We start from the raw sequence: 144,179 nt of genomic DNA, 5'->3' as shown, positions 1-144,179 counted from the left end.
TATGAAGAGTCTCCCAGAATGATAAATATTAAGAGAGGAGTATGTTAATAATTTTTATATATTTCAAATGATGAATCCTGGGGCCAATCTTTGGGATGTAGGAGAGCCATAGGGGCCACAGTAATTGGTTGGGGGTGCCTACATGTGATTGTGATTTGAGGTGAGATAGTCACCTACATGTGAGAAACTCCTTTGCTTGGAGTTAGGAGGGATAATTAGTTGTATTACAATTCAAAAGTGCATCTACAAATGCACCACTTAGAAGAATCATTTATAGTACCTAGACGCTCATGATGACCATGAGGTTGTGTGGGGTTATTTAGCATGTTTAGGAGCCAACTAAAATCATTAGAGCTAGTGTCATGCTCGTTTTAGGTCTCGATAGGTGGTGCATTTGCTAGGACTCTTCAAGATTCCCATAAGGACCTAAGACTCAGTTCTTGAGTGTATGACTCTTCATTTAGAAGCATAGAAAGAGCTATAAGGACAAGAATATGAGCATACCCTAGAGATCTCTCAAATTTGATGAGAACAATGTGAATAATGACTAAGAAAATGTTTTTTGCAAATACTCATGTCCAATATTCCTTAAAGTTAGGGGCCTTTCAACCCTTCATAGTAAGGGCAACCCCAGTATATGCAAAAGTTACAGTTTACCCTTAACACCTAAAGTTGGGCAATCAACTCCTTCTCAAACCAGGCAAAGTGGTGGATCAATACCACCTTCTAGTGATGCCATTAGCATCATTGTAGTTGTCCCTCCTAAGCCTATTTCTATATCCATAGGGATGGCACAGCCACCCTTAATACCCCCTCAAGTAGTACAAATCCTAGCAGGCATGATGGCTCTACCCGCTTTAGGGTATTCATTGCCTATCTTTAGTGGAAGCCCAAACAAAGATGAAAAATTACATATCAAAGACTTCCAAAAACTTATGTTTAACTATCAAGTTGATGAGGAAGCACATCATTTGATGCTATCTAATATGACTTTGAAGGAAAATGCAACCCAATGGTACGACAAATTCAATTGCCACTATGCAAGCATTCTACACCATGTTTCATAGAGAGTTCTCTCCTGAAAAGGGGAGCTAATATTGGTTGTGTGTCTTAAATAACACTCGACAGGAATTCAACGAGAGTATGAAAGCATATGCCTAAAAGCTACATGAGGTCTTTCATTGCTTGGGTAATACCATCCAATTACCCCCATCCACTCAATTGCAATTCTTCTTAAGAGGGTTGGATTTCACGATCCAACTACACTTGATTAACACTACACTAAACTATCTAGATGCAGTTATAACAATAGCATACCAAGTCAATTGCAATTACCCCCATCCACTCAATTGCAATTCTTCTTAAGAGGGTTGGATTTCACGATCCAACTACACTTGATTAACACTACACTAAATGATCTAGATGCAGTTATAACAATAGCATACCAAGTCAAGTCAAAAATTCAAGCTGCCTATGCAGCAAGAGGGCAAGCCCTCTTAATGATTGGGATGGTGCCAGATGAGATACTAATAAGATATAACTCAATACCTACAACACCCAATAATATCATGGGTCAAAGTCAAGGAACTTTGAATCAAGGGTTGCCTCAATTACCTGCACCTATAGGGTGAAACTAAGACCCACGAGATCTATAAGCAATGGGCAAGGTTCCACCATAAACCAAGGGTCTATGCAGCCACCAATCCCTTTACAGATTGTAAAACCTAATGTGGGGGTGGCTTCTGATACCACTGGTTACAAATCCTCTACACCAAATATTATTGAGGAAGTTAAGGACACAATGAAACATTACATTGATATGATTATTGAACAATAGTAGCAAATTTTTGTGGATATCAATTTTCTAAAGCATCAACAAATTTTGATGGGCACTAGGAAGCATGATGATGCAACTCCATTAAGATTCAGTTTTAAATGGTGTGGTGGTTAACACTTCCCTCGAAACTATCCTAATGTTAAATGTGACATATGCAGAAAGTTTGGCCACTTAGCCAATACTTGTTGCTAGAGCAAGATTAGTTTCCTTCAGCAACAAGGAAGTAGGCAGCCAAGTCCTATTAATCACAGAGGACAAGGAAACAATTTTCAACAAGATGAGGGACTAAAGAAAATTTTATAGAGAGGAAAGGCTATTGTAGAAGAACTGCTTTATGGCAGTGGCATAAGTTTTGTTGAAGTAGTGTGTATTAATGCTTCTAATTTACAAGCAATTATGAGAGGCTAGAAGGCCAAATATGGAGATAAAGATAATGCAAAACCTATTGAGGTAACCCCTAAACAAGATGATAAGGCCAAGCAAATCCTTAGTCTTGATGTATAAGTTGGTTCTTTGAGTGTTGTTGGTATCAAAGTATACCTAAATAAGGAGCCAACAAAGAAGAAAGTGAAGGCTAAGAAAGAGGCACCTAAGCCTATGAAGCGACCAAGAGAGTGGATGGTTTGGTTGTTGGGGGTAAAGGCACCTCCGCCTAGCCGCCCTTGTATTACTACACTAATAGTACCCGCCACTGCACACTGCAAGTGGCAGGCACCCGTCATAGTCACTTATTCTTTATTCTTTTAGTGACAGTTTGAATAAAGGAAGGCCCGACCACACATTGTGGTTGTTGGAGTTCCCACTTTTGAGTCTCTCTCTCTCTCTCTTGGCTCTTGCTCTCCATCTGCCATAGCTCTCATCGCTAAGCTTCTTCCTCTTGGGTTCCACTTCCCTTTCAACTGGTATCAGAGCAAAGGCATTGGAGCTTGCCCGGCATTCTCTTCAGCCCAGATTTGAAGAGCTTCAACCCGAGCTTCAATGGCAACCATGGCACCTTCATTTACAAGTATATCTTGATCTCTCGCCTCCTTCCCGAGCTTCCGGACCTTCATCGACTTCTTTCCAGGCTGCGTTGGAGCCCCCTCGACATTGTCTAGTGCCCCCGAGCACTGTTGAAGACCCCCCAACCCCTAGGAATAGCCCGCGCAATTTTTGGCGCATTTTTAGGGGGCTGGGCTGATCTGCTCAATGGCATTTCCCTGCTCCTTCTCGGCTTCTCGGCAGTCTTGGCAACCCTCCCGAGCATTGCTTGACTCCCCAGCATTAGTGCTTGACTCCCGGTGATCGATTCAAGTGCTTCCCCCTTCAGCCCTTTGCTGTATACATAGTCCCACGACTGTCAAAACAGGGCAGGTCTTGACATTTACTGTTAGAAATCAAGCTCACCGTCAGTGTGTCTTCATCTGTGACCGACATCTATTCACCCTCCAGGGTTTCGAGTTCTATATTACTGATTCAGCTGATGGTGTGAACTCTAAAAAGTCCTAGTCCTCTAAACTTCACCTTCTATTAATGACCTCTAATTGAGTACAACAGTACAAGTCTCCCTATTCGAAATCTCATTGCTTGACGTGCTTGTCAAACCAACTCTTAAGTGTTCTAGCTCAATCAGGCGCTCCGTCCATGCCTCCCTTCATGTCCATCTCTCCTAAATAGCTATTCTCAAGCTCAAAACAAAGAACTCTATGGGTAGAATTGATTTAGCTCCATAGGTCAACTTGAAGGGAGTCTATCCTATAATCATTATATAGGTTGTCCAATAGGCCAAAGGCTGTCATTAGTTTGTTATCCCAATCACTACACGAAGCAAAGACTACTTTGGTCAGGACGTTTACTAGAATCTTGTTTGTGGACTCAACCTAGCCATTTGCTTAAGGATAGTACTGTGAGCATTTTTGGTGGATGATCAGAAAGGTGGTGAGGGATCACTTCATTGATGAAGTGCATGCCTTGATCACTAACCAGTTCAATGGGGGAATCTAATCGTGAGATGACTTTCTCCCATAGGAACTTAGTTGTGGTCCTAGCGTCATTTTTCCTCGTGGCTCGTACTTTTTCCCGTTTCGTGAGATAGTCGATGGCAACAATGGTGTATTTGGCCTACAAGTACTGTGCTATGGGATTGATAGGCCCAATGAAGTCGATCCCCCTCTTCTCAAATGGTTGTCTTCTTGCAATAATTGGGCTTAATTCCATTTTGTCCTTGTGAATAGGTACCTTGGTCCGTTGGCACTCGTCCAATGCTTTACAAATCGTGCTGCATCTTGAAAAAGAGTAAGCCACCATAGTTGAGACTACAACACCTTCTTGCGGGCTGACGCATCTCTGCTATAATGTCCTCCTGCAATTCCCCCATGTGCCTCTACAAGTATTTCATGCTCACACACACATCTTCACAGCAACTCGTCTTGCCCTAGCCTGTAGAGTTGGCCTGCTATCAATTGATAGGGTTGGAATTTAAGAATGAGTGGCCTAAGGTGGAGTTTTTCAATGCATCTTTCAGGCAGTCCATGTTCAAGCACTTAGACTATGTCATCTACCCAATATGGCATCAAGTCAACTAAACAAATCTCATTCCTAGTCAAGTTAAACATATGTGTGTCTGGCAATTCGTTCGTAATGCCCTATCCAGCAGCTTCTCCAGTGGGTATGCAAGACATCTGATCAGCCATGTAATGCTACTTTTGTTTGTGTACAACCACAAAGAAGTCAAATTCTAAGAGTAGTAGTAACCATCGAGCAATGCGTCCTATAGCGCACGGTTTATTCACGAGATAAAGCAAGGCTTGATGGTCAACAAAGAAGTTAAAAGACATAGCCAAAAGATAATGCCGAAATTTCTTTATAGCAAACACCATGGCTAAACCCTCTCTCTCTATCATTGAGTAGTTCATTTCCATATCCGTGAGTTGTCTGCTAGCAAAGCTCACTAGATAGTCTAGATTGTGTTCACCAGGCTGGCACAGCACAGCTCCCACGGCAAACTTTGAAGCATCAATGTGAACGTGGAAGGTTATGGTCTAGGTAATGGTCTAGTCAAGGGCTTGTAGGATTGATATTGTGGTTAGAGCCTTCTTTAATTCCTTGTATGCGCGTTGGCATTCGTCAGTCCATTCAATTATTACTGGCAACTTATTCAGAGGTCTAGCAATCAATGTTACCGTGTATGGCCTAAGAAGCACTAAACTCCCTTGTAATCAAATGGTGGTGGTAGATCAACAATAACCCTGCTGACTTTCGAAAATTTTGTGGTAAATTCGTTCTTTGATACCACGTGCCCTAGGATATATCCATGTTTTACCCAGAACTGGCACTTCAAGGGATTCAACAAGAGATGATACAATTGACATCATTCAAAGACCACTCGAAGTTTGTCTAAGTGTTCCTTCCAATTAGAGTAACACACAAATCATCAATGAATACTTCTAACTCTTTCCTAAGCATGTCTTTAAATATGGTACACATGAGTCTTTGGAATGTGGCTGGTGTGTTTGTCAACCCAAAGGGCATGACTATGTAGGCACCCCCCACTCAGTACCGAATGCAGTCTTGTGCCTATCATCAGGATGTACTTGCACTTGATTGTACCTTGAGAAGCCGTCTAGAAAATTGTATGTCTCTTTATTAGCTACTCACTCGAGCATATGCTCTGTGTACGACAATGGGTAATTGTCTCTCTTGGTAGCAGCATTGATTTTCTTGTAGTTGACGCACACTCTAATCTTTCCATTTTTCTTCAATACAATCACTATGGGTGAGACCCAGTCCATGTGCTCAATCTCGTAAATGAATTCTGATCTCAATAGTTTATCGATTTCTTCTTTGATAGCGTGAGCATCCTTGAGATTCATAGGATACAATTGCCTGACATTGCATCAGGGGTCATGGGTATGTCGTGAGTCACTACACTCGGATCTACCCCTTTTAGCTCATCGAGAGACCAAGCAAAGATGTCTATGTACTCCCGTAAGAGAGCAATGAGACAGGCTTCCTCCTCCTCGGTCAAGTCATTGGCTATAAAGACAGGTCGAGGCATCTCCCCTTCCTTAGCTAGATTAACCTCCTTGACTTTGGATGGCCCTTCTATTAGTTCACTTGTTTGCCCATGTTGTTTGGCTCCTAGCAAGATCACTACCCTATTACCCTTCTTAAACTTCGTGAATCGTTTTGGCAAGTCTTGCGGTGTTCTTTGCTCGTCGCTCATATGTGCTCCAACCATGTGTGATCACAATCCATGCGCATGACTCTTCTCTCGATTCTAAAAGTATTCTTCTTTTGAGGTTTGGATTTTGTCCATATTTGCTCAATTACATATTCCTCAGTGTCGTATTCAATCATGTCAATTTTCCTTTTGGTTTCCTCACTGCTAGAAGAGCAGTCTTTGTACTCATCATGCAAACTATTTCCCTCTAACTGCTCATCATCTCCTAGGTTCTCATCTCTAGCCACACTCTCATCAGGGCCGACTTATACATCAAGTTTAGGTCATGCACCTTAGTCTACTCCCACTTAGGTTTGTTCATGAGATCCTTGAGTGGTTTCGGGTTAGTGGTAAGTTGCCGGCTAACTTGCCCATCGTGTATTTCAAGACCTCGTGGAGTTCTAGCTTATTGTTGGGGACATGATATGTGATAGGTTTGGATCATCGGTGGCAAGAGCTTTCAGCCATCATGCAAAGTGGCACTACAGACTCCTTCTTGGACACTCTCACTTAGGGTTCTTGATTACCCATCTAAGTTTCAGGGTCTTCTTCTACTACTGGTGGGTTCGTTCAGTTTCTTAAGTCTAAGTGAGTTCCTTGTTATTTTTGGACAATCCTCAATTTACTGTCACTTTGTGTGTGTGTGTGTGTGTGCCCAGTCTTTTTTGTGCACTGTGTGAAATCAGGCCTTCAGTTTTTCTTTAGGTCCACTTCAAGTGTCGAAAAACAATGTGGGGTGCAATGCAAAATGGTAAATGTAGTTTCAACACTCTCGTCTATTTTCTCAGCCTGACAGGGCTTTAAGCACGGTCGCTAAGCTGCTCTCGCTGGTCTCTAGGGTCTACATTGTGCCTTTTCGCCTCAGTCAAGGTCTAATTGAGAGTCTATGGATCAATTTGGCACTCTTAATAGGGTGGATAGCTAGCAAGTTGGCTAGCATCGTTGCTAGATCTACAATTCACTGATTCTCTCGTTTCCTCATGCGCCAAAAAGGTGTTATCTTCATATGCATTGCTCTCAAGGGTTTTTTCGACTATGGTCGAGGTCAGTCAAGGTCTATAGATGTCAAATCTAACAAATTCTAGATTCGACTCAGCTAAGCCAAGTTGCAAGGTCCAAGTGTCAGATTCGGCCCATCTGAGTGGCCAAAGGCCAAATTATATCAGGACCAAATCTAAGGGCCGAGTGTCCGAGGGTGAAGGTAGGGCTGAGTGTTTGAGGGCGTTTGAATGCCACGTGGCAAGGTGGGCCGAATGGCTGAGGGCCAAGTGAGATAGGGCCGAATCAAGTGGGCCAAATTTCAGGTGGCCGAGTCTAGTTAGGCCAAGTGGGCCAAACATGAGCAGGCCGAGGGCCAATTCTAGGGTTCAGCCCAAAGTGGTTGTTCAAGTCTAGGACTCGAATAGGCCGAGTGCGACTCACGTGACAACAATGAAGGTGATTTTCACTTCATTTGCATGATCTATTTCATGCTAGGTGGCAAGCACTTCCAGAATAGATCGATAGACAAAGGTTGAGGTTCATATATACATGATGTGCTCGAAAAACTCTGGAGCAAATCGATCCAATCCACTACAAGGGTTTGGTCTCTCCAAGTTCTCTCTCTCTCTCTCTCTCTCTCTCTCTCTCTCTCTCTCTCTCTCTCTCTCTCTCTCTCTCTCTCTCTCTCTCTCTCTCTCTCTCTCTCTCTCTCTCTCTCTCAATGCTACTGTTGCAAATGAGCTCTCCCTTGTCCTCTTGGGTTTTAACCCTTGCCCAAGACCTTCTTGATCACTCCCGCTGCGACATTAACACATCTAAGCACTCATTTCCCCCAATTTCTTCATTGTTTGTGCCTTGTTTGAGCATGTTTTATAGCAGAATCCTAAAGTTTTTTTTCCTTTGATTTCTTACTCCTATCCTACTCTAAATGCAACAAAAATCAAAACCCAAATACTGAAATGATTCCTCCTACAGGCCTAATCATCAAAAAACTCAAATACTTACTTGTTGTCAATATTAAAATCCCAAAATCTCCTATCTATTTCAAGCTCCAGTTCGGGGATGAAACCCTTACTTCTCGCTCGATTTGAGGCATGCAAGTGCTTAAGCTTGAATCCATCGATCTCATCAATGGAACCAAAATGTAGTGGGAGCTCACGCTCAACCACCCAAGACCCACAGACTGCTTATTGCTTCAAGCGTTTCAAGCAAGCACAAATGGCTATCTCTCACCTAGCTGATGCACCTTCGATCCTGCGAGGGTGTAGTGATCTTACCTTAATGCCCGAACGAGTAGCATCCTCCCTCAGGCAACCCAGTAGCTCCACCATTCTAGATGCAAGCTCAAGCAATCTCAAGCCTCCACCTTTTAGCTCCACCCTCCATAGTCGCATGTAAGAGAAGAGAGGAGAAGAGAAGAGAATAAGAGAGGAGATGATGGAGAGCTTCTTCTCCTTGATCCCTCACCCTCACACACTCACTCTCTCACGCTCCCTCTCTCAAGCATACACAAGCAAGCAAGCAAGAATGAGAGAAGAAGAGAAGAAGAAGAGATCACTTTTGCCACACACCAAAGAATGAGCTTCTTCATTCACTTTTTACCTTTTATACAAAACCCTAAATCCCTTTTGGGTGGTCATTCCCTTTTCACATGGCTGGTAGGCCCTCTTTCCTATTGTCCTCCTATCTTTCTAGCTTCCTTTATACCGCCCATTTATCCTTACAATTTGCACAGGAGGGAGCCTGGCGCTCTTTTACAAAAGTTTTAGGGGTGCCTTGCAGTTTAAAAATGCGCTTTTGCCTTTGACTTAGCTTTTAAGGCCACCCTTGCACTTTTGTCATTTCCCTTCCTGCTTCTTCGTTTGTGTTTGATTTCCTTTTGGGCCGCCTCTTTTGGCTCCCAACTTGCGCTTTTCCACTTTTTCATCTTTTTCTTGTCCTAAAGTTAACAAAGATGGAGCTCAATGCATACCTTGGTGTGAAAAATCCATGGCTGCCCCCCATTGAAAATGTGAGTTGAAGTTTTTCTCCATAAGCTTGATTTCTCGAGGGAGATGGCTTTGATACGAGTTGAAGGAAGGTGAGCCCTAAAGTGGAAGTGTCGAGCGGAAGCAAGAGCTATGGTGGAAGGAGAGAGAGAGAGAGAGAGAGAATGTGAAAACTCCAATAGTCACAATGTGTGACCAACCTTCCCTTTATTCAAATGTTACTGAAAGAATAAAGAATGAAGTGATAGTGATGGGTGTCCACCATTTGTAGTGTATAGGTGTGCGGGTATGCGGATACTATCAATGTAAATAATACATAGGTGGCTAGGCACAAGCACCTTTATCCCTAATAGACATATGTTTATGTATTGGATACAAGAAAGAAATACTTTTACCCTAAACCAGTTGGTTATGTTGAGAATATGCCATGTTGGTTTTGTTTTTGTGTTTTTTGGATAATTTTGATCTAAATGAAAGTGTCATACTCTTTTACTAATAGTGAAGAATTGCTATTCTCTTTTTGTATGCATGAAAACTATGAACTAGGATCTTGTTTTGGTTAATCATGCTATGAATATATGCATGCAAATCATTCATGACCTAGAATTGTTAACCCTCGGTGCAAAGCAAGCAAAAAGAAAATTAAGAAGACGTAGGGCAAAGTGGAAAAAAGATGGACCCTAATTGAAGAAATAGGAGAAAAAAAGGCCAAAAGTGCAAGGACAACCTTAAAAGTTCAAGGGAATTGCAAAAGAGGAAATGCACATTTTTTATATAAAAGTGCACTCTAAATCTTTGTAAATGAGTGCCAAGCTCCCTCCTATGCAATTTGTAAATGTAAGAGGGCATGGGTGAAGGCACAGTGCAAATAGGAAAGAAATAGAAAAAGTTGACCTAGGATAAAATGGCCGGTCATGTAAAAAGGGATGGGTGCAAGAGGATTAGGGTTAGGGTTTTGTATAAAAGGAAAAAAGTGAATGAAGAAGCTCAATCTCGTGTGTGGCCAAAACGAGCTCTCCTCTTCTCTTCTTGTTCTTTTTCTTGCTTGCTTGAGCTTGTTCTTGAGAGAGGGAGTGTGAGAAAGTGAGGGAGTGAGGGTGAGGAACCATGGTGGAGAAGCTCTCCATCTTCTCCTCTCTTCTTCTTCTTCTCTTCTCTTCTCTTATCTCACTCGCGGCTATTGAGCATAGAGCATGGAGCTTGAGGAGGACCGAGCTTGCTTGAGCTTACAGCTTGGATCTTAGAGCTATAGGAGTGCTCGAGGGAGAAGGCGACTCGATCGAGCATGGAGGTAAGCTCACCACACTCGTAGGTGTGAGAGCATGTATACAACTATGTGAGAGATAGCCGTTGTACTTGGCTTGAGACACCTGAAGCAATAAGCGGTCTGTGGGCCTGGGTGGCTAAGTAAGAAGCTCCCACATTTTTTGTTCTATTTTCGAGACCAACGGATTCAAGCTTTGAGTTTTTGCACACTTCAAATCAAGCATTGAAGTAGAGTTTTCCCCAAACTGATGCTTGAGATAGGTAGGAAGTGAGGGAGTGGAAGAGGTATTCGATCTCCTTTACAAGTAAGTTTTTCTATTTTTTTAGATTGAGGGAAGTAGATTCGAGTAGTGTAAGTTGTTGCTTGTGATTTGAATACATTTAGGCAATTTTTTAAAAAAAATTAAACAAGGAAATACACAGCAAGGTTCTATTGTAATAGCATGTCCAAAATAGGAAAAAAAAAATGGAAAATAGAGCTTCAAGGTATTAACATAGCAAAGAGAGAGAAGGGGGAAGTTATATGGCAAGAGAGAAAGGGCTTAAGAAGCCAAGAGGGCAAAGAGAGAGCTCATTTTTCATTTTTGAGTTGAGGGAGAGAGCTTGATAGAGAGAGAGAGAGCTACATGGCTAGAAACCATTTCATGCTTGGCAATCTTCACCACCATGCCTTCGAGCCCCGCAGTAAGCTCTGAGTGTACCTTTGTGTTGGTTAATTGCTTCTAGGATCATAGTTGGAAGATTGATCTAGGCATGTGTGAGATATGGTAAGATTTTCATCATTTTGGACCCCAACTGCCACACTCGAATGGATTCCACAATCGTCTGAGTCCCACTACCACTCAGATAGTCCAAGTCACAAGTCTACTAGACAATCAAAAACCATATGAGTCTCATACTTAGACTCGGACAATGTCACTTAGACCTCAGACCTAATTTGGCCTTCTCAAATGGCCAAATTTGAATGCCCCAAAATCGTCCACTTGGACTCGGACAAGCCCACTCAAACTCAGACGGGTCTTGAACGGTGTACTCAAACTCAGATATCCGAGTCTGAAACTTAGGCATAAGCACTCGAATAGTCCATGGCCCCAAAAATCAGATAGGCCAGAATTGGACGTCCGATTCTGGGAATTGGACAGAAAAACATGCAAATCAGACATAAACATAGAACATCAAATTCTGACAAACTCTGACCTCACTAGATCCTGTAGATGCTAAACCCTAGCTATGGGACAACCCAGTGGATCCCTAGGTGAGTGAACAGGGCAATAGAGCCAATTGACTCAAGAGCTAAGATCCAATGGTCCAAAAAATAAATGCAGCACTGACCCTCAACCCCGTGTCCCAATAGAGACCCAAACTAATCAACCAAACCTGCTATCCCTCAGACACATGTCTAGGATGTTGTGTTTCAACTCTAAATATTCCTAATGGTACAGATGGCATGATAACTGAACTAGTGGAAGGTTTCCGCCTAAGGAACTTGACATACAAGTGTGTGATCCCACACTCAGGGCATCTCAAGTCAATAGCCTTGTCTCAATTGGCTTGCTCCCTTGCAGGCATCGAGATGAGATGTGTCTTGGGTGACCACAAGTCTAGCATGTGATGGGTTCCTAGTTTTGTCTTCTAGACCTTGACCTCTTTCCTTGCCCAATGCCATCATTGCCAGGTACTGCTCTAAAATCCATCAAGATGGGATCACCCTCTTCGTCATACGAGACGTAAGGGTTTATGTATGCTTCGTCCTCATTTGGCTCCTCTATGTAATGTATATCACTTGGTGGATGGGTCACAATGGGTCCAAGTGGTCTCGGTATCTTTGTGGGGTTGATGTCCATCCTAGGGACAACTGGCTTTGAATCATTGGGTGTTGGGAGAGCTAATGGAGCTCCCCTTCCATAATGTGGCAATCTATTACCTAAGTAGTAAGGTTGATTATATGGTTATGGGTATGGCAACCACCTCGGTAATCGACAATGCATTGCATCATGGCTAAAGCTATTGCAATTGGCATAGAGTCTAGATCTAGGATCTAGGTAGTTGGCCAAAAGGTGGTTTCCTCCGCAATGCATGCATTGCATGTGAGGTTGTGTGGGCCTTCTCATCATCTCTTGAAGCGTAGCCAACTCTAGCTTCGCGTCTGCCAACTCCTAGCTCCAGTCGACACTCTTTCCCTTGACTTGGGTGCTTCGGTGGGATCTTTTACTAAAGGTTGTAGGTCTTTTTGAGATTCTAGAGATAGTGTTGTCTCAGTTTGTGGGTCTTGAACTCCTCTCCTTGAGTAGATTATCCTCTCGTATGGCTTCTTCAAAGACCTTAGCTAGCACATCCCCTTGCTAGGGTTGAGTTTCTCACCAAGGCCTTGTAAAGCTCTTCGCTTGTGATCTTGCTTATGAGCACGATGGAGACCACTCGTTCTCTAGGTCACTTTGTGGGTTGGGATTCTCTTAAAGAGACTCCGCATATGGGTGATGTAGTCTTGGATATCCTCCTTGTCCTTTTGACGGACATTCATCAATCTAATGATTAAGTTGTTAGAGTATCCCGCCTCTCAGAGAATCTATTGATGAAGCGACTCTTGAGGTTATTGCATTCAACATTGTCTAGACTAGTGTACATGGTCCATCCATTGTCTCCTAGGCAAAGTTTGAAAGCTTGTGTGCATTGAGCAAGGTTCGTGAGATTGTTCGCTTCACATACTTGCTCAAACTGCTCCACAAAGCTATATAGGTCATTTTTAGGCTGATACTTGTTGAGTTGCTTAGTAACCATAGGTATCTTGGTTTGGCTCCTAGAATTCGGGGTGATTCCTAGTCTTGCTAACAACGTAGTTACTAGAGTTGCTATGCTATGCTTTACAGCTATGTTATCTAATATTCGCTTTGTGAGAGGCTCACTTAGCATAAGATTAGCCTCTAAGGCTCTCTCCCTCCTCAGCATCTGGTCTTGTTCTAGCTCTATTGGCGAGAGCTAAGACACGTTGGACCTCACACATTTCTATGTCTTGTCTTAGCTTTTGAGCTCGTTGCTCTTGGTTGTAAGCAACCATGCTTTGCACAACTCTTTCCTTGCCAACCTTCTCTCCTCCTCTAGATCGGCTAAGATGTCCTCGACTAGTCTACCATGATACTACTAGGTCATCAATTGTTGCTGAGTGTCAACTGGGAATTCTCCCAAGTCAAGCTCGTCATTTTGTAAGTTGGTGTTGATTTTTAACATATTGATGACTTCTTTTTAAGCTAGATAGAGCTACATCCCAAATCGGGCATGTTGATGTTACTCCCTAATGGCTTGACAATTCAAGTCTCTCAATATTAGGTGATTGGGGTCCTTGGCTGCTATTCAATGTCCCATGTCTTTTGAAGAGGCACAACATTCAAAAAATTGAATGGCTACTTGTAACCTGAGAATGATGCTATTATCAACAAAAGAGTGTAGAGCCTAATGTAAAGCAGGAAGCTAGCAACTTGCTCACGATGTTGATATCGGCCCCTATGACCCTACCTTTGGGAGAGCTACTTAGGTAGAACAACCCGATGCTATGGCAAGGGTTGAAGCAATGAGTAGAACGGCATGATGAGCTTGGAGCGACTGACTTGCCTAACCATGATGCAGTAACACACATACCAAGCTTAACCTTGAACTAAGTACCTAAGTCTCTGCATGTGAATGCTTTTTGGGAAGGTACAGAGATGCATGCAGTCTTGGCTATCAACACATTAGGAGATGCTACAAGAAAGGGAATTGTAGATACATGAGCAAGAGTTAGTGTACTCAACCGTGCAGTCTTCTAGGCTTGGGGTAACCCACCTGTGGTGATCGCAAGGTTTAATGTCATGCTAGCTAATGGAATGAAGGTCAGATCGTTTGGATTGCTAAAAGACTGGCCCTTGAAGATAGCGAGAGTCCAATTCTAGTGAACTTCATAGTCATGAAGGGAGTGGACTACGATGTCTTGCTAGGCTAGCCCTAGATGAAAAATGCATGAGTGATAGAAGATTAGGGAAATATATTCTTAGGAAACTGATTGGAGATTGTAAGAGTCGAGATGGATACTTGAAACACCACTCCAATCGACCTAGATGCGATCTCTGCTATGTCGAAAGGAGACTCACAAATTAGAAAATCCTATGGGCCATTAACAAAGTATATCTCTTGCCCCGAGGATGAGCAAGATTGGATGCATGTGCTAGCCACCATTGATCTACCATTCTCAAATGAAGAGGAGGATTATAAACAAGCTACCAGGGCAGTCAGTGAATCCCAAAGAGTCACATTATCTCAATTGCTACCAAAGAGTAGCGTCCCACCATCAGTATCACTTTGCATAGTGGCCAAGACCTCTAGTAATTGACCAATACTAGTGCACCTACCACATGAGCCTCCAATGCTGAACCTACCTATAAACATAAGAGTAGCCACCATCACTAAGATTGAGCAAAAGGATGAGGATGATGTGGCACCTGCATACTTGTGTATATCAATCACTAGTCACATGACATATGTTTTTGATGCACTCATTGGCAAGGGAAATGACTGTAATATCCTTACGCATGATCATTGGACCCTAATTGGTCAGCCCCAACTGCAGTCTACCGATACTAAACTCAACCCATTTGGGGGACAATCCTACCCACTACTGGGAAAGTGTGAAATAGCAATCTCTATCGAGATTGAAAGCCTACCCATGATCTTCTATGTGATGTCTAACACCAAGGCCCACTGGTAAGGAATTGTTGCTAGGATGCACATTCAAGAAACATGCACACTACAATGTCGACTATGACTTGTAGCACATTCACCTCGCCATTGGCAATGTTTGGATAGTGACAGCATTTAGCAAGGGCAATGCAGCTCCATCAAAGACTGCAATGCCATTAGTAGAGGAACCTAATGCAAGGTCTAAGGAGGGGGGTGGCAACTTGTCTCACCCTACCAAGTCAAATCTACCGCAATCTAAAAGAGACGCATCCAAGACTAGTGAGTAGCAGCTCAAATGGGTGCCCAAATGACAACTGCAATAGCCTAGAAGCCAGCCTTTATGAGCCCGTGATCACAAAACATCACGTCCTAGGCCTAGGAGACAAAGCTAGCGATATAGAAGCAAATAAATAGTCAAGCCACAATGGGTACCCAAAGACCTCTTGTGCGCTCAAGGCTACTACAAAGGCAACAACTAGATTTGGTTGCCCAAGACTAGGAGCGGCACGCATGCTCCTCAATCTAGGCCCTCTTGCCCATCTCCACAAAGTGGTGAGCCAACTAAGAATGGGAAATCCATTGACTCAAAAAACACCAAATCCATAGAAACTCAACGAGTCTATATCGACCAAAGTCGCACCAGCTAACCGTAGGCCAACTCAACCTAACACTTCTAATGTCCCAACTACTCCACAAGCATATGGCAACACATCAATTGAGCTACATGACCAATCCATCACACAAGAGGCTAACAGACACCCCATTGAACAGGCTAGAATACAAGCATTAGTAGTTGAGCTATCCAACTCAACCAAACCCTAACCTCTCACAGTAGGCCTCAAACCCTCCTATAAGAGTGGAGATCCATCTTTACATTGGCCACGGACCTAGCCACAAATGCAAAGGACGACTTTGTCACCTGCATCAGATACTTGGACACCACATTCACCATGCTAGCCAGGAACTATGAATGGCTAGACTTAGGCCTCCTCGACAAGACATTAGCAATGGAAGTATGATCCTTGTCGTGCACTTGGGTGGACTATGAGTTTGTGTTTGTCAAGATTCCTGAGGTAGCCGAAGAATTGATTGAGGACAACGAGATCCCTCGAGAGCAAGCTCACGCACAAGGCTGATCACATCAGAGCTAAAAGAGCTAACCAAGCTAGCTGACTCTGACTCTTCCTTTTTGTGAAAATGGTATGCTCTGCATCTCCAATGGGAACAAGAGGGCTGCCAAATCATGACCAATGCAGAGCAAAGATACACAATCAAAACCACTGAATATGACCTTACCTACGTGGCTCCTACCTCATTCAAAGTCTTGGCCATCACGCGCAAACAACCTTTAGAGAAATATGTCATGGACCACCCCTATTTCAATCAAATCCTAACCAAGGAAGAACTACACATTACTAGCAGGATGAACTCCAGTTACTTCCTCATTGATATCCTCACCTACATTATACACATAGGCATTAGATCTCATGACATGGATAGTCATGCCCACTTGGGAGTATAACCCAAACTTATACGATTGGCTCATAACAAAGTAAAGCACAACACACATGCGCTTCATGCCCTTCACCCTTCACCCTCCAATCCTAGGAAGGATTTTCATCACTCCCACAAGGAGGAAGGGGGTAAGGTGAAAAAGTAGACTTAAAAATAGACACAACTTGAACCTTGAACCAAACTGTAAAAAGCAAGAAAGACTAATGAAAGTCAATTTTTACTTAAGAAAAAATTTCATAGAATTATTGGTTGAACTATGTGGACTGCTTAAAGCAAAAATTTTCATTCTACAATTGAGCACTTCATCTTTCTATGGCATATATTCATAATCCCCTAATAGTGAGTTGTTGCATCATGACAAGAACCCGAGATTGCTAGGTATGACAAAGGTAGAAAGTCTCCATTCACTAAAGAAGAGCAGGCCAAATATGGCCTAACAATGGAAATAAGGGCCTTTAATCAATTGAAGCTCAGAAGTATCTAGAACTCACAAAGCGTGGTGATGAAAGAGCAAGTGGTAAAACAGATTGTCAACCATGGTTATCTTAGCAAATATATGGAGAAGGTTGTCCAAGCCATCAACTACAACAAGTGTGTGAAATTCTTGCAAACTTTTCATACAAACAGGAACCATGGCACCGTGACAACGAGACAGGAAGGAGAGATTCGCAGAGTAAAAGTGGAGTTGAGTCTCGAAATAGTGGAAAGAGCACTAGGGCTAGTAAACAAGCTCGAGAGGCACCCCAAAAGAGATGTTTATAGTATGCTAGGGATGGGCAAGGCCCAAGTTTACATAAATGATAGAGTTAGCCTAGTCGACATCCTTGACCCGACATTAGACTACAAGTAAAGATAGTCCATGCTCTATTCTCTACTCAGAGGTACAATGCCTTGATGAGCAGGATTGGAGTCCCAATGCTCAAGAGCCTCACAACCAAGTTGCTGGACAAAATTGATTAGAATGGCTACGTGCACAAGACTGTGGAATCCTCAGCAAAAGCAGTAGCCAGAGAAGCAAGTGGAGAGTCTCCAGCTTCCACAGTAGAGACAGCAAGGAAAAAGCCAGCAACTAAGGCCTCCAACATAGGTTTTGAATGTGTGCTCTCACTACCATCATCCAAGAGGCTGTGGGAAACTTAGAAAGACAAGAAGTGGTAGAAGAAACCCCCAAGCACTGACCAACCCACAAATTTCTTGTCCAGTCACCCGAAAGGTGGGAAACTCCACCCAAAGTCCAACAACAACAAGAGGCCTCAAGCGAGATAACCATTAGTGGGGAAGGGAAGGAGGGCTTGGTCCCATCAAGCTAAGGTGCAATAAGAAAACTCAAACTGAACATCGAGGAAAGAGAAAGCAAACCATGGGAGAAGGAGACCAAGAAGTAGAAGCCGCACAAAAGAAATCGATGGAATCAGAAGATGAACAAAGAAAGAAGTAGAAAGAGGATGAGGAACGCGCAAGAAAGGTGGAAGAGGAGTCAAGAAGGGAGGAAAAGGAACGAATAAGGAAGCAAATGAAAAATGAGGAAAGGTTGAAAAGAGAAGAAGATGAGCAAATGGCCCTTGCCATCAAGCTATCAATCGAGCAACCCTCCCCCGTGGAAGAGTTGGCAAGAAAGGAGCCTAGATGATGTGCCTGGGACCTATAACCATCTATCAGAGGCAAGTGAATGACCTAAAGGAGGATTTAAAAGCAAGGAAGAAAATGGAGGTGAAAAAGGAAGAAGGAAGTGCAAAAGGGCTACAAGTGGAAAAGATAGAGGGAGAAATGGAGCTAGAAATAGACTTCTCAAGCCTCATACAAGGGCAAAAGGATATGGAGGAGCAATTTGAACAATTAAAGAACCTAGGAGAGGAGCTCATTGATGAGGAGCTAAAGAGGGTAAAAACACAAGCCCATGCAAAATTCCAAAAGGAGAGGATTCAAAATGAACAACTACTGAAGGAGCTGAAAGAGGTTAAGACCTAGAAGGACAAGGAGTTAACTAAAAAGTTGCTAGATGAGGCAAAAAATCAACTCCTCAAGACTCTTCAAGAGCAGAAATGGCTAAAAGACGAGTTGAATTGCCAAAAACATGACAAGGAAAATATGCTATCAATATGGAAAGAACAAGAATAGGTGGTGACAACACTATCACAAGAGTTGCAATAGCTGAGTCAAGGCATGATGGAGGAGAAGGTCAAGGCCTTGGAAGAGAGGAACCTTGGAAGGGTCAGGGACCTGGCCGAGCACCTTGCCCTAGTAGAAAGTAGGAGAGTCATGGTGGAAGCAAGGGCTACGAAGGAAGCTAGAACTTACAAGACGAGCTCTGAGATACAACCTTTTAGCCTAAGTCTGGAGCAACAACAACAATACTTGAGGCAAACTGGGTTCTTGATGAAGGAGCTAGAGGAATTAGGGTTTGAAGAGCCAAAACAACCAAATTAACCACCTATGGCAACTCCAACAAAACTATTAAGAGAATAAGGACTAGACTTCAAACAAGGCCAAGACGAAGAAGAACAACCGCAAGTGCCAAGCCCAACACAATAGGTGCAAGCACACACGAAAGAATGGGGTGAGGGAGCTGCCCCTAAGAGGATTGCGGAAAGAAAGTGTAGGCAGAGAAAGCAAGTAGAGCTGGCATGGACGAGACTCCAAGCAAGGCCGCAGCAAGTTCCTAAGGTCCAGGTCCCACAAAGAGAGGAATGCCACTTTGTAAATTGGGCCCAAGAACTGGCTTTTTGGGAGCAATAGGAAAATCAATGCCGACCCTTCGAGTTCTCTTTTCACTATCCTCGTTCTTTGGACAATGTTCTATCTCTAAGGGTGGTGGAGCAAGTGATCAGACTCATGCAATAGCTAGGAAATAGGTGGACAAAGGAGAGAAGAAGACACCCCACGAGGTGGCAAAGAGAGGCTGTAGATTATTAGCAAGACAAGGTATGGGAGATTCCAAAGACCATGAGCAGATACAAAGCCCAACCACAATGGCAATGATGTGTTTGGGACACCAACCTTGATGCTTGGATGGCCTTTTGTGGCACCATACCAAATAAGCACAACGACCCTACCTACATGCCATATCCGCGAAGAATAGGAGTATATTACAATTTGGAAATGCACGACATGTAAGACTTTCCAAGAATCTACATAATGTGAATGCAGAAAGCCCATAGGAGTGCCTAATCTTCAATGAGTAGGACATCCGCCCATTCATCACACACTTCCTTGACCAGTTCTCATCGTGTCCTGACCTCGCCTTTATTACCACATGTAATTACCTTAGGGTACTTAGGATTTTACTTAGATAAAAGCCCACAGCGGAAGAGACCCGACTCCCGCCACTCTTTTTTTAATCTAAATGAAAGTATTGATAGCTGTGCGATGGCACGTCTAATGATGAGGGCCGCGCTCTTGCCTTCCTTTTGTATGGCCATCTTGGAAGATATGAACGATAGTTGCTTCACCAGGTGCAGCCACCCTTCCTATCAATGACACCTCCAAATGTATGCATTAACATAAAAGGCTACTTGCAGAGTAGATCCTTCCTTACCAAGTCCCTTAGGCCCCTTGAAATGTTATTGAAGAGTATCAAGATGATGTCTAACATGCTCCCTCCCAATGTATCTCCCAAAAAAAAGAGAGAAAAATAAACAAAAGAAAAATAAAAGAAAAGAGAAAACAAAGAAAAGACCCACACAAAGCAAAAGGAAAGGAATAACAAACTTTTCCATGTATATCAGAGTGCCACAAACACTACACCTAGGGGTTCTCAAGTTAGATGCATCTGGTGGCCTCGGTCGACTGGCTCCGTGCCTAACCCCCTAGTCCTTCATGTCCCCCCACTTCACACAGGGCACATCAAGGGCAAGACACACCTAGGGAGTTTCTGCTTGTTAGACTTGTCTCCCTAAGTCACACCCACAACACCTCCCCTGTATACAAACTTGGTCCTCAAGTGTGGGACAACAACATGGGATTGTGCATGAGGTTGACCCAACTCCTAGTTTCATTGGCACAAGAGACCTCACACTGCACGGTGAGGTAGACACACCCCCAGGTAGTGCACTTCAATTTTTTTTTCAGGTACACTCAACAATGGCGATCAACCATCAACATCAAAGGCCCCTGCTACCAAATCAAATCTATTCTCAACCTCCGCAATCTCTCATCCAATTTTTTTTCTTCTTCTCCCCATTCAATCTCCATGAAGCCCCATCATCAACCCACATGACAAACCTTCAACCACCTGAGCCCTCATCGACAATTGTAGCAAGTGCCATGGGACTGGCACTCGGTTAGGAGGGGGTAATGTTAACCCCCAGTGCAAAGTAAGCAAAAAGAAAATTAAGAAGACGCAAGGCAAATCAGAAAAAGGGATCCCTATGTTAAAGAAATATGAGAAAAAAAGACCAAAAGTTCAAGGACAACCTTAAAAGTTCAGGGCAAGTGCAAAAAAGAAAAGGTGCATTTTAAATATAAAAGCATACTCTAAATCTTTATAAAAGAGCGCCAGATGCAATTTGTAAATGTAGGAGGGCATGGGTGAAGGCACAATGCAAATAGGAAAGAAATAGGAAAAGATGACCTAGGCTAAAATCGCCGGTCATGTAAAAAGGGATGGGTGCCCAAAGGGGATTAGGATTAGGGTTTTGTATAAAAGGCAAAAAATGAATGAAGAAGCTCATTCTTGTGTGTGGCCAAAACTAGCTCTCCTCTTCTCTTCTTCTTCTTGTTCTTGCTTGCTTGTGTGCTTGAGAGAGGGAGTGAGTGTGTGAGGGCAAGAGACCGTGGTGGAGAAGCTCTCCATCCTCTCCTCTCTTCTTCTTTTCTCTTCTCTTCTCTTGTCTTGCGTGCGACTATGGAGTATGGAGTTTGAAGCTTCAGGAGTGAGCTTGCACCTTGGATCATGGAGCTATTGGAGTGCTTGAGGGAGGAGGCAACTCAACCGAGCATGGAGGTAAGCTCACCACACTCGTAGGTGTGAGAGCACATACAACTATGTGAGAGGTAGCCGTTGCCTTTGCTAGAAATGCTTGAAACAATAAGTGTCCATGGGCCTTGGTGGTCAAGCCGGAAGCTTCACAAGGATATTTCCACGTTAGGATATGTTGTGTAGAGATATTTATATGTAGAATGGATATGTTGCTTGAAAAAACTTGAAAAAAAAGGATCGATTGCAAAAGAACAAAAAGGAAAGCTTGCAAAAATAAAATCCCCTAAGGCCCCCAATTTCTCATAATATTATTTCTATCTAGCCTTAACTTTCCAAGCACTCCCAAATCGAGCTATGGCAACCCCAAAAATTGAGCCTCAATGGCTCCCTTAACCAAAGTACCTATTTGCTTAAATTGAGACATCAATATAGTGAGATTTGTACCTCTTTCAAATTTGGACAATAAGCACAAATGTCACAATGAAGCTTGAATCTTTGACCTCGTGATTGACAAAGCTTGACTCCTTGTGCTCCCCACTCCAACCGCTCCCATGGATACCACTGTGAGAAAGTGGTGGTGGGATGTGGATTCCATGGAATGAGAGAGCAAGAATGGAGAGAGAGAGAGAGAGAGAGAGAGAGAGAGAGAGAGAGAGAGAGAGAGAGAGAGAGAGAGCACAAGAATTTTTAATTGGTACTAAGATGCCATTATACTCCATTATTTTCACTTATGTATGATTGTATAGTATGTAGTACCTTTAGGGGTGCCCACATGGCCTTTCGCTCACTTGCCTTTACCCCAACACTCTTGAAAAAATAAGGACCCTGTCTAATGTTTCACCATTGAGCTCTCACTAAGACTGATTAAGAATGAAGTAGAAAGCAAATGAGAAGCAAATCGACCCTCCAAATTGTGGCTCTTTATATTTTTTATCACATTGTTCATGATGACGAATTGCAATGATTTGCAACTAGAGTAGAATCACTTCAAAGTGCTCCCTTCACATGAGATGATTGATGATTGAATGGAAACCCATAAGCATGAATTACTGATACTACAATTGCACATACCAAATGATTGCCACAAGCAGAGAAATAGTCAAAAACTTGAACCCAATCTTTGGGTCACCTCTCCTAAATGCAATAGTCAAAAGCTTGAACCCAATCTTTGTGTCATCGCTCCCACATGCAAAGTGACAATAAGCCAAAAATGATGATCACAACACAATATTAGCTACAATCTCCCCCATGCATTGAGTGGGCTCGCTCCAATACATGTATACAAGATTGAATTAACATTCAAACTCAAAAATAGCCTATATATGCTACTTGCAAATAAAACACAAAATTTAAGACATAACTTAACATATGGCTTTATTTAATGTTATCAAATGATTGAAATAATAATTAACATTATAAATCCAAGGTTGTGTGTCACCGAAAAACTTGAGCAAATAATAAATTCTAAACCAAAATAATAACCACACTTCTAAATGATCAATACATAATAATTGGATCACCAATGAATACCAACTTAATGGTCAACATAACTATGTAATCAATCTACCATCAACTTGCTACCACACATCAAATGGATCTATAAGTCATAAAAGCATGAGAGTAAATCTATGTTTAACACATCAATGAATATAATCAAATAATAAACCTATCAAAAATAAATGTGTAAACCAAGACTACTTCATAGACATTTTATGTATAAACGAGTGTCTATAAGGCTCATAAAACACATAAATGCTAGTATTGGGCTAATTTATGAAGGAACTACCAAAAAATTTGTATTATACACATACAAGAGCAAGTGTCATGCCTGGAAAGAATAAACATCTCCATCAACTCTTCACCTAAGGGATAACCATCTAAACATGTTATCCCCATGAGAACATGTCTCAAAATGCAGAGTAGAATAATTTAAGGCAATTATCCCCTTGATGCACAAAGAACAAAACTATCTAAGGCTAGCATCCTGTTAACATTATAAATATCTCCTCCTAGCAATGACAATGACATTAAACGATTCTCCCTTGCAACATTAAGAGAATGATTGTATTAAATGGTTTGCTCTTGTGACGCTAATAAAGGGATAACTAATTTAAATGGGTTTCCCTTGATAGTAGGCATATTCTCAAAGGGATGATGTCATGCCCTTGAGTGGTTCTCCCTAATGATGGGCTTAGGTGTTAGAGAGTTGATAGGAACACTTACCCTGTTTGGGCATGACACTTATCAATGTATATATGGATGATACCACTAGTAGATGATTCTATGATGTACACATTTATTACTATTAGTATTTATGTGTTAGGAGTTATTAGCAATACGTAATTTATAGTCAAGGGCATGTGGAGTACCCTTTGACTATTTATTGATTAGGATTAATGATGATTAATGATAATAATTAATAATAATAGTATTATATTAAAAGTCATTTGTTTTATACTGATTCTCACTTTGACTTTGTTGTAGTTATACTACATTGATATGTAGAAATATTATTATAGAGCTCTAATGAACATTCAACCAATTTCCAAATATTATTTTGACTTTTTTATTTTCTGAAGCTATGAGGATTATTTATTTTAGAGGCATGGTGATAGTATTAGATGAAGTATATACATAGAGGGTAATTAGCTGTAAAGATGAGTAAGAAAAGAAGGTAAGACATATAACACATATTTTAAGAGAATATATTCAACGTGATTTGTTAGATTGTGAAGATAGGTTGTTATATCATATTTCCACAATGAAATGATTTAGCATAGGCCAAGTTGTGCTATATAATGTACCATAAAAAGTATTAAAGCTATCAATGATCCAAGTGGGGTAGGGATGCAATTTGTTTTAGCTTAAGCTATAGAGGTTATGCTACTTGGTGAGTTAATACAAGTGGTGTTGCATTCAAGGTAAAATATAAGGAATCCCCACGATTTCTTGTTTGGAAATAGGTGGGTGAATGTTTTGTTAATCAAAGGGCAAGAATTTAGAAAATTGGGCAAAATATAGAGGAAAAAACATTATACTTAAGAGCTTTGTAGTAGCAAAATTTGAACTAAATATGGTGTACACATTCAAATGCACATTTTCAAATATTTTAAAGCCCAAAAAATAACCAAATCACTTCATAAAGCTATAAAGAATAACTATTGGGCAAAAGTTTATCCCTAAATTCTACCTTGGTTGTAATGCATCTCTTTAACATCTTGAAAGCATTGAAACAAGTAGAGTTATTTAAGAGGCAACTACTAGAGAAGAGAGCTTGTATTCGAGGGAGAGTTAGAATGGGAGAAGTAGTGGTCAACATAGTGGAGAGTTAAGTTCTACATGTGGCATCATTACCTTGCATGTCGACACATGACTTCCTCCCCCATGAAATACATAGCATGGGGAATGGCCATTAAGCTCTCGAGTAGAATGAGTCAAGAGAAGAGCGAGGATGAGGAGATGTCTAAATGTGACACCAACTAGAAGATGGAAGATGTAAAAACTCTTGAGAGGAAGAGAGAAGAGAGAAGTGACTCAGATGATGAATCATTTGAAGCTATAGAAATGATTAAGTGCAGAGAGACAAGAGGCAATGACTCCTTAGACTTTGAAGAAGACATGAAGCTACCACTTGAGGCAAACCCACACTTTATATTAGAGATATTGGCCAAGTAGATTCAAAGAATCATGGAAGAGAAGCCATAGGGACTCTCAAAGAGGTTGCCCCTCAATGTAGATGCGGTTTGTGAATATGTACTATGCTTCAATACATGAGCTACATTGGTTTTCTTCATGCACAAACCACCCAAACCTCTAGACATAGTTGCATGGTTTGATGCTATACTTAAAGGAGAAGGAAGAGTGGAGAAAATCTATTATGGAGGGAGAGACTTTGTTTAAAGTGGTTTTTGACAAGAAAGAGGTTGGCCAGAAGGTGCTATGCCAAGGGGTGTATTTTTAGGGCCTCAATTTGGTGCATATCATGCAATGGCAATCAATCAAGATGGGACAAGACTACATTTTGAAGGAATGTCCAAATTAGGTGGAGATTTTTGATCTCCTTGTATATCTCTAGAATCTTCTTCTAGACATTGCTTGAGGACTTGGTAAGCCTTTATATATCCCACCATTGGGGAGCCCTTTTAAAACTTTATTTTGTATGCTTTGGAATACATAATAGGAGAAATGGAGCACTTTGGTGTTGGATGTGCCAAATGTAGGTGAGTTCTCCTTCAAAATCATGTGGAGCAAGTTTGAAAGCTCACACCATCAATGTGGACTTTGGGGCCATTACTATTGAAATCTCCAAACAACAAAGATGAGGAAGTAGTCAACAATGATCAACCAAGAAAGAGACTTGAGTAGAAGTTGCAAAGGGCAAATTGAAGAAGGGACCAAGCAAAAATGATGAGGAATAAGGGTGGCAAACTTTCACAAGGTCCAAAGGGAAGGCAAATGACATGGTTTTTTGGCTTGACACTCAAAACAAGATGTGGAAAAATCCACCAATTTGAAACTTTTGGGGGAAGGCAACAATCCATGAAGAAAGTGGAGGCAAAGCAAATTACTTTGCAAATATCAACACAATACCACTGGAGCAACTTGACAAGGAATACTTTGGTATTTATGCAAGGATACAAGTTGAGAGGGGAGTAAGACAAGGCTAGCCTCTTAGCTCACTGCTCTTCATTGTTGCCACCCACCCACTCTTTTTGTCTAATGGAGGAGTGGCTACAAAGGGAGACATGTAAGGCATTAGGCACATGAGAAAGCAACTTATAGGCCAAGACTATGCAAATGACCTTCACATGATGCTGTAAGCCAACAATGTGAACTTTGAGAAGGCAATGCAAGTGCCAAAAATTTACAATGATGTTATCGGCTCTAGAATCAATTATGATAAATCTCAAACGATCAGCATCACTGAAAAAGAAATACGAATGGATTTAGGTTGGAGGGACAAGTTGGTCAAAAGAGGAGAGGTCTGCATATATTTGGGTTTCCCCATAGGATTAGGGGTAAATGAATAAAAAAGGACAATGTGGGTCGTGAAATGAGACATAAGTTTAGCTATTGGAAAAGCACATGATGATTGCTTCATATAAAACTTAATATCATTGGTTTGTTTTGTGCCCCCAACCAATAAATTCTACTAACCTCTGTTGTCTTGGAATGGTATTCCAAAGATTGGGATTTTGCCCTTGGGAGCTTTTTAGGGGGGCGGGGGGGGGGGGAGATGGAAAGGGTTGATACTTGGCTCCAATTAGCCTAGGCAAATTGAAAAATGCATTTAGTATTAGAGGGCTCCATATCACTTCTAGAGTAGAAACTCTTAGCAAAGCCTTCAAAAGTATTTGGAAGCTGGAGTTAGCTTTAAGGCTGCTTGCATGGAGAGTGATTATGGGCATCTTTTGGTCAGCTAGCAAGTTGAAGGACAGGGGTATCACTAATTGGAGATGTTATTGTGGAAAAAGGGAGTCCATAATGCACGTATTTTGGAATGGAGCATTGTTGCAAGAGTGTGGGAGCAAATTTAGCTCTCAAAGAGCTATAAGATCAAGGAACTCCTCATGCTTCTAGGGAATAAAGGAAGTTGTTTCATAGAACAAACTTCGATGTAAAGTATTAGGTCTATGGTTAAAAGGCTTTTATGGTTGGTGCACTAAGTCAAGAGGAATTAGATGGGCTAGTCCCACTTGTGCACCAAGCCCCATAATGTAAGTGGAAAAATTTTTAGATTGATAAAATAAGTACTATTTATATAAATCATGGCATACATAAAAATAATATTTAGTTTTAGTCTGCAATGGGCAGGATGGACGGTGTATGAGAGGGGGGTTGCAACACTGACAAACGCACTCTTACGGTACCATGATCGATCTGCAACTTTCACAGGGTTAGAAGAAGAAGAGGAGGAGGACGGGGGGGAGAAGGCGGTATCATCATTCCCTCTTCTTGAGGTATCGCCATGGCTGTCCCAGTGGATGGCAAGGCAGTCCAGTGCGTGGAAGTCTACAAATGGAGGCCTTTGCCCCGGCGTCTCGACGTATGGCCCTTCGCGATCCTGTACGTGAGCTGGATGGCCTTGGCGCTGCCTGGGCTGGAGCTCATGGATGCCATGATCGTGCTCGGGGCACTCGTGATCGTGCACATCCTCACCCTGCTGTTTTCTGCGTGGTCGGTGGAGTTCCGATGCTTTGTGCAGGCTTACAAGGTGAGCTTCCCTTTCCCTTAACGTTATTCTTCCTGTATCAGAAACTTCTATTGATTATTTCATTTGTGTAATACATCTCTTGTGACTTCGCATTCTTTTTGTTCGGATTAAGCATTTCACAAAAGCTGAAATTGAAGCTTATGGTGTGTGAAACAATTGCATATTTACATTCCACAGAACTGATGCCATAGATTCTCAGTCAGTTTCTAAACCTTCTTACAATAGAAAGTCTGCTGGCACGGGCTCTTTCAAGGGTACCTTTATAGTTATACAACCAGACCAAGGTTTTGCAGCCAATTGTCAAAGCTGCATCATCATCAGACTCGGGAAAGTATTGGCACTAGACCGTAGTATAATATATAGTCTTATCATTGCGATTCCACTAAATATCACTAGGACTGGATCTCTTGGTTTCCTTAATTTGCCAGTCCCACTCTTGCCAGCACTGCACTCATCCCTTCTTCAGTGAGAGTGTCTCAGTTAGGTGTTTGAGCTTTGCCTCAACATCAGCTGAAGGAGAAAGTCATAGGCCTTGCAAAGTGAATACAAGTGGGAGAGTTTGCATCAGCCTGCAGGTTTAATCCCTGGCGTGTCAAGGATTTAAGAGTTTTATTGGAGGAGTAATTTGGCCATTCTCAGTTAATCTAAAGTGAAACTTGGCTGTTAGAGCAGCATGTGGCAAAGATGCAGCTGACGTAGGGCAGTAAGACAGAAAAATGCAGCATATGGACCAGCCTGAAGCAGCACATGCAGCACAACAACTATGAAAGCTCAGAATGCAAGCTCTAATAACTGTCACTGAACTAGAGAGCAATGGATAATTAAAATGTCGGTAAACAAGAGAGGCACATTCAAAACTCTTACACAGGAAGGTAAATGTGTGCAGCAAAGAACATGTACCAACTGAAGTTTAAAGAGCGTACAAACAAATCTGTCTATACTAAATTGAAACTCTAATATTTGCATGAACATAAGGGCCATGTGCACTAAAATCGAAAAGAGGCCAAGGTACTCTATTGTACACCCAAACTCTATGTAGGGTAAAAAATGCTAAATTTTATCAAAACTTGGCATAATTTTATAAATATGGGCGCTATTCTGAAATTCATCATTTGTGTTTTGAGCTGGTGCGATTCCCCAATTCTAGAAAATGTTTGTATATGTCTATTTGAGTGTCTTATTCATGATCTTTGTTTGGCTGTTGCTTAGGTTATAGAAAATTGAAGATGAGTGCCCAAAGCATAGAAAAGGACCTTCCAAACATGTGCCATGAACTTGCATCTCGAGCAAAAACAATCTTATTGTACAAGTGTCTAGTGAGACTCCTTGTTGGAGTCTAGCCATAGTAACATGGTATAGGTCTCGGGGATGGGGATGGGGACGAAGGCGGGGGACAAGTATTACCACCATCCCTTGTTACCATGAGAGGGGGTTCGAACATGGGTATGAGATTGGGTTATTAGGAGGACAGGATGGGACTGGGATGGGAAGCTAGAAAATGGCCATCCCTTGTTATTATGAGTCTAGCTCTAGTTTTATGGCATTCTTTGCTGTATTAGCTGTTTTGGGGGACTCTGTTTCATGGTTGGCTGGTCTTGGGAAGTTTTGCTATGTGAAAATTCATACAATACAATAATAGGTGCGCTGTTTGGGTCATTGTTTTGCAAAATATCCCATACTCGTTGTCTAATGCGTAATATGATAATTGTGGGGTGTATGCACATATAGGTTGAGATTCTCCCTCCCTTGGACATGTCACTAAGAAGTGCAACTCACAATTAGTCTATCTAATATCATGAAGTCTATCTAATATCATGAAGTTTTGGATGTCTTATATTATTGAGAAATCAAGTCATTCGATACATTTTTTCTCCTTCATTTCTATATTTGGTTTCCATGTACAATGCCAAAAGGCCTTTTTGGGTGCCTTTTGAGAGAGTTGAGGTGCCACTCTAGAGACTTCAGTGGGCGACACTCTAGACAGTCTATGCCTATATATACGGCATTGACTCCACCCATTCTGTCCATCTCACATTCATTCCTTTTGACGTTTTGTTACTCTCTTCCACTCCATTGCTGTTCACACAGCACTCGGAGGACATTGCAGGTCGTGATCTTCATCTCTCCTTGCACCAAGTGCTCTTTCTTCTTCACCTTCTTGGCTGCATTGTGGGTTGCAAATTCTATTCCTCCACTTGGCGACCATCTCCACTATCTGGTGTCAAATTGTACCTGCATTTTTGGTTGTAGATTCTCTTTCTCCACCTGGCGACCATCATCTCCATTTGGCATCAGCAGGCACTTGTGTTTTGGCTAGTGGATCACCTCTCTCTACCTGGCGATAGTGCTCTCCACTTGGTGTCAAGCTTCAGCCTCTCAGGTTGTATTTTGTAGTTTGACACCTCCTTGGCATTGGTAATGGCTCCGACGGGCACGTGGTACCTTAGGCACTTGCATTTTTGCAGTTTTGTTTTATCAAGGGTTGGATTTTCTCATTTGGCAGGCCATCCTATCGATTCTCATCTTTCAGAGCACGCATTTGTAGCTGGTGATTTTCTTCGTTGACTTAGACAGCATGAGAGTCGTAGTAGACAACTACTACAGGTGACTCGCAAGGAAACGTGGCTAGTAAGTTCCTTAGATAGATGAGCTTCGTAGTACCATCAAAGAGAGCTTGATACTTTGCCTCGGCCATGGAAGCCACCATTCTCTCCTGCTTATATCTAGCCCAAGAGATGGGTGCCATGTCTAAGGTGTAGAGATAGCCGCCATGGGAACACTGGGTGTTAGGATCTCGTGTGCAGTTAGAATCAGTATAGCCTCTACAAGCATAAACCATGACCATAAGTTAGTCCATAATTATAAGTATACTGTGAATATCTTAACACACGAAGATAAGCAATCCAATGAGACCTTCTAGGTGCATTAAGATATTAACTAAGCAAACTAACTGAGTATGCAAGATTAGACCTAGTATGAATTGAAAGAAAGTGAAAATGCCTAAGTGGTGTGCGCAGCGAGAATGGAGTGTGTTCAGCAATAGAGAGTGCAGAGAGAGTAGAGACTTGAGTTGGGTGTGTACCAGTGTGGCACACACAAAGAATGAAAGAATGTATTTATGTTTTAGGGTACGGTACATTTACACCCGCAAGAGTGCGGTCACATGTACAAGTAAAATATATACATGGGAAGTGTAGCGAAGGGCCTTTACGGGAAGTGTAGTGAAGGGCCTTTACACCCAACAACCTCCCACTTAAAGGCCATGAGCAAACCTTTAACCAACTCCCACTAGTCGAATGCAATGCTCATGCTGAGCCTTTGCAAGATTTTTTGTGAGAGCATCTGTAGGGTTATCTTGTGTTTTGATCTTAGTCAGTGCGACTAGACCATCATCCAGAACTTGTCTGATAAAGTGATACCGTACATCAATATGTTTAGTATGTGCATGAAACATGGTATTCCTAGCCAGACATATAGCACTCTGGCTATCACATCCAAGTACAGGTGTTTTGGTGGGCAGCCCAAAATCCTTGACCAAGCGACCAAGCCAAACAGCTTCTTTCGAAGCTTCAGTGGCTAAAATATATTCAGCCTCAGTGGTAGAAAGTGCTACTATCTTTTGCAATCTAGAGCACCAAGAAATTGCCCCACCAGTCAAGGTAAATATATACCCACTAGTAGACTTGCGAGTATCCAAGTCACCTACCATGTCTGCATCACAATATCCCTGCAGATCTAATGTACCATTTCCATAGCAAATACATTTTCTTTGTGTGCCCTTAAGGTATCGAAAGATGCATTTCACTGCCTCCCAATGTGCTTTGCCAGGGTTCGACATAAACCTGCTCACAATTCCCTCTGCATGAGCAATGTCAGGTCTAGTGGCAACCATAGCATACATGAGTGATCCACAAGCTGAAGCATAAGGAACACCCTTCATAGAGGTGGCTGCCATGTCATCTTTTGGGCAATCAACTTTGCTAAGCTTAAGGTATGGTGGTAATGGAACACCAAGTGACTTAGCATCTGTCATAGAGAAACGATCAAGTACTTTGTTGATGTACTTTTCTTGTGAGAGAAATAAGAGCTTCTGCTCTCTATCTCGCGTCACACGCATGCCCAAAATATGTTCAGCTGCACCCAAGTTCTTCATGGAAAAGGCTGAATTCAGCTGTCTTTTCAATGCATTAACCTGGCTCTTATGCTTACCAACAATAAGCATATCATCCACATAAAGCACAAGGATAATAAGGCTTCCATCATCAGCCTTCTTTGTGTATAAGCAGTGATCTGCATTGCTTCTTTTAAACCCATGTGAGAGCATGAAGGCATCAAACTTCTTATACCACTGTCTAGGAGCCTGTTTTAAACCATACAAGCTTCTCTTAAGCTTGCACACCAAATGCTCCTTTCCTGGCATAACAAAGCCCTCTGGCTGTTTCATATACAGCTCTTCTTCTAAATCACCATGCAGGAATGCAGTTCTAACATCCATCTGATCAAGTTCAAGATCCATAGATGCAACAATAGCAAACAATACCCGAAGAGTGGTCATTTTGACAACAGGTGAAAAGACTTCCTGAAAGTCAATCCCCTCTTTCTGAGTATAACCCTTAGCCACAAGCCTGGCTTTGTATTTGGGTTTGCCATCCACACATTTGATTTTGTAGACCCACTTGTTAGGAATAGCTTTCCTATCTTTGGGCAATGAACCAAATCCCAAGTATCATTCTGATACAATGACTTCATTTCTTCCTGCATAGCTTGCTCCCACTTTTTCTTTAACTCACATGACAATGCCTCTTTATATGTAAGAGGCTCACCCTCATCTGTGAGTAAAATGTAGTCCAAAGAGGGATCAAACCTCTGTATTGGTCTCCTGACACGTGTAGACCTTCTCACCCAATGATCTGTGTTATCAGGCAATGGATCTACATCCAAAGGAATGTCAATGACCTCATTATTTGGCTGCTGAACTGCATTTTCAGGTTGCTGTAATAAATTTTCAGGCTGCTGTAATTGATGTTCAGCATGCTGATTTTGTTGCCCAAACTGATTTTCAGCATCCCTTTGCTGCCCATTTGCATCTGGCTCAATAATGACACGCTGATTATCATAACCAGCATCAGATGGAGCTGAATTTTCAGTGGCTGATGGCTGTTTAAGTGGCTGATCATGCTGAAATTTCACTTTCTTTTTGTCTACACCACTAGATGTGGCATTTTTCAGCAGCTTTGATTCATTAAATACCACATCTCGGCTGCGTAGCACCTTTTTCATGCTTGGAACCCAAACTCTATAACCCATTTCACCATTATCTCCATAACCCATGAAAATGCCTCTGAGGGATTTCATGTCAAGTTTAGTTCTGCTATCAACAGGCACATGTACATAGCATTCGTAGCCAAAGACCCTTAAGTGGTCATATGAAGCAGGTTTGCCAGACCAAACCTCTTCAGGGATGCCACTATTAAGTGCACGATGTGGAGATTGGTTGCAAATATGCACCGCGGTTTTAAGTGCCTCCCCCCAAAACAATTGCGGGAGATTAGCTGTGGACAGCATGCACCGAATCTTCTCACATAAAGTGCGATTCATTCGCTCAGCCACACCATTAGATGACGGATTATAAGGGGCTGTAAGCTCTCGTTTAATCCCATTTTCATCACAAAAACTATTAAATTGTTTAGATACGTACTCTCCCCCATTATCTGTTCTTATGCATTTCAGTTTTAAGTCCTTTTGAGTACTAACAAATGCATAAAACCTTTTAAAGGCATCCAATGCCTCACTTTTCTGCTTAAGCAAATAAACCCATAGCTTTCTAGAGTGGTCATCAATAAAAGACACAAAATAACGGAAACCACTATGAGTTTTTATTGGCATGGTACATACATCGGAATGGACTAAATCCAAGATACATGCCTTCCTAGAGGCTCCATGAGAGTATGAACTCTTTACATGTTTTCCAAAGACACAGTCATCACAAAAGTCAAGCTTTGAGTTTTTCACATTAACTCTTCCAAGTGAAGAAAGTGCATCCAAACCCTTTTGGCTCATGTGTCCAAGACGCTTATGCCATAGCTCCATGTGTGACTGTACTTCTGCAACTGCAACAAACTTTCCAGGAAGTGCCTTGCAATGAAGATAATACAAAGTTCCCTTTTTACCACCTCTAGTGACCAGCATAGATCCTTTCTGTATTTTCCACATTCCACCACCAAAGATAGTGTAGTAACCCCTACTATCTAACTGCCCAACAGAAAGCAAGCTCTTCTTAATGCCAGGTACATACCTAACATCATGAAGAATCAATTCCTGGCCATTTTCAAGAGCCAGGTGTATGGTGCCCACTCCTTCAATGCCACATGCATGATTATTCCCTAGGTAAACTTTCCCAAGATTACCTGCTGCATAAGTAGAAAAACACTCCAGAGATGGAGTTACATGAAATGAGGCACCACTGTCAACAATCCACGATTGTGACAAACCATCATGAGCAGATAACAAGGCATCTATCACATCCCTTTTAGTGATATACATGTCTTCCACTGTCATAGCATGTGGATCTGAAGATGCAACCAGCAAATCAGCATCTTTATCATCTTCTATCTCCTCAATGACAACACTAGATACCATATTTGCCTTTTCTGTTTCTTTAGGGGTAGAGCTGCTATCCTTCTCATTCTTTTTGCCTTTTGCATTAGCCTGCTTCTTGCGTTCTTGCTCCTTCTTATAGTACCTGCAATCGGGCTTTTTATGCCCTTTGCGTCCACACTGATAGCAAGTGACATCTTGCTGTTTTTCTTTGCTTTTGCTGCGATTTTTATGCTTATTTGCAGCATTTGACTTCTTTTCAGTCCGTCCTCTAACATTATAGGCTGATCCACAGTTTTCCCCACTAGACTTGCGTCTAATCTCCTCATTGAGGATAGAACCACGTACACCATCAAATGCCAAGTTGGGGTTGTTGCTCAATGACACAACCAATGCTTCCCATGAATCTGTAAATGCAGCCAAATGCTCTGAGGCGGGCTTAGACTCATCAAGCTTTAAGTTGACTAACTTTCGCATGAGATGGACTTGATTAACATGAGTAGTATTCTCATACGTAGCCTTGAGTTTCTCCCAAACTGCATATGCACTGTTGAGTCCCTTGATATCAACCAAGATATCATCAGTAACTGCCATTTTGATGTAAGTAATGGCCTTTTTATTCATTTTAGCCCAATCTTCATCTGACAAAGCAGCAGGTTTTTGTTCTGCCAAAGCATCTTCACAAACCTTCAGAAAAAGGATACCCTGCATACGATCTTTCCAAAGATCAAAGCCATTGCCATCAAATTTGCGAATCTCAAAAAGATTTTGTGTCAGCAGTGGATGCACTTCCAGCCATTTTTCAGCAATAAATTTCTGCAATAGAATGCTGAATGCAATCAGCCAATAGCAAGGTTGCTGTATATAACAGCAAATACACAAACTTACACTTCAAAGTGTGCCCAAGAAGCAGATATTTTGCTGTAATTGCAGTCCAAAGGGCTGATTACAGCATATACACAAAGCAAATCTGATACATGTGCATACAAGACAGCTCCCACTTCAATAATACATCACCGTAATGCCCAAATGCAATAACCCGAGTGCTGTATGTGCCACTGTTTCACTGCACAATGAGCATTCAGCAATACATGTACCAAGAGAAGCTGCCTTTTCATAACATTTGATACATCCCAAGTCCAAATTTCTCCCACTTAGCAGTGAATCTGCTGTAATTCCACTGTCAAAGCACAAATCGGCTCAAAATACATCACTAATGTGAAAAGCCCCAAATTTTCTGCAATAAATCTACCCCAATTGCATTAATACATGTTCCCGAGAGCATAAAACGGGCAAATTCAGTAAAATTTCATAAAATTTTGCAAAAGCCCCAAATTTTCCGGGTCCAAGTGTGCACGAATGTCAACCAATCTGACTTAGCTGAGCAAAATTTCACCAATACAGCAAAAGGCCCAGATTTTATGGGTCCAATGTTGAGAAATTTTACTCAAATGAGCAAAATTTCACCAAATTTGGCGAAATCCCCATTTTATACGTGCACAATGTCTGCAATTTTGACGCAGATGTCTGTATTATGCATGAACAGCACTAAATCTGGAAAAGCCCCAAATTTTCTGGCTCAAATCTGCACAACTGTGAGAACTGTGCTTGCGCGCGCAAACCGGGGCCTGTTTTAATGTGACAAGTCACAAAAAATTGCAAAAAATGACTGTCATGACCTGTCGACTGATCACGCTGATCAGAAACAAACTGCCGCCTGTCCACGCTGACCACGTCAGCTGTCGCCTGACTGTCGCTGAGCAGATTTGGCTGTCGCCTGTCCATGCCGACCTGTTTCTGACCTGGCGACTGTCTGTCCAGCTGTCGCCTGAGTAAAACGTGACCTGAACATTGTTGCATGAGTAAAACGTGACCTGAACACTGTCGCCTGACTGTCCTGAACAGAAACGTGACCAGGAAAGCTGACGACCTGAGCTGTGCTGACCTGGAATGGCTGCGCCTGACCTGTCTGGTTATAGACTGAGCAAAAACGACCCTGCAGCACTATCTCCTGTTTCGCGCGTGCTCTTGCCTGACCAACAGAGATGACAACTTGCTGATTTCTCACGAGCGCAGCGCTGGCGATGTCTCGCACAAGCTCCGGGAAGCGCGCACACCTTAGCCGAAGCTCTGATACCAGTTTGAAGGAAAGCGAAAATGCCTAAGTGGTGTGCGCAGCGAGAATGGAGTGTGTTCAGCAGTAGCGAGTGCAGAGAGAGTAGAGACTTGAGTTGGGTGTGTACCAGTGTGGCACACACAAAGAATGAAAGAATGTATTTATGTTTTAGGGTACGGTACATTTACACCCGCAAGAGTGCGGTCACATGTACAAGTAAAATATATACACGGAAAGGGTAGCGAAGGGCCTTTATGGGAAGTGTAGCGAAGGGCCTTTACACCCAACATGAATCAACCAAAGTAATTTCCCTACAATTAAATGATAGGTATGACCATCAAAAGGTTGACTTGAGATATCCTTATGCAGATGGACAGTGGGATCAGATGGACAATGGGATCAAGAGGTGTGGCCATTGGCTATGTCTGATTAGTGCAATACTGTTTCACTAGCTGTAGGGTGTACTTCTGTTGTGACAAAAAGATACTTCCCTTGGATCTAACAATCTCCATCCCTAAGAAAGAAGACAACAAACCCAAGTTTGTTATCTCGAATGTAGAGCAAAGTTTGGCCTTGATATTTGCAATAGTTGTAGAATTTGAGCTAGTGAGTAAGATATCATCAATGTATAGCATGATATAGCTGACCCTCACACTAGTGGTGTGCACATAGGGATTTGGATAATGGGGGATAGAATGGTATCTATGAGTCCGTAGAAACCTGCCCATCCTGTGGTACCTAGATCTTGCTTCAGCCCATAAAGAGCTTTTCATAAGCGAAAGACCTTATCATTCCGGTCAATTGAAGAAAAGCACGAAGGTTGCTCCACATAGACTTCCTTCTCCAAATAACGGTTCAAAAATGCGCTTTTGACGCCCATTTGATAGATTGGCCAGCCTTGGTGAGCAACAAGTGCAACTAAGGGACGAAATGATATTAATTGAGCAATAGGTGCAAAGGTTTCTTCATAGTCAATGCCGTGCTTTTGCTTGAAACCTTGCACTATAAGGTGAGCCTTGTATTTGTCTAATGTATAATTAGTCTTTAGCTTGGTTCGAAAAATCCACTTTGTCCTAATGACCTGCTTGTGATGAGGACGATTCACCAATGTCCAAGTCCCATTTCGATCAATACTATCCAACTTCTTCTCCATGGCCTTATGCCATAGAGGTCTCGGAGAGCCTCGTGCCAACGGTTCGGCTTAGAATGTGCAATGTAATTAGCTATAAACTAGGATGCATATGAAGCTTAAGAGCCGAGCCGAGCCGAGCAGGCATTCTAGGGCCGGTCTCTAGGGTGGAGTCGGGTGGAAGGATTCTCGAATCTCGCATGGTTTGTTGGTAACAATGAGGTAACGGGTCCCATGAAGGAGGCTTGGGAGCTGAAATATATGTGGGAAGGTTAGGAGCAAATAGTAGACCTAGCTCAATAGGCACGATCTCAAATGATGTGAATGGAGGGGAGGATAAAGAGTCTAGTGCAAAAGATTGTACTATGTCCATCTCATAAAAAAGGACATCTCTACTAACGACCACCTTGTTCGTCGGAGGATCGAACAAACGGTAGGCCTTTGCTTTGGAAAACTAGCACACAAAGATTGAGAGATTTGCTTGAGGGGTGAGCATTTCTTTCTTGTCATTTGGAGTGTGTGTATAGGCATGACTATTGAAAACTCTGAAGTGAGAAATAACAAGTCGACGGCCAAAAAATTCCTTGTATGGAGTTTTTTGAGAGACCATTGCAGTCAGACATTGTTAAGGATGTACATTGAAGTGTTAATAGCCTCAACCCAAAGGTGCTCAGGAGCTTTGGTACGAACAGCATAGAGCATGCTAGATTCAACCACCCCCTGACGTGACAACTCATAAAGAGAGTCGTAGCCAAGATGTCCTAAGAAAAAATGTCAAAGACACTCAAAGTCCATGGGCTTCCATGTGGTGACCAAGGCTTGGAAGCGATGAGTTTTAGGCGTGAAAGGCCCTCAATCATCCCTTGACGCGACAACTCATAAAGAGAGTTGTAGCCAAGATGTCCCAAGCAAAAATGCAAAAGACGCTCAGAGTCTGTGGGCTCCTGTGTGGCGGCCAAGGCCTGGAAGTGATGAAATTGCAAATCATTGGCAATCGGCTCAGTAAGAAAATGAGTCATGTGGTAAAGGCCATTAGGTTGTGCCTTGTTGCAAGCAATCACTAAACCAGTTTGAGATTCGAGGACCTTGATTGTGATCGCAATGAAGAAAATGGCTTGCCTCAACTGGCAAAGCTGCTAAACGGATAACAAGTTCATCCCAAGCTAGGGAACATGATAGACATCATCGAGTGAATCTAGATTTGGGCCTTGGTCAATGGAAAATTGACGCAACCTTGGGCCTGAATCTTAATTGAGGAGTTGTTTCCTATGCTGATACTCCCAGTTGTGCAGGGGCTTGAGTAATGAAAATGTCCCCTATAGGAGTCATGTAATGGGTAGCTCCATTGTTTCTGAGGTGCTCGGTTGCGAGGAGTCGGTCTCTACTGGCACCTCATCAAGAGGCAACTCGTAGATGTGAACGAGACTTGCATTCGATGTCTCTAAGGAGACTATGTGGGCCTTTGGAGACCAGTTAGACAAACCTCCAAGTTAAGTAGTTCATTGACTGTGATGGTTGACTGGTGGTAGTGTGGGTCTGGCCTTGCCACTACCCCTACTGGGGGTTGCCACCACCCGGTTTCCCCCGTTGGGGGTTACTCGACTAGGGTGTGGGGGTCCGATTCTTGGATTTTGGTTGTGTGCTTCGTAAGATTGACACTCGTCATCATAATGGCCAGCTTTTTGATGATGTTGATAATACCTATTTTTCTTAGATACATTTTGCCATCCAGGTTTAAGAGTAGATCGAGTGGTTCCTTGGAATTCGCAAGCCTTGTTTTGGTTTTAAATTTGATTTTGATTTGATTTTTGCTTGCCCTTAAATTGTTGCCCCCTTTGAGAAGATGCAATGAGAGCCCCCTCTATTGAGGACATGTTATGAAATTGATCGAACAACCATGTAACGCAACAACTGATGCTCAAACTCATAAAATGTGGGCATTTGAGGTTGTGAAATCACTTGCTACACAACATGGAAATATTTACTTGGTAGCTTGTTAAGAAATAGGGTAACATGATCATCAGAGGACTTGGGAGCCCTAGTGGTTGAGAACTCAATGAGGAGGCATCGACACTCAGCCAACTTGACTTTCAAGTTATCCTTGTGTGTGATTTTAAAATTTTGGAGCTCATGATTCAAATTGATGTGTCGGGTCCTATCCCGAGCCGCATAGTGGTCAGTTAAGTGTATTCAACACTCGGATTTGAAGTCGAAATGTTGAAACTGAGAATGAAACTTAGACAATAAGCCTTGCTGCGTAAGCTCAGCAATAGCGGTAGCATTATGAGCTTTCCATGAGCAGATGACCTCATATGGAATAAGTCTGGGTTTTGGTTGGGGTCCCAATCCTTGCACTAAATCCCATAAGTTATGAGAGTCTAAGATATGTCTGATCAAATTGGACCAAGTGGTGTAGTTTGACCCGTTGAAACGAGGCTTGTCATTAAAAGCATGCTTAGTGGATGAGGAGCTAGAATCATGAAGTGTCCATGAAGGTGGATAGGTGGGGTAGTGTGAAGGATAAGTTGGTGGTGGTGGTGGTGGATAAGGAGGAGAAAGGGTAATGGTGGATAATTAGAAATAGGCTGTTGATGTCCAATGAGTGCCAATTGATGCAAAGGTACCGAAATAGACATAAGTCTGTACGATGCCATAGGTGCAGGTGGAGGTTGGAGCACAACGTAATGATCGGATGGTCCACTAGGTAATGCCATAGAGGCAAACTGCAGTACCAAATGATCCAGACTCGAGTATGTTTGGGATACACTCCTAGAGGGTTAACTCAAAAGTGTGTATGGTAGGTCGACGAGCCTCTGTTAGGTACACCACTTGAAAAAGGGTATATATAGGTTCTAAAGATTGTGCCTAAATGTGTAGAACCCCCTAGTGTGGTGTGTGGTGATAAATGTGGTGCACTTAATGAAAGCTGAAAGAAAGGTGCAATGGAAGATAAGGGAGGGATGGGTTGGAGCCCAAATGGATTAGTAATTGGTGTTTTGTGGGAAACATGGTTGGTTCCTTTTGTCCATTAAATGCATTGGATGAAGATACACCTACTCCAAATTAACCATGAGAATTAAAATCGTTTGAAGGAAAAGGAAGCGAAAGAATACTTACAAGTCCTTCCTTCAGCTTTTTACCTAGTTTTGAATTCATAAAGAAATACTTGTCTTCCTCATTACTCAGAAACCAAATATTATTTTGAAGGGTCTCTTTTTGAGGAGCATCTCCTGATCCAATAAAAAATTCAAAATTAGTTGGCACAGAATCTGATATAACAGGAGTCGTATCTTGCATTGGAGAAAAGATGTACTGTGAAAGTGATGTGTAATCTGAGCCAGGTTTCACTTGCGGATGGCCAATTTATTGTGGAGATTCCGAAGGTCCTGCAAAATCATTAGTTTTGTGCACCGAATTTCAAAGGAGAAAACTCAAGCTTACCTTCAACCTCTTATTGAGCCTTGTGCATAAGGATGAGATTGTACTCAATCTCATGAGGACATGTATTTTTGAAACCTCACTTAACATGTGGATTAATTTTTAATCACATGGTTAAGTAAATGTTGCACATGTGAGGTGTAACTGGGGTTAGAGTAAAACTACGAGCCCAGGTCCCGAGGAAATCATAGGATGACATAGGCAAAAGTTGCTATAAGTTATGCCGCACAGGTACTTGGTGGTATCTGGTGCCAGTTGTTGGTCTAGGTCGTTCGTTTGGCCATAAGTGTTAGTTGATGATACTATAGAAGCGGCGTTTAATGGTACCTAACGCCAATTTGATGGTCAAAGATGGTGCAGAGATACTCGAGAATTGAAGTTGCCTAGCCAATTTAATTATTGGTCAGCTAGATTATTTTTTTAGGGCATCGAAATAATTATTAGATTAATTTTTAGTATATTTAAAGATTGAAAGTTAATATTAATTATGAATAATGCTGGAAAAATCATTTGGGAAGGCTGTCACTTGTCAAAAATGCCCATGCAAGATTGAAAAACGCCTTTAGAGGTTGGAGAGGCATTTTAGTGTATTCAGCATGCAAGAAAGAGGGAGGAGATGTTGCTGGTCTGATTTGCAGCCATTGGAGAACCTTTTGAGGCATCCAGGGTAGGAGAAGACTAATCAACAGCAAGTGACAGCATCTACAGGTTATTAAGATAGGGCAGCAGGAGTAAATGATTGATTTTCTTTAGTTCTTTGCATCTACAAGCTGTTGAGACAGGGCAACAACAGTAAGTGACTGATTTTCTTCAGTTTTTCGCGAAGAAAGTCTGAATTTCCTCTCTCCTCAGCATTCTCTCTTATCTCCTAGCCTTACTACAGCCTTGCTCAGAAGATTACAGCATTGAGATCACCAGAGGTTGAGAAATTTCAGATTTCTTTGTTGTAAACCCTAATCTGCATAGCAGAAGCAGTAGCCTCGGGAAACATTCCAAAAATTGAAAGCTCCAAGACTTGGATTCAACAGGGTTGAAGCTGTTTTTAGTCAAGTTCAAGTGGAGTGACTAGCAAATCAATGAATTTGCGGCATTTTTCATTCCCATTAAAGCGGGTGAAGGCCAATTGCCCGAATCAAGGGGCAAATCAAATTGAAGACTTGCTGGTCATTTTGGATAGCAAGGGGAGTTGGATTACCGAAAGGGATTGGGAGAGTCCCATTGTACATCAGCTTTTTCTTCAATTAAGTTAAATAAATATCGAAAGGGGTGCTAGTTTTGGGGCCAACAAGATGTCCATTGTCCAAGATTGTAAGTTAATTTGTATTTCTGAGTTTTGTAATAAATGTTACTGTTGTAACCAAGTTGTAATTAGGGAATTACAACCCATCCACGGAAGGAAGGTTGGTTTCATCTCTGCCTTGTTTTTTGAATAGACAATCATGTGATCATAGAAAGTGCCCACAAATCTACTATGTGGCCTGAAGATACACGATTCAACATTCGATTAAAAGTGGCAGGAGCATAGAAAACGCTTGGACATTGTGTTTAATGAACTGCATGAGCATAGGCTGGTTATCAATGACAGTAAAGTGAATTCTTCGTGCATAAAATCCACTTTTTGGGGTATATTGTATCGGCTGATGGTATTTGCATGGACCTTGCAAAGGTTGAGGCAATATGATCATGGCCAACTTTGAGGAATGTGCATGAGATATGCAGCTTCTTGGATTTATGTTCTTACTACACGAAGTATGTGCGCGGGTTTGCTGAAATTGCATCTCCATTGCATGCCTTGTAGAAGAAGGATGTGCCATTTAGATGGACAACAGTGGAAATTTCAGCATTTGAAGAGTTGAAGGAAAAGATGACTTCACATCTTGTGCTCATGTTACTCGATCATAGGAACTCATTCATAGTTCAATGTGATACATGTGGTAACAACATTGGGGCTGTTCTTATGCATGAGGGCGGAGTTGTGGCTTATAAGAGTTGAATTCTTCGCGGTGCAGAAAAGAATTTGCAGGTCTATGAGAAAGAGCTCTTGGCTGTAATTCATGCACACTTCGCGGAAACATTATTTGTTGGGGGCTGATTTTACAATGCAGACAAACCATCAAGCTTCGAGGTACTTTTTGACGCAGACAAAGTTGTCAGAGAAGCACATGAGATGGGAAAATTTTCTCTCTATGTTTCATTTTTAGATTGTATATATTGATGGTAAAAAGAATGTTGTGGCTGATGCACTATCATGTAAGCCACAAATTTCAGCCGTCAGTATGGTTTATCACACTGAGTTGGATGCCATGAAAGAGCGATATGTTGTTGATTTAGACTTTGCTAATGTTTATGATCAGCTTTGCAATGGCCAAAGGCATAAACACTTTGTGCTAAGAGATGGATTTCTAATGATGCATGGACAACTGTGTCACAAAGCAGTTAAGGCCTAGAGTTATCATTGAAACTCATGCTCCTCTGTATGCAGGACATAGAGGTATTGATGCCACTCTCAAGGTAGTGGGGCATTTCTTTTATTGGGCAGCTTTGAGACATGATTGAGAATAATTTGTCAAGATATGCATTGTATGTTAGAAGGTAAAGCATGATAGGCAAAAGATGCTAGGTTTAATATTGTCCTTGTGAAGGAAACTGCTAGGGTTTGCACTGAGGACACAGAGAGTGTCTGACCACGATAGAAACACAAAGAGACAGACACAAACATAGAGGGCAAAACTCAAACCCTAAATGCAAAACTCAAAACTCAAACACAAATAGAAGAAGGGAGAGAGAGAACACAACTCTGAAGTGAATGAATGCTGTAAATGAATGTAAGAGTGTACAGTGTGCTCAAGGGCAGAGCAATGTCAGAGTGTGACATCCATCAAAGACGGGTCCCAAGTCTGTGACCACTAGTCGGAGTGTAGTAGTGCTGAATAGTGAATGGCAGCAGGCTGATCACCAAAACGCCGCAGTTTGGAGGCTGAAAACTGGTAAACGCAGTAGTGTACCACCGATCGGAGGCTGGAAACTGTGCACAGTCTGCTGTAAACAGCAAGCCAAAACAGTGTCTGAGAGTGTCAGGGTTTGCAATGCTGAAAACGCAGGCTGGCTGACCCTGGAGATGATGGACAGTAGGTTGAACAGCAGTCAGGGATAGTTTGGAGCAGTCGCTAGCAGTTGAGAGCTGTCGCCTACAGCAATGGACAGGCTGAAGATAATGTGGCTGCAGTCGATGATGGCTGGACAGCAGATGGAGGCGGGCTATAGGGCTGGAAACTGGGCGCCAACAGCAACAGAGGGTGTATGGGCTGGTGTAACTTGCAAACAAGGATAATTGCTGAATGGGGGCAGCCTATCTATTTATAAATGTGGAAGGGTGCCCCAAAAATTAGGGTTTCCACTAAACTCTCTCGAACCGCTCCCCGTTTTAGGGTTTCCACTACTGAACTCTCTCGAATCGCTCCCCGTTTTAGGGTTTTACTCTAAAAGAGCATTTTTAGTGTGTTTTGGGGCTGTTTAAGAGGCTAATCAACAACAAGTAATGCATATTTTAGCTCAATAGTTCTTTCCTATTCTAGATAGGTCTTGGTAGAGCATTGCAATGGACTTTATTTTTGAGCTTCCTAGCACACCTACAAGGAATGATGGGATATGGACTATCATTTGCAGGTTTAGCAAACAAGGCCATTTCGTGATGAAGAAAATAAAGATTGATCATATAGCATGATTGTTTTTGCAGCATATCTTTAAGTATCATGGTATGCTAGGGTCGATCATTAGTGATTGAGGTTCCTAGATGACCAATTTATTTTGGAAGGTGTTGTTTGAGAATATGGGTACCACGCTGAAATTCTCATCATCCTTGCATCCGTAGACAAATGGTTAGTTTGAGGAAGCAAATTCCACAGTGTCAGACCACAAGACACAGTGGAAGCAGTATTTGCCCTTGGTTGAGTTTGCTTACAACAACACAGTGCATAGTTTTACGGGCAAAGCTCCATTTGAGGTGGTTAAGGGTGGCAAGAAGCTACCACTTGTTTTGCAAACTAAGGATAAGATCTTTGAGGTAGATTGTTATGTGGAAAACTTGGATATAGCCTATGCAAAGATAGAGTATATACTTCAGAGATTGCAAGAAAAGCGAAAGAGGGCAGCTGATTACCACAAACGTGCTTTGCAGTTTGCAGAGGGTGATTATGTATTGTTGCATTTTGAAAAGGCAAGGTTGAAAAAGATGAAAGAAAGAGAAAAAATGTATCGGAAGCTGAGTATGAGATTCTATGGGCCCTTCTAGGTATTGAGAAGATCATTGATGTGACATATTGGTTGAAATTACCTCCACATTGGTGGATACACAATGCCTTTCATGTCAATTTGTTGAAGTTTCCAAGAGATACTTCGTGAAATTTTAGAATTATTGATCAATGGATGGAAAAGGATGACTTGGCAAACCATCCTCAATTGTTGCAGCTTTACCTAGATGCCTTTTATTTAGAGCTGACTTTAGTTCGGGTTCCGTCAGGTTCAACAGAGCAAGGGTCCGAAGTATTGCTTGATGCTCAAGGGGAGGTAGCACTTCCACTCCTCCAGTTATGGACAGCTCTCATATGAGTGGTTCTCGGATATATTTAGTATGCATCCAAGGTACTGCATTGACAGTACATTTGCCATGAGGTCATTACTTAGTGTGGGAGCTTTCGCTCAACCGCCAAGACCCATAGACCGCTTATTGTTTCAAGTGTTCCAAGCGAGCTCTAATGGCTCTCTCTCACCTAGCCGACGCGCCGTCGATCCTACAAGTGTAGTGAGCTTATCTTGATGCTTGATCGAGTACCCTCCTCTCTCTTGCACTCTGGTAGCTCCACGATTCTCGATGTTAGCTGAAGCATCCTCAAGCCTCCTCCATCTCCAAGCTTCATCCTCCATAGCCGCGTGCGCAAGAGAAGAGAAGAGAAGAGAAGAAGAGGAGAGGAGATGGTGAAGAGCTTCACCCTCTTGATCCCTCACTCCCACACACACTCACTCCCTCACACTCTCACACTCCCTCTCTCAAGAGCACACAAAAGCAAGAAGGAGAGAAGAAGAGAGGAAGAAGAAGACTCTTTTTTGCCACACACCAAAGAATGAGCTTCTCATTCACTTTTCAACTTTATATACAAAGCCCTAAATCCTTTTTGGGCGGTCATCCCCTTTTCCCTTTTTTACATGGCCGGCCGTAGCCTAGGTCCTTTTTCCCATTTCCTACCATTCTAATTTATCCTATTCTCAACTAATGCGTACACTTTGCACAGGAGCGAGCTTGGCGCTCTTTTACAAGGATTCGGGGGCGCTTCCACATTTTAATGGTGCGCCTTTTACTCTTTCGTCTTTTTCTGCTTTCATCTTGCGCCTTTTTTGCTATTTCCTTTTTTCCATTTTCCGCTTCTCTGTGCTGCGGGAAACACGGTAACATTACCCCCCTCCTAGCCAAGTGCCAGTCCCATGGCACTGCGGTGGGACATAGTGGCTAGTTAGGTCGGTTGCTAGGTGGAACAGGTAGGTGGATGACACTACTTTCAAGATGGTTGTGTGAATGACAGGTGATGGAGTCTAGTGACGATGACCACGGCGTGCTTTAGGCGCCATGAAGATGCTCGGCATCTTTCACACAGTTGTGGCGTCCGTTATAGAGCCGGTCGTCCCTCGAGCATCAGAAACGCTTGAAGCAATAAGCAATCCCTTAGGAGGATGGTATTGGAGGGATTTATTCTAGAGAAGCCCCCCCGAACTCTGTCTTGACCAAGATATGGTTTGTCTTCGCCTTGAAAATCTGTGTCTTTGATTTGAAGATCTTTGTCTTTGAGTTGAAGGTTTTCATCTTTGAGTTGAAGTTCTTCGTCTTTGAGTTGAAGATCTTCAGTACTGCGTTGAAATTCTTCAGGCTTGTGGAATCAATAAGCGATCCGTAGATCTTGAGGCGTTGGACATGCATCTTCGGAAGATGAGGTTCCAAGATCTATGCCAATGACAGTTCTATCTTGGCTTAGTTCAATCATGGTAGCCATCAGCAGGCAGATGACTGGACATCGGCACATGGAAAAAGTTTTGGTTGTTAAAGGATGCCGTGGGTGATCCTCTTCAGCGGAGTAGCCATTTCTTGAAACTTGAACATAACCTGCAAGAAAAGTTGTGTGCTCCCTAAGGGGTGTGTCTGTCTCTCCGTGTAGTGCGTGGTGCCCGTGGCAGTGGAATTGGGAGATGGGTCTAACCTTGGGCAAGCCCTTGGTAATGTCCCACACTTGAGGACCCAGTTTGTGTGTCGTTGGAGGTGCGGTGCAAGTCTTAGGGTGACAGGTGTGAAAGTCCTGCCCTTGATGTGCCCTAAGCGTAAAGTGGGGAAGGGGCTAGGGAGAACCCTAGGGATAATGACGGCAGTGCACGACGAGGCGAAGGGGAGTTACAAGCGGATCTTGCGAAGGTCTCACCGCTTATCTTTGCTTAATGGTAGATGCATCCCGTAGCTTTGCTATGCTTTGTTGTTGTCTCTTCTTTCCAGTTCACCCTTTTTTTGTTGTCTTGTGGCTTGCTTTTTTATCCCTTAAAAAAAAATATAAATAATAAAGAGGCTTATACATGGATACACGTGATACAAGGGCATGACGGGATTTTACTCCTCGTCATCCGGATGGCGGGTAGGGGATGGTGGAGGGCGTGGGGCCTTGTTAAGGAATCTGCGACTCAACAAGTAGCCTTTGAGGTTGAGGCGGGTTTTGAGAGTGGTGGTGGAAAGGAAGGGGTGGTTGCACTGGGTGAATTTGCTATCGTTCATATCTTCGAGCAGTGCAACACAGAAGGATGGCAAAAGAGTAGCGCGCATCATGAGGCGAGTCATGGTGCTGCTATCTATAGCATTAGGATCGAAGTAGAGGTGTGGGAGGTGGCTTTCTTGAGGTGCGGGCTCTTGGTGGACTAGGACCCTAATTAGTCTAAGATAATTACAAGTGGTTATGAAGGCGGGGTCAAGACAGGAGGTGAACTCACTAAGAAATCTATTTATAGAGCTGTACAAATCAGGGAGGGTAAAGAGAAGGGTGTCCTTATGGGAGGTGCTATTGGTGTTATAGATAATGGGAAAGTTGAACCTGCCGTGGATGGACGGATTAAAGTCGACCCCTACCCTTCGAGGATACGGCATGAAAGTGGGGTCGTTTCTCTCAGAAGGGAGGGTGTTACAAAACGCCATCCACGCATCAAGGTTGACGTAAAAAATGCGTCGTCTCCAGGTGGGTTGGCAATTATAGCCTTTCACCGATCTAGGCACCTGGAAGACTTTATCGTGCCAAAATTCGCGGTCCTCAGCTCCCCAAGCAGTTGGGTTGGCCTCTCACTCTGCTATCCACTTGGCCTTGAGCCTTGCACCCATGGCGATTACGTCGTTTACCAGTTGAATGGGCATTACTCTGTTTAATGTAGCGGAAAACTCAAAGCTCAAGTCGAAGGGATCGCGGGTACATCCCTGCTGTTCCTAGATAATCAACTCTGCATGGAATTCAGCGGGGTGATTCTCAGGGCGCGGTAGGAGAGGGGCAGGTTGTCTTGGAACAGGTCTAACATTCAGCTTTGTCCTTGCCTTCTCTACCATTTCTCTCCTGCGGTTAGTCTGGGCTGCTTTCCTCTCAGCAGATGTGTCAGGGGGCTGCACTTCCTCTTGTTGTGGAGGAGGGGGTGGTGGGACGTAGTCCTCCTGAGGTCCCAGATCAAACTTTGGTTTACCCCCTTCTACTTGCACGTCTTCTTGCGCCTTCGCCTCTGTGAAGCCGAGTTCGTCTATTTCCTGCGCCGTCAGGCCTATCTGTGCAAGATATCTTCTTTGCTCCTCCAGGCTCTGCGGCGGGCCTCCTAGCTGCAGTGGCACATGTAGGCCTACTGTTAGGGCTCTGCGTGCAATGGCTAGCTTCTTCTGCAGCTGATCATTGGGTTCGTTTCCTTCCGGTTTGGTGGAGTGGAGCAGTGTATCGAGGAAGGTGTGCTGCTGGGCTATCATGGAGAGCTGTGCCGCCTCTGCCTGATTCTCATCCAGCACCCTATCTCCTTCAGCTTTGGCCAGCCGGCGTGCCAAGTCTCGTATTCTCCCCTCATTGTGATCAACCATTCTTTTGCTCTTTTTTTCATGTCTTCCAGGCTCTCCCCCTGATGGAGGGTCATAGCCATGAGTTGTTGCTGCTGGTCCTCGAGCTTGCGGTGCAGGCGGGACTGCTCCTGGCATTCATCGGCGATCTGTGCGTTGAGCTGGTCCAGCTTCACCTGCATCCTTCGCACCTGCTCTCCTCTTAACTGGTCCAGCTCTGCAGCCTCCTGTCTGATCTTGTCAAGCTGGTTTTGTGCTTCCAGGTTGACTGCAGAGAGTGGGTCGTTCTTGCGCCGCAGGTGAGCATTGGTCTCCCTTTCTCCTTTGAGGCGCTCCATCAAGATTTTTCTCCTTCCTTCCCAAGCAGCGTCACGTTCCTTTAGGGCTTTTGATTCCTCTGCATCCTTATTGCTGGCTTCCTCCCTGAGCGCATCGATCTCCCTTTGGTATTCTGTTATCTGCTTTGTTTTCTCCAGCTGGAGAGCGGCTCTTGACTCTCGTTCTGTTGCCAGCTCCTCCACGGTTGTTCTCCTTTTTTCCTTGGCCCTTTCTATCTGTGAGAGCAGCTCCTTAACATATTCGTCGTATTGGCCTGCTGGAGGTGGGGGATGGGACATGGTGGCGGTCGTGACAGCGGCTTCTGTTTTCTGCCTCTTTAGCTCCGGTCTTGGCTCTCTATCAGCCGTGGCTGCCCTTTTGACTTCTGACGCTGGGGTGGCCACGCCCGCTTCCCTTGCCAACTCCCGTTCCACCAGGAATTGCAGCCAAGTGACCACGTTGCTCTCATCGACTTTTGGGGTGGGGCCTTGGGTGGCGGTGGCAGTGGGTATTGTCATGATAAGAGTGGCTGGCGTGGAAGGTATGAAGAGGGGGGGAGTTGGCATCATCGGTTCTTTGCCTTTTTCCTCTGCTGGGGGCGGGGGTGTGATTTCCGGCACACTGGTACTGGAACCAGGTGCCTCTGTTTGGTGTGGGCTCTCTGCACCTTCCTCGTCCCTTTTGTGCTGCTCCTCAATGGAGCGATGGGTGGCCAACGCTATTTCTTCATCTTCCTTCCTTCTCAGCTCCTCTTCAGTCTTCTTTTTTCTCTCCTCCTCATCCCTGACTGACTCTCTTCGAGCCCTCTCCAGATCTTCCTTTTCTTTTTTCTTGCGCTCCTCTTCCCTCTTTCCATGCAGGGCTTTTGTTCATTGTTCTGCGTGTCTCTGTGGGCTGCCCTGGGACTCTCCCTTTTCGTCTTCGTCAGTCTCCGTTTCATCTGAAGACCTACGCTGCTCTTCTGTGTGAGGTGGGGATTGTGACGATGACTCGTCACTTCCTTCGTCGCCTCCCTTCTTGTCTTCTTCTTCCCTTCCTCGCCCTAGTGCTTCTTGGATTATGGCCGTAAGGACGCCTCCAAACCCTATGGTTGCGGCTTTGGAGGATGATGCCTTGCGGGTTGATCGGGACGATGGGGATTCTCCTCTAGCGGGTCTTCCTCTTGTTGCCAGGGCCTTAGCCGAAGCCTCTATGGTTCTCCTCACAAACCCATTAAGGTTCACCTCGTCCAGCGATTGTGCCGCAATGCTGTTGAGCAGAGGTACATTGATCCGGCTCATTATGCTGTTGTACCTCTGGCTTGAGAACAAAGCGTGCACCATTTTTGCTTGCAGCTGGATTTCAGGGTTTGGGATGCCTGCCAAGCTAATCCCATCATTGGTATGGACCTTCACCTTGTCCATTCCCAACATGGCGTAGACGTCTCTCTTCGGCTTTCTTTCCACCTTATTCGGCAGCCCTAGTGCCCCTTCCATCAACTCCGGGGTCAGCTCGATTTGTACTTGCCTGGTGGCTTCATTCTCGCGCACCGTGATAGTGCCTCTGTTTCTGTTAAAGGTGTGCAAGAAGTCGGCGCACTGGGTGTAGTCCACCCTTTGGCCCACTGCGTCTAGGTATTTCTGCAGATGGCACTGATCTATGATCCGGCGCACTGCCGGCTCTTCGATGGCCACGTCTTCAAGGTTGAAGATGTGACAGAACTTCAACTGGTTGAAGGCTCTCGTCTCCACCGTGAGGCCGTACTTCACTTGCTCCTCCTCCGAGAAGGGGAGCTTGCCCGCTTTGTCCTGGCTTGCCATGATCGCTATCTGCAAGTTCAGCCGTTTCCACTATTAGTGCTTTTTGACAAATAACTTGCTGAAAGAAGAAAAGCGTAGCAGATTTTATTGTGTAGCCTTAACTTTTCTTTTCAGACTTTTACCATTACATTTTACCATTGCATTTCAAATTTTATTGACATTTCATACTTGGTTTACTTTTTTAAATTCCACCTTATCCCCTCCCCCTTTGGAACGAGAAGAATCCGTCCCAGGATTGGAGGTTGAGAGGACAAGGGCGTTCAGCATAAAGGGCGTCGGTCTATTTGTGTAGAAGCCAAGTATAGAAGTTGGGGTTATACTCTAGCTGAGCTTCCCTGTCTAATTCGAATGGGCGGATACCAACGTGCGTGATGTATGTCAGAACATCGGTTAGGAGATTGCCAGAATCTACCCGACTTGCAATGTGGAGCTCTTCCTCTGTTAAGAGGCGGTCAAGGTAGGGATGCCCCTTGATGTGCTCTTCCATGGGTTGGCCACGAAGGGTGGTTAATACTCGATACGAGGTTGGCGCGACGTAGGTGGGGTCGTACTCTGCTGTTTTGATTGCGCGGCGCTGCTCAGCGTTGGTCATTATGCGGCACCCCTCAACTTCCCATTGCAGCCTAAGAGTGTACCAACGCTTCAAAAACGTGGAGTTTGTATCAATGAGCTTGGATAACTCGGTGATTTCCTGATCAGTGATAGCAGAGGTGGTTCGCTGATTGTTGGATGTGATGAGACGTTGTTTAATGGCTTGCTCTTTGGAGATCTCGCTGCTGAGCAACTCAGCAGCAAAGCGAGAAGCTTTTGCAAATGCGAATTCAAAAGGCTCCCAAGAGCAAGGCATATTGCGCATTTCCGTTGCAAAGGGTTCTTCTAATAGACCCAAGTCCAAGCGGTCATAGCTGAGGGCTAGCGACACGAAGGTGGCATCGAGTCGTTTAATGCACTCCACCACGTCATCCCCGGTGTCCTCAGCAAGGTCAGCGGCTAGCGCTAGAAAGGATTTTCATTCATAGGAGGGCGTAAGGCCGACGGACGGTCGGGGTTTGCTAGAACTAGAGGCCTTAACAATACATAGTTGCGGTTGGGAGTGTCCTTGAGTCTGCGGTTAGGCTGTTTGGAATATGGGTGGATTAGGGTCAGCCACAACGGATGGGTTGCTGCAGTCAGCTTTGCCGTGGGGAGTCGGCTTGACTTGGTCGGGTGATGCCGCCTGTGACGGTGGCTGTTGCTTGGGCCGATAGGTGTGTGCGACTCTCTTGGGCCGAAGCGTAGATGAGCCGGATGGCTGGGGCTCTGGAGAGCACTGCGGCCTATGGTTTTGAGGCGTTGGGGGACGTGGGCTGATTAAGCTTGAGGGTGGCGTATGAATAGTGCCTTTGTCCGTGGGGACCTTTGGGATCCACAGCCAGGTATTTCCCTCGTAGTAGCCTTGCGCATGCAAGAGGGCTTTAGGGACCCATCTTTGCTTGATCACGCGGCGCTTCCTGTGATTGCGTCTTGGCCTCCTAGGTTTAGAGTTCTGGGTCTTATGAGGATAGGCGCGTGGACTCCTAGGCGATTGTTGCAGCTATTTAGGCACCCATTGGAAGCGAGGCTGTTGGGCCTTCGCTTTGGTCACTGCGGGCTGTGGTTTATGGAAGCCGGGGAGTGGCAGCCGCGCACTACCCCATTCCTGTCTTGCCTACGGATGTTTCTACCGGTGGCTCTGCGAACGGTGATGGTGTCACACAGCCCTTGCTGAAAGCTGTGACAATGCGCACGTTGCCGATTGCTAGGTGGATGCGCTGCGATTCATAATCAACATTGCAGTGAGTCTGCTTTTTGAAGGTTCGCCCCAGCAGTGACTCCGTGCCTGCGTCTGTAGCACTTGGCAACACGTAAAAAAGCATTGGAACAGTCTCAGACTCCATAGAAACGGCGACTTTGCACTTGCCGAGAAGTGTGTACGATTGAGCCCCATATGGGTTTAACTTGGCAGTTGTGGGTTGAAGTAGTGGTTTGCCAAGTTGGATCCAATGATTGTGGGTTAAGACATTGAAGTCTGCTCCCTCATTGATCAAGGCGTTGAAAGCGCATGTTTGCTTGGCAGTGACCGTGACATGGAGGTAAGCGGGTTCTACAGCTTCCTCATCATCTTCGTTGATTTCAGTGATTGTAGCTACTCGTACTTTGATCGGCGGTTCTAACAATGGTGGCTCATGCAAAGGATGCGTGGGAGGGAAGTACTTCTTGATACGACTGCCATTGAAGAAGCCTATTCCCTCACCGTCTAGTGTCTCAAGCTCGACATTGGCGGTTCGGCTGATTGCATGAACCTTGAAGGGTCCGAGACCTCTGAATTTCATTTTTTGCTTATGCCCTTTAACTGAGTAAAGGAGCACTAAGTCACCCTGTTCAAACTCGCGCTGCTTGACATGCTTGTCAAACCAGCTCTTGCGTCGGGCTTTCTCACAGATAAGCGCGTGGGTGGCTAGAAGACGAGTCTCTGATAGGCATTCAAGCTCGACTAGGCGTTGCGTCCATGCCTCCTTCCCTTCCCATCGTTCTTGAAGTGCTATTCTCAGGCTAGGAACGAAGAATTTTAATGGCAGAATTGCCTCAGTTCCATAGGTCAGCCTAAAGGGGGTTTGGCCAACAGCCGTTTTATATGCTGTACGGTAGGCCCACAAGGCTTCCATCAGCTTGTTGTCCTAGTCGCTGCGTGAGGCTGAGATTACTTTAGTCAGGACATTGATGAGAATCTTGCTAGTTGATTCTGCTTGGCCATTCGCCTAAGGGTAGTATGGTGAGGATTTGCGATGGATAATGAGAAAGGTGGATAGGAGATGTGCTATCACTTCATTGATGAAGTGTGTGCCTTGGTCGCTAACCAGTTCGATGGGGTAGCCGAAGCGCGAGATCACTTGCTCCCATAAGAACTTGGCAGTCGTCCTAGCGTCGTTTTTTCGTGTGGCTCTTGCCTCTGCCAATTTTGTGAGGTAATCCGTGGCCACAACGATGTACTTGGCTTGTGAGTATTGCGCCGCAGGACTGATGGGCCCTATGAAGTCGATTCCCCATTTTTCGAAGGGTTGGCGAGCAATAATTGGGGTCAGCTCCATTTGATCCTTACGAATCGGGACTTTTGTTCGTTGGCACTCATCACAATGCTTGATGAATCGCTTGGCGTCGCGGAAAAGTGTGGGCCACCATAGTTGAGACTGCAACACCTTCCGTGCCGTAGTGTCTCCACTAAAGTGTCCTCCCGCTATGCCGTTGTGCGCCTCTGAGAGCACATCGTGCATCTCATGCTCACACACGCATCTACACAGCAATCCGTCTTGTCCCAGCCTATAGAGTTGGCCTGCAATCAGCTGGTAGGGCTGAATCTTCAGGATCGAGCGTCTAAGTGGGGCTTTTTCTATCGGTTGTTCGGGTAGTCCGTGCTCGAGCACTTGGACTATGTCGTCTGCTCAATATGGCGTTAAATCAGCCTTAAATAATTCTCTCTCGCTGGACAGGTGGAATAGGTGAGCGTCGGGTAACTCGTCAACGATGCCTTGTCCAGCGGGGTGCCATTGAGAGGTGGAGGGGCTCGCCCTTGGAAATGCAAACTTTGCCCTTATGCTTGCACTAGTGGGGCTGATAAAGTGAAAGCCCATCTTCTACATGAGGAGGGGAAAGAGGTGCGTTTTTGCACCAATGTATCAATTGAGAAAAGGTAGGAGTTACTTGACCGCATAGCCACTTCTATGGGGAATTCACATGCCAGGAGGACGCCAAATATAGCAGTGGATCCAACAACATGGACTCCAAGGCCAGCAGGGCATGGTGCTTCATGCAGAAGACCACCAGGATTAGTGGCTACGCAGCCTTCTCATGGGCCATCAATGGCAACAGGTCGTGGTGTTAAACAGAGTTCATTGCACACTTCATGGGAACCAAAGAAAAAAGAGGAAACAGATGCAGCAGTGGCACGCTTTTTTTTACCATGACCATATTGCATTCAAATCAGACAGGTCACCTTATTTTTTAAATATGGTGACAAAGATTGCAGAGTATGGACCCACATATAAGCCCCCTTCATCAGAAACTATCAGGACTACATTGCTTCAAAAGGAGAAAGTAGCCATAGAGATTGCAACAACAAATATTCGCAATCAATGGGCAAGAAATGGAGTGACATTGATAGCAGATGGATGGAGTGACACACGCCATAGGTCCATACATGGTGTTGTTGCATATTCTCGTGGAGATGTATACTTCATTGGTAGTCATGATGCTTCAGAGACTGGAAAGAGTGCAGATGTATTGGCATCCGAGTGGTGCGAGGCAGTGCAGGCTGTTGGGGCAGAAAATGTAGTGCAGTTTGTGGCAGATGGTGAACCTACAAACAGGGCAACAGGAAACATTTTAATGGCAATGTATCCACATATCACCTTTAGTCCATGCATGGCGCATTGCTTGAATAACTTGTTGAAGGATATTGGGGACTTGCCATGGATTGCATCTCTTGTTGCGAAAGGCAACAAGATTATCACATTTATATGTAATCATCAGTACTTGCATGCTGAGTTTTGCAAGAGAAGTGACAAAGAACTTCTTAAATACTCGGATACACGATTTGCATATAACTTTCTTATGCTTGGTTGATTGCACTATTGCAAAGGTGCAATTCGGGAGCTATTTGCTAGTGATGAGTATGAAAATTGGACTGGGGCTGCCACTGCTACTGCTGTGTTATGTAATGCATATGTTTCTGATAGAGATTTTTGGGATGAGGTTAATTGCACCAACCAAATGGTTGATCCTATTATGCACATGTTGAGGCTTGCAGATGGCATGGATCCATGCATTGGGAAGATCTATGAAGGTATGGATCGCATGATTGAGAGGTTGGAGAGTTTGGAACCAAATGCGGATAGGTATGAGCAGATCAAGGAGTTATGCATCAGCAGATGAAATGAGTATGACTCTCCTATGCATGCTGCAGCATATGTGCTTGATCCTGAGTTTCAAGGAAAGATACAAGAAAGAGACCTTGAGGTGGTCAAGTCTTGGAATACATTGCTTGCAAGGCTTTATCCAGGCCGTGAAATGCAACGCAAAATTAAAAATCAGCTCTCTGTATATCGGCAAACATTAGGGATGTTTGGTACAGAGGATGCACTAGAGGACATGACAAATATTGGGGCTGCTTTATGGTGGGAGGACTACGGGGCAGAAGCTCCAGAGTTGCAGAGTTTGGCTATTCGTATTCTTAGCCAAACAATTAGCTCTTCTTGTTTAGAGCAACTATGAAGCTCATTCAATCACATTCACTCAAAGAAGAGAAATCGTCTTGGTACAATGAAGACGAATGACCTAGTTTATGTGAGCTCCAATCTTCGCTTGCTAGCTCGTACATCAGTTGCAAAGGCTGATTTTTTTATATGTTGGAAAAAAGATGACGATGATGATGATGGTAATGATGATGGGCAGGATGTTGTTCAGCAGGATGAGCATTCAGGTACAGTGGAGCCATCTTCCATGAATCAGAGCACTTAGTAGCTAGCCTTCTGGAACTTTAGAGTATTGACTTGGAAATTGGAGCTCTTGTAACTTGGATCTTTACTATTTAGGCTTTAAAGTTTAGTGCATATTTTGTGTTTTTGCAATGCACACTTGTTGCCAGTTGGACTTATGCAACATTGTTGATTAGAATGTTGAATTATGAATGCGACAATCCATTGTTGGTTACAATGTTTTGAATCTTTATTATTGTTGAAACTTGATTATTATGTCTCTAGAGTCTAATTTCATGAATTATGGTTGATATGATCTCTCTCTCTAGATTCTAAGACAAGTGTTGACTCTCTCTCTCTCTCTCTCTCTATATATATATATATATATATATATATATATACCGTTCCCTCTGTTCCCGTTCCCTCACTTTGGACGTTCCCCCCGTTCCCGTTTTCGTTCCCCGTTCCTGGTAACTATGAGAGTAGGGCTTGATGGTCCACGAAAAATATGGAGTGGCTAATAGATAATGCCGGAATTTCTTCACAGCGAACACCATGGCTAATCCCTCCCTTTCTGTTGTCGAGTAGTTCATCTCCGTCTCAGTGAGTTGTCTGCTAGCAAAGCTCACTGGATAATCTAAATTGTGCTCACCAGGTTGGCACAACACTGCCCCACGGCAAACTTAGAAGCATCGATGTGCACGTGGAAGGTAATGGTCCAATCTGGAGCTCGTAGAATTGGTGTTGTTGTTAGAGTATTTTTCAATTCTTCGTACGCTCGTTGACATGCCTCGGTCCACTCAAAGATAATCAGCAGCTTGTACAATGGTCTTGCGATCAACGCGTAGTTCAGTACAAATCGCCGATAGTATCCTGTATGGCCTAAGAAGCATTGAACTCCCTTGTAATTAATTGGGGGTGGAAGGTCAACAATGACCCTGACCTTCGAGAAGTCAGTGGCAATGCCGTTCTTCGACACCACATGTCCTAAGATGCATCCGTGCTTTACCCAAAACTGACACTTCAAGGGGTTCAAGGAGAGACGATATAAGCGACACCGTTCAAAGACTGCGAGGAGTTTGTTTAAGTGTTCGATCCAGGTCGAATGGACACACAGGTTATCGACAAAGACCTCTAACTCCTTGCGAAGCATGTCCTTAAAGATAGTGCACATGAGACATTGAAAAGTGGCGGGGGCATTGGTCAACCCGAAGGGCATGACTCTGTATGCAAAGACGCCCCACTCAGTGGCAAAGGCGGTCTTGTCTGCAGGATGCACTTGCACCTAGTTGTACCCTGAGAAGCCGTCCAGAAAACTGTAGGCTTCCTTGCCTGCCACCCTCTCGAGCATGTGCTCGGTGTATGGCAATGGATAGTTGTCTCTTTTCGTAGCAGCGTTCACCTTCTTGTAATTGACGCATACTCAGATTTTTCGGTTCTCCTTCATCACAATGACTATGGGTGATACCTAGTCTGTGTGCTCAATTTTGTATATGAATCCAACTCTCATCAGCTTGTCAATTTCCTCCTTGACAGCATGAGCATGTTTTGGATTCATAGGGTACGGCCATTGCTTGACCGGCATTGCGTCCGAGGTCATGGGTATGTTGTGAGTCACACCACTCGGATCTACCCCCAGTAGCTCTTCTAAGGACCAGGCAAACATGTCTATATACTCTCGCAAGAGAGCGACAAGGCTCGTTTCTCCTTTGCCTGTCAAGTCGTCGGCAATGAACATTGGTCGGGATGTTTCCCCTTCCTGGGCTACATCTACCTCCTTGACTTTGATTGGTCCCTCGATTGGTTCGCTCGTCTGCCCTTGACGTTTAGTACCCAACAGAACTACTACCCTATCCCCTTTTTTGAATTTTGTGAAGTGTTTAGGGAGGTCCTGCGGCTTCCGCTGTTCTTGTGATCGTGTATCCCTGGGTTGCTTTGCCTTTTCCTGCCTCACCCATCTGTGCCTCAGGTGGACGGGTAGGTCTCCCTTGGTACGTCTGGTCGTGGGCGGTCTAGGGATCTTTGGATCACTATCCGAACTAACTTCCGATTCAGAGTCAAACCCTTCATCTTCGCTGGAAGATGTGGTTTCCCCTGGTGGCCGCAGTTCAGATGGTGATTCAGTCCTAAGTATTGACGTCGTTTTTGGCTGGGCTAAGCCTGCTTGCTCAAGGTCTGTGGCTCCTATGCATTCCAACCAAGCGCGATCACATTCCATGCGCATAACTCCTCGCTCTACTCTAAGGGTCTGCCTTTTCTGCGGCTTGGCGTTTGCTTGTATTTGCTCAATTTCTCGTCCTTCAGTGTCGTATTCTATGGTATCTATTTCACCCTTGCTCTCATCACTGAAGGATTGGCAACCTTCGTATTCGTCGCTGGAATCTTTGTCATCCGACTGCTCGTCGTTTTCTAGGGCTTGGTATGCCTCGTGGCGTTGGTCAGGAACTAGGGCCCAGTTATACATGAGGTTTAAGTCGTGCACCTTGGTCCATTGCCACTTGGATTCCTCTAAGAGATTCTGGAGTGGTTTGACATTTGCAGCTGGGTTGCCAGCTAGCTGGTCCGTCAGGTATTCTAGTACCCCCTGGAGTTCCCTTTTGTTGGATGGTACGTGGAAGGTGACAGACTTAGGCTTTCCATGGAGGCTTCCTGCCATCATGCAGACTGGTGTAGAGAGTGCTTCGTTGGTCTTGCCGATCATTTTGATGGCTTGCTCGTACGCCTCATGGTCTGAGAATAGCAGGTCGATTGTAGCGAAAACGTGCATCCAATCCCGCTCATCCTCTGGGCATGGGATATACTTGGTCAAGGGCCCATAGGGCTTCTTGACCTGAGTGTTCCCCTTGAGCATAGCAGAGATGGCATCTAGGTTGACTGGTGAGGTCTTCCAAGTGTCCATCTCTATTCTTACGGCATCCGTTCTATTGCCAAGGAAGATCAAGCCGTTACCCCAATCTTCGATGACTCTAGCGTTGCGCATCCAGGGTCAGCCTAATAGGACGTCGTAGTCCATCCCCTTCATGACTATAAAGTCGACAGAGAACTGGACACCTGCGATCTTCACTGGCCAATTCTTCAGTACCCCGAATGGCTTCACTCTTATACCGTTTGCTAGCGTGACATTAAACCTAGCAGCTTCGATAGGCAGGTTTCCCCAAGTGTGAAGCACTGCGTGGCTAAGCACACTAACCCTAACTCCCGTGTCTACGATTCCCTTTCTTGTTGTGTCACCCAGGGCTAGGACCGGTAGGACCGCGTGCATCTCAGAGCCTTCCCAAAAGGCGTTGACGTGCAAGGATTTAGGCACGGAGTGCAGCGTCAAACTTGGCAATTGCGTTTCTGCATCCTGGTCTTGAGGGTCTGTCGTGACCTGCTCTTGTGATCCTTCGACCCACTGCTTAAGATCTTGCCATAGGGTAGGATGCTGCTTAAGCAGATCTCCCAGGCTAAGTGTTACAGGGGTGGTCACTAGCGTGGTCAGGAGATCGTTAGATACTCGTCCTTCCCCTAACCTAGATTGTCCGGGCCAATGGCCGCGGCTGATCTGCGGCTCTGTCGCGTCAAGGCTTGGTCTTAGCGGTGCTGCTTGTGGCGCAGTTGCTTCTGCCGACTTAGGTTGAGGTGGTGATATTGGCGTGCTTACGCTGGAGAGATTATCGATCTCGTCCTCTATGATGGGCTCAGCGTCTTTGAGATGCTCTTGAGCCTCCTCCACCCATTTCTTCACCTTTTCTATGGCCTCTATCGCTTCGGATGCGGGTATTCCCCTACCTTAGCGCTTTCCTTTTCGGCCGTCTTAGGGGCTGACGTCTTTGCCTCTGCGTCTGAAACCTTCTTTCCCGCAGGCAGAGTCGTAGCACTCTCGGTTTTTAGTGCGACTTTAGCTTCCGATCTCTTCTTTGCGGCTTTTCTTCCCTACAGAGGTTGCGTCAAGATTGCTAGGTCCTGGCAGAGAGATGCCGGCCTGCTTCGTTTGGGCTCGGGTCACGACCCGCAATGGAATAGGTGTGGCCTCTCCATCGGGGTTTTTGACACCAAACAGCCCCAATGGGACAGATGGCAAGTTGGCTGAGCTAGGGGATGACTTTCGCTTTGGGCAGTCTATGAAAAGATGGGTGATTCCGCACTCCGCGCACCTTTGGTCAGCTTTGTCTCTGTTTTGCTGCTCTCTTTCAGGGCAGCGTGATGAGACATGACCGGGGTGACCACAAGTCCAACAAGTGACTGGATCTTGCGGCTGCCCTCCTAGGCCTCTACCTCGTCCTCGTCCTAACGCCATCACCGGCACGGGTCGATAATCCATGAGGAGTGCGTTGCCCTCATCGTCATGCGAGACGTAAGGATATATGTAGGTCTCTTCATCATTCGGCTCCTCCACGTAGTGTACTGGAGCGTCGCTCGGTGGGTGGGTCACGTAAGGACCAAGCGGCCTAGGAATGCCGGTAGGGTTGATGTCCATTCTAGGGACGGTTGGTTTCATATCGTTAGGCGCGGGAAGGGCCAATGGGGCTCCCCTTTTGAAGAATGGCTGCGGCCTGTTCGCTAGATAAGGCTGGCCGTAGGGTTGCGAGTATGGAAGTCTTCTTGGTAATCTACAATGCGCGACATCATGGCCGAACCTACCGCAGTTAGCACAAGGTCGTGACCTAGGGTCTTGACACTCGGCCGGCAAGTGGTTTCCGCCGCAGTACACGCATTGGACGTGCGGGCGCGTTGGTCGTTTCAACATGTCTTGTAACTTGGCTAATTCCATTTTGACCTTAGCCAAGCCTTGGTCTGTCTCGGTGGCCTTCCCCTTATCTTGGGATGATGGGATTGACCGCTCACTAGAGGCTGACGTTCTCTCTGAGCTCCGCGAGTTGGTCTCCTCTAGATTTGAGCTCCTGGAGCTCCGCTCCTTCAGCTGATCATCAACTCTGATGGCTTCCTCAAACACTCTAGCCACCGCGTCCTGCTGCAAGCTTGAATTGCCTGCCAGAGCCTTATACAACTCCTGTCTCGAATTCCGCTGATGAATACAGTTGAAACTGCTCTGTCAGTCGGTCGCTCGCCTAGAGGGATTCTCTTAAAGAGACTCCTCACATGGGTCACGTAGTCGTGGATGTTCTCCTTCTCTTTCTGCTTGACGTTCATCAAGCGTACTAGCAGGTTATCGGAGTATCCAGGCTCGGCGAATCTCTTGACGAAGAGATCCTTAAGGTCATTGAAGTTGGCTCGCTTTGCAGCATCTAGGCTCGTATACCACGTCCTATCCTTCTCGCCTAGGCAAAGCCCAAATGCTTGCGAGCGTTGAGTTTGGTCGTTGAGGCCGTTGGCTTCACAGACTTGCTCAAACTGCTCAACAAAGCTTTAGGGGTCGTCATGAGGTTGGTATTTATCGAGTTGCTTGGTAACAATCGGTATTTTGGCCTGGCTCTTTGAGCCTTGGTTTACCCCTAATCCTGCAAGCAGCGACGTCGCTAGTGCGGTGGCACTCTGTTCTACTGCTGTATTATCGAGCAACCGTTTCATGAGGAGCTCGCTCAACGTCAAGTTTCCCTCCAGTGCTCTCTCATGGTCCGTTCGGTTTCGGCCAGCCAAGTTCAGCACTCGCTGCACCTCATGCAGCTCCATGCTTTGCCTTTGGCTCCTAGCGTGTTGATCCCTATTGTACTCAGCTATTCCCTGCAATGCCTTGCGGACTAGCCTTTTTTCCTCTTCTAGATCTGCGATGATTGCGTTTGCTGTCCTGCCACGGTGCTCATACCGGGCGTGCGCGTCGTAACTGCTCACCAGCTGCTGAATAGCATCTGGGAATACGTTCAAATCGAGCTCCTCATTAGTCTGATGGTCTGAGCTCTCTTCCGTCATGGTTGAGTTCTTGCGCCCCACTACGCTGTCGATCAGGTTGAATGGATTTGACAGATCCTCGTCGTTGGCGCTCCCTGCTTGGTCCTATTCTGCGCTTTGATGGTTTGTCTATGTCTTGGGCCCTCTCCTATTGGTGGGTTCCTTGAGTGGTTTATCTAGGTGAGTTCCTTTGGTTATTGAATACAACCCTCAATTTATGGTCTCTTGGTGCATGTGTCGCTTCTCGTGCACTCGTGCCCAATCAGGCTTTCAACTTTTTTATGTGTACTTCAAGTGCGGAATTCAATGTGAGTGCGGCAATCGATCTCTATATGCTTACGTCCTCTTATCTTATCTCGAGCTAATAAGCTTCGTTGCTCAGGTCCTGGCCGTTCTAGTGGATTTCTGGGGTCTGCGCTGCTTCTTGCTGTTTAGGGGGTCGATCATAGGTTCTACGATTGGATTTCCGTTCTCAACGCGTCAGGTCGCTGGGGAGTGCTCCAGTACTGCCCCCTTGTCCCTTGGTCATGACTCCTACGTCAGGAACTGCCTACAAGGCGTTCGCCATGTTGTCTTGGAGCGGGTTGCGCTTTCAGTCGGTCGTGGGGGTCAATTCTTGGATTTTTTTTTTTTTTTTTTTTGCTTAAGGGTGTGTCCGATTCTGAGAATCGGACGTTCGATTTACCAGTGGTCCGATTCTAGGATTCGGACCAGGTGGTTCTGAATTTGAGCTGTCCGATTCTCAGAATCGGACGGGGGTTAAGTGTCCGATTTTCGAAAATCGGACAAGTGGTCCGATCGGCCCAGGCGTGTGGTCCGATTGCTGACGTGTCCTAACTCGTGAATCCGATTTCCTCGATCGGACTATCAGACTAAGCGTCCGATCGGACGGGGTTGGTCCGAGTGTCCGAGTGGTCCGAGTCCCAACATCGGACGGGTTGGTCCGATTGGACGGTTGTCCGAACGTCCGATTCTGAGAATCGGACACTGAATTGGGTGTTCGATTCCGCCGACCCGAACACACTTTCGAGCATAAATTCGTCCAAAATCTCAAGATATCGATTATTATAGGCTACAAGATTCAACAGGAATGATGTTGGAGTGATGGGGAAGAGATCTATATACCTGGGGATTGTCGATAGCAACGTCATTCCTTGCACTGATCGATCGAACGGGTCGCCCAAGCTCTCTCTCTCACTCTCAGCTAGTTGCAAATGAGGATTCCCTTGCCCTTCAAGAACTTATAACCCTACTGGCATTACCCGATGTCACCGATCACTCTCCTTGCGATTCCTACATATTCAAATGAGCATTTCCTCCATTTTCCACCTGTTTTTCCCGATTTTCTCCCTGTTTTACAGCAGCAAACCCAATGCCTCTCGGGTGCGATTTCCTATTGTTAACCTACTCTAAATGCAACAAAAATCGGAAACAAAACATTGAACTAATTTCTTCATATTTTCCAATCATCAAACAATCAAAATATTCCAAAATACTTACCTGTTTTGAAGATAAAAAACACCCAAACTTTCTACCTATCTCAAGCTCCGTTTCGGGGATGAATACCCTACTTCGATGCTCGATATGAGGCGCGCAAGTGCTCTAGCTTGAATCCGTTGGTCCCGGCAACGGAATCAAAATGTGGGAGCTTTCGCTCAACCGCCAAGACCCATGGACCGCTTATTGTTTCAAGCGTTCCAAGCGAGCTCTAATGGCTATCTCTCACCTAGCCGACGCGCCGTCGATCCTACGAGTGTAGTGAGCTTACCTTGATGCTTGATCGAGTACCCTCCTCTCTCTTGCACTCCGGTAGCTCCACGATTCTCGATGCTAGCTCAAGCATCCTCAAGCCTCCTCCATTTTCAAGCTCCATCCTCCATAGCCGCGCCCGCAAGAGAAGAGAAGAGAAGAGAAGAGAAGAGAAGAAGAGGAGAGGAGATGATGAAGAGCTTCACCCTCTTGATCTCTCACTCCCACACATACTCACTCCCTCACACTCTCACACTCTCTCTCTCAAGAGCACACACAAGCAAGAAGGAGAGAAGAAGAGAGGAAGAAGAAGACTCTTTTTTGCCACACACCAAAGAATGAGCTTCTCATTCACTTTTCAACTTTATATACAAAGCCCTAAATCCTTTTTGGGCGGTCATCCCCTTTTCTCTTTTTTACATGGCCGGTCGTAGCCTAGGCCCTTTTTCCCATTTCCCACCATTCTAATTTATCCTATTCCCAACTAATGCATACACTTTGCACAGGAGCGAGCCTGGCACTCTTTTACAAGGATTCGGGGGCGCTTCCACATTTTAATGGTGCGCCTTTTACTCTTTCGCCTTTTTCTGCTTTTATCCCGCGCCTTTTTTGCTATTTCCTTTTTTCAATTTTCCGCTCCTCTGTGAGATGCATGCAGATGAGTATGACCTTCACCAAGGCATTGGAACTATACTTTTGCATCACTTATGATCAAATTGGCATGAATTTTGCCTTAATTTTGAGACAAAAATTCTGATTAGTTTCAGCTCAGTTTTGGATTAGCTTAAAAACCGCTTATGGTCACTTTTGAGATTAGTTTTGCATCAGTTTTTACATTGATTGCTAGTCAATTTTTGCAGTGAGTTTATGATTAGTTTGGGGTCACATTTGTAGCTAGTGTGGGGTCACAAATTGACATGAAAGGCATTATGATTAGATCAATTTTCAATGGTTTACATCTAGTTCTATGAACAATAGCATATGTTATAATGCCATTGATGTTTTAGTCATGGTTTATACTTGGTTATGGTGTGCTATGGTTTGGTTTTGCCAGATGAGTTGGGCTCATGAGAAATAGACATGTCACATGATAATTTGGTAGTGTTTTTAAGATTCTTTGCGAGTCTTATGTTATGTTATGATTGACTGGTAATTTTCAGTATTTGTTGGGCACATGGAATGGTTGAGAAGTAGTGCAGAATGTTGTGTTAACTATGATGCCTTGTGGAAATTCCAATCCACTATTTTGCTTTTGATGCATCTAGCAGTGTAATCAAGGACGATTGCAAGGATTTTAAGGGGGAGGGCCATCTTGAGGACATATATTTTTGAAACCTCGCTTAACATGTGGATTAATTTTTAATCACATGGTTAAGTAAATGTTGCACATGTAAGGTGTAACTGGGGTTAGAGTAAATTTACGAGCTCGAGACTTGAGAAAATCATGGGGTATCAAAGGCAAAAGTTACTATAAGTTATGTTGCACAGGTACTTGGTAGTATTTGGTGCCAGTTGTTGGTCTAGGGTATTCATTTGGCCATAAGTGTTTATTGGTGACACTAGAGAAGTGGTGTTTAATGATATCCAATGCCAATCTAATGGTCAAAGATGATGTAGAGATACTCGAGAATGGAAGTTGTCTAGCCAATTTAATTATTGGCCGGTTAGATTTTTTTAAAGGGCATCGAAATAATTATTAGATTAATTTTCAGTATTTAAAGACTGAAAGTCAATATTTAATTATGGATAATGCTAGAAAAACCATTTGGGAAGGTTGACACTTGTAAAAAAATGCCCATGCAAGGTTGAAAAACGTCTTTAGAGGTTGGAGAGGCATTTTAGTGTATTCAGCCTGCAAGAAAGAGAAAGGAGATACTGTTGGTCTGATTTGTAGCCATTGGAGGACCTTTTGGAGCAGCCAGGATAGGAGAAGACCAATCAAGAGTAAGTGGTAGCATCTACAGGCTGTTAAGACAGGGCAACAACAGTAAATGACTATTTTTTTCAGTTCTTCACGAAGAAAGTTTGAATTTTCTCTCTTCTCAGCATTCTCTCTCATCTCCCAGCCTTTCTACAACGTTGCTTTGAAGATTACAGCATTGATATCACCAAAGGCTAAGAAATTTGAGATTTCTTTGCTGTAAACCCTAATCTCAGGCAGAAATTAGGGTTTAAGAGCAGCCTTGGGAAGCATGTGGGAAATTGAAAGCTCCAAGGCTTGGATTTAAGTTGTTTTTAGTCAAATTCAGGCGGAGAGAGTAGCAAATCAAATAATTTGGGGCATCTTCCATCCCCATCAAAGCAGGTGAAGGCCAATTGATAGCTTGAATCAAGGGGCAAATTAGTTTGAAAGCTTGTTGGTCATTTTGGACAGCAAGGGGAGTTGGAATACCAAAAGGGATTGGAAGAATCCCATTGTACATTAACTTCTTCTTCAATTAAGTTAAATATATACTGAAAGGGGCTCCAGTTTTGGGGCCAACAGGGTGCCCATGGTCCAAGATTGTTAAGTAATTTGCATTTCTCAGTTTTGTAATAAATGTTACTGATGTAACTAAGTTGTAATTAGGAAATTACCACCCATCCATGGAAGGAAGGTTGGTTACACTTAATGGTAAAAATCTGACATGGTTTGTGGACTCCATGGTAGCTTGATGGTTCTCCGTCCATGTTAGATTGGGCAGAAGCAAGTTGGGAGGCCCACTCTTGATCGTTTCTGTCCATGTTTGGTTGTGGAGATTGGAGCAGTGGTGTGAATGTGTTCAAACTTATCCGACCCTTCTATTGTTCTTGCTTTTGGGGATGAGTTTTCCAATCAAAGGCCAAGGTTTCTCAAAGAGTATCTAGCTTTGATACCGTGTGAAGAAATGCTCTAAACGCAAAAAACACAAAATCAATGGTATGGCAAAGCACATATTGATAAAGATAGAACATAGTCAGGGTTAGGGTAACTCAAAGATAGTGAATACAGTGAATAATGAAGTAAATGGCTATTAAATATACAATGCTTACTTGCCCATGCAAGTTGGGAAAACGTCTTTAGGGGCTGGTGGAAGTCTATTCCAGCCATTGTATGAGAGGAGGAGGTTGTTAGAGAGCAAGGAGATGTTGCTAATGTAATTTGCAGCCAAGGATTAGTTCTATAGCATGTGAGAGTAGTTTGGAGTCCTTGAGAAGCAGGTGATAGCAGCCCAAGGTCTTTCTAGTGCAGATGATAGCATACAAGAGGGGGCAATAGTTTTTTTGGTGGTCCTAAGCTATAGATGATAGCTTCCATGGCTATTTGAGTAGGGCAACAATAGCTTTCCATTGTTTCTTGCAATGAAACTTTGAAATTTCTCTCTCTATAACATTCTTTCTCATCTGTAAACCATTTCTCAAGTTATCTTAGCATTTTCCAGCAGTTTGAGCCATCAAAGGAAGAGATTTCAGTCAATCTTTGCTGTAAACCCTAATTTACAGCAGAAATCAGGGATTTGATAGTTGCCTCGTGATGCATGCTCAAAATTGAGGGCCTAAGACTTGAATTGCAGTAGCTGAAATTGAGGAATTTCAAGGAGATTTAGGAGGCTAGCCAGCTAATATCAGGTTTGGGGCTGAATTTTGTCTTTCAAGGAGTAGGGTGAAGGCCAATCCCCAAGCAAACCAAGGCGCAAATTGGTTTGGAGGCTTGTTGGTCAGTTTTGATAGCAAGAGGCACTTGGATTAGTAGAGGAGGTGAGATATTGTACTCCATCTATTTGCAATAAAAGTTAAAGAAATACCGCAAGGGTCACCAGTTTTGGAGCAACAAGCTGTCCAATGTCTAAGATTGTATGGTAAAGTGTGCATTTCAGTTTTGTAAATTTGTTAGTTGCTGTAATTAAGTGTTTACTTAGGTTATTTACCACCCTATCCGAGAAGGAAGATTGGTTTAATCAAACTTGCCTGGTAAATGGTGACTGCACTTGGTGATTGCTGAAAATGCCCAAAATTGATAGGAAAAATGCATAATTGTGCTTGAGAGAACTCACTGTACCAAGTGTAGCTTGAGAATGCTAGTTTAGGGGATGTCTAATCTCTAACTGCTCTTCCCCTTGCCTCTACACTTCCTAAGACATAACATCTCGAAGGGTGGTTGTTTCTTTTGTACAAGTGAAGAAACTTCTTGTCTTTAGTTTGTTTCTTATGTGGCGGCAAGAGTTTGGTCTTGATTGTTAGTGTTGTCAATGCTACCAAAGGACTAGGTCTTTGGACAGCCCAAATTCCTAGATGTTGTGCAGAAACATATGAAGGCGCTACTGGGGCTGTTGGCACATATGGACTGTGCATAATGCATTAATTTTTGGTTTTTCTTTTGGAGTATGGAGTTATATTGCCCATTTGAGAGGCCTTCTCCATTGGCAGCTTGTATCATTGAGCTAGCATATATTCTTCATCAATAGGATTTGCTTTCTTGAAACACTGTAGCTTCTTCAGTCTCCTTGTCCGTTGTATAGACTGTTGGTACTTCTTGTCATTTGTCCTTTTGGATTTTGTGTTTCTGGCAATTAATACAATTGCCCTTCACATGAGAGAGAGAGAGAGAGAGAGAGAGAGAGAGAGAGAGGGTGGCCCCCTATGGGATTGGCAGGGGTAGAGAGTTGTTACAAACATCTAGAACAAGTGACTTCAGTTCTATCCTTAAGTTTCATTATCATGATATATATTTCCACTCAACCAATATCTGGCTGATTTTGGACTTGCCGTAGGTAAAGGATATCAAAGAAGCTGAAATTTGCAAAGTTATTCCTGAAAAGTTTTCTGGATCCAAGGAGGTTGTACCATTGCAACACAAAAAAGCTGTAAGTATTTGCTCACATATCATTTTGTTGCTAGTGATCGCAATGATTGTGTTGTTGCAGACTGTTCAGTATCGTTTTTCATGATTGCAAGCTGTGGTTCAGTGGTGTTTGAAATCTATAGGGTATCAAAGCTTGTTAAACTGCTGTGGCTGTATTCATATGCATGCATTACATTTTTGGAGTCAGGGAATTATAGCGCAAGGTATTTAATCATCAGATGATCAGATGTTGAGATGCCTATAAAAGGTCATCCATGGCCTTTGGGTCATCCAGTCGAGTGCGAATGATCTGCTTATAATTTTTTTCTTCCAGAAGTCACTTGAACAAATTGAGATTCAACACCGTCAAGCAGCCAGTAGTACAAACTCTATGGGATGCTTTTGGCTGTATCAGAGGTAGAGGATTTGATGTCTGAACATTCTTGGCAGTTCATACCTGGTGAAGGTAACAAGGCGGGATCAAGTAAACTCATAGATACTTAGCTTTATGGGGCAGGAAGATTATATTAGATAATCTGAGAATAACTTTCTGATGGGCTTTGAATGAAAGGGATTAAATTATTGATAGAAGTAGGAAAGAAAGTCGAAGCACATAACACAGCTGTTTGATAGCTACACTTGAATACAAACATTCAAGATTTTGGACAATAATTTGGATGAAGTGATATAAACCAAGCTGGAAGGCTTTGCAAATCATTAGAATACAAATTTCAAAGCATTGTTAGTCGAGGTTCTCAAGTTTTGCTTTTTGCGTTTTGCATGTTGAGTTTTGAGTTTTGGGTTTTGTGTTTAGGGTTTGAGTTTTGCACGCAAACATAGAAGAAAGAAAACTCAAAACGCAAAAGCAAATCAGACCGATGCTGGAAATGGAAAGGCAACAGGTTAGAAACTAAAATGCAATAGTCTTTGGGGCTGAAACTGGTAAGTGCAGCAATGTAATCTCCTAAAGATGATAGAAGCTAATCACTAGTAGTAGTGAATGCTGGGTGACAGTTGGAGACCATGTAGTAGCAGTCATTGGGGGCTGCACAACTAGTGGAAGAGGGCTCATGGCTGAAACCTGCAAGACAAGTATGGGGCTGAATGGTGGGTTGGCACTCTATTTATAGATATGAAAGGATTCTTTCAAATTAGGGTTTTACATGTGGGACATAAAAACTTTCTAGAACTGCTTCTCATTTAATGAAACTTTTGGTAATTTGCTTTTTTGGGGCTGATTTAAAGAGCTAATCAATGTGTAATGAATTTTTAGCTCAACAAGGGAGTTCAACTAGTCACCCCAGAGAGAACAGGGCATCAAACAAAGGATGCTCGTTGGCTTCCTAGTGGCCATAGTATCTTGAAACATTGTTTCAGCAGCTCCGATGATGGACCGGCCGTTTCGGACCGGAATGGAAATGGCAGACCGGCGTTTTGCGATCTTGTGGCCCGTTTCAGTGCTGGTTATCCAGCGTGCTAGATTCGCGATTTGGGTCCAGATTCTCTCATCCAACACCACATCGGGCTAATGAAGCACTAGTGGGGCAAGGAGAGGCTAGTGGGCCTAGTGGCGCTAGCCAAAGTGGAGGTGCCAGTGGCCCATAAAAAAGAAGTGCATCTATATTCGTATCGGGTCCAAGTGTATAAAGGACCTCGTTGCCATCTTCTAGTGGTGGTGGGTAAAAGGACTCCTTGCATGGTGCAAGTGTCCATGCAGGACTTCAAAGGCAAGCAATTGTGGAGGCAACTAGGAAACTTATACGCATATTTATTCGGTGTGCTATCCCTTTCAATGTGGCCACTATAGATCAATGGAAGAAGACAATCAAGGCAGTAAGCTACATAGGGTGTGAGTGGGAAAGCCCATTTCCAAATGCATTATGCATACGGGAGCTTCGAAAGGAGAAAACATCCACAGAGGCTCAATTGGAACCCTTGAAGGTGTAACGTGCTCGCTCCTCAAATCGCGGGACATGTCCTAGCAGTCCATCGAGAGATATATCTAGAAGACGCGGCCCGGCGCTCCCAAGGAATGACACGGGGTTTGCCAACTAGGGTCTCTCGAGTCTGCCCCGTAACGGAACTTATCCGGCCGTTCCCACTAGGATCGACCTAAAGTCCGGGTTCCTAGCCAACATTGTCTAAGGTCATAGACCGACTTTTTCCTAACATTTCTCGTTAACATTTCCTTTGAGGAAAGCTCTCGGCTAATCGAGACCACCCTTCTGTAGGATAGACCCATTGGTCACATCCACCACGCTTCCCTCAGGGGTTGTTTTAGTTATCTAATTACCTACCACGTTATGTTTGACACATAAAAGCAACTTCCTTAATTAACCCGTTAGTCACAGGTCTCTTTACGTAATTTAGGGCACAGACACAAAGACAAGATAAAACAAGATCAAACACTTCCTTAACTTATCTTCAGATTAATGTTTGTCTCCCGTCCATACAGGAGAATTAAGTGTTCCTTTCTCCTCCGCAGAAAAATCCTTCCGTCTTCTGGTAACAAACCCCGAAGGTTTATCCTACCAAGATTCCACCTTGTAACTAGTATCAAGGTCTCGAGATCCCATCTCGAGTCACGTAGAACACTTGTGTAGGGCCCGGAGGCATTGGGATTTACGGCCAGAGCCTCCACTGGCACCCAAGCGTCCTCCTACGCCAAGTAATTTCCACGGAGAGACCTCTCGCGACGGTTTCGGTCCACTTTCTCGGCGCGGATTCATAACCCCCTTGGTTAGGGTTTGGCGGTTCGCGGGAGGTAGCTAGCGCCATCCTTCCTTAATTATCCCTTTAGGAAATCAACCACAGCTGAAGCAACCAGCTTAAAAACAATTACTAGGGAAAACATCCCTTTTGTTTCCATGGCAATCAGTCATCTCAGACCCAACCATACAATCATCAACCACTCTCCACTTGGGTTAACATCCAAAACCACATTAACAAATAGTTGAATGCACAACCTCTTACTTCAAGGCATCGCAATCCCATTGCCTGCACAACCAGAATTTAACTTGGATGTATCAAAATACTTTTACAACCTTTTCAAACAACCAAGCATAACTTGGGTCAACAATTCATCTTTAACAAGATCAACCTTCCTTAGAAACCATTTCATCAGTTTCAAGCAACATGCTTAACATAAATCAATTACCCTAAAGTTCGCTCTCCCCCTTGGGTTAGGGCTTCGCAAGGTCAATTTAACAAATTCCTTCTAGATCCTTTAAATGATCTAAGTGATTTCACCTTGATCTTTATTAATCATGGCCACCTATTTAGGGTAGATCAACCCAATTCCTAGAGTAGCTATCTAATATCACAGGTCACCAAGTGCTAACCCATATTGCTAGTACATCACCAAGAGTACATTAACGAGATTCCAACCTGATTAGCCATAGGTTATCCAATCTTCATCTATCGGTTAGAGTTCGGACAAGGATCTCTAAACGGAATTTTCTTTTAGAACTACTATTCTAACATTGTTTATCGTGCAATCCCATTGTGTGTGCAAGATAACATATATCGACATATGCATGATCTAACTGTTACTTTAATGTACTCTATCATCCTTGTACATGAAAATCTTATCATTTCATGTGCGTCAATCCATGCAGATTCCATTCTATTTGTCCCCTTGACTCCCATGCAATCATCCCGTATTTGCAAGATTTCATGTGACAATATTTCATGTACTAGGCTAGTCAATATTTCATGCAACTCACGCACTTGAGTTTTCATAATCATGCACTTGTATAGAAGAGAAACCATGAACAATAAGCAACGAGGATAGCGGGAGGGACACCATTTTCGAGGGGGGGGTGGGTCAATGTCGTCTCCTGATTTCCCTTCAAGTTTTCTTCTTGTCTTCTTCTTCTCCTACTCTTTTTCCCTCTCCTTCTCTTCTTCTCTCTCTCTCCTCTTCCTCTCCTTCCCTCTCTTCTCTCCTTCTTCCTCTTCTTCTTCTTCTTCTTCTTTTCTTCTCTCTCCCTCTTCTTCTCCTTCTCTCTCTCCCTCTCCTTCTCCTTCTTCTTCTTCTTATTCTCCTTCTGCCTCCTTTATCTCCTTCTCTTCTTCTCTCCCTCTCCTCTTTCTCTTCTCTCTCCTTCTCTTATTCTCTCCCTCTCCTCTTCCTTTTCTACCTCTTTTTCTCCTTCGCTCTCTCCCTCTTCCCCTTCTTTTTGTTCTTCTTCTTTTTTCTTCTTCTCCTTCTCCCTTCTTTCTCTCCTTCTCTTCTTCTCTCCATTTCCTCTTCCTCTTCTCTCTCTCCCTCTCTTCTTCTCTCCCTCTTCTCTTTCTCTTCTCTCTCTTTTTCTCCTCTTCTCCTTCTTCTCTTCTTCTTCTTCTTCTTCTTCTCCCTTCTCTCTCTCCTTCTCTTCTTCTCCCCCTCTCCTCTTCCTCTTCTCTCTCCTCTTATTCTCTCCCTCTCCTCTTCCTCTTCTACCTCTTTTTCTCCTTCTCTCTCTCTCTCTTCTCCTTCTCCTTCTTCTTCTTGTTTTTTCTTCTCCCTTCTCTCTCTCCTTCTCTTCTTCTCCCCCTCTCCTCTTCCTCTTCTCTCTCTCCTTTTCTTCTCTTCCTCTCCTCTTCCTCTTCTCTCTCTCCTTCTCTTCACCTCCTCTCTTACTTCTTGTCCTGCTCATGGGGGGAGGGGGGGGGGGGGCGCTCTGCTTAGCGAACGAGGGGGGGGGGGGGAGGGAGGATTCAGTCGGAGCCCCAGGGGGGGAACGCAGTGTTTGTACGCCAGGGAGGAGGGCCGCCTGTCGTGAGGCTGGAGAGGGGGTTCTGACGTCACCGCCAGGGGGGGTGCGCTGTGTTCGTGGACCAGCAGGGGGGGTTGCCTGTAGTCCAGTGAGGGGGGGAGCTTTATAGGTGTAGGGGGAGGTGATAAGGCGGTGCCACCCGTCATCTGGGGGGCTGCATGCCCCCCCATTGGACATCTCACACACACACACACACACACACTCTCTCTCTCTCTCTCTCTCTCTCTCTCCCCCCCCAACGTGTTGTCGGCGGGGAGAGAGAGAGGGGTAAAAAAATTTCAGAAAAATTCAAAAAAATCTAAAAGGGAGGAGGGGACTTTCTATGGGGGAGGCACAGGGGTCACAGGGGGAGGAATGTTACAGAAGGAGACATGGGTAAAATATGGATGCCCAATATTATGCGATGGATGGTCAGATTTGCGCCGAAGGATTGTTTACAATGTTTTGGTGTCTTTATGTAAAGGCACCATATTCATTAGGGCTATCGATGCCTCTGCCTCAGGTCTTAGCATCACATGAGCTTTCATTTGGGAGCACATGCGACAAGTCATCATGAACGTAGGAGTCCAAATTGTGGTGCAGGTGTGGTGACAGATAATGAAAGCAATTGTGTGTCTATGGAACGTATGCTTGAGGAGGAGTTTTCTAGCATAGTATGTATTCCATGTGCATCCCATTGCCTTGATTTGCTTATTGAAGATGTTGGGAAAATATCTTAGGTGGATAACATTTTCAAGACGGCAACAAGCGTGGTAAGATTTGTGAAGAAGAGGCCATCCGCCACAAGCATGTTTCGAGCCAATAGCACACTTGAGCTATTGAAGCTCTCCACCACTAGATTTGCTTATATGTTTATTGTATTGGAGAGGTTAATACGGGTCTGTTCAAATTTGATACAGACCATTGCATGTTGGGTGTAAAGTCCCTTTCTCTCCATATATATAGTCATACAGGTGCGAACACACCCTTATTGTACCCTAACATACAAATACATTCTTTCATTCTTTGTGTACCGACACAATCTGGTACATCTATCTCCGCGTTCACTCTCTCTAACTCTCAACTTTGCTGCTCGCGCCTCTATCTCACACTCCATTGTGCACTTTCCCCTTCAAACTGGTATCAGAGTTGCGGCTAAGGTGTGCACGCTTCTCGGAGCCCGTGCGAGACATTGCCAGTGCTTCGCTCGGGGGAAATCAGCAAGTTGTCATCTTTGTTGATCAGGTAACAGCACGTGCGAGACAAGCGATAGTGCTTCAAGCTCGTTTTTACTCAAACTGTCAGCAGACAGGTCACGCACAGCCTTTGCAGGCCAATACAGGTCAGGTCGTCACTATTTTGACACACGTGTTGCCAGGAAAGTTCCCAGCCAGGCAACAACACGTGCAGGCTCGTTTTTGCAAGCGACAGCTGATTCTAGTCAGCGCAGTAGTTTTTGCTACTTCTAGCTCATGAACAGTAGGCAACAGCTCATGAGGACAGGCGCAGGCAGATTCGTCAAGCGACAGGCATGTGGGACAGGCAGCTGGTCAACGGCTGGTGTTTCGTCACGTTATCAGCAATTTTTGTCTATTTTCCATTAATTTTTGCAAGCAGGCTCCTTGCTCATTGATGGGGGTTTGCGCGCGCAAGCAAAGTGCTCAGATTTGTGCAGATTTATGCTTGGAAATTTGGGGCTTTTGTAGATTTAGTGCTGCTTATGCATAATTGAGGCATTTGCGTTAGAAATTGCAGACATTGTGCGTGTTTAAATTGGGGATTTCGCCAAATTTAGTGAAATTTTACTCATTTGAGTAAAATTTCTCAACATTGGATCCATAAAATTTGGGGCTTTTGCTGTATTGGTGAAATTTTGTTCAGCTGAGTTAGATTTGCTGACATTTGTGCATACTTAGACCCGGAAATTTTGAGGCTTTTGCAAAATTTTGTGAAATTTAACTAAATTTTTCGGTTTTATGCTCTTGGGAACATGTATTAATGCAATTGGGGCAGATTTGATAGTGAAATTTTTGGGGCTTTTGCTGAAATCTGTGGATTTTGGCAAAGTTGATGCGTGAAATGCACTTTGGGAATATTGTTGAAGCAATCTTGTTGCCATAAGCAGAGTGATTCGAGCATTTTTTTATCTCCCGCTTGTGCGTTTTTGGAGAAATTGCAGAGATTTCTTGGTGTTTTGTGTATTAGAAGTTAATACGAGCACATATGTATGCGGTACACATGTTGGGCAGCTCCCATTGAGTTGATGTATTGTTGATTATTCATGTTGCAGCAGTCTTAGTGATCATTTGCAGATCTGGGATTGTTGCAGATGTATTTTTGGTGATATTGCTGAAGTGGGAGTTACTTGGTAGTGATGTATGCATTTAATGTATGCTGAAATTGCAGTCATACTGCTGAAAGTCATTCTTTCTACTGCTGTACATGTACTTGGACTGAATCTTGCTATTATTTGCTAAAAATTTGGGATGAAATCAGCTGAATATTCAGCTCATTTTTGCTGTCATAAATTGCAGCATTGAATTTCTGGTGTATTGCTGAAAAATGGCTGCAAATGCTAGGCAGTGACACTAAATCCCTCTTTGAAATTAAGAGGTTTGATGGCATTGGCTTTGACTTGTGGAAGGATAGGATACAAGGCATTTTGTTTCTCAAGGACTGTGAAAATGCTCTCTCGGAGACTAAGCCTGCAACTATGACAGATGTGGATTGGGCTAGACTTAACAAGAAGGCCATTGCATACATTAAGATGGCAGTGTCTAATGATGTACTTACAAACATCAACCGTCTTGATACAGGTTATGCTATATGGAAAAAGCTTAAGGACACTTTTGAAAATGCAACTCTTGTGAATCAAGTGCATCTTGTGCGTAAAGTTGTGAACATGGAGTTGGATGAGTCTAAGCTAGCATCTGAGCATTTGAGTGCTTTCATAGGGGTTTTGAGTCAGTTTTAGGTCTTTGGTTTGGTGGCTTTCGATGATAAATTGAAAGCTACTTTTTCATCGATGACTTTGCCTGACAACTAGGAATCTTTGGTTGTGTCACTTAGCAACAACCCCGCTTTGACTTTTGATGGTGTTAGAGATTCAATCCTTAATGAAGAAATCAGAAGAAAGTCTAGTGGTGAAAGCAGTGGCTCAGCTTACCATGTAAGAGGCATGTTTGAAAAGAGGGGTAATGCAGCGAGTAAAGGCAAAAGCAAGGGCAAACAAGAGGATGTCATATGCTATCAGTGTGGGCGTAAAGGGCATAAAAAGCCCGTTTGCTGGTACTTCAAGAAAGAGCAAGAAAGAAAGAAACAACACGGTAAGAAAAAGAAGGATGATAAGTAAGAAGATGACAGCTTTTCCTCAAAAGAAGTTGCAAAGGTAAATGTTGCATCTAGTGTGGTTATTGAAGAGCCTCCTGATACTAAAGAGGTACTTGTTGCAGCCTCATGCACTGATGTAAATGTTGTGGTAGCAGCAGGTGATATGCACAACACAAAAAAAGGATGTAATTGATGCTTTACTTTCGGCTCATGATGGGCTGTCGCAATCATGGATAGTGGACAGCGGTGCCTCTTTTCATGTTAACCCCTCTTTGGAGTCATTTTCTGAATACACTGCAGGTTGCCTAGGTAAGGTTTACTTGGGTAATAACTATGCATGTGAGATAGAGGGTGTTTGTACCATTCACTTGGCCCTTGAAAATGACGAAGAGCTGATTTTGCAGGATGTCAGATTTGTTCCTGGCATAAAGAAAAGTCTACTATCAGTTGGGCAGCTTGATGCTAGAGGGTATTTTACTACCTTTGGTGGTGGATCTTGGAAGGTCCATAAGGGCTCTATGCTGATTGTTAAAGGCAACAAAAAGGGAACTTTACATTACTTGCATTGTAAAGTATTACCTGGCAAGTTCTTGGCTGTGTCCAAACTGTCTCTTGCCTACTCTGATACCAGTTTGTAGTGATGGATTAGGCACGAAGATCGAGACAGTAGGAGTTTCTTAGGTATGAAGAGACAGAGAGTGGGAGAGAGCAAAGCAAAGAGTGAGCACGTTTGACGAGTGTATCTTTAGGTTTTTAGATAGATATATATGTGTAAGTATAAGTGCTAAGGGTGTGTTCACACCCGAGCACATTTAAAGGCACGAGGGCCTTTGTTCCCAACAATAGGCCCACAACCTGATAATACAAATCATTGGGTAAAAAGGTCTACACGTGTCAGAAGGCAGTCACAAAGGTTTCAGCCATCTTTGGATTGCATTTTGTTGATTGATGAGGGTGAGCCTCTGACATTTAAAGAGGCGCAGTCATGTGAAAACAGAGAAAGTGGGAGCTTGCTATGTAGGAAGAGATGAAGTTTCTATATGCAAATAACATACGGGAGCTTGTACCTTTGCCCAAGGATAGGAAAGCTATTCCTAATAAATGGGTTTACAAAGTGAAATGTATTGATGGGAAGCCCAAGTACAAGGCATGGCTGGTTGCTAAGGGCTATACATAGAAGGAAGGCATATACTTCCAAGAGGTCTTTTCACCAGTGGTGAAGATGACTACGCTATGTGTTTTGTTTGCTCTCATTGCATTCTTGGATTTAGAGTTGGATTCAATGGATGCGAAGATTGCTTTTCTTTATGGTGACTTGGATGAAAAGCTGTACATGAAGCAGCCAGAAGGATTTGCTATTCCAGGAAAAGAACATTTGGTTTGTAAGCTGAAACGCAGCTTATATGGGTTGAAACAAGCCCCTAGACAATGGTACAAAAAATTTGATACCTTTATGCTCAGCCATGGATTTAAACGCAATCATGCAGATCACTGCTTATACACTAAAAAGGATGATGATGGAAGCCTTATTGTGTTGGTTCTATATGTGGATGACATGCTAATTGCAGGACTGCATAAGAGTACTTCGAATGCTCTTAAAAGGCAGTTGAGTTCAGCCTTCTCAATGAAAGATTTGGGGGCAGTTGAACACATTTTGGGGATGCGCATTAAAAGAGACAGAGGGCAGCGTTTGTTGTTTCTCTCACAGGACAAGTACATCAGCAAAGTACTTGATAGGTTTAATATGACTGATGCTAAGTCTCTTGGTGTGCCTTAATCGTCACATACAAAGCTTAGCAAAGATGATTGCCCTAAGGATGATGCAGCTGCTAGTGCTATGAAGGGTATACCTTATGCATCAGCTTGTGGATCTTTGATGTATGCCATGGTTGCAACTCACCTTGACATTGCTTATGTAGTGGGAGTTGTTAGTAGATTCATGTCTAACCCTGGCAAGCCACATTGGGAAGTAGTGAAATGTATCTTCAGGTACTTGAAAGGTACACAAGAAAAGTGTATATGCTATGGAAAGGGTACACTAGAGTTGTAGGGATTTGGTGATTCGAACATGGGAGGAGATCTTGACAGTAGAAAATCTACCAGTGGATATGTTTTTACTTTGGTTGGTGGGACTATCTCTTGGTGTTCAAGATTGCAAAAAATTGTGGCACTGAGTACTACAGAAGCTGAATATATTTCAGCCACAGAAGCTTCTAAGGAAGCTATTTGGCTTGGCCGTCTAGTCAAGGATTTTGGTCTTTCTTCACGTACTCTAGTACTTGGTTGTGATAGCCAGAGTGCAGTATGTTTGGCTAAGAATGCCATGTTTCATGGACGTACCAAACACATAGATGTTCGGTACCACTTCATTTGACAGGTCTTGGATGATGGTCTTGTTACACTGACTAAGTGTCTTGCAAAGGCTCAGTATGAGCATTACATTTGTTTAGTGGGAGTTGGTTAGCTTAAAGATATCACTTCAGGCCTTTAAGTGGGAGGTTGTCGGGTGTAAAGTCCCTTCGTCTCCATGTATATAGTCATACAAGTGTGAACACACTCTTATTGTACCCTAACATATAAATACATTCTTTCATTCTTTGTGTACCATCACAATCTGGTACACCTATCTTTGCGTTCACTCTCTCTAACTCTCAACTCTGCTGCTCGTGCCTCTATCTCGCACTCCATTGCGCACTCTCTCCCCTTTATTGCATGCTAGTAATGACTCGCATGGAGTGAGAGAGAGTCTCCAAAGGCTCTTGCTTTTATGCACAATATTTTAAATGAGAGTTGGTGGATTGAGACAGAGGCATTGGTGAAAAGTCTCACTTCTATTTATATTGTATTGCGTATCGCTGTTATGGAGAGGAGTACTTTGAGGCTTCTGTATGAGTATATGGATAAAATTGACAAGGCCTTGCTTTGCAACAGCTTTTTGTTCCAATATAAGTAAGTTTTTGTTTAACTTTTATACATGTAATTATTTGGTATTAACGACTCCTTGATAATTGATCATTACTCTAACTTCTAAGTTTTTAACTTATTTTATCTATGATCCATCATCCTTTGCTCTAAGGGGTTGATGAGAGTTGGTGGGTTGAGACAGAGGCATTGGTGAAAAGTCTCGCTTCTATTTATACTGTATTGCGTATCGCTGTTATGGAGAGGAGTACTTTAGGGCTTCTGTATGAGTATATGGATAAAATTGGCAAGGCCTTGCTTTGCAACAGCTTTTTGCCCCAATACAAGTAAGTTTTTGTTTAACTTTTATACATGTAATTATTTAGTATTAACGACTCCTTGATAATTGATCATTATTATAACTTCTAAGTTTTTAACTTATTTTATCTATGATCCATCATCCTTTGCTCTTAAGGGTTAATGGGATTCGTGCAGTGTGAAATGCACAATGGGATTGGTTCCATAAGCCAATCCATGCTGTCGCACATATCTTGTATCCCCTTTGGCGCAACGCGAAGCAGCACACTAGCGAGGAGTTAGAGGAGGGCTTCATGGAGTACATGAGGTGCCTCACAAGGATGATATAGATATGATGAGGAGAGTAGAGGATGATTTGCTGGCATTCCGTAATTATTCTCTTTATTTTGACTGATCTATAGCTAGGCTTCGAGAGATATAGTTTCAGCCTGTCTCTTGGTGGGAGAAATACGGCAATTGTGCTCCTACTTTGGTATATGACTGGTAACTTTTATATTTTGAATCTTGATTATCTAATGCATTATGCAACCTAGGTAATAGGTTCTATAATCTATTGCCCAGTCAAATATCGATTTTGCAGCTTGCATATTAGCAATTGCTAATTACTTAACCTCAATCTTTTAAATTAAAATAGAAACACATTGTCATTCGGGTTCTCTCGCAAGATTGTAGTTCAGGGCTTGCTAAGAGAAACTAGAGCACATGGACCTTGTTCCACACCAAAAAGAGAAATAAACTCACAATTGCCCAACTGGAGCGTTTAGTATTTTGCCATTGCAATCTCCAGCTTCTTGAGAGGACTGCTTTGTTTCCTAAGCCTTCACAGGTAAATTGGTAATGATTAGTATAATTAACTTTTTAACCTTGAGTCCTTCACACTTGACATTGCTAAATTGCTTGGAAGTTGGATTGTAAATTGTGATATGTATGAATATTAACCATGTTGAATCTTTTCTTATATGATATATCTTTGTCTCATTCACCTTTATATGTGAAAGTTGATAAGATTGATATAGAGAAGGTGCATGACATCTCGTAGATATCACATGAGGAGCAGGATATCTACTCCATGCTCTATGAGGAGCTATCGACACCAGTACATGAGACTTGTGCACAGAGGAGGGTAAGAGTGAGGGCTACACATGGTTGTGTATCACAGGTTGAGTTAGAGCCAGAGTCTGAGGCTAAGGCTCTGATGAGGCTGAGGTTGAGGTTGAGGTTGCTTCATCAACTTCTCGATCAAGGCCCTCAAAGTTGGACGAGGAGATGGTGCATAGACCCTTAGAGTTCGGATGAGTCATGAGTCATGACTCGTGAGTCGTAATATATAAGAGTCAATTTAGCTGTGCAGAGTCCAAAGTCTAGACTACAGTTGCTAGTTGTTCATTGATGTTGATACTTATAGTCTCATTGGACTTTGGAGTTTTGACAGATTATTTACACGACATAGTTACATGTATCATTGTATCTCGATTTCACTTATTATGCATCTTGATTTTTGTTCCATTGTTCTTGATGTCAGTCTTTAGTGTTCATTGCTTTTTAGATCATAGATTATTCATGAGTCATAAATTCTAATTCATTTTATTGCCATAAGTTTTGAAAATTGAGTCTTAATTGTGTTAAGCTATCTTAAGTTTTAACCATGGAGTTCTCAGTCGCGACTCTTCAGTCTTCACCCGTGAGTCGTGGCATGTATAATGAATCATGATTTTAATCATATGACATCAAGACTCAAAGTTTTGTATAAAATTTGGGTACATATGTTGGGTATTTTACTCACGCCTTACTTACGCCTACGCTCATATGGGAGTGTCGGTGATCAGTAGGACACTGGGGCACTTTTTACTCTCGGTAGGAGAGGTTTTTTCCCCCAGACTTATGGTCTTATTATCATATGTACTTATGTGCTTATGTTACACACATTTAGGCACTTAGTGTGTGTTGGGTGTGAACACCCCCCTACAACCCTAAGGTTTAAGGGTTGTACTTTGTACTTTCAGATTACACTCATTCAGTCTATTCTCTTGGGTGTCGTGCTTCAACTCTGTCTCTCTCACTCTCACACTGTCTACTGAATCTGGATGTATCTCGATCCTCTGCTCTCACATTTGGTATCAGAGCTCAGCTCTGAACTCAGCTTCTGCTTGCAGAGTGCAAGTCTGCAGTCTGCAGCCCACGCCAGTCCTGCTCTAGGCCGCTGACACACAGCTCCACGCAACGTGTCTCCAGCGCACAGGGTCTGATGCTGCCTGACGTCAAACCTTGTCAGACGTCACGTCAGCACAAGTACAGCTCGTCGTCAGCCTCCAGCGCCAGTTCAGCGCACCAGTACCTTGCTCGTCAGCAACGTCAGCATCAGCGTCGTCAGCAACGTCTGCAGCCCGTCGCCTATCATCCTGTCCGTCGTCCGCCAGGGCCCCGTTTCGTGCAGGCGGAGTCAATGCTTGCTCGCGACAGTCCTACCTCGCTGTTTTTGACCACGCACAACTCGCCTGCCCGCCTGCCCGCGTCAGCAGCTCGCGACTGGCCAGACGACCACGTCAGGTGACCACGTCAGCCTGTCCTGCGCCAAACTGCCCGCCTACCAGCACACGCCAGTCTGCTCCACGTCAGGTGCAATTTTAAACAATTTTTTTAAAAATTTCAGCCCAGAACACAATTCTGGAAGCAGAGGTTCACACGCGGCAACACAGAACAAGTGCAGGGATAAATTTCATGCAAATTTTTAGGCAGGATTGTCAGATATTTTGGGGCTTTTGTGTATTTGGAGGACAGATGCATTTAAACTGCTGATACAGTCACAAAACGACTGTTTTTGACAGAAATTTTGGGGATTTATTCATAACAGTGTTGCATTGCACTGTTTGCACCTTGGGAAGCGTGCAGTAAATGACAGTTTTCTGACAGAGTACGCCCTTGCACATCAATTGCAGAAACGTATTTGCTGCAATTTCTGGAAATTTGCAGATTTCCAGTTCGTACTGCTTTGACATTGCTCATTTTGTCTTTGGAAATTTGTCATCATGGCAAATCAGGGAGGTGATGTTTTTACGTATGTATCCAAAGAGGACAGACTGGACGGAAACAACTATTCCCTTTGGTCATTTATGATGAAAAATGTATTAGTGGCCAAGAATTTATGGGATTATGTCAGTGGAGAGGAAACTCGGCCGGGAGTTGTAGCTCCCGCTACTCCTCCTCCCCATGGCGCACGTGGACAACGGGGACCTCAGCCCGCTCCACCTCAGCCACTTCCTCCAAGAACTGCAGCTCAAAAAGCTTGGGATACCCGTGATGCACAAGCCTTGTCGCTGATTGCTCTGGCAGTTCAGCGGTCCATCATACCTCATATCCGTTCGGCATCTTCTTCACGAGATGCATGGTTGACTTTGAAGCATATGTTTGCAGGAAAAAATGAGACACGGGTCTCTTTCTTGAAGAAAGAGTTGGAAACTCTGAAGATGCATGAAGGTGATTCTATGCAGGATCACTTAAACAAGATTCAGGACTTGAGGGAGCAGCTCATGAATGTAGATGAGTATTTTTCGGATGCACAGTTGATATCCACCACCTTGAATTCCCTACCTCCTTCGTACTTGTCTTTTCATACTGCATTGAACCTCACAATGAGGATTGCTGAGCACCCACTCACTTTTATTCAGCTGGTTAGCTTGCTTCTAGAGGAGGAGCAAACACGGAAAAATAGTGGTGTGGATGCTATAGTCTCTGAGCAGGCTTTTGTGGCAAGACAGAAAGGCAAGAACAGCAAGGTGAAAAATGCTCCACAGAGTTCTGGCACTTCGGGCACATCGCAGAATCAGTCACAAGGGGGGACGCAAGCAAAGAAAGGAAAATGTCATTATTGTAAGAAGCCCGGCCACTATATCACTGAGTGCAGAAAGCGCATTGCCAAAGAGAAGAAAAAGGAGTCAGGAATGTCTGTTTCTACTACTCCTTCCACTGCTAGTGAGTCCGTGTCCTTTGTTGTGGACCGGGACTATTGTTTTTACACTTGCAGTTATGATATCTCTTGGGCCGATAGAGCACTTAGCTCTACAGAGGATGTTGACACTTGGTTCTTTGACAGTGGTGCTTCTAGACATATCACATCTCGCAGAGATTTGTTTGCTTCAGTTAGTGCACCTTCCGTTGGGAAATCGGTACAGTGTGCCAATAATGCATCATACCCTGTTCGTGGTATTGGGGAGATTCAGCTCACAGCCATTGATGGCTGTATTCTCCGCCTGCAGGATGCTTTGTTTGTGCCTGGAATAAAGAAGAATTTGCTTTCTATTTCTTCTTTGGCACGTTGTGGTATGCAGGTCACTTTTGATGATGACCGTTGCATGGTTCGAGAAAAAGAATGCATGACATTGGTCTTGACAGGATCTTTGTGTCATGGTTTATATGAGTTGGATGCTCTTTCAGTAAATCAGTCAGCATACTTGACATCCACTCTTACTCCTGCTATGATACAGGCGGAGTTATGGCATGCTCGTTTAGGGCATGTAAACTTTGGCAGCTTGATGCTTTTACATCGTACTCAGATGCTGGATGGCTTACCTCTCTTGGAGAGACCTCCTGAGCACTTATGCGAGGGATGCATTTTGGGAAAAATGCATCGTTTCTCATTTCCTCGTGATGTTGCTTTCAGGGCAACAACCAGATTGGAGTTGGTGCATTCAGATGTTTGTGGGCCTATGCAGACCATGTCATTGGGTGGTTGTTATTATTTTGTGACATTCATTGATGACTTCACACGTTTTTGGTGGATCTATTGTTTGAAAAAGAAATCAGAAGTGTATGATGCATTTTTGGCTTTCAGTGCACTTGTTGAAAACCAATCTGGATGCCACATTAAGACTCTCCGTTCGGACCGAGGGGGGGAATACATGTCCTCTATGCTGAATTCTTTTTTGCAGCAGAAGGGCATAGTACATTAGTATACTACAGCTTATACTCCACAGCAGAATGGGGTAGCAGAGAGGAAAAATCGGTCACTCACGGAGATGGCCAGATGTATGCTGAAGGCAAAGAGCTTGCCTCATAGTTTTTGGATGGAAGCAGTCATGTGTGCTTGCCATATTTTTGAACAGATGCCCTACCAAAGCCTTGAAGACCATCACACCATTTGAGGCTTGGAACAGCCGTAAACCTTCTGTTGGTCACTTTCGTACCTTTGGGTGTCTTGCCTATACCCATATTCCACAGGTACTTAGAAGAAAATTGGACAACAAGGCTGTTAAGTGCATTTTTATGGGATATAGCAATGAGAGCAAAGGCTACAGACTCTATGATCCCGTTACTAAGAAGGTTTTTGTCAGCAGGGATGTTGTTTTTGATGAAAAATCAGAATTATCCTTGGCTGGTTTGGACACATATCAGGCTGCCCGTGATGTTTTTGAAGGGCTGCTGCCCATTACTTTTGGTGACTCAGCTGGAGGTTCACAAAATGAACCTAATGTTCAGCCAGCTGCTCCTATGGAAAATGCAGAAATTCAGCCATTGGCTGATCGGAATACTCAGCATAATGCTGAAACAGAAATTCAGCAAGAGCTTGCACACAGCCAGGATGCTAGACAGCTACCTAGATGGTATTTGCAGACTATGCAAGATAGTCCTTTGGATGCACCCATGGCTGGTCGTACTAGAAGGCAAACTCGTTTGCATGATTCAGCACATACTATGGAGTTTATTATGGCAGCAAGCACTTTTGATAATGAAGAGCCTGAATGTTATGAGGATGCACAACACAGTGTGCATTGGAAGGCAGCCATGCAAGCTGAATTAGATTCTATTACTAAGAATCACACTTGGGATTTGGTGTCCTTGCCATTTGGGAAGAAAGCCATTGGAACAAAATGGGTCTACAAATTGAAAAGAAAAGCAGATGGATCCATTGATAAATACAAGGCACGGCTGGTAGCTAAAGGCTACGCACAGAAAAAGGGCATTGATTATGAGGAGACATTTGCTCCTACTTCCCGTATGACGACCATCAGGTCTATGATTGCTTTGGCTGCACATTATGGTTGGACAGTCCATCAGCTAGATATCAAGACTGCATTTTTGCATGGGGAACTTCAGGAGGAAGTTTATGTACAGCAGCCCATTGGTTTTGCAGTTGAAGGCTCAGAACATTTGGTATGCAAGCTCAAAAAGGCACTATATGGTTTAAAACAAGCTCCTAGAGCTTGGTATGAAAAGATAGATGCTTTCTTGCTTGATCAGGGGTTTCTAAACAGTTCATCTGAGTCTACCCTTTACGTATGTAAAGAAGGGGGATCTATGCTGATTTTATGTCTTTATGTTGATGACCTTTTGCTCACTGGAACACATGCTGATCAGATTTCAGCATTCAAACAAAATTTGCAGCAAACTTTTGACATGTCTGACTTGGGAGTTTTGCATTACTACTTGGGCATCCAGTTCATACATATTGCTCGAGGTATTGGGTTATCACAGTCAAGGTATATTGGGCAGCTTCTTGAGAAGTTTGGCTTACAGGATTGCAAGCCAGTTTGTACTCCCATGGAACCTGGACTGAAACTGTCATTACATGATGACAGTGATTTGTTTGATATACATACATATGCTCCTGCAGTTGGATGCCTTATCTATCTATGCAATACTAGGCCGGACATACAGTTTGTAGTTTCAGCCTTGAGCAGGTATATGCATCAGCCACGTATGTCACATTGGCAAGCTGTCAAGCGTGTTTTCCGCTACTTGCAGGGTACTCGTTCTCTTGGGTTGCTTTATGCCAAGGGGGGACCACTGCATTTACATGCTTACAGTGATTCTGATTGGGCTGGTGATTATGATACACGTCACTCTACTAGTGGCAATTGCTTCTTTCTTGGCACTTCTTGCATTTCTTGGCTTAGCAAGAAACAATCCACTGTTGCCACATCGTCATGTGAAGCTGAATACAAGGTAACTTTCACCACCACAGTTGAATGCGTATGGCTTAGACGCTTGCTAGCTGATTTGGATGTATCTGTTACTGAGCCTGCTCCTTTGTTCACTGACAGTCAGAGTGCCATTGCAGTGGCACGGAACCCAGTGTTTCATGCTCGCACGAAACACATTGAGATTCACTATCACTTTGTCAGAGAGAGGCTACATGCAGGTGATATCAGCCTTGTTTATTGTCCTACCACCAGTAATGTGGCAGACATCTTCACCAAAGCTTTTCCTTGTGACAAATTTGAAGCATTTCGCGATGCTTTAAATTTGATATCCTTTGGTGGCGGATGATCCTTGTACTCTTGATCACTCTTCACTCCAGGGGGGTTTGTTGGGTATTTTACTCACGCCTTACTTACGTCTACGCTCATATGGGAGTGTCGGTGATCAGTAGGACACTGGGGCACTTTTTACTCTCGGTAGGAGAGGTTTTTTCCCCCAGACTTATGGTCTTATTATCGTATGTACTTATGTGCTTATGTTACACACATTTAGGCACTTAGTGTGTGTCGGGTGTGAACACCCCCCTACAACCCTAAGGTTTAAGGGTTGTACTTTGTACTTTCAGATTACACTCATTCAGTCTATTCTCTTGGGTGTCGTGCTTCAACTTTGTCTCTCTCACTCTCACACTGTCTACTGAATTTGGCTGTATCTCGATCCTCTGCTCTCACAACATATTGTTGTAGGCATTGATATATTTACATATCCACATAATAATGTATTTATTTTAGTGTACAATCCGAAACGATATTTCCTCGTTTTTAAAATTTGGACACAACTCCGAAACTCCGGTTTTTCATGTTACCGTTTCCCTCGTTTCCGAAACTCCCCTGTACTATGCTAGTAGCCTACCAAGTCCCGCAAAGGTGGATGGAACCACATTGAACTTTTTTTTTTCGGTGGGAGAATAGAGATGGTGTGTGGCCTTTCAAGTAGTTGTTCCTTGTGGGAAGAATGAAAAGGAATGGGTAGATCCAATACATTACAAAATAAACAAGCTAAACTAAACAAAATTTGGCCGAAACTCCGAAACTTTTGTTTTTCCTGTTATTGTTTCCCCTTGTTTTCGAAACTTCCCCATACTATGCTAGTAGTCTACCAAGTCCCGCAAAGGTGGATGGAACCACGTTGAACTCTTTTTTTTTTGGTGGAAGAACAGAGATGGTGTGTGGCCTTTCAAGTAACTGTCCCTTGTGGGAAGAATGAAAAGGGATGGATAGATTGTAACTAGCATTCCTTCCGTGGATGGGTGGTAAATCCTTGATTACAACTTAATTACAGTAGAAAACAATTAATGCAAATCTGAAAATACAAATTTACCTACTGATCTTGGACAATGCACACCCGATTGGCTCCAAAATTGGCGCCCCTTTCGGTTTTCTTTAGCTTTATTGAAGAAAAAGTTGATTTACAATGGGATTCTCCCCATCCCCTTCGCAATCCAAACTCCCCTTGCTATCCAAAGTAACCAGCAAGTCTTCAATCTATTTTGCTTCTTGATTCGGGCACTTAATTAGCCTTCATCCACTTCATAGATGATGGAAATGCCCCAAATTCAATGGCTGGTCAGTCCTTCACCTAAATTTAGCTGAAATTCACCTTCAGCCTTGTTGAATTCAAGTCATGGAGCTTCCAATTTTTGGCACGCTTCCCAAGGCTGCTGCTAAACCCTAATTTCTATTGTAAATTAGAGTTTACAGCAGAGAAATTTGCGCAAAGAATGATTGAAAATGAGTTAAATGCAATTGTTGCCTTGCCACAACAGCTTGTAGATGCAAAGAACTGAAGAAAATCAGTCATTTACTGTTGCCGCCCTGTCGTAACAACCTGTTGATGTTGTCACCTGCTGTTGATTGGTCTTCTCCTGCCCCTGACTGCCTCAGCAGGTCGTTCAATGGTTGCAAATCAGACTGGCAGCATCTCCTCTTTCTCTCTTGCAGTTTGAATGTAACCGGCCTGTTCACTGGGAAGGGCGGTAGTGTACAACCAAAATAAATAAATGCTTTCACCCAATTTAACAGTCGCCCACTTTACCTGAACTTAAAGACACAGAATCAAGAAGAAATACAGGAAGCTAGAATGCTCCTGTTGCTACATAGACACCTTGTTGGCCCCTAAATTAGGCGCCCCTTGCGGTATTTCTTTATTTTTAAAAAGAGAAAGTACAATGGGCTGTCTTTCACCTATTCTGGGTGAAATTTGACAGCATAACAGTACAATTACTGACCCAAATCAAGTTGACCAGGAGGGGAAACTCTGCCCAAGTCTGAAACTTCTGGTTGGAGTGCAGAATTGACCATTTCAGTCTGCTGTAATTACTGGTTCAGACCTGTTCTGAGACCTGTTTTCAACTCATACTGTTCCCTGTATTGTTCAGCCCACTGTAATTACTGGTTCAGGCCTGTTCTGAAACCTGTTTTCAGCTTATATTGATCCCTGTACTGTTCTGCATCATCTGCGCCAAGTGCCCCTTGATTTTGACATCAATTGGGCTTTGAAATACCCTCTGAACAGTCCAGAATCAGTTCTGGTTTAGTGCTGTTTCAGACACTTGCTTGGTGAGGTTACCACCCTCACCTGTCCCTGCTGGGACAGCATACAACTGCTCCTGTTCCTGGAGAAAGGAGGCTCTTGCCTCATGCAAAAACAACATATTCCACACAGCTGTACCTGAATCAAAAGAAAGGCCCTTGATTCTGCAGCATAACCATACTGTCAGGGAGGGAGAGAGAGAGAGAGAGAGAGAGAGAGAGAGAGAGTAGGAAGCAAACTTAGCCCTCTGTGCATCATAGACAAGGTAGACCAGCTCTCAAGAGCTCTCCATCTGTAGCAATCCATCTCCCTTTCACAAAATGAGCCCCCCATGCATTGAAACTCGTTTTTGTGCTGCCCTCTCTCTCTCTTTTGGGAATTTATGTCCAAATTGTGACACATGGCATACATGTAACAATTTTCGTGTTTAAACCTTTCGGTCTAAAATTCTCCATCCTCGGTTCAAAATTTGACCTCGGCACAGTCCAGAGGATTAATCCTCGTACAAAAACGAAGATAATGACGCAAACAGATTCTGAGGTCCAAAATTAGTAACTCCCTAAATTTTAGGAGTTGCTTCCATTGCATCCCCTCTAGTCTTCTGACCATCTTTGCAGACTATGGCTACATCCAAATTTGTAACGTAGCTCAACTGAAAGTGAATTTCCACTGATGACCCCACATGGATTAATCTCTTGAAGATTTGTCCATCTTCACTTTGAACTAGTCTCTTCTAGGCTAGTTCTTCAACACACTTGTCCATATATACTTTCACAAGTCTCTTCCAGGCTTGTCAATCTATAGTACCATCAGTTTCTTCTAGACTTGTACTAGACCTTAACTGTCTAGTCTTGACTCACTAGACATTCCTGTCCGTTTCACATACTGGCCATGCAACTTAGGCATTTAGATTTCAAGAGGAATCCTTCCAAAAAGAAAAACCAAATAAAATATGTAATAAAGAAATCAACAAAAAGATAATAGTTGTCACAGTCTTGTGACATACCTCCCTCTCGAAATCGCAAACATCCTCGTTTGCATGAATGTCATACATGCTACCAGCTAACCCAGTGAACTTACACTTGGCAGCATATGTACAACACATACATGCTATCAGTCAACATTGTGTATTGAACACACTGTTAACACATGTATGTTCTAACTGTGAAACATGGCAGACTATCATCATGACTCCATATCACTGTTTTCAGATATGTGGCCGATACACCACAATGATGTCCCCATTGTGGCAGATTCTCATTTGATGACTCCACATCACCCTGACTAGAGATCTAGTGGCTGGTACATCAAAATGATATCCCCACTGAGTCAATTCATAGAATACATGCCCGATCGAGTAACCATTGTTACAACATGTATTCAATTCAATAGAAGTAAAAACTGTATTCTTGCAAGCAATACTTACTTCTTTAGCACTGAGAAAACCATATGGACACAATAAGTGTTAACTTGTACAAAATCTGTTTCTGTACATATTTTCTTTCTTAAGCAATTGTCACTTTGACAATCTATTTCAGCTTAGAGATACAAGGGGTCAAGGTAGGCTACAAGCAAAATGCTTCAAGATAAAGTTCCAACACATTAGGTGACTCTGCAAGTTCACCTTCGTCCATCCACTTAGCATCTATAGTTGGATAGTTCTTGAACTTAACCAAATACCTTCTAGCAACTTTGCCTTTCACTTTCCTTTCCTTGTGTGCCAGTACGTGTTCTGGAACAAGAATTTCATTAAGTTCCTCAACTTCGGGCTGTTCCTCAGCTGGCATATCTTCTGGCACATCACCCACAACAACTGGTACCAGATACCAACAAGTACTTGTGCGGCATAACTTATAGTAACTTTTGCCCTTGACATCCCGTGATTTCTTTGGATCTTGGGCTCGTAAATTTACTTTAACCCTAATTGCACCTTACATGTGCAACATTTACTTAATCATGTGATTAAAAATTAATCCACTTGTTAAGTGAGGTTTCAAAAATACATGTCCTCATGACATAGATCCAATACATTACAAAATAAACAAGCTAAACCAAACATTTAAGGCTCTTGATGATGAGGAAAATAAGGATGGTGGTAGAGAATTGCTAGTGGTGATAGCTCAGGATCTGCCCAAGTGTGATGTGCACAATGAGATCCACAATAGTATGATACATGATGAGAATGCACATGTAGTAGGTGTTACTCAAATAGTATCCCTTGTGGGAAAATTGTTCACTTGTCCAAGTGCCCTTAACGAAGATGATGGATTCACGTAATGCAAAGGAGGTACTACCAGGTGGGGAGGCCGATGTCGAAGACAAGTATCGAAACACGTAGAATACTATGAAATGGTAGAGACCTCCTTTTTATTGGGTATGGAGCTTGCTTGTATACAGCAGGCTATGGCGGATGGAACTCCACATACACACACACACACACACACAGACACACACACACATTCACACAAACACAGAAAAGAGAGAGAAAAAGAAAGATATATTAATGTCTACATAAGGCCAACGTGGCCTAGGAGACAAAATCTAGAGTACATCCATATCTAATGTCATCTCATCAGTAAGGTAAAGATAACATTACAAATAAGTGGGCGGCCTATGAAACAATACTGAAAATAACTATACGATGGGACTATACTAGGGTTGAACCATGTGTAGTGTTGTCCCATTGATAGAAAAGAAAAGGAAAGGAAAGGAGAACCAGATCTGTATCATTGCCAAAGGGCAAGAAAGCTATTGGATGTAAGTGGGTTTATAAGATTAAGCACAATGCAGATGTACTATAATTCCAATATTTAAAAGAGATGATCCCTTGATTCCTAGCAACTACACAACTATCATGATCGATCATACTTTGGCCAAGATATATGGATGTATATTGGAGCATGAACTTGGTGAGTGGGCTGAAATGCAAGACAAGAGAGCACAAGGACAGACAGGTTTCAAACGAGGATATACCACGTTGGACCATATTCTCACTCTTAGAGCCATTATTGAGGAGGGTCGAGCCCGAGACACGAAGATCTATTGTTGCTTTGTAGACTTTCGTAAAGCTTTTGATACAGTGTCTCGTACATGCATCATGCATAGATTGCAGGACATTGGAGTACCAGAGGGTATACGATGGGATGTCTATGCATTATATGAGGCAGTGACACGTCATGTACGAGCACCTGGGGGGCTGTCAGAGAGGATTGACAGTACCATAGGAGTGAAACAAGGATATCCACTTTCACCCACATTGTTTGGTCTATATATAGATGAAGTGTCTGATTACATAGACCGAGGAGGAGGAGATGGAGCCAGTCGGGCAGGGGTGTTGATACAGATATTACTGTATGCAGATGATATTGTTCTCATTTCAGATTCATCGGAGGGATTGCAGTGCCATCTAGATACTTTGCACATCTTCAGTAGAGATAAAGATCTCACAGTGAGCCTTGGGAAGACCAAAACCATGGTTTTCAATACTTCAGCAGCATGGGTGACTAGATCTATGTATTAGTTCACATTTGGGGGAGACATACTGGAGCATGTGAGGCAATATGTCTATTTGGGAGTCACCTTCTTTGGCTCACGTTTTTCGTTGAGAGGGGCATCAGAGGCATGTCTCGCACGTTGATACGCAGCACTAGGGGCACTCGAGAGTCAATGTGCTCACATACAATTCCAGGAGCCCCACACCAAACTCTGGTTGTTTGACACCTTAGTCACATCTACATTACTACATGGAGCAGAGGTATGGGGTTGCAGCTTGTACCAGAGGCGTCTTAGCCCACTCACTGATCAGATTGGAGTAGAGAGGGATTATTATGATGGTTGGGATAGCATGGAAAGGCCATTGATCATGATGATAGAACGCATGTTTAGGAGTAAGCCCTCCACCCCACATTCCATTGTCAGAGCAAAGCTAAGGGCAACACCTATAGTTACAGAGGTGCTCTTCAGGGCAATGACCTTTTGGCACAGATTATGGGAACTTCCACGCCATAGATACTTTAGATTGGCACTAACCTCATCTAGACAACTAGAAATAGGAGGTGAGAAAAACTGTTGGTTTTCACAGATGGCTATTTGGATGAGGCTACATGGTTTGGATATTGACTGTCTTCCACCTTTGGATTATAGCCTTGATTGCCCTACTCTTTCTCTTAGCCGATCAAAGCTGAACCAGGTGATCAGAGCTGATATCTTGAGGATTGAGAGAGCAAGGACATGGATCCACCCACCCTCCCTCTAGGATTGAGGATGGAGTTCTACAGGAGTCATATCTTCTCTCTCTGAAGATGGTTTCACTATTCGGCCAGCATATATCGACACCCATCTCTCCCATAGCATATAGGTTGCTATCGGATAGATTCGCACCTCCTCACATAGGCTTCAGATGGAGACAGGCAGAAAGACGAATACCCTAGCAGAGGATAGGACTTGCCAGCTTTGTGGTCGAGAGCCTCAGACGGAGGAGCACTATATATGTAGAAGCACAGTATACTATGACATATGAGGACAGTGCCACTGCCTCTTCCTTTATGGATTTGGACCCCTTCATTGCATCATGGAGTACGAGAACCAAAGATGCCTAGGTCTTTTCCTCTTAAAGCTCAAGAGGCGGCGAACTGCACTACTGCGAGACAGGAGGCCAACTCATTCGGAGGGAGACACATAGAGAGCAGTGACAGACTTCTTCTACAGAGCCGACCCTACTGACACTACCAGCCTAGCAGAGACAGAGCCACTCCGCCAAACACCTTACAGGCCACGTCGTGGAGTCACATTGGATAGAGCCATTCCCTTCATCAAGCACGACGACCCCATCTACGAGGACCACGTCCAAGGAGGCCACACCACAGTCAAATTAGAGCCATTATCACGAGACATTGAAGACTCACCACCAAGCATATCAGTGAAGTAGCTACCCCATCATAATTGAGATCATGTGCAAATCTTGAGATTAGCTACAGCCCTGCTCCAAACAGATTGTGATATCATGGCAAAGTTCGAGCAAGAGAGCCGACGACAAGCAACGGATCCAAACACTATTATAGATGAGATGGAGTATTTTGGAAACTTGCAAAGTATTATCATGGTGGATTACCATAGCTTCTCCATGATCCTATTCGATGTGCAGTGGTTCAAAGTGGTACTTGAAGGAGCTGGAGCAACAGTTCGATGAGGTCCATCTGGATTTCTCGAAATAGATAGGGAAACCTTCACATATTGCTCTATTGAACATATGTGCTAATATGGGTGCTAATATGTCACAAGCATGTAACAAATGTTCTGTTACTAGTCCATCCTCATCAGGTCAGCTAGCATTTAATGCTGGTCGGCCAATGATAAATGCTACAAATGACCAAAATGAAGACCATAAAAAATGTCTAAAATAATCTAAATAATGCCCAGCTCTAAAGCATGCACAGTCTCACACATGAGCTGATATATCTACTAACATCCTCTCTCAGATCATGGTTGATCTAATACAATACAATGGTACAATGTTAATGAATCAAAAATCATACAACATAGAATCACCAAGTAGAACCATGGATACCCAAGCAATGGGTGCACAAGCCACCACCAAGGTGCCTCGGATAAAACTTGATGTTGATGTTGATTGTATGAGCATCTGAAAATAGAGAAGATTATAGCATATCTCTATGTTTGTCCCAATGTCTCTACTAAGAATGCCTCTGGAACAAACGTGACCATGGATTCCTTGCCTTTGGCCATTCTTCAATTAAGTTAAATAAATACCAGAAGGGATGCCAATTTTGGGACCAACCAACAAGGTATCCAATGTCCAAGATTATATGATAAAGTGTGCATTTTAGTTTTGTGAATTTGTTAATTGCTGTAAATAGTGCTTGATCAAGTTATTTACCACCCTATCCAAGGAAGAAGATTGGTTACACTGTACGGATGTTGATATTACAAAAAACGCAAAAAAACAAGACGCCTCGTTGGAATAGCAGTTGCCTGATTAGCAATGGTCAAGACAATCATTATATCAGTAAAGAAAACACAATAGGAGCACAAAACCTAAGCTCTGATACCATGTCAAAAGTGGATGCAACAATGGAAACATAAACATGTGCTGAAATAAATTGTTGAACACAAGACAAAAGAGAAAGGAAAGAAGGAACACTGAAGAACACAATATAAATGAGAACTCAGATGTATGCTCCTCTCCCCAGCAGAAGATCCATAAATGTGATGGTGAGCATAGTTGCCTCCGTACGACGTACAGATCTGTCCGTACCGTACGATTCGTATAGTACCGTATGATACGTATCCGTACGAATTCGTACGTGATTTTGCACCTATTTGGGCCACCTGGTCTGCGCGTCATCGATCCCACGCCCTGCGTTTCTTACACCCCTGCCTTTACTCCTGTGCGTTCTGCTTGCTTGCGTGGCACATTTTGGGGGGGTGGGAAGCCTTGGATACCTCATCCCACCCCCTTTTCTAGCCATACACTCCCCTCTCTCCCCCGTCGCTCCCCCATCCCAGCCCTCTTTGGATTCCTTACAGCTGGCAGCCCTCTCTTTGACTGTTGACCCCTCTTTGACTGTTTGAACTTTGACCCTTCTCTCACCTACAAAAGGTGCTCCTCTCCTCCATGCTTCCACACCATTCAGCAAGCACTTACCATTCTCATCTTTCTCTCTTGGATCTTGATTCTTGAATGGACTTGTGATTTGTCATTCTCGAATCTCACCTCCCATCTCCTCTTTCCCTCACCCTATGGAAGCATTTGCCATTTTCAAATCTCATCTCCCATCCCCTCTATCCTGCACCCTATCAAAGCATTTGACATTCTCATCTCCCATCCCCTCTCTCTCATTCTTGCTCTTTCAACTTTACCCCAACCCTCGGGCCTCTCAAGTCTCCCTCCCTTATCAACTTTCAAGACTCAAGTTTCAAGAGTCGAGACTGAAGCATCTCTCTCTCTCTCTCTCTCTCTCTCTCTCTCTGTGGCCTCTTTATCTGTCATTGGCACCATGACTTGTGAGAAGCACGAGGCTTTCAATTTGCATGCGATCCATGTGGAGAAGTCCAACTTCCACCATTGGACATACAAGTATTGCGGGAAGCGCTATACAGGTGCTCAACACTCTATACTACAAGCAATCAAGTGATAATGGAGGTATCTTTATTTTTTAAATCTGTGTGATGTTATTATTCTTCATAGTTGTTGTTTAACCTTTAAGTGTCAATTCATAGAGAGAGAGAGAGAGAGAGAGAGAGAGAGAGAGAGAGAGGACTGTGTAATTACGAAAAAAAGAGAGGACTGTGTAAGATGAACTAAGAGAATAAGTGATAGAGTGACAGAGAGTAAATTAGGGTAGAAGATAAGATAGTGTTATTGTTTTCCACTAGCCAAGCTTCTGTATAAATGTGTTTTAATCACTGCCAACATACGGTGACACCATGGCATACCAAGCAATACATTACAACCCTCAAAGTGGAGCAATGGAGACCTCTTTGTTGTCCACATATCCCTGTATATGCAACTGAAGCTTTTCAATGAGTGGTGTGACAGGCTCTGCATGGCCTTTACATGCCATTCCAACTTTCCCCATGGATCGCATCTCATCCTCTTTGATGCGTAGATGGGTTGCCATATCAACAGAGATGAAGTTGGCACGTGCACCATTATCAAAGAAAATCAATGCATCGCGATTCTTAATTTTGCCTCATGCTCTGCACAACTCGATAGCATCATCATTGGGCTGGTCACTAACAACATCGGGCACCAATCCCATTGATGTTTTGGGTTTCTTTCCTTTAGAATATCCTTGATTTCTGATTTTTTAGCTTGTTGCCTATTGGGACAGTCCCTTGCAATTTGACCCTCCTCTTGTTCACAAATAAAACATTTATTTACAACCATAAATTCCCTACGTTGTGCCAATATTTTCGAGCTCTTTCTTTACTGGTTTGGCCTCTTTTTAGGCTGATTTTCAGATGTTTCCCTTTTCTCAATCTTAACTTTTTATTCGGTTTCTTCCCATTCTCTAGGAAGCCCAAATCCTTCCTAGGTAGCAAATCATCGGTTGTAGCAGTAGTCTTTATGCGCTGAGACATGCTAGACATGGTGGATTCAATGCAAAAATCCTTGATTCCTTTGGGCAGCCCATAAACATATTTTTCCACTTGCTCATGAAGGGGTACGGGGTGATAAGAAGTAATAGGGAGTAATGCATCCCAAAACTTCTTATTATATTACTCCAAATTGTTCCATTTAGCATCCAACTTATTCCAAGCTGTCATAATGCCCATCTCAAAGGTACTCGTCAACCAATTTGATGCAAACATTTTCTTGAATTGTACCTACGTTGATGGTGCTTTGTCTTGCATTAAAAGAATGGACCACCATTGCAATGCATTCCCTTTCAAGAAAGTTGCTGCCGTTCAAATCTTCGAGGACTTGATGAAATCCCCCTTTGAATAGGTTGTATCAAGCTGTTGAATGAAAGTCAAAGATTTTAGTCTATCTTGTGCACCGTTGAAGCACTCAAACTTCACTACTTTCCACCCTCATCATAGTCTTTTGCTGCCCCTTTGGGTATTAAGTTGTTATACATTGGCTGTTGCTGAAAGGGTGCATTCGTTGAATTTACATCAAAACCAACACCAAACAGAGCATTTGACGGCCAACACTCATTCTTTGAGCCCATAAGCATTTGGGGGGTGCAAATACAATATTTTATGCCCCAGGCATCAAACCAATGCTGCCATACATAGGGTTTTGCACATTTCCAATCATACTCGAATACATTGGGGCTTGCACACCATGCATTGGTTGCTGCATACCACAGGGATTTGTGCCATACATTCATGTATGCGGTCCTTGTCCAACCATAGCATGAAAAATCGTGCTTCCACCAAAATATCCTGGCTGCCCCATCATAGCATTCATGCTTGACTGTCCAAAATCCATTGGATTGGTACTTCCATGATGGCCTTGCAGTTGCATTCCTTGCCCCATAGGTACCAACTGTTTTATTTCATTAACATCTTTGGGAGCTTCAAATGAAGGGTCTGGCATTATCTTTGGTACATCTTGCTGTCCCGAAGGTGTAGAAGATGTCTTCTTCTTGCCTTGTCTTTCTTTGGAGCATTAAAAAATCGAGTAAATTGAGGATCCTTTGCCAATTCAGCAAAGAGATTTGCTACTGTCCTCATGTGATTCTTGAACTGGTCATAAAATTTCTTGTCACTTTGTTGGTCATCAGTCTCCTTATGCCCTGAAGGCTGTGCATCTTGCCCAACAACAACATTTTCAGCTTGCTATATATGGTTTGAGCCTTGTCCAAGGTCAGACATTGCATTTCCTTCATTCCCATGTGAATGTTTATACTGAGACGCATCATCACTGCTTGAGTCCATCTTAGTGTATGAAGACATATTACTGTAATTTCTCAGCTAAGAGCAAAAATCAGCACTAGCACAAATCTTTGGCTTGCAATCAGGTGCCTCGGGTCCACTAAATCAAGGGCTTGAGTGGTGTCGTAGAAATGGAACCATGAAACTATCTAAACCCTAATCTTTGTAGAAATCTAGGGTTTACAGTAGAGACCTCTTTGCTGTCCACCAAATGTGGCTGAGATCTACTCAAAATGATTGAGAAATGCTGAGATCTCTTGAGAATCGATTGAAGAAGGTGAGGGAAAGATGAGATGAGAGAGAATTCCGATTTTCATTGCAAGAAAACCTTAAATTTTGCTCGTTGCCTGCTCCAGCCTGCATTTAATGCAGTCATCTACTGCCAGACACCTCCAAAATGTTATCACCTAATCAGCAATGTTGTTGCCAGCCCCAGGAAGGTGACTCCTTGTTGTCCCTTGTCTGTTGAGGCTCCAAGTGGCAGCCTTCTAAACCCATATTTTAGCATTATTCAGCCATTTAATTAATTGTTAGAATTAAATAATCTTGAAAATTAATTTCAGCCATGACCTTGCCCAAATTAAATGTGTCCATCCATAATTAAATTGACTAGGGTATTTGTAACTAGGAGTGGTTTCCAACCTTTGTTGATCCTTAGATTAGAATTAATTAATTAATCAATACTAGTCCCTAGTGTCACCACCGATACTTGTTTGCCAAATAATTGTCCCAAGGTTAAACCGATACCAATTGACCCCCAAAGCCCAATTGGCATAACTTATCACAACTTTTGCCTTTGACACTCATTGAATTGTGGTCCTTGGCCTGCTACCATGAAATAATTGCCATGTGCATCACATGTGCTAAATAACCTCGCACATTTGATTAATATCAAATGTTATCAACAAGATTAAAGCATTTCAAAATTTCATGTCCCTGTGACACACACACACACACACACACACACACACACACACACACTCTCTCTCTCTCTCTCTTTCTCTCTCTTCCATGGAGGGGGTTTTCGACATGTCGACGGAAGTGAAAAAGCCTGGACTTTTGATGAAGAAATTTTGAAGAAGATCGAAATACTTGAAATGTGTGTGAATTGCCCCTTGATGAAGAAGTTTAAAATTTTTATTAATCGAGGTTTAAACTTAAAGGGGTTTTAGATTAAACTTTTTTTTGGTGACGATTAATGGGGTAGCCCTTGGATGATTATGTGTGAGCAGTCAACCCCATGGGATGAGTTGCATTGGACATGTTGATTGGGGCAGCATGTTTGATGCAGTAGATGTAACACATCTAGTGTCAGGCAAGTAAACAAGTAGATAGGTGGGTCGTTGGAGATGACAATGTGAGCAATAGATCGTCTCACTCCTCCTCCTCTTTTTCTTCTTTTTTTTTGTTTTTCTTTCCTTCTAGCTTGGGATAGGAGCTTAGGCTGCAAACAAGATGAGGAGGCAATAACAACACTTCTCAAGGCTTGAGTTGTTGAACAGTAATGGTGGCAGCTTGAACAAGTAGACTTGGTGCAACAATTGGCATAGGTGGGGTGCCTAAGGTGATGCTCAAAATACTATACAATGTGATGGCTTTGATACCACTTTTGGGTATGGAGCTCACGTGTGTTCAATAGCCTATTGCGGAAGGAACTCCATATGAGAGAGAGAGAGAGAGAGAGAGAGAGAGAGAGAGAGAGAGAGAGAGAGAGCTCTTGCAAGTACACATAAATTGAAAGATAGATGATAATGATAGGTGGGATATGTGCAACGAAAGTACAAGTGATAGGGCCTAAATATATACATGAGGTATCCACCTACACCTTAGACCCTTTTTTAATGCCAAGTGGTGTAAAAGGTTTTTACACTTAAACATGACTTTTACATACAATAATGTGTATTCATACACAAGGATAAATATAGCTAACACTCTTAAGCTTGGATATTGATGCTGAAGGAGGAAGAGAAGCTTGATGTTGATCTTCGTGTGGTGTCAAGAGCCATGATGATAGATGATGATGAGAATGCACCTTGAATGGAAGATCAAGATAGAAGTCACTGCCATTATAGCATCAAGAGAGATGCTGCACGATCGGCCTCAGGAAGGGAAGTCTGCATGCTGGTAGAAGAGCAAATCTCCTAGGAAGATGAAACCATGAAAGGAACGGTGTGCATCCCATGTCTCCAACCCAGGAAGAAATGGTACAAACTTGTGTGTTAGTCCTACGCTGAAATATAAAACCCTGCAAAAGAGATAAGAATCTGCAAAACAAAGGTTAGTAATGAGATGCTCCAAATAAAAACAAAACAGAAAGCAAAGGTAAATGAAAAAACAATGTAATGAGTGTGTATAGATGAGTGAATGTAGTGGAAGATTGAAGAAGGAAAGACTAAGGATGTGGCCATCATCGCGTACGTCCATTAGCAGGTGGCTTAGAGGTGCAAAGGATGGCCTAGGAATGGATGGAAAGAGTGCAATGGGTGAGGAGCTAGTAGACTGATTCTTTAGTAGTACTGAAAGATGTAGGCTATTGGGACTGTCCGTAGGCCACATGTCCAACAGCCACTAGGACAAAAGGTAGGAGTGGAGATAGTCGTGGGTTTGCTGAGGTTCTTTAGGAGGAAGACCCTAGGCCTTGGTACGACACTCCTTGTCCACATGGCCCAATCTCTAGTAGTGTGCAAAACCTATGTTTCGTAGAGAGTTTCTGCTAGATGGATTTTGTTTCTTTGGTTTCGTTTGAGAAAGGGGTGTCACCCTTGTTTTGGCTTGCCTTCGTATCTTGGGAGTTCTTGCCACCTCCAGTTTTTTCTTGCAAAGAAGACGCAACCAAACCCTTCTTTGAATAAGAGTATGTGGAGGACTTCTTGTGGACTTGATCATGCAACCTCGCATAATACAAGAATTGATACTTGAACTTATAGAAGGTTGGCAATTGAGGCAACAAGATGATGTGTTGAATGAAATAAAAGTATTTTTTTAGGCAGCTTATTCAAAAAAATATAACATGATTATCATGTGACTTTGGAGAGCTAGTAGTGGCAAACTCAGCGAGGAACGGCCAATTGACCAGCTTGACTTAGATCATCCATTTTCTTAATGAAAAACTCTTGAAGCTCAAAGTCGAGATTGATACATTGAGTGCAATCTTATGCCACATAGCAGTCAATGATGACTTCAATGCTCAAATGCTAGGGGAAAATGTTGTAACTAAGAGTGGAACTTAGGAAGCAACCCTTGCATAAGCTCAACATTAGTTATGGCATTGTGGGCTCTCCATTGATGGATGTGCTTAGGGTGAGCTAGTCGAGTCTAACACACTGACTACTAGGTTCCAAAGTCCCTAAAAATTTAAGCACTTGTTGCATGTGGTTTGACCAAATGTTGAAATTGAACCCATTAAAACAAGTCTTATTCATGAAGGCATTCTTAGCTGTTGCAACAGGAGTGGTAATGCTAGGAGATGGATAAGGTACGCAATGGGGATAGGGTGAAGGAGTTGAGTACACTTGGGAATTAATCCTAGAGTGCCCACCATGCATGTGGGAACTGTGCATAGTGGATCCAAATGTGGACATGGATTGACTAGGCATGGGCATGGTGACCACATGAGTAGCCTATGGAGGAGGGATAGGGACATGTGGGGCACATGATGGAAATCCTTGTGTGAGAGTAACCCATGGAGTGTGACGATGCACCAGGAGTAGAGGATGGAAATCCTTGCGTCTGGAAGATCAATGAGTGGGAAGATGAGTGAGCAGGGGTAGCGAGGGGGATGCCCATCATTACTGTCTTAGGCTGCGGGAATGTGGAAGGCATAGTGCTAAACATTCCCCCTAATGGTGTACCATGGTGCAAAGAGGTTGTGAAGTGAGGGTAGGTAGAGTATGGTGCGGAAAAGAGAAAGTGCTAGGAGCGGAGATGGAGGACCAACTCCTAGTGTGTTGGAGGTAGAAGTGGAGTGTAATTCGAGGTTTTGAAATGAAGAAGAGGGGGAAATTGAGGTGTGGATTAGAAAAGAGAGGGATCGGAGGGATTTGAGAAGAGTGGTTTACATGCTCAAATGAAACAAAAGATGTAGATATACCCGATGAAGAATATCTACTTTGAAAGCCTGCTTTATTGAAGTTTATATACTAAAAATCTTCCAGATCTTGCACACCAAAAGGAGAAACAGGAGATGATTTTAATTCATACGACTCAAAGGGTTTTTAGGTGTCAGAAGTGGTGCAACAATGGAAGCGTAAACATAAGCTGTAATAAACTGCTGAAACACAAGACAAAAGAGAAAGGGAAAGAAAGAATACAACATATGAGAACTCAGATGTATGCTCAGGAAATGGAATCCATATACCAAGACATGAGACAATATAGAAGCAATGTGAGTCACTGGCTGTGGAGGCATTGGTACCTGCTCCCTCTCTCCAAGAATTGTCAAGTGATGAATGAATGTGGAGGAGGAAACCTGACAATATATAGGCCAAATAAATAGCAAAAATATGGTTGGTCGGCCAGCATTTAATGCTGGTCGATTGGCTGCAAATAATGCCAAAACACAATAAATGCTGGCAAATAAAATGCCTAAAATATCTCTGTGCCCAGCTTGCTGTACCACATGTGCAAACTCAACCATGAACTGACTAATCTGCTAACACCCTCTCTCAGATCATGGGTGATCTAATACAATACAATATACAATGATAATGCCGCATCATAGTACATACAATAATGTCCATCATAGTAGAACCATGGATACCCAAGTAGTGGATGTGCAAGCCACTACCAAGGTGCTGTGGAGAGAACCTCATGTCGATGTCAATCGTACCATCTCCTGAAGATAGAGAAGATCATAGCAGCTCTCAATGTCTGTCAACAATGCCTCTGAAGTAGCATACGTGACCAGCTTGTTACCAATGCCGGAGCGCATAAATGACCATGAATTCCCCTTCTTTGGCCAGACCGCCAAGGTGTCCTCTCATGTGAGCTTCAAACGAAAGCCACTCGCTTTTTGTCAAAGAACCAGCCCATCATGAACCTGGATATCAATCCCAGCTCAGGATTTGTACGTGCCACTTCGATTGATGTGTCAAGGATATCCCTCTCTGGATCCTGTGCATCTGTATAGAGATATAGATGAGGCATGGCTGCCCCATGTCACCACCCTCTCACACTCCTTCTTTGGCACTGGAGAGTTGTGAGGGATGACCTCATCACCACCACTAGAAAGCAGCTGAGGAAGGGGCCACCAAGCCCTTCCCACGATTCGAAGAAGAGGATCCCTTCCCTGCCTTGGACTTTGCCGTGGCTGGAGGATCTGAGTTGGAATCTGAGGTGGATGACGACTCGTCAGAGGAGTCCGCTTCCTGCTTCGTCTTCTGCTCCTTTTTCTTTCTAGAAGTCACTAACTCTTTGTAATCCTTCCGTAAATGGCTCTTCTTGCCAGAGTGGTAACATTGGGCCTTCAACTTCTTCATCTTCGAACCCCTCTTTGAAGCTGCAAAAGCCTCATTGGAATCTCCATGGAGCATATCATTAGTGGATGTGCACGGAGGAGCCATCTGTAGAGGATGTAGAAGAGAAGTAGAGAAAAGAAGGTAGTTGGAGAAGGAACATAGCCAAAACATGAGCATAGACTGCAAAAAGCAAGGGTCCACATACAGTATAATCCAAAATCTGACCAAAATAAGACAAAAGCTGCTGTAAAAAGTCAAAAAATCAGTCAAAAACTGTCAAAAACAGCAAAAAAAGCCTGGTAATGCAAGCGCCTAGCTAGGAGGAGATGCAGAGGCACCAAAACGCAAGCTGAAATGGATGCACAGGCTGGATGGATGCTGACGTTAGCAAAAAACGCAGGCAAAACTGGTCGCCTGGTTGGAGCAGCCGCCGCCTGATCAACAAGGGTGAAAACAATCCTGAAATCAGCAAGAAAACACAGCAGGAACACAAATCTTAAGCTCTGATACCATGTCCGAAGTGGTGCAGCAATGGAAGCGTGCTGCGTAAGCATAAGCTGTAATAAACTGCTAAAACACAAGACAAAAGAGAAAAGGAAAGAAAGAACACAATACATATGAGAACTCAGATGTATGCTCCGGAAATGGAATCCATATACCAAGACATGAGATAGTACAGAAGCAATGTGAGTCACCAGCTGTGGAGGCACTGGCACCTGCTCCCTCTCTCCAAGAACTGTCAAGTGATGAATGAATGTGGAGGAGGGAGCCTGACAATATATAGGCCAAATAAATGCAAAAAATATGATTGGTTGGTCAGCATTTAATGCTGGCCGATTGGCTGCAAATAATGCCAAAACACAATAAATGTTGGCAAATAAAATGCCTAAAATATCTCTGTGCCCAACTTGCTGTACCATATGTACAAACTCAACCATGAACTAACTAATGTGCTAACACTAGGAACTTAACAGTGGGCCTGGTTGAAATAAAGAAAATGGGTTACTAGTTGTCCCAAATGCCACATGTCCTCCATGATCGGAGAGGTGATCAGGGTCACCAACCAATTTGGATGTAGTAGTAAATATTAAGACAGAGAGCGCGAGGATCGAGACACGCAATGCTCTCTCATAGCAGAGAGATAGAGAGAGAGTGCAGAGTAGAGAGGAGAGTGAGCACGATGTTCTTGGGTACAGTGACAAGTGTACCTCTAGGTTTTTAGATAGATATATATATGAAAGTACAAATGTGCTAAGGGTGTGTTTACACCCGTGCATATATAAAAGGCACGATGGCCCTTTATTCCCAACAATCTCCTATCTAAAGGCAATGTGCCTCAAGGGGAGAAAAGAATCAGCTAAGTCTAGGTATGTACAAAGCTGAAATACATATATCTATCCAACTTTCATCATCTGTCAGCAATGAACAAACCGCTCTGTTGGAAGACCCTTTGTGAGAAGATTTGCAGGATTATCATCTGTATGCACTTTGACAAGCTTAATGCTCTTGCTGTTAAGTATATCTCTAATGAAGTGATACTTCACCTGTATGTGCTTCGTCTTTGCATGAAATATAGGATTCCATGCTAGCATGATAGCACTCTGACTATCACAATGGAGAACAGATAACTCTGTAATGCCAAGTTCTTCCACCAGACGTGAAAGCCATAAAGCCTCCTTGCATGCCTCAATGGCAACTACATACTGTGCCTCTGTAGTAGGCAATGTAACACACTTTTGTATTCTGGAGATCCAAGAGACTGCTCCTCCTGTGAAGGTAAACACATACCCAAAAGTGGACTTCTTGCAATTTGCATGACCAGCATAGTCTGCATCTGTAAAGCCAACAACAGATGCCTTCTGCTTTCCAAAGCAGATGCACAACTCCTTTGTGCCTTTGAGGTATCTCATATACCTTTCACTGCTTTCCAATGCTTTTTAACAGGGTTTGCTATGTATCTGCTAACCACTCCCACTGCAAAGGCAATACCAGGACGTGTACCAACCATAGCATACATCAAACTGCCAACGGTTGAAGCATATGGTATCTTGGCTATTTCAGCCTTCTTATTATCAGATGTAAGATTGTCCTCTACATTGAGTTTCACATATGGAGGCAATGGAACCCCAATTGTATTCCATATTGAAACGCTACAAAACCTTGGAGATATACTCGTGCTAAGATAGATAGAGTAATCATTTTGACCTATCTCTGAGTATTCGCATGCCAAGAATGTGATTTGCATCACCAAGATCCTTCATGTCAAAGCTGCCATGAAGACTTTGCTTCAGTGAGTCCAAGGCATGAGTATCCATGCCAACAATCAGCATGCCATCAACATACAGAACCAAGATAATCAGGCTGCCATCTGCTACCTTCTTGGTGTACAAGCAGTGATCCAGTTGACTTCTATGAAAGCCTTGAGACTGCATGAATGTATCAAACTTATGATACTATTCTTTTGGTGCTTGTTTCAGACCATACAATTTCCTTTTAAGTTTACATACCATCTTCTCTTTCCCTTTTTCCACAAACCCTTCAGGCTGGTGCATTTATGACTTCATGCAAATCACCATGTAAGAATGCAGTCTTTATATCCATCTGTATGAGCTCCATATGTTTAGCTGCAACCAAGCCCAAAATGGTTCTCAATGTAGTCATCTTGACTACAGGAGAGAAGTTCTCATCAAAGTCAATTCCATGTTCCTGCTTGTACCCCTTTGCAACCAATCTTGCTTTGTACTTTGGCGAGGAACCAAAAGTGAGGTTCATCTTGTAAACCCATTTGCATGGAAGGGTTTTCTGCCGTTTAGGCAATTGCACCAAGTCCCAAGTGCCATTTTTCTCAAGAGATTTCATCTCTGACAACATGATTTTATACCATTTTTTGTTGTCTTGTCTGTCCATTGTTTCTTTGAAGCAAGACGGTTTGCCATAGTCTGTGAACATGACATAATCAGCCACATTGTTTGCACCAGGAATGAATCTATCAAGTTGTCTAGTAGCTCTAGACGATCTCCGAACCCAATGATCATTGTTTGCTGGCTGTTGAGCTTGCAAATTTCCATTTTCAGCTTGCTGTCCTGGCATTTCAGCTTGCAAATTAGCATTAACAGCTTGCTATCCTAGCTGTTCTTGCACATCCAGTGGCTCATCATTATGGGCAATAGCTGGCTGATCATTTCCAGCATTATTTTCTGCATTTGCAAGTTCATTTACAGTAGGTATTTGCTGCTGTATAGTGGACACATTTTGTTGTCCATAGGATATTTCTTCCTGGAATACAACCCTACGGACGACCTCACTCTTTTCGGGCTGTTTATGCATGCGATCTTCTCAGAAGATAACATCATTGCTGCGTACCACTTTTCTTTTCTCGGGATCCCATAATCTATACCCCATTTCACCTTCATCACCATATCCTAAGAAAATACATTTACAGGACTTTGGCTCAAGTTTGCTACATTTTTCCTTACGTATGTGCACAAATGCTTCGCAGCCAAACACTTTCAAGTGTGCCTACAAAGGTGGCTTTCCCGACCACGCTTCTTGGCGAAAACCCCTCCACACCCCCCCCCCCCCCCCCCCAAAAAAAAGACCTGTTTGGTGACCGATTAATCAAGTGTATGGCTGTCATAACAGCCTTTGCCCAAAAACCATGGGGTAATGCAACATTAGATAGCATCGTATGAACTGTATCCTGTATGGTCCGATTCATGCGTTGTGCAACTCCATTTTGGGGTGGATTATGAGGGGCAATGAGCTTCCTTTTTATCCCTTTGCTGTCACAGAATGCCTGAAAGGCCTTGGACACATATTTCCCACCATTGTTAGAGAGAAGACACTTAGGTATCTTATCAATCTGATTCTCAACCAATGCCAATAAATTTTTAAACTTGCCAAGCACTTCATCCTTTCTACGAATAGGGTAAACCCATGTCTTCCATGTAGCATCATCTACAAAGATGACAAAGTATTCTTTCTCTCTAAAGATAACCTTGGCATTTGACATACATTGGAATGTACTAACTCTAGAGGAAAAGATTTCAGCGAAAGAGACTTCTTATGAGACGTCTGTGCATGTTTAGTTGAGGTACATGCCGTACATGCTGAAGTGTGAAGATAGAACAATGCTGAAACTGCAACTGCATACTGTCAATACCTGCAATGTCACATCCATAGTTGTCCCCAATATGGGCAACACCATGTCAATCCCCTATATAGTCATAGAACCACTCACAATGAGGGGTGACATGAAAGGAAGTACTTGAATCAAGAATCCAAGTATGCATGTCATTATCCGCATCTGCAAGTAAAGCATGTGTACTAAAGTGGTGAAGAGACAAAGAGTACGTCATTGCCATTGTCACTGTCATGAGTGACTACATTCACCTCTTCGATTTTGACACTGCTATTCTTAGGTTGACTCTCTTTCTTCTCTTCCTTGCTATCATCTGTCTTCTTGCCCTTTCCTTTCTCTTTCTTCCATTTGTAGCAGTCACGTTTAAAGTGACCCTTCTTGCCACAATGATGGCATTCCACATCCTTCCCACGTGACATACTGCGTTCCTTGCTATCAGATTTACCTTTCTGTTGTGATGTGCCCCTAGTATGCAAAGCATTGGAAGACTTACTGGATGCATTGTTTTGTCGATTCATTTCTTCCATGAGTAGAGCACTCTCTACATCAGGATTGCACAAATCTGAACTCTATGCTTATGCGCGTGAACCCCCATCAGGAAAGAGGGTTAAAAACTGATTTTTTTTTTTGAGAAAAAAAGGAAAAAGAAACGTGATCGGGAGGGAAAGGGTTTCTGTTGATCCACCGTGCAAGTCGCCACGCGCCCGTCACTCTCCAATCGTTGCCTCCGCCTGTCGTCACCAGCCAATCGCGTATCGTCTCATCCAATTGTAGCCCGTCCGCACTGTGCACCAGTTGCTTGACCCGCCATCCATGACTTGTCGTGTGCCCTGCAGTGACAAGTGCAAACTACCGTCTTTTGCTTGTCGAGCTTGTCTGGGACTCGTGCAACACTTGCCCGCTTGCAACCTTGTAACACTTTCTCCTCACCAGCGACACCTCTCCTTCACTTGCCAAATTGCTGATGGTGGCTGGTGCTAACTCCGGAAAGCGTGCATGACTTGTGAGCTTTGATACCAGTTTGTTAAGATAGAGAGCGCGAAGATCAAGACACACAATGCTTTCTCACAGCAGAGAGAGAGAGAGAGAGAGAGAGTGTAGAGTAGAGAGGAGAGTGAGCATGACGTTCTTTGTGCAATGACGAGTGTACCTCTTTAGGTTTTTAGATATATATATATATATATATGAAAGTACAAATGTGCTAAGGGTATGTTCACACCTGTGCACATATAAAAGGCACGATGGCCCTTTATTCCCAACAGCAAAGCTGGTAGGAGGGGTGTAAGCTCGACTATATGTGATGTGCAAGTACTCTTTTAACTCCTTTGTCAAGTGATTGAAATTTGGAATAGGAGAAGAAAAAGAAGGTGAAGATGAACGTGGGTTGTTGTCTTACTTAGGCTGTCTGGTTGTAGATCTTGGTATGCCTATGACTTCTATACTGCATTTGAATACCATATGAAGATATGATAGGATTCGCATCGAGGAAGCACAGAAAGTACGATCACGACTAAAACAGAAAGACTCAGACAGTGACGTGCAAAACTCAAGCCTTGAACACAAAACACAAAACTCAAAACTCAAAATGCAAAATGCAAAAAGCGAAAACACAAACACAAATAGAGAAGAACGAGAACTTTGAAGTGAATGAATTAATGCTGTAAATGAAGGAAAGAATGCATAAGCTGGTGGCTCTCGTTGAGTTGAGGTTGATGAAGAATGTGCTGAAAACACAAAAACGATCTGATGTAGATGCAAATGCAAATTAGGCCACTGCTGGAAATGGAAGGGCAGCAGGCTAGAAACTAGAATGCAGTAATCTTTGGGGCTGGAACTGGTAAATGCAGCAATGTAACCGCTTGAAGATGATGGTAGTTGATCATTGGCAGCAGTGGGAGGTTGGATGGCAGCTATAGACCATGTAGTAGTAGTCATAGGGGCTACACAACTAGTAGAAGAGGGCTGATGGTGGCTAAAACTTGCAAGACAAGGATGGGGCTGAATGGTGGGTAGCCTATTTATTTATAGATGTGGAAGGATCCTCCGAAATTAGGGTTTTGCATATGGGACACAAAAACTCTCTAGAACTGCCTTGTTTAATGAAACTTTTGGTATGTTTTGGGGCTGTTTAGACGAACTATCACAAATGAGAATTTGACCATGAGAAGGCCGCAAACGAGTAACACTTGCGGAACGAGTCATGTGTCGAGAGGCATTACTGTCAACAATCCACTCCCAAGTGAATGAGGCCGTCGATGCAGCAGTAGAAGTCGTAAGGGTCGAATCCTCAACCACCTCCAAGTGGAGAAAAGAAGCTGATGAGGGAGCAACCACCGCTCCGGAATCCTTTGAAGATTCTTCTTCTTCTCCTTCTTCTCCTTGTCGGGGCAATCCTTCTTCCAGTGACCTGCTTTGCCATAAATGTGACCAATAGATTCCTTATCTTTGTCCTTCTTAGATTTGTCCTTCTCCTTTTGGTCGTTCCTCTTCTTCTGAGAGGATTGACCAACCAAAGCCTTAGATTTTGAAGCATTGGTGCCTTTCAGTTGCTCCTCTTGCTTCAAGACCATAGGAACCAACTCTATCCACAGAAGAGTCTTACACCGCCATGAAGCAATCAAGGTGGAATAAAAACCACTGAAGCGAGGTGGTAATTGTGAAAGGAGAGTTATCGCCATGTCTTTAGAAGTGATCACCTTCCGTGCATTTTTAACGTGCATCTGAAGTTGCCTTAGCTTGTTGATATGATCCCGCATGGATGATGACTTGTTGACACTCATGGTCTGCATTTGCACTTCCAAAGAGACTCGCTTCATGATGGTCATCCGATTATACATCCATAGTTGCCTCTGTACGACGTACGGATTTGTTCGTACCGCACAATTCGTACGGTACCGTACGGTATGTATCCGAACAAATTCGTATGTGATTTTGAGCCTATTTGGGCCACCTGGTTTGCGCGTCATCGATTCCGCGTCCCGCGTTTCTTGTGCCCCCGTCGTTACTCTTGCATGTTCTGCTTGCCTGCGTGGCACTTTTTTGGGGGGGGGTGGGAAGCCTTGGATACCTCATCCCACCCCCTTTTCTAGCCATGCACTCCTTTCCCTTCCCCCCCCCCCCCCCCCCCCCCCCACAAAGCCCTCTTTGGATTCCTTTCAGCTGGCAGCCCTCTCTTTGATCGTTGACCCCTCTTTGATTGTTTCAACTTTGACCCTTTTCTCATCTACAAAAGGTGCTCCTCTCCTCTATGCTTCCACACCAATTCGGCAAGCACTTACCATTCTCATCTTCCTCTCTTCGATCTTGATTCTTGAATGGACTTGTGATCGAAGCATTTGCCATTCTCAAATCTCATCTCCCATCCCCTCTATCCCACACCCTATCAAAGCATTTGACATTCTCATCTCCTATCCCCTCTCTCTCACTCTTGCTCTTTTATTTTTACCCCAACTCTCGGGCCTCTCGAGTTTCCCTTCCTTTCAACTTTCAAGACTCAAGTTTCAAGAGTCGATACTCAAACATCTCTCTTTCTCTCTCTCGGGGCTCTTTATTCGTCATCGGCACCATGACTCGTGAGAAGCATGAGGCCCTCAATTTGTATGCGATCCATGTGGAGAGGGACACAAAGAAGTCCAACTCCCACCATTGGACATGCAAGTATTGCGGGAAGCGCTATACAAGTGGTGCAACTCGGCTTCTTCAACATCTTTCCAAGATGGAGGGGCAAGTTGCTCCATGCAGGGAGCTCCCTCAAAACATTGCGGAGGAGATTCTCGCTAAGATGAGAGGGGGATCCATGAGAGGAGGAGGAAGTGGCTTATCGGCACCAACTCCGATGCCTACTAAGGAGGAAGCATCCAATGTGGGCGTATCTTCAACCGATGCCGGAGAGGCCTCTACCATTGGTGGTGGGGCTCCATATCCACATCCATCTCCGGTAAAAGACAAAGAGTGGAGACTCATGCGGCGTGGAAGAGACAATCCTCTCTCTCTCAAGCTCGCGGTCATGTGCGTGGATCGGTTGCCTTTCTTAGAGAAAGGCAACGACTTGCGGACATTGAAATTGCACGCACGGTGATTGAGTGCAATTTTGCATTCAATGTCCTAAAGCAAGAGCAATGGAAGAAGAATGTAAAAGCCATTGCCAATGTGGGTCCATGTGAAGGATCAATCGGTGCCTCATACAATCACATGAGGACGAAAAAGATTGGTGAAGAGAAGGAGAGGATTGATAGAGCCCTTGACCCTATTCGGGCCGCATGGATAAAATACGGTTGCTCCATTCTCACCGACGGATAAAGTGATTGTAAGAAACGGGGCATCATCAACATACTTGTCTCATGTTTACTGATCATTTACTTTTTGTGGGCCGTAGATACTGACAAGAGGGGGAGAAAAACGACGAGCGCATTTATCTACCGCCACATTGGACAAGCTATCATTGAGGTATACATTGCAATTTGCCTTTTAAATTTATTTCACGTTCTTTCATTATGATAATATCATGATTCATAATTGAAATTTGATTTATGCATAACTATCTATCTCCCTATTCTAATAATTAATCTCTCTAGTATCTATGATCTATCTCGATTTTCTATTTTCCCTCGGGCTACAAGGCCCCCAACCCCTGGGCCCCATCTCTTTTCATTCTTGAATCTTGAAAGTTGAAAGTTGAAACTTGAAAGGCTCAGCCACTCAAGTTTCAACTCTCTCTAGACTCTTTCTCTCTAATCTCAAATTTCCAAGTATTGTTAGTAATAAGTATACTTGTAATTTGTAAATTGTGGTTGTAGGTGGGCCTCTCAAATGTGGTGCAAGTTGTTACCGACAATGCATCGAATTGTCGGTGCATGGGCCGTTTGCTTGAGGCTGAGTTCCTTACGATTGTGTGGACTCCATGTGCAAGTCATTGTTTGGGCTTGCTCGTGGAGGACATTGGGAAGCTCAAGTGGGTGAAGAGGGTGGTCCGCAAAGCTACATTAATTATCACATTCTTCACGGTAAAGGTAAAGGTGCTTGCGATGTATAGTGAGCATAGCACACTGGAGTTGAAGAAGTCTTCTTCAACTCGCTTTGCTTACATGTGGTTATTGCTGGAGCGCCTTTATGTGGTGCGGTTGCGCCAGACAGTGATATCCACTCTATGGAATAAGTGGGATAAGGATGAGATAGAGGAGGTTAAAGCCATGCAGCGCTTGTGGCTTAATGAGCAGTTTTGGCAAAACTTCCGTGCCGTTGTCATTGTTGTGACTCTCTTTTATAGGGTGTTACGTATGAGTGATTGCGAGGGGTCCACCATGAGCCTTCTCGTTCACTTCTTTAGAGCGACATTGGTGGAAACACGTACTTGTGTAATGATCACGGAGACACATCGTGCACATGTTTTAGAGATAGCAGAGAGGAGATGGGTGTGGATGCATAAGCTTATTCATGGTTTTTTCCGCATTGATACATTCGGCCTATAAGTCACCAGCGGTCATGGATGATAGAGAGTTCTGTTCGGACCAGCTTGCTTATTTGACTTGTGTGATCCCTGTGGATGACCACAATACAGTGCTGGAGGAGCTAGGATGCTATGCAGATCAGAGAGGGCATGTGGTTTTTGCTTCTCCCACTTGTTGGAGGAGAGAGTCACTCGTGAAGCCTTTATTTTGGTGGCAAAACTTTGGATACGCACTAGAGACCCGTCAGTCCTTAGCCATGAGGGTCCTTATCCAGGATTGCTCTTCGGGTGCATGTGAGCGAAATTGGAGTGCCTATTTTCTCATTCACACAAAGATTCGCGATCGGCTTAGCACACGATAGTTAGAGCGGCTAGTCTATTGCCGCACTAACGTACGGATGATGAGAGCTATGATAAGCATGGGTAGTCTGAAGCAGGTAAAGTTTAAACATTTAACCATAACATTTAAATTTTAAAATTTGTTGTTTTAACTTTTAAACTTTGAACTTCGAAGTTTATACTTTACAATTTAGACTTTAGCATTTACAATGATCAATCTTACGTGCATCACTGCATTGTGTAGGTGAATGTTGATGCATTCAAGTTCACGGGCGATACTCTTTCGAGTATACATAAGGAGGTGAACGAGAAGGAGGAGATGATTTTTGGAGAGCTCTATAGAGAGCTTATAGTAGCAGATACTCGTGACACTTGCAGTCAGCGTGCTCATGGGCGAGGAGTTCGAGTAGGTGGGAGCAGGGGCATGGTCATTCGATGCCCTCCATCATTGAGGAGGGGTGGTTCGAGTAGCTTGCAGACATATGTAAGGCGGGGCTCTAGTAGCTCACATCCTGTGCCTCGTGATGACATCCCCCCCTTGTTTACATAGTTGGCACCTAGGGAGCCATCATTTGATGATGATGGTAATCTCATCAGTGAGGATGAGTATTAGTGTGTCTCATCATCGGATGCTGAGGAGTCATCTTCAAACTCTCTTGATGAGCACTCAGATGGTTCTGATGATGATGATGATAGTGATGCCTCATCATAGATTCATATGACATAGGTCTCTCTTTTTTTTTTGCATCAGATATACTAGACTGTAGTTGTATCACATGTTTTGCATAGCCCATGCAACCGCGATGGTCACCCCATGTATTCATCTTATTCTGTAATGAAATGGCTATTTCCACTTTAAATATGTATTTTATGATCTATCATTAAATGATTTATGGTTTTTGTTATTTAAAAAACATCTTAATTTTTTTCGTACCAATATCGCACCGTGCTTTAAAAAAATCATAAGGTACCATTTAGTACCGTATTTTATCGTACCGTAGCGTACTGTACCTTTCGTACTTGACAACTATGTATACATTTGATCCAACTCTAGCCATATCTCCCTAGCCACCGTCAAATGCTCAATATGAGAGATAACAACTGCAGTACATGAGAGAAATAAAAAGGAGCGAATGCGAGCATTGAGTTTATCCCAATGTACTTGAGCCTTTGCCAACTCCACCTTCTCACTGGAAGAGGGTCAGGAATCATCACGCGAAGAAGGACGATTGATAGCCTCCATAACAAGCTCTGCCAAATCATAGGACTCCAATATGGCAAGTGTCATGGCCCGCCAGATTTGGTAGTTCTCACCATCGAGCTTTTGATCTAAAGGAAGAGCCGGTAGGACAGGAACCTTCCGGTCCATGATCGCCTGAAACTTTGTCTTGGCCTCAGAAGACATCTTCACCTACAATGCCTGCACAAAACACAAAGAGCAGTCCCCTCTGACTATGAAAATACAGCTTGCTAGGGTTATGGTTCATTCGTCCCGCTCCTCCTTCACCAGCCGGAGGTGATGAAAAGGTAAAATCTGCACTTGAAGGCCCAAAACGTAGCCTTCAGACAAGGAAACATAGAAAATCTGTAGTGAAGAATGCTGTATAAGGATGCAGAATTATACATGGGTGCATAGAGAATATCTACGTATGTCTCCACCTCGAAGATCTCGGTTTTTGTCAGCCCTGAGGGCAATCTCCACGGTCCGCAACTTGAAATTTGTGAGACACAACTGACCAAGACTGGTGGAGACACACTCTATAAATAGGCTGAAAATAATGCCTAAAAAAATACAGGTCGGCTGCAATTAATGCAGCCAACTGCTGCAGTCCAACTGACTGCTGGTACATGGCAGCTGGCCAACTGGCTGCCACGTGGCGCCTGCCTATCCGGGTGATGACTTTAACAGAGCTCTCTCCCGAGATCGAGTACGGGCATGTTCCTAGTACCCAAATGATTGATTCTCCTTCCAACTCTACTAGTTGATGGGTGTTAGGTCTACTTTCACATAAGGCTACATGAGCCTTCTTCATTTCATCAGGTTCTCAGCTCCACAAGATCGTCATTAGCTCCTCCTCTTCTTTTGGCATTGAAATCCATGGTCAGAGAGGGGGTTGCTTTACCCACATGATACATGCAAGTTTCAGCTTTGTCTTCTTGTCTTCAACATTGACATCCCTTTCATGTTGCATTGTCCATTGCATTACACACCTTGTTGATGCTGCCCAAGTGGCAAATTGTTGCATAAGCATGCCCCTTTATACGTTAGTCCTCTACGTTTGCATTGTGTATATATGTTGGGTGCTTTGGATGGGATGAAAACTTATAAGAGTAAGCATATTTTCAAAGTGAAAACTCGTGTGTTGTGTAGCATGATTCCCTGTTACCTCATTGAGTGCATACAATAGTACTCATCGCTCATTTGAGCAGCTATCGCACTTCATCTACCTCTATAACAACACCCTTGATTGTGGTTGTGTATGCTATGCACCTTGCCTGAGATGTCCATGCCTAGACATGTAACTTAGTACATTTCAAAATCTTTTCAGCTTGTTAAATAAAATGATTATGAGTAAGATCTGATGTACAAAATTTTGTAACGTTTAGGTGAATGTCAATGAGCTGAAGTTGTCTTGGGCAATGCTTAAAATGCGTAAACAGAGAATACAATGAGGAGCAAGAGGCCATCTTCAGGGACCTCTACATGAAGTTGTTAGAGAGAAGAGTGCCGGGTCTCACGTACTCGTAAGGGGGGTCGAGTTGTTCCTTAAGTTGTGAGAACCACATCTGCCATTAGGACCTTTGTGATTCATGGCTTTAGGTCCTAGGACCTTCTCTTGTGCAACGGCTCTTGTTTAAAAGGATGCTTCAATAAGAGAGCCCAAGTATGATGATGATTGGACAGGAATGCCATTGGTCATGGTGATTTTGGTGAGTCTTCTAGTGAGGGCAGCTCTCTTCCTACTGATGTATTTGAGCCTCATTCTTGAGGCTGAGAATTCTACATGATGTGATCATTGAGTGACGGTGATTTTGGTGACTGTTTTGAGGCTTCTTCTAGTGATAGCAACTCTGTTCCTACTGATGTTTTGAGGCTTCTTCTAGTCATAGCAACTCTGTCCCTACTGACGTATCCAAATCTGAGGCTGAGGATTCTACATGATTTGATCACTAATGTTTTTGAACTCTTGAGTCTTGTCATAATATGATGAGTTGGAACTTGCGTTTTTCTATGCCACCTTTTAAAATAGAACATGACTCTTGGGATTCAACTCTTAAGACTTTTACTTACAGCCTTGTTATTTTCTTTAGTTCATGATATTTTAAGCTACACATTTTATGTATGTTCTTCTAATTGTGATTTTCAGTGAACGTACCAAACAACATATTTTATTTGCAAAATTCTTGTGTATGTTCCATATGTATGTATTTGTGAATTAAACATATAGTATGAATTTTACATGACTACCTTGGACCTTCCTAATTTTCCTAGTCCGTTTTCACGTTCATATGTGATTTCTCTATCAGATGCATGTTTTAAAATTCTACATTGGTGAAGCAAAGAAGGCCAGTGGTGTTACTAGAGCATGTGTCCATGTTTTGTATATCTGCGCTTTTCGTGGTTATGACAAATGCAAGCTTTGTGGAGGGGGGTGAAATATTTATGTACGCTATGAATGTGCAGAGCTGTGACTGTTGTGAGTCTATTTTGCAGATTGTTGGTGAAAAAGATGGGCAGCGCCGAGAAGGCTATCAGGGCCTGACTGTGAGGCAGCTAGCAACTGCTTTACCAATGGAGGATGAAATCTCATTTGACTTTCGAAAGCAACGGTTTATTTTTTCGCATGAGCTACATAAATTTCAGAAGTTAACGTATCCAACGAAAGATACTTTTGGTGAGTATAGTCGAAGTACAGGTTATGGTTCAGATGCCAAAGCTCATGCTGCTGCAAACAAATGGGGCAGGAACATGTAAGCTATTTCTTGACTGGAGCGTAAATTGAACCTCAGAATTATCCTGTTTTGGTGTTGATGTCAATTGTTCATGGACGACAGGTTTGAATTCCCTCAGCCTACATTCCAACAACTGATGAAGGAACACTGCATGGAGCCGTTCTTTGTTTTTCAGGTTTGTCCCACACAATTTTGATTGATATATTTGTATATATACACACACATAACAGAGATGTATGTGTGTTATTTAGAAATACATAGGAACGTCTGCCAACCACTATGCACATTAACATGTACATACATAAGTGTGCACACATGTGTGTATGCACCCGCACATACTCTCTATTGTGGAAGTTCTCAAATGGGATGAAGAATGTACATTCCTCTCAAATAAGAGAGAAAAAGGGGAGAATTCAGGAAAGGGAAGGTTTAACAACTGAAATAGTTGAGGGCTCTGGATAGCTGAGCCAACCTTAAATATAATCTGCGAAGGTTTCCATCCATGAGGGCAAAATTCACAAGCAAGAGCTATCAGTTTACCCTCTTTCATGAATCCACCCACCTGCCACACCCACCTGCACACATGCCAGCTTGCCTGCCTGCATGCATGCACGTGTATGTGGGTGCAACTTTGAAGGAGAGTATATGTTCCTGGTACCTGCTTTCGTCTACTAGAAGGGGATGATTGTGTGCTCACCTTTGATGATGCCTAGGACATCCTGGCCAATGAGAAATGTCAACTTTGTACCTCTGTATTAGATCACGGTATGGTTATTTATGTTTACTTTTCACTTTTCTTGGTTAGTTGTATGTGGCTATTCACCCCTTTTGGGGTGTCACTCCAGTAAATGGAAAACCAGAGAACAAAAGAGCGAGAGAGTGTGTGCATGTGTACTCAGTGGCTGGATTTAGAGTCAATTATGCTAATTGTAGTATACAATATTGGTTGCAGGTTTTTTGCGTTGGCCTTTGGTGTCTTGATGAGTATTGGTATTACAGCATTTTCACCCTTTTCATGCTGGTTTTATTTGAATCTACTGTGGTGAAGAGCCGTATAAAGACATTGACAGAGCTTCGAAGGGTGCGGGTTGACAGCCAAACACTAATGGTCCACCGTGGAGGAAAGTAAGGACCTCAAAACTCAAACTTGTGGCATCTTTTTAAATCTTACTCTTGAATCTTGTAAGGAAATTATCTTATATTGACTTCTGATGACATCTGACTGATTTAGCCGTATACTTAGGTAGGGAAACAGTAACATTGATAGTCCACCTGGGAGCAGACACCCACAGAGAGCTCCGCCCGTCACGTCGCGCTGCTGCCCCCTGCTCCGACTGTTCCATCGCGGCAGCCCCCCGCCTCTTCCTCGCACCCGCCCCTGTTTTCACCTGCCCGTCGCCATCGTGCCCCCTCACCCGCCCGTCATCCTATCCCCCACCATCTCCCTCCCCCGTGGCTCATCTGCCCTGCCAGCTCCCCTCCTTGTGGGGTGCTGCCCCCCCGCCTAGCCCCCTTGCGCTGCCATCCCCCGCCATACCCACCCCTGCCCTGCTGTCCCCTCCCCCTCGCCAGGCTACCCCCTACGCTAGATCCTAACACACCCCAACCCACCCACACCCCCCCCCGGCCGCCCCCCCCAAAAAAAATTGCTCCCTCCATCTGCAGCAACTTCCCCCCCCTCTAGTAGCACTGCACGTGATTGGTAGTTTTTTAGAAGGGACGCGCAATGGAAACCTTTGGTTAGACACCGGCGCATTTAACGAGTGTCCCCTAGCCAAATACCTTGCACGCCATCCTCTCTGAGGAGCAGCTCTTAGCCGTTCGGGCTACAAAGCTGGAGCTAAAGGAAACAATGATCTATGGTCAGGTAGTAGGACATTCCCCGTCTAGGGCCCAGCTTCGGGATTGGCTCCACTCCACACTGCGCATCGGCACAATGCAGATCATGGAGGCGGTTCTAATGGGCCAAGGGATTTTCATGGTACGGCTCACCTCGGCAAACGCAACCTGAATTACTGGCCAGTTCACCCTATGTGTCCACGAAGGGGATCATATACATGGTCCTTTGGTATAGTGGCTTCACAGTGAAGGCATTTGCACTCCACAACAGGTTTCTTCGGCACTCGGTCACCCTTCTCTTTCCCGGCGTGGCGATAGAGTATCTCCAGTTGGTGGAAGACTTTGGATGGCTCTTCGGCACTATCCTTCCCGCCTCCATCGCAGACGCAGTGACAGCCGTAGGAGTCCCAAAGGTACGGGTGGCAGTGAAAGAGGTCAAGAATATCCCACAATTCCTAGAGATTGAGGCTGGCGGACACTCCTTCAAGCAACAGGTCATTGTGACTGGGCAGCCAGGATAGTGCCTGCGCTGCCATGACTTTGGGTACGAGGCAGTAGAGTGTACGCGCTTCGGTGCTAGGGCGGCTTCGTCGACAGGCCCACAGGTGGATGCGGACGGTTTCACACGAGTACATAGACGACTGAGAGGGAGACGGCAGGGAGGGCTGCGGGGAGCTCCTCAGACACAGCCACGGCAGGGAGCAGGAGAGCGAGCGTCCCCCCTCAGCAGAGCACGACGCAGCCCCCTCCTCCTTGCCTTGCCCGACAGGTCCATAGGTCTACATATCCATCCCCCCAAAGGCATCACAAGCCGCTTCACTCGAGGGCCCCCCGATCCCCACCCAGTATAGGTGACCCCTCCCCCACCCATCCCCGCCCCTCCCATAGGAGGTGAGGAGCCCCAGACGCCGACATCCTCCACCCATGGGCAGTCTAGCTTCCCCTTCCTCCCTCACACAGTCACCAATTCATCCGTCCATGCTGCCCGCCACACTTACCCGAGATAGGCGCAATTGCTACCACGAGTTTTTTCGCAGTGGGCCGTGGTCTTATTTGAGAGTTGTGGAGCGCGGAGTGTTCCCACTATCCCTGGAGGTGGAAATCTTCGTGGTACGCAAGTCTAGGAGCGGCAAAGTTCATCTACTAGCATTATCGGATGGACAAAACTACTCCTTTTGTCAGATCTCTCACGTAGGAGGTTGGACGACGACTTAAGTAGAGGAGGTGAAGAGCTAGGTGGCAGACCACATTTCCCAGTGGATGGGAGAAGGTGGACTGACACTTTTTTCCTAGTAGTGGATGGGTTGCATGATGGACATCAAGTGGTGGGCAGGGACCAAGGTCCCTCATCTGAGCATTATCTTTCGAGCCCCCCTACAGTGGAGAGCGCCTGTAGATGTGAGAGTGCGGCCCATTTCTACTAGTGTATGGAGTCTCGCCTCTCAACTTGGTTGATAGATGCCTTGGTGATAACACCAAGTGCATCCATTACCTCCATGGTCCGACCGAGGGCTACCATGGGGGAATGGAGTTTACCATCCAGGCTGGCAACGAAGCGTATCCGCATGCCTCATAGTTCCTCTTCTTGGTCAGCAGCTTCCACACCGAACATATGCTTGTTCGGTTAGTCACAGGTCACCCCATGAGTTTACACCTTGCATCTTGGAATGTGAATAGCCTTCACTATGGTGGGACATGTGGTTCCAAGAAGTTGATTGTTCGGCAGGATCTGCAGCCTGCCCTTGGCGGAGTGATCGACATCTTACTTCTACAGGAGCAGGGTAGGGAAGGTACTCTTGGGCAGCTCGCATACTCACTGGGAGCACGCCATCGGTGCCCACGGTAAGAGCCGAGGCGTATGCAACTCTATTGGCCCGAGTCTCATTGCCTGTGCACGACACCACGGGACGATAGTGGCAGGGAGGGTTCTATGGATTAGATTGGATATTGGGGACTCATGCCTTGGAGTCCTCAATATCTATGCCCCTACTGAGGTTAGGGCACGCAGCAGGTTCTGGGTGGAGATCGTGGATGGACTTCCAGAGGTGGACTTTTGGACCGTTGAAGGAGACTTCAACAACCTGCAGGCTTTAGAGGACCAGTAGGGCAAAGGCAGAAACTACGAGGGCATGGTTGGGGAGGAGCAGGAGGCATGGGAGGTCTTCCTACTGGCAGTAGGAGCACACGATGCCTGGAGAGATCCTGCCTTCCATAAGAGGGAGAGGTCGCTGGATTTCTCTTGGGGATACGGACGGCTAGGTGGAGTTGTGCTGGAGCGATTGGACAGGTTCTATGTGTGAGAGTGGGGGTTGCTCTCGCGGAGGCCAGATTGGGCAGTTGGCGGGCACCACGCTGTCCGATCATTACTCGGTTCTCTTGACACTTGATCCCTCAACATTTGCCCTAGACACACGATCTTGTTGGATCCTTGACTTGATCTATAGGAGGGAGGAGATGAAGAGACAGATTGGGCAGATTTGGACCAGGGAGTGGGGCAGGAGGGATCGGATTGCAGAGGAGGTTGCAAAGGTCCTAGCCGAGTTGAGCAGTATATGCCAGGAGGCAGCCATATAGGCCAAGCAGCAGAGCTGGGAGAAGGAGAGAGCACTCCGGCGAGACCTTGCAGCCACGCAGAGATTATCACAGGAGACACCAGGGGATCCCACCCTCCATGCACAGGAGGTGCGTGTGCGAGCAGCCATCACTGGCCTAGAGGATAGGCGCTCAGAGTTCTCTTTCCGCACCTCAGCAGCCTTTTGGGCGCGGAAGGGGGACATGATGTGCAGGGGGTTTTTTCAGGTACACCAGCCTCGCACCTCAGGAGAGCAGATATGTTGCCTTCGGGATCACTATGGGAGGACTCGTTCTAGCCTAGACGAGGTGATGGAGATTGCCACTGACTACTACAGGCGCCTTTTCCAGCAGGAGACAGCCTGAGCTAGAGGATAGCAATGTAGGTAGCTAGTTTGGGATCATATCCCGTCCCTAGTCACAGAGGAGATGGGATGCTCTCTCCTAGCTCTCTTCACAAAAAAGGAACTAGAGGAGGCTTTCCATACACAGGACAGACAGAAATGCCCAGGAGAGGATGGCCTTTCTAAAGCTTTTTTCACTACCTACTGGGAGGTAGTGAAGGACCCCCTATTGATGGCCTTCCAGGAAATTTTCACTTCAGGACAGATGCGAGGGAGTCTTTCGGTAGGCCTCATTAGTCTTCTCCCCAAAGGGGGAGACCGGTTGGAGCTTTCCCTATGGAGATTGATCACCTTATTGTGAGTGGCTTAAAAGGCACGGCGAAGATGATTGGTAGGCGACTACGCCCTGTACTTCCAGACATTATTTATGACACACAGATAGGCTTTGTCTAGGATAGGAGCATCCTAGACAATGTATTCACGTTCTTTGAAGCGACAGAGTGGGCTCAACACAGTGGGTAGGGACTGGCTGTACTATTCTTGGATTTCGAGAAAGCTTATGACAGGGTGGATTGGGATTTCCTGGAAGGCACCATGGTAAGATTGGGCTTCCCCCAGGCATGGATCCATGGGGTCTCCGCACTTTACAGATTGGCTACCAGCAGGGTTCTCATAGGTGGTAGGCGAGGGGAGGAGTTTCGACTGGAGAGATCGGTCTGGCAAGGCTGCCCTTTGGCCCCGTATCTGTTTCTACTATTTGCATAGGTGATGTCTCACTTTCTCATGTCATGAGTGAGTGGGTTATGTGGCCTTCGACTTCCAGTGAGAGAGGAGACTGAGTTACTAGACTCAGAGTATGCAGATGATACAATACTCTACATAGAGGACGATGAGTTGATGTTGGAGAGAGTGAGACTGGCTCTTGAGGTGTTTTGTTCTGCAGCGGGAGCGAAAATCAATTGGCAAAAGTTGGTTGGTTTCCTCACAGACCCGGACTCTAGCACGGAGTGGAACGTCCACCTGGGATTTAGATGGGTGAGCCGAGGACAGGTTGTCGGTTACCTAGGGTTTCAGGTGGACTTAATATCACTCCTGCCCAGCAGTTTCTCCCAGTCCTCGACTCTATTCGGAGGAAGCTGACCTACTGGAGCATTGCTCGCCTCTCACTAGCAGGCCGAGCCCTGGTGGTCAACTAGGTTCTCCTAGCGACAGCCTGGTACATCGCCTCGTGTTGGTGCTTCTCCTCATCCTGTGCAGTGCAGCTTCACCGCCTAGTACGTAACTTTCTTTTGTTTGGATTAGACGGCTCCAAGGATTTTGGGGCCATCATACGATATCGGTCAGAGGGAGGGCTTGGAATCATAGACCCAAAGTATCAGAGTATGGCCCTTTTGGGCAAGCTAGTAGTCCGCGGCCTTACATCAGGAGGGCAGACCTGGAAGGTCCTATTGCAGGAGGGTCTTCAGGATTGTAGACTGAGGCTTGGCGGTGAATGGAGGCCGTCCCTGAGATGGGTCTTCACGATAGCCCAGATCACTCCCCCTAGATCACCTTTCCTACGCAGCTTGCTCCGCATGTGGTAGGGCCTCCGTAAGGCCCTAGCCGAGAGCCCCCCAGGATGCCAGGAGGAGATAGACTGTCAGCCAGTGATTTGGAATCCTTAGGTTAGAGATCGGGAAGGGGCATAGATTGGCGAGCACTCCTACATCCAGTGGGTTGGATGGGAAGCCGGCGTGGCTTGTACCATCAGGACATGGCAGGAGGTGTACAGGATGGTGGACGAGGAGGTGCTGCAGCGAGTATCAGGTTGCCAGAGAGGAGTGGAGTTGAGGAGAAGGGAGATTGGCGAGCACTCCCATATCCAGTGGGCTGGATGGGAAGCCAGCCTGGCTTGTACCATCAGGACATGGTAGGAGGTGTACAGGATGGTGGACAAGGAGGTGCTGCAGCGAGTATTAGGCTGCCAGAGAGGAGTGGAGTTGAGGAGAAGGGAGATAGACGCAGTAATACCCCAGGAGTGGCTTGCTCCCTTGATATGAGAGCTAATAAAGCTTGGGGAGGTATGGGCTGCTAGGTTTTCACCAGCAGGCATCCCCCTCGAAGTGGCAGGTAGAGTGGGCGGCGTTCCACCTGGGACCTTCTTCATCGTGCATGAGGGGGGACGTCTGGCTCTTGATAGAGTGCAGCAGGATGAGGGGATTGCTGTCCTTTCATGGAGGAGGATCCGACTGATTGGCCTTCAGGGGAAGACAAGGCGGCTAGACACTTTTGTCTTCTGGGGGGAGATCAGGGAGTGGCGCCTCTGGATCTGGGAGGGTAGGCCACTTGATGAGCAGGAGTGGGATCCGGGGAGTGGCTATGGCTGGCCATTGCGGTCGCCAAGAAGCCATTGAGGTTCCTAGAGTACTCTAACAAGATTGGCAGACATGTACTGATGCAGGAGGATATGGATTGGGCGCTGTCACGTAGCAGGCACTAGGCGGAGCACAGCATCACGAACCCTTTCCGATGGACCTTCTGGCACCACCTATGGGATAGCTGGAGACCGAGGAGGGTATCGTATTTCTTATGGCTGGTGGCACATGGAGGCTTGGCGGTGGGAAGTTGGCTTGCCTAGATGCAGGAGGAGGGAGGCTGTAAGCGCTGCACACAGCAGCCTTTGGAAACCCTAAAGCACTGCCTTTGGTCATGCGAGGCGGTGCGGCTAGTGTGGAGAGGAGCATGCCGTATCCTTTGCCGCATGGCTCCCAGCGTTGGATGTATCTCTTGGGGAGCTTTCTGCTGGTAGGCAGTGGTCGGTTTGGAGGCTTTACCCATCCGCTAGGTATTAGAGCCCACAATAGACTGCTCTGATGTATGGGAGGTCATAGGGAGTCTTATTGGATGGCATATCTGGAAGGTGCTGTGTCAGGAGGTTTTTGGCGGAGAGACTTTCAGTACAGGCAACCTTAGCAAAGTTCTGGACCTCCATGATCCACTCCCTTTGTGGCCGATGGGATCAGGTGCAGGGTGAGTCCAGGGCTTGTCAAAAGCTCTGATGTCATTTCATGTGCACTTGGGGCGGCCAAGACCTGTTTTTTGAGATGCAGGCAGGCAGCCCCAAATGGCGTTACACCCCCCCTCCATGTCTTCTTGCCCCCACCCCCCCTAGACTGCCCTGAGAGGCTTGTACATCTGATATATTTGTGTCTCTGCATCAGCTCCAGCTAGTCTGTTGAGCATGAGCACTTCCTTGTATTCAGGGTTTTTTCTAAAGTAATATAAACAGCCACTTTTTATTTGCCAAAAAAAAAAAACATTGATTGTCCAGAAAGCACCCTCTTTATTGTAATATAGCTGTTTTCTGTTAGTTTTTCTGGATGTTGTTTTTGGTAACAATGTGATTGTTTTGCCTTGTCATGAAGAACATCAAGTTTGTGTTAGTTTTTCTGGATGCTGTTTTTTTGGTAGCAATGTGGTTGTTTTGCCTTGTCATGAAGAACATCAAGTTTGTGAAGCACTGTACTTGCGTTGTCATATGGCCGATGTGATGTATTGAAGGGGTTAGATCTGAGTTTTTCCAAGTCTGCATCACTACATCTCCCAGCAGTATAATGCAGTTACTCCACCCCCACCCTGCATAAGTTTGAGGCAAGTGGCTTTGAGCTGTGGAAAAATTGGTACTGCACATGATTAAACTGCTTATAGTTCAAAATATGTAACTAGCATGCTTTAAAAATCCATTGGAAAGGTTTCCCAAATGAGGCGGAGATCAGCAAATGGGGGGAAAGGAAACTGTTCTGAACTTGGAGAAGGATTACCAGCAAGGGGAGCATAGCAGAGGGCCACCTGATGCAAGAGCACATTTATTTTTAACTGGACAGGGAGGACATAGGACTGCATCAAATATTTTTAAGAAATGACTGAAATGCATGTTTGAAAAGTTTGCATGGTACAGCTGTGGAAAGTTTTGCCTGTTCAATTTGGCTTGTCCTGGTTAGGTGAAGAAAATCATCAGACATGCTAGAGAGCTTGCTTCAGTATAACTAAAGATTATGACCGCTGCAGTTTGTAGGTGCATCAAGCTAACTGATTCACACTATTGGCAGATGGGTGAAATTATCTGGCATTGATCTTTTGCCTGGAGATGTTGTCTCTATTGGTCGTCAAGTTGGACAGGGTGCTGATGAAAGGACAGTTCCTGCTGACATGCTACTTCTGGCAGGAAATGCTATAACAAATGAAGCACTTCTCACAGGGGAGTCTACTCCTCAGTGGAAGGTAACTGGTATTCTATGCTTCACCTAATTGTGCTATTATCATTTGAAGCACTAGAACTTGATTGCTCTTCTAGCACATGACATGGGCAGTTAATCGATTTAAACTCACAAAAAACGCAATAAGACTACACAGTTGAAGCATTTAAAGTAACTCCAGCTATCTCAAGACGTAAGCATGTTCAGGTGTCTATCACTGGCCGGCAACCAGGAGAAAATCTATCACTGAAACGAGATAAGAATCATGTGCTCTTTGGCGGTACCAAAATCTTGCAGCATACATCAGAAAAGGTTTGTCATATACTTTGGAAATCTGCAGCCAATATTTCTAGGCTTGGTTATTCAAGTACTTTTGTTGTTGCATTCATGTTGTTGAATAACAGGAAGGTGTTTGTCTAAATCTGACAAATCTACTTTCATTGGTCGGACTGTGATGATCAAACCACTTGATGATCTGTTGTGGTCAAATAGTTGACAGAACTTTGGAGAATCAGTGGCTGTTGAGGATGTCTTGGGTCTGTTACTTTTTTCATCACAAGGCACCTGCATTCATTATTTAGATTTCAGCTAGTGTAGGTTTAACAAAAATCCTCAAATAAATATGGTATCTCAATTCAGATGTGATATGCCTTGGATTCATACTAGTCCTTTCCTATGATGAAAAGCTGTAAGCAGACATTGGACTGGTGTAGAACTAGCTTGTTGTCATTGGTTCTGGTGAATGCAAACACTTAGGCCAAAAACTGGACTAAAGACTTTGTTGTTTTTTTTTGCAAGAAATGTCAGTTTGCTGCAGAAAATGAATTTCAGTGCCACACTTGTGGCACATGAACTAGGTTTCGCTTATGAAGTAGTTGGTCACATACGGTTAGGTGCTTGCTACATAGGAAAATATCTTGAAATAATTTTTATGAAAATGTATTTTTGAATGACACTTGTACATGAAGTAGGTGGTTAGTTGCATGATCCATCAGTGCTCCCTACCAATGCGCTCCAGTGCACAAATTGCATTTATTGGCTTCTGGTGACTTATGAAGTTGCTGGCTGCTGGTCATATGCTGTTAGTGCTTGCAAGCTGCTACACAGGAAATGAAAAATTTGAATTAATTCATGGCAAATGTTGACTTCCTAGATGGACTTATAATTACTTGGAAATGATTTTCAGCTCAATTTGGGAAAACCAAAGTAAACTCTTACTTCATTGTTTGGAATCATTGTCCTTAAATAACTTGTATGGCGATATAATGTCAATGGTATTGCAGAGTGGGCACTTGAAGACTCCTGATGGTGGATGCCTAGCCATTGTTTTGCGCACAGGTTTTGAGACCAGCCAGGGGAAGTTGATGCGGACTATACTGTTTTCAACTGAACGGGTACAGTAGGAAAACTGGTTTTGTGCATCATTGTGATTTATGTTGCATTTCTGTATGATGTCCAACATCACATTTTTCCTTTTTATGGTGCTAGTAAATGAATCACTTAAATCCTGGTTGCAGGTAACAGCTAACAATTGGGAAAGTGGTCTTTTCATATGTTTTCTTGTTGTGTTCGCTTTGATTGCGGCAGGCTATGTTTTGAAAAAGGTACTATCTTCACCTTTTAGAAATCTACAGTTTCTAATTTTAAAAATTCCATTTTCCTCAATTGACAGCAGAAAGTTTCGAAGAAAAGGCAGTCGGTCAATGCTGATTTTGTTGCATCTTTTCAGAGTTTGAAGGTTCTGACACTCGTGTTAATTTTATGTGCTCCTGGGTGCATGATGATGCCTTGAAATTCGATGATTTGTAAAAATGGATGGTTTTTGGCATATATTGAAAACACATAAGCACTTGTTGGCCTGCTCTAGAATCAATGTTGGGCTAGTCTTTGTAAATTCTTTTGTAATGGGATTAGATGCTGTTCATTACTTCAGAAGTAAGACTTTCCCTATGCATGTGCACTGCCTCTACAAAGTTAAGATGTTTCTGGTCCTGGCATCTTATATCAGATGTTTTTTCTTCATTATCAAGAATAAACTCTTCATATCCATGACCACTCATCCGCCTGTTCGTTGTGCCCCGGCCTGCCCCGTCCTGTCGCTTCGTCGTGCTCCAGCGCCATCGACAGCCACCAGCGCCCATCTTTCTTGCTTTCGCTAGGGCCCTTTGCCAGCTCCCTGTGCGCCGCCTGCGTCCGCCCTGCCCCCACGAAGGGGGTCATATACATGGTCCCTTGGTACAGTGGTTTATTGTGGAGGCATTTGCACTCCACATCAGGTTTCTTCGGCACCGGGTCACCCTTCTTTTCCTCGGCCTGGTGATTGAGTATCGCCAGTTGGTGGAAGACTTTGGGCGGCTCTTCGGCACTGTCCTTCCCGCGTCCTTCGCGGATGCAGTGATAGTTGCAGGGGTCCCAAAGGTACGGGTGGCAGTGAAAGAGGTCAAGAATATCCCACAGTTCCTAGAGATTGAGGCAGGCGGGCACTCCTTTAGGCTGCAGGTCATTGTGATTGGGCAACCAAGGCAGTGCTTGCACTGCCACGACTTTGGACATCAAGCAGCAGTTTGTACGCGTTTCGGAGCCAAGGCGGCTCCGCCCACAGGTCCGGAGGTGGACGCTGACGGTTTCACACAGGTCCAGAGGCGACAGAGGGGGAGACGGCAAGGGGGGGCGCAGCCAGCTCCTCAGAACCAGCCTCTTCAGCAGGGTGTTGGCGGGCGAGCGGCCCCCTCTCGGCAGAGCACTCCACAGCCCCCCTTGTCCGCCCCACCCGATAGGACTGTAGCCCCCCACATTCTCCACATGTGCCATAGACTGTCTCGCTTGAGTTCCTGCAGGCCCCTCACCCCCTCCCCAAAACCCGCCCCTCCCCCCCCCCCCCCCCCCCCCCCCCCCAACACACACACACACACACACCGAAAACCCCCAACACCCGCCATGCATCTCCAACCATCCCACCATATCTCGATCCTCTTCACCCCCATCACCCCCCCTGATCCGCACCTAGGTCAGGTGAGCCCCCCCAGACCCACCTCCCCTCCTCCCACAGGAGGGGATGAGCCACACACACCTACCTCCTCTGCACACCAGCAGTCTCCCCCCGTCCACATAGCCACCAGCTCATCTGCCCTTGCCACCCGCTATACTTTCCCGAGACAGGCACAGCTACTGCCACAAGAGTTCTTCCGCAGTGGCCCATGGTCCTACCTGCGAGTTGCGGAGCGCGGAGATTTCCCACTACCTCTAGAGGTGGGGATCTTCGTAGTTCGTAAGTCAAGGAGGGGCAAGGTCCACCTACTAGCACCACCGGATGGACAAACTACGCCTGTTTTCTTCAGTCATCTTACTCAAAGGAGTGGACGACCACACAGATTGAGGAGGAGTTGAAGAGTCAGGTGGTGGATCACATCTCCCAGTGGATGGGAGATGAAGGATTAGCAGTGTTTGCACAACAGTGGCCAGGTTGCATGATGGGCATTAACTGGTGGGCTGGTGCCGACGTCCCTCACTTGAGCATTATCTTTCGAGGCCCCCCATAGTGGAAAGCGCCGAGGGACGTGATCAAGTGGCCCCCGGCACAGCGGCCCGCTTCTACCAGTGTATAGAGTCGCGTTTTTCAGCATGGCTGATAGATGCATTGATAGTACCACCTAGAGCATCTATCACCCCTATGGTTCAGCCGAGGGCCACCATGGGGGACTGGATTTCACCATCCAGACCGGCGGCAAAACGCCCGTGCATGTCTCACAGTCTTTCTTCCTCATCTGCAGCATCCACACCGAACAGATGCCTGTTCGGTCAGTCATAGGTTTCTCCATGAGTTAACATCTTGCATCCTGGAATGTGAACAGTCTCCACTACAGTGGGGTACGTGGCTCGAGGAAGCTGATTGTTCGGCAGGAGTTGCAGCCTGCCCTTGCTGGACAGATAGACATCTTGCTTCAGCAGGAGACTCTCGCCCAGGCTCAGCGGATTGGGAAGGTACTTCCGGGCAGCTCGCATACTTACTGGGAGCACACCATAGGTGCCCATGGTAGGAGTGGAGGCGTATGCACCTCTATTGGCCCGAGTCTCACCACTTGTGTACGAGACCACGGGACGATAGTGGCAGGAAGGGTTCTATGGATCAGATTGGATATTGGGGACTCGTGTATTGGAGTCCTCAATGTTTATGCCCCTATGGAGGTTAGGGCACGCAGCAGGTTCTGGGTGGAGATTGCAGCTGGACTCCTAGAGGTGGACTCCTGGATTGTTGGAGTAGATTTCAACAACTTGGAGGCTTTGGAGGACCAGCAGGGCAGAGGAAGAAACTACCAGGGCATGGCTGGGGAGGAGTAGGAGGCATGGGAGGTCTTTTTGCTTGCAGTCAGAGCATGCGATGCCTGGAAAGACCCTGCCTTCCACAGGAGGGAGAGGTCGTTGGACTTCTCATGGGGATACAGGCGGCTAGGTGGAGCCTTGCTGGAGGGGGGTGGACAGGTTTTATGTGGGAGAGTGGGGAGGCTCTCGTGGAGGCCAGATTGAGTAGTTGGCAGGCACCACGTTATTCGATCATTGCCCTGTTCTCCTGGCACTTGATCCCCCAGCATCCGCCCTAGATACACGATCCTGTCGGATCCCTGAATCGATCTATAGGAGGGTGGAGTTGTCGAGATAGATAGAGTAGATTTGGACCAGAGAGTGGGTGAGGAGGGACAGGATAGCAGAGGAGGTTGCAAAGGTCCTAGCCGAGTCAAGCAGAATCTGCCAAGAGGCAGCCGTACAGGCCAGGCAGCAGTGTTGGGAGGAGGAGAGAGCACTCGGCGGGACCTTGCAGCCATGCAGAGATTATTGTAGGAGGCACCAAGGGACCCCACCCTCCATGCACAGGAGGTGCGCGTGCGTGCAGCCATTGCTGGCCTAGAGGACAGGCGCTTGGAGTTCTCTTTCCGCACTTCAGCAGCCTTTTGGGCGCGGAAGGGGGACACAATGTGCAGGGAGTTCTTCCAAGTGTACCAGCCCCGCACCGCGGTAGAGCAGATACGCAGCCTTAGGGATCAGTATGGGAGGACCCGTTCTAGCCCTAATGAGGTGATGGAGATTGCCATCGACTATTACACATGCCTCTTCTAGCAGGAGACAGCTTCAGCTAGAGGACAGAGATGGAGACGACAGGTATGGGATTACACCTCGTCCCTCGTCACAGAGGAGATAGGATACGCCCTCCTAGCCCCCTTCACAGAGAAGGAACTAGAGGAGGTTTTCCATACACAGGATGGGCAGAAATGTTCGGGGGAGGATGGTCTCTTTATGGCTTTCTTCACTACCTACTGGGATGTGGTGAAGGACCCCCTAATGAGGGCTTTCCAGTAGATCTTCACCTCAGGACAGATGCTAGGGAGGCTCTTGGCAGGCCTTATCAATCTTCTCCCCAGAGGGGGAGACCGGTTGGAGCTCTCCCAGTGGAGACCGATCACCTTATTGTCAGTGGCCTATAAGGCTCTGGCAAAGATGATTGGTAGGCGATTACGCCATGTGCTTCCAGATATCATTCATGACACACAGACAGGCTTTGTCCAAGATAGGAGCATCCTAGACAATGTATTTACATTCTTTGAGGCGATAGAGTGGGCTCAGCACAGTGCGCAAAGACTTGCAGTACTACTCTTGGATTTCGAGAAAGCTTATGACAGGGTGGACTGGGATTTCCTAGAGGGCACCATGGTGAAGTTGGGATTCCCCCACGCTTGGATTCGCGGGGTCTCCGGCCTATATAGATCAGCCACCAGCAGGGTTCTCATAGGCGGAAGGCGAGGGGAGGAGTTTGGGCTAGAGAGATCGGTCCGACGGGGCTGTCCCCTGGCCCCATACCTGTTCCTATTCTTCGCAGAGGCGATGTCTCACTTCCTCAGGTCACGTGTGAGTGGACCATGCGGCCTTCGACTTCCAGTGAGAGAGGAGACTGAGTTGTTAGACTCAGAGTACGCAGACAACATAGGCCTCTACATAGAGGACGATGAGGCGATGCTGGAGAGAATGAGGCTAGCTCTTGATGTGTTATGCGTTGCAACGTGTGCGAAAATCAACTGGCGAAAGTTGGTTGGTTTCCTCACAGACCCGGAATCTAGCACAGAGTGGGGCGTCCACTTGGGATTTAGATGGGTGAGGAGAGGGCAGACCGTCCGATACCTAGGGTTCCAGGTGGGACTCGACATTACTCCTGCCCAGCAGTTTCTTCCTGTCCTAGATTCTATTCGGAGGAAACTGACCTATTGGAGCACGGTTCGCCTCTCACTTGCCGGTCGAGCCCTGGTGGTTAATCAGGTTCTTGAAGCGACAGCCTAGTACATCACCTCGTGTTGGTGCTTCTCCTCATCGTGCGTAGGGCAGCTTTGCCGCCTAGTGCCGAATTTCCTTTGGTCTGGATCTGATGGCTCTAGGGACTCCAGGGCCAAGGTGGCGTGGGCGACCATCATACGACATCGATCAGAGGGAGGGCTTGGGATCATAGACCCAGAATATCAGAGTATGGCCCTCTTGGGAAAGCTAGTTGTCCACGGTCTCACACCAGGCGGGCAAACCTGGAAGGTCTTACTGCAGGAGGGCCTTCAGGACTGTAAACCGAGGCTTGGTGGTGAGTGGAGGCCGTCCCTGAGATGGATCTTCACTTCAATCTAGATCACCTTTCCTGTGGAGCCTACTCCATGTGTGGCAGGGCCTCCGTAAGGCCCTAATCTAGAGCCCCCCAGGTTGCCAGGAGGAAATAGACCGTCAGCCGGTGATCTGGAACATCCAGGTCAAAGATAGGAAAGGGGCACAAATAGGTGAGCGCTCCCACATCCAGTGGGCTGGGTGGGAGGCCGGCCCGGCTAGCTCCATCAGGACATGGCGGGAGGTGTACAGGATGGCGGACGAGGAGGTGCTGCAGCGAGTATCAGGGTGCATGAGAGGAGTGGAGTTGAGGAGAAGAGAGATAAACGCAGCAATACCCTCGGAGTGGCTTGCCCCCCCGATACGAGAGCCGATAGAGGCCGGGGAGGTATGGGCAGCTAGGTTCTCTCTAGCAGGCATCTCTCTTCAGGTGGCAGGTAGAGTGGGTGGCGCCCCCCAGGGGACCTTCTTCACCGTTCAGGAGGGGGGACGTCTGGCCCTTGATAGAGGGCAACAGGATGAGGGGATTGCCACCCTTTCATGGAGGAGGATTCGGGTGGTGGGTCTTCAAGGGAAGACTTAGCGACTGGACCCTATGTTTTCTGGAAGGAGCTCAAGGAGTGGCGCCTTTGGATCTGGGAGGGTAGACTACTTGATGAGTTGGAGTGGGATCCAAGAGAGTGGCTATGGCCGGCCTTTGTGGTCGCCAAAAATCCACCCAGGTTTCTAGAGTATACAGCGAGGATTGGCAAACATGTATTGATGCAAGAGGATATGGACTGGGCGCCGTTATGCAGCAGGCCCTGGGCGGAGCACAGCATCACAGAGCCCTTCCGACGGACCTTTTGGCGCCGCCTATGGGATAGCTGGAGGCCAAGGAGGGTGTCGTATTTTTTATGGCTGGTGGCACATGGAGGCTTGGCGGTGGGAAGCTGGCTTGCCCAGATGCAGACGGAGGGAGGTTGTAAGTGCTGCACATAGTAGCCTCTAGAAACCCCAAAGCACTGCCTTTGGTCTTGTGAGGAGGCGCAGCTCGTGTAGAGAGGAGCATGCCGTATACTTCGACGTATAGTGCCCAGCCTTGGGTGTATTTCATGGGGAGCTTTCTGTTGGCAGGCAGGCAGCTAGGGCCGTCACCTTTTTTATGAGGCCGGGGTGCAGGACACGATATTCATGATTGAGGCAGGGTCATGTGCAGTGGTCGGTCTGGAGGCTTTACCCATCCGCCAGGTACTGGAGCCCACAGCAGACTGCTCGGAGATATGGGAGATCATAGGGAGTCTTACTGGATGGCATATTTGGAAGGCGCGATGCCAGGTGGCTTTCGGCAGAGAGAGACTTTCAGCACTTGCGACCTTAGCAGAGCTATGAACCTCCATCATCCATTCCCTCCGCGGCCGATGGGATTAGGTGCAGGGCGAGTCCAGGGCTCGTTAGGAGCTCAGTGGTCACTTCATGCGTACCTGGGGTGGCCAGGGCCTGTTCTTTGTGATGCAGGCAGGCAGCCCCATTTGGCGATATATAAACCCCCCCCCCCCCCCCCCCCCCCCCCCCCCCCCAATGGCTTCTTGCCCCCATCCCCCCTAGACTGCCTTGAGAGGCTTGTATACGTGATGTATTGGTGACTTTGCATCAGCTCCAGTTAGTCCTTTGAGCACGAGCACTCTGTTGTAATCAGTTTTTTTTTTTTTTTTTGGTTTTGTTTTTGGGTTTTTTTTTTGAGTAATATAATCAGCCACATTTTACTTGCAAAAAAAAAACTGACATGGTCTCTTGATTCCCATTCCTAAAAAATGAGCTCTTTAATGTAGAATCTGGATAAGTGACATTGTCTCTCCTTTCCAATTTCCAGGAAATTATCTTTTGAAATTCAATGATCTATACAACTGTGAACACATGGATTTCTATTATTTTGCACCTGGGTAGTTACAGGATTGTCAATTTAGAAAAGCATAATATCACAATATCTTGATTCTCCTGTATCATGGAACCCATGTCATCTGATTCTATGCGCAGCCCTCTCTCATCTATATAGCAACGGCAGGGAAGATGGATATCCTAGTTTCACTCTAACTATGAATTTCGTTTGACATGCCTGTTGTTGCCTGGACTATTTTGATACTTACATCAGGAGAACACACCTTGAATCATGTCATTATATATGATACTAAGATCTAGTAATCTATGAAACAATGGGTCCCTGTAACATTGACAGTAGCTCCATAGGCTTGACAAATCAGCATTCATATTTTTCAAATTTCTTTAATCAGGGCACAGAATTAAAGAGATGATCTGAGAAATCGCCTAGCACTTGTGGCTTGTTGCCTTTGTTTCCTAGACAAGTTCTGTTTTCAAATGGCCTCATATATTGTGACAAGTGTTACATCCTTGTACATACAGGATGGGCATCATTGGCCATGGCCAGGGACCAGGGATCACTTACTGACTAGGTGTAATTGTGCCCAAGACTAGGGGTGATTGTGCCCAAGACTAGGTGGGTTGAACAGTTCTGTAAAACAGGAATCAAGGGTCCATTTGTGTATTTGGAGTGTGATCACCACACTTTTACTTCTAGGCCCATTTGGTTGTCTCCGCCCATTTGGTTGTCTCGTCCACAAGCCAAGATGGTGGTTTGGGATGCCAAGCCTTGTAACGAGTCTTAGGGCTGGTCCTAGACTGCTGGGATATAAGCCTGTTTGTCGATATGGCTTGGGGGTTAGCTTTGTGTCCATTACTTTTTGTTTCTCATTTTATGCTAGAATGATTTGTGTTACATCATGTGTGCAGGTTGGGCCCATGTTGGTGTTCCAGCAAGTGTATTGCTTAATAACATTAGTGTGCTAGTTGTTGTTATCAAGGGTATTGGTGACCTTGTGAATAGGTGTAAGTCCTTTGCAAAGTAGGATGTGGAAAAGCTTCAGCCAAGCCAATAGCCAACACATGAGAGCCAGGATATGTCTGCTCAGTCTGCATATCCTTATGCTCTCCTGGGTCTTGCAATTTTAGTTTTTATCATTCAATAGGTGTATGGGATGAGCATGGTATTTGATATGTAGCAGAAAGGGTTGATGGGGAACTTTTCCAAGCTGTATGCGATCTGACTTATGAAGAGCTGGTATATATCATCCTCTTGCTTATCAAGAAGTCTCTTTCTTTTTCCTCTCTTGGATATGGACTCAAAATGTATGCTAAGGGATACTACGTTTGTGCTCAATGATCAGGACTCTGTAATCCACAATGCGACTGTTTCCTCAAGGAAGTTGGCTCATTTAATGCTCATATCTTGGCTATTGGATCTTGTCGTGGATAGGAATATTAGTGCTCATCGTGGGGTATAGGGAGGGAGGGAAATCAGGCTTTCAGTATCTGACAAAGCTGTTTGCAGGGTTTGGAGGATCCTTCAAGAAGCAAGTACAAGCTCTTTTTGAATTGTTCACTTATTATTACTTCAGTCATACCACCTGAGTTGCCAATGGAGCTGTCAATTGCAGTAAACACATCACTGATTGCTTTGGCAAGGAAGGGTATATATTGCACAGAGCCATTTCGCATACCTTTTGCGGGAAAGGTTTGTTAGCTTCTTGTTAGTATATGTAGTACCTTCTTTTGTACATCTATTAGATCCTAAATGAAGTTTTCTTGTTTATGTGCAGGTTGATGTCTGCTGTTTTGACAAAACTGGAACTTTGACAAGTGACGATATGGTACTTCAAATATTGCATGACTTCTTTTTTCTCCGACTGCTTTGCCTTCTGTGTAAATTTCATCTATTTCAGGTTCTACCTGGTTTTGAAACAGGAATTTCGAGGGGTGGCTTCTCTTGATGGAAATGAAGAACTTGAAACAGATGCTGGGAAAATTTCTGAGCAAGCTGTTCAAGTTTTGGCTGGGTGTCATGCCCTTGTATTTGTGGACAGTAAACTTGTATGACCTGAAAGTGTACTTCCTGAAAGTTGAAAACTTTCTATTGAGTATTTGTTACTAATACGATAGCTCTTTGTCTTCTGATTCATGTAGGTTGGTGACCCGTTAGAGAAGGCAGCTTTGAAGGGAATTGATTGGGCTTACACTTCTGATGAGAAAGCTGTCCCAAGGAAGTGAGAGACTTACTTCTGTTTGCATTACATGGATCATGAGCCTTCTGTCTTTGGCTCCTAAGTTCTAACTTTAGCAATTCCTTTTTCTAGGGGTCATTATGAGCCAGTCCAGATCATACAGCGACATCATTTTGCATCTCACCTGAAAAGAATGTCCACAGTAGTGCAAGTGCAGGGTTCCTACTTTACTTTTGTTAAGGTAACTCTGTTTGTAAATATAAGGTCAAAAGGTCGGCTATTTGAGCTTTGTATAATGTTTGGGGTTTGGTTAATATTTGATTAAGCTTTTGGCTTTGCTTGTGCATTGTTGGAAGTAAGTCTAAAATGTTTTATCTGGAACAATTGCTTGGGTGCTTGTCCCGGATCTTTGGTTTGTTGGTTTTTGCTTCGCAGCAACAAGCCCTCTGTTTTGGCTGATGCAGATACCGGGATTATATGATTGGCTCACGATGTGACTGTTTTGCATTAGCCAAAATGGTACTTCCATTCCTTCTCATTCCTAGAAATGGAAAATATGTTTCTGGCCATTCACAGGATGCCATGTCCATGATCCCCCCCCCTTTACCTTCCCTTTTAGTTCCTCCTGTTTTGCTCAGCCTCTCTTTGAATCCGTCCTCCATAGCCCAATCTACTTCTCTCCTCTTGTGTGAGTATAGTTCAGCTCTGCCACTTTATGAATACTTGATTGTCCATTGTTAAGGCTATCTGTAACCTTCAATGGTGCTGAAACAGCAGCTTTTAGCCTATGAGTGGTCCATCCAATTCTGTAATGTGAGAGACCTTGTGCATGCAGGTACGCATACATGCCCTGCTGTGAAACCTTGAATTGGTTTAAGTGATTAAATAATCTGCCATATAGTTTCTTGGTTGGATGGTTCCTGCAAAATCGTCATTTCTTCCTGTCTGGTTGATAACAAGTTACATCTTAATTTTTTGTTTCCTTCAGTCCTAAAGCTTCAAGGAGGTCTTTATGCATTTGCCATTGTCTTATTTTCAACCATCTGTTAGGACTGAATATTGATGATCCTGTGTATTGTTTTCAGTTGTGCAAATATATGTTCATGTGAGCTCTTAAAAAACCCTGGGTTTAAAGCAAAAGGTCATCTTGGTAAAGCAGCACTGTTCCACATGAAAATGCAGGGGGCTCCAGAAATTATTCAAGAAAGGCTTCTTGACGTTCCTCCACAATATGTGGAGTCTTATAAGCGTTACACATGTCAAGGTTCTCGCGTGTTGGCTTTAGCATACAAGAAACTGCCAGACATGCCAGTATGTTGCTCTGAATGTTCTTGTTCTGTATTTCTTTGTTTGGACTAAGGGTATTGGTTAAGGAAACACTTATTTTGAAATCTTACCTCTGGGATCTGTCAGGTCAGTGACTTACGTAATATGGACCGACAATTGGTTGAGGCAGATCTTTCTTTTGCTGGATTTGCGGTATTGTACAGCAGCATTTTAGTTGGTTATACATGACAGTACACAAACATGTTCTGAATGAAGCTTGCTATTTGCAGGTTTTTGCTTGTCCTCTGCGTAGTGACTCTGCCATTGTCTTGAAGGAGTTGAAGCATTCTTCACATGACCTTGTAAGTTCAGGTGTTTCTGATTCAGTTAGTTCCATGTGCTGTGTCTTTGTTTGTGGTATGAGGTGCTTGTGTTCCATGTAGGTGATGATTACAGGAGACCAAGCTTTGACTGCTTGCCATGTGGCATCTCAAGTACACATATTGTCAAATGCTGTATTGATATTGACTCCACAGAAAACGGACAACAAATTTGAGTGGTTGTCACCTGATGAAAAAGACATCCTACCCTATAAGTAAAACCTTTTTTGCTAAAAGAACATGTTTTATATTTCTTTTCAGACTTTGGAAAGATGGCTAATACAGTGTGCTTTCCTTTGTCAAATTGCAGAGACAGAGAAGTTCCGATTTTATCTATGAGCCATGATCTCTGCATAACTGGGGAGAGTTTCACCATGCTTCAGCGAACTGGAGCCTTGCAGTTAGTCATCCCATTTATCAAGGTTTTGAATGAAATAGAGCTGATTTCTGTTTGAGTGCAACAGTTCACAAAATTGTAGTACTGCCTGACCTGACAGTTGGAGCAGCACATTCATGTTTGTAACTTAAACACGTCAATGCTACTTGAAAGCTGCTTGCAAACCAGTTTGGTGCTGCAGTCAAGCACGCACCCTAGGGAATAGATGTAAGAAGACAACAAGCATCCAGCTAGGGAATTGTACCTGCTGTGTCATCAGTAATTGTTTGAGGGGTTATGTACATGTGGCATTGATAGCTTGAAAGTAGTGAAGCCCATCCTGTCCTTTAACATTTTGAACCCTTTGAACTGACTAAAATGCTATGCAAGAAAAGCTTTTATAGCTTTGATCTTAAATTAAGGTTATGTTAGTTAATGCACATCTGACCTTCCATTCGTAATGTGGAATTTTTGTAAGCTTCTGTTGATGAGCTGAATTGTTGCAGGTTTTTGCTCGAGTTAGTCCTGATCAAAAAGAGCTTATACTGACAACTCTTAAGTCAGTTGGGCGTACAGCATTGATGTGTGGAGATGGCACAAATGATGTTGGAGCCTTAAAGCAAGTATGTCAATCTCCCTTAAACACATGACAGTCTTTAATCTACATAACAAGCACTCCACTGGACAGTTCTCATAATTGACCACATTCTTAATCACTTACCAGAAATCCCACCAATTAAGTGCAGTAGAATCCTATATAAGGAAGGATTTTAAACTACCGTGTTGTTCTAATAATCTTGTACCTTTTACCGTTGGTCGCAAGCAGTCCCATGTAGGTGTTGCGCTGCTGAATGCTATTCCTCCAAACCAGCCTGCATCTGAGCAGTCATCAAAGCAAGCTGTTGCTTCTGCTTTGAATGGTGCAAAATCTGGACCTTCAGTTGTCATTGTTTCCATCTCTGTTTTAGATTGGTGTATGGTCTCCCTGACTGCATATTGGTTCTCAGGGAAAGCAGGTAGAGTTAAGAAAGTCAAGAGTGGCACTGGTTCAACATCCATTTCCAGCTCATTGGCAGTAAATGAAAGTATGACAAACAAATCTGTCGTGAATCGGTCACTGAAGATAGGCTCTGGCCCAGTTAGTTCGCAAGGCTCGAATTCTGTTCAAGGAAGTGCTATTAATCGGCAACTAACTCCAGCAGAAAAGCAAAGATTGAAATTGAAAAAAATGATTGATGAAATGGGAGAAGAAGGCGATAGTAGAACAGCTCCTGTTGTAAAGCTTGGTGATGCATCAATGGCTTCTCCATTTACTGCAAAGCATGCCTCAGTGCAACCAACTATTGACATTATTCGCCAAGGAAGAAGCACTTTAGTCACCACGCTGCAAATGTTCAAGATTCTGGGGCTAAATTGTCTTGCAACGGCATATGTACTGAGTGTGATGTATCTCGATGGTGTCAAGCTTGGAGATGTACAGGCCACTATTAGTGGACTTTTTACAGCAGCTTTCTTTTTATTTATATCACATGCACGGCCACTTAACTCTCTATCTGCTGAACGACCCCATCCAAACATCTTCTGTGCCTATGTATTTCTATCACTTTTAGGACAATTCGCAATTCATATAACTTTTCTTATTGCGGTTACTAAGGCAGCAGAGAAGTATATGCCTGAAGAATGCATTGAGCCAGATTCTGAATTTGAACCTAATCTGGTCAATACAGTTTCTTACATGGCAAACATGATGATCCAAGTAGCCACATTTGCTGTCAACTACATGGGCCATCCATTTAATCAGAGCATTCGAGAAAACAAACCATTCTTCTATGCACTTACATCTGCTGCCATCTTTTTTACTGTCATCACCTCTGACATGTTTAGGACTCTGAATGATTGGCTGAGGTTGGTACCACTACCGCAACCTTTTGGGCACAAGTTACTTCTATGGGCTGGTCTAATGATGATAAGCTGTTACATCTGGGAGCATCTGCTGCGAAAGCTCTTTCCAGGAAAAATGCCATCATGGAGACGAAAGCTACGCCGTGGTTCTACTTTGGTGTCTAAAAAGAATGATTAGCTGGAAATCACCAGAGTCCAAACTGTTAGTGCAGCGGCTGCTACTGATACTGATCAAGACCTACATTTCAAGTTTCTTATATCCCCTATCCACAGAGATCTCACATCATACTTGGAAAGTTCAAATTATTTTCTTGACTTTCCAGCAAAATTTTTATTAAAATTTGCTGAGGACACTGGGAAGGCATTGACTATGGTTAAATTTTGGAATCTATTATGTTGAAAGAGACCAAATTTGTGGTCTTCCTTTCCAAGAAGCGTTCTCAAACTCAGGCTTCTCAATCATTGGTGGGGACAGACAGAGGAGAGTGCTTTTCCAATTTTGTACTATGGACTGCTTTGGGAGATCAAGCTCTCAAAGTGTACTTATATGTGTCATGAGTTCAAAAACATGCTTATAAAGGGCAGCTTATTTCTAAGCTGTTCTGTTTTGCAACTTGGCCAAAATGCCCTTACAGCACAGGTACATTGTCATCATTAAGCTGTTCTATTTTGTAACTTGCCCGAAATGCACTTCAGCACAGGTACATCAGCACAGGTACATTCTTTTTCTGTAAGAGCCTATGTATGGAGCTTTATCATTCAAGTGGACTTAGTGTTGCTTGAATTTTGAAATGGCTGCTTCTATTGCATGATAAGGTAATAACAAGATCCAGGTGTGCATAAGCTCGAGTATCTTGTGGGTACAAGAGGTGATGTGGTGGGCCAATTACATCTCATGTCGTTGAATCTAAGTAATCGCTCTTTGGTCTGAGTAGGGCCACCTTCAGCTAAAGGTGCTGGGTCGTTATGTGACTAATATTCTATGCCCTTTGTAGGAATATCCCTCCTAGTCTTATAGTCCTTGTGTCTATATGTCCCTAGGCAGTGCTACCCCTTGATAAAACTGTCAGGGTTGTTTGTTGTACTGTCCCATGCACTTGTAACTATTAGGGATGCTTCGACTCTTTGGATCTCTAGTGGCCCAAATATCTATGATGTAGAGTTATCATTGATTGTATGGTCTGTTGCCTCAAGAACAATCTGCTCTCTCTCTCTGTCTCTGTCTCTCTCTCTCTCTCATTTGGAAATGCTCCTCCATCTCTACCTCCACATGGCACAATTTGCATACTCTCCTCCCTAGGGACTCTTGAGGCTCTACTTGTTTCTATCTCCAACTTGTGTGATGGAACTTTGAGTTGGCCTATGGCAATGCACATGGCATTTGGCATGTAGCAATCCATGTACAAGGATTTGATGATGAGTTTGTCCTTGTAGAGAGAGAGAGAGAGAGAGAGAGAGAGAGAGAGAGAGAGAGGTTAGTTATTTCATTTAGCTCCTTAGCCTTATATACACGTTTGTGTGTGTATAAGTTAATCATAAATCTTAACAATTTGATTTACCTTTTAGCCGCACTCTATAGTACTCTAGGATGAGACATCACCATAGTTTATCATACACTTATGTCTCTATTACCATTTTCCACTTTTGCAGCTATCTTTATTTCCTCTCTCTATCTCAATCAACCCATTGTTCTTTAGCTTTTAAAAATACCTCTCTTCACAACTTCTCTCTTGAACAATTTGTCTTCTTAGTATTATGAAAAAGATCGTCTTGTAACATTTGTAAGTCTCTTCAGTAGTCATTAGTCATTTTAATCCACCAAATAGTCACCAAACACATTTTGTCAAATAGTGGTTCTCAATTTGTTTGAGCCTCTCTCTCTCTCTCTCTCTCTCTCTCTCTCCCTTTGTGGTCACAAAACTTGAAGGTCCTAGTTTATGCGTACTTAACACACCGTACACAAGCTCTCTTTGAAGTTTTTATAATCTTTCCCTATGGTGTAATTGTATTTCTTGAAGGGAAAAGTCCAAGTGGGAGCACGAGTAAGTG

The 144,179-nt window shown here is 44.3% G+C and overlaps 1 protein-coding gene across 1 annotated transcript; it reads left to right on the top strand.

Moving 5' to 3' along the window:
- Positions 1–27,237: 27,237 nt before the first annotated feature.
- PDR2 (phosphate deficiency response 2) lies at positions 27,238–142,915 on the top strand. The gene is made up of 22 exons (XM_087664994.1): positions 27,238–27,627; positions 68,926–69,018; positions 118,294–118,550; positions 118,635–118,707; positions 119,485–119,657; positions 127,375–127,546; positions 127,729–127,833; positions 128,805–128,915; positions 129,039–129,125; positions 137,537–137,719; positions 137,805–137,855; positions 137,950–138,075; positions 138,169–138,248; positions 138,339–138,447; positions 139,389–139,517; positions 139,620–139,685; positions 139,763–139,834; positions 139,916–140,067; positions 140,163–140,274; positions 140,735–140,851; positions 141,055–141,148; positions 141,236–142,915. Exons 1-22 carry the CDS (start codon positions 27,382–27,384, stop codon positions 142,306–142,308), a joined length of 3,681 nt encoding a protein of 1,226 aa, XP_087521120.1. The 5' UTR covers positions 27,238–27,381; the 3' UTR covers positions 142,309–142,915.
- Positions 142,916–144,179: the final 1,264 nt, after the last annotated feature.

Source organism: Lygodium microphyllum, chromosome 24, assembly GCF_053477565.2.
Source record: "Lygodium microphyllum isolate KBCC chromosome 24, Lygodium_microphyllum_v1.1.10, whole genome shotgun sequence".
Taxonomy (NCBI): domain Eukaryota; kingdom Viridiplantae; phylum Streptophyta; class Polypodiopsida; order Schizaeales; family Lygodiaceae; genus Lygodium; species Lygodium microphyllum.
Note: the sequence above shows the minus strand (reverse complement) of the source record. Positions and strands in the feature narration are given on the sequence as shown.

Excerpts from the sequence above, each read along its gene's own strand:
- PDR2 (XM_087664994.1), top strand. The coding sequence starts at position 27,382 with ATGGCTGTCCCAGTGGATGGCAAGGCAGTCCAGTGCGTGGAAGTCTAC. Across the intron at positions 138,249-138,338 it reads GAGAAAGCTGTCCCAAGGAA|GGGTCATTATGAGCCAGTCC; the intron begins GTGAGAGACTTA and ends TCCTTTTTCTAG. Across the intron at positions 140,068-140,162 it reads AAAGACATCCTACCCTATAA|AGACAGAGAAGTTCCGATTT; the intron begins GTAAAACCTTTT and ends GTCAAATTGCAG.